Consider the following 144,179-nt stretch of genomic DNA (forward strand, 5'->3'; position numbering starts at 1 on the left):
GTGCACGCTGCTGCTTTCCCTCAGATTCTGATCGGATCTAAATTAAAACAAACATTCATGTGTGTTTGAACTCATGCCAATCCAGAGTCATTACTTTACTCATGCACCTTTTCAGTATGAAATGACATCTGACCAGAGTGCTGATGCTTTGAAATGTTCACTTGCAACATTATCAGACTTTTCTGAGTATAGCGTTGAATGACTGAGACATATTACCACCTGTATATCACTCCTGTAACACGGCTTTAATCCTAAGAATTGCATGTAGATGTCTTGACATGATGAGTGTTCGCAAACACGCAGGCACCAAAGACTAACAGCAAGTATAAAAGGCAGGAGCTGCTGGTAAACCAACCGTGCACATCAGCGTGGCTTCGTCATGTTGTTTTAAGTATAGAAGCATCCTTATAAACTCTTAAGCACTCAGAATGATTAGCTATTGCATAACCTGAAACAGCGCCAAAGGGTTAAAGCCCAGTTTTAATGTAGTTCAGGCATTACTGGGCTTCAATGTTGGGCTGTTTTCCAAAAAGACAATTTAAGATAATTACAGAAGGCCCATTAAGTTGTCAAGATGCCCATTCCATCAATGAAAGGCTAAAGAAACATTGTGTTGCTAAAGAGAAAAGCATCCCACACATGTGGCCTTTGTCCATTTGCTGCATGCATACCCTACATTACCTCTCTTCAGCTGAAACTCGCTAAATGACTGTCAACATCCTTGTAAGGTAGACCTCTATATGTGGCTGCACGCTGCGTTTCTGTTGCGTTTGTGCACAGTGAACTGTACACCGCGTGGGCAGATGTACAGAAATGCACCGTGACATAATAACAGCTGCCTCTTGATTTGATTTGAGCACATTTATAAACAGCACAATTATTTTTGTTTGGAAGAAGTGAGAAGAATTTGTTAATTTCAGTTAGTACAGTTATATTTATATTAGCGCGCATCAGCTTCTCCGCAACACAGCCATCATCATTATCTGGAATATCACATGAAAAGGCTAAAAACAACAACCTCGTCTTGTGCCAGTTCGTCTTGTTAAACTAGTCAAGTGTATGTTTGTTGTTAACGGGTAAGCTTTGGATTAAATATATATTTTAGTTTGAATGTCAGACACTTTGTTGAGTCGTGTATTTGGGATCTTGAGTTCTTTCGTGACAAAACTACACATTATTATCAGGTTCTGCCTGTTTCATTCAGAAATATTTATATATATGTTCAGAGAAATAGCTCAAGTGCTCACAATATAAACATGTATATATACCTAATTACCATTAAGTGATTTAAATATGATAAATGATTTTATGCTAACACAATCCTAATAAAAAAAAGCATCCAATAACATTCATAATACAACCGTTCGGGTTGAAAGTGCAGAATTGTATTTGTGGTTTATTAGCAGCGTTGTATCACACGAAGAGAAAACACAGCGATGACTTTAATGTACACAGAGTCTCTGTCTGTGTGTGCAGTCCCCAGACTCTCCCACTGTGTAACACAAACTAATAAAAACAACCTGCACTTACAGTTCACGGGGAACGGTGATCCATCACTGCAAAAATATTAAATATTACTGTGTAACTTCAAGACCACTGTCGAGCGACTAGTTTCATGAATGAACCGAATGAACCATTGATATTAAGCAAGAGCTAATAGTTATTCTCTCACCATTCAGGAGTATTTAAAGCATTTGGACGGGTTAGGGTTAGATGAGATTGTTGGCACGGTCGAGAAACTTTAAAGATAGCCATAGTTATCAAAGCATCTAATTCCATATTTAAGTTATGTTACAGTTGCTGGCGGAGTACCCAGGCAGAGGTCAGGTGCTGAGACACATCTGCCATCCATTTTATAGAGTTTATTTGGCAGCTGACGTTCAGCAATTAATTTTCAATTTACGGTTGGATCGAACATTTGGCCTTCTGGTTCCTGAGGGTCGTCCTCAGAGCTCACACAGGGTTCAGCTGCAGCTTCACAATATCTACAAAGAATATGCAGACAAATGCATGTACTGCAATTTGTACATTTACGGTATTTGAACGGTGTAAGAATAAGGATTTACAGTACATTTAAAGGGACAATGTGCTTACAGGTCTTCGGGGGAATTACTGCATATGTGAAGTTGTATAAAGTCTGTTGTGGCTCCAGAGGGAGAGATCTGTGAAATGATCTCGAGTCGAGCAGCTCAAGGCCACTATACGTATAAAAAAACATATTTATATATAGCACCGAGGCATAAAAGAATCTCCAATCAGTCGGCGGTCACATTGCATTGTGGGTAAAGTAGGCACCAGGTTTTCCTTCAGCTCAGAAATGATTGAATCATTACGTGTTTTGTATTTCTTTATAAGCTATTACCTTTTCCATTTCTATCCCAACATACAAATATCCCAAAGTATGTAACATGTTGTCTTGAAAGGCTGAGAAGGTTTGGGCAGCTGTCTTCCTCGACCTCTAAAAAGTTTCTCATTTCCTGCCAGAGAACAACTCAGCCAGGTTACAGCTACAAGATATTAGGAAGAGGTGTCCTTCTCTCTTTTCAATACACGAGTCACTGTACCGACCTCTCTGCTGCTTTCAAGATTATATAACTGCTACAAAAGGTGATGCTGTCAGGTTGGACAGAACAGCTGAACCCGTCGTCCCTCTCGTTCCTTCAGGTGCATTGTTACACGTAGGCTTTGGATTCAGTTCGAAGCGATGCGTCGGAGTATTTGCGTGCAGTTGATATCGTCTTTGCTCTTCATTGGTTGAGCCCGGCCTGACCTCGTCCGCTTTCTGAAATTCTGGCCTGAGTTGATGGACCTTGACTGAGCATAAATATTTAAGCTCCGTGGCACCATCTGTGCTACCACATTACAAACAGCATTATCATTTCCCAAAACAAAAGCTTTTATGCCATACCTACTCGTGGTCGAATCAGGATGTTGTTCGTTCAGCTTCAACAACAACCGTTATTCAAACACTGGAAATACAAATGTACATAAAGCATAAAGAGAGAGGTTGAGTCTTGCATTACTGAGTAGATATTATTATTTTCCAACAAATGAACACCATAAAATATAAACATCCCACAATTCCACAAAAGGAACATTACGTGACATAATGTAAGCTGTTTTATTTTAAACAATGTTTCATCCCTTTGTGTTTGTAAATATGTGTTTATAAATGTATTGTTGAATATTTCTAATGTGGTCTAGTGTGGTTACTAAAGAAGCTTAGTTCTTTTGACTGCCACTGAATATAATCATCTGTAGAAAAAAGCGAACATAAGTGTTTTTTTAATTAAAGTCTCTTGCTTGGAAATGCCTGAGGCGGCCTTTAATCTCAAAGCAGCATGTTGTTGAGAATAGGGATTTATTATTTTCAGGTCAAAATGTAATTCTCTGGTTCCTATCAGAATCAAAAACCTTCAGAATGGCTGTCCCTTCTTCTCGTTTGCATTTGGTTTTCCTCAGATGTGTGTGTACTTGTGTGATGTCTGAAGTACTGAAAGGAGGAACTCGCTGGAGCCTTTTGTTTTCTACCGTCTGGCTGTAGCTGTCTACATGTAACAGCAATGTGGCAATTTCAACATTTAGCTTTAATTCAATATTTCCTGTCGCAAAGCTTTAACTTAGGCTCCTTCCAGACACGCTTTAAATCATGTAGAAAGACTCTGCTATGATGAATGATGTGTCTAACATGAGTTTCCTACATAAAAAGAAGAATAAACCCTGAACAGTGTCTGGAAGCGTTGCCAGATTAACGTTAACTCCTGTATTTGTACGATCGTTTTGTCCTCTGTACGATGCATGATCAATAATATCAGAAGCGTAGTTAGCATCTTTTATTTGTTGTTGTTTTTTAGCTCGCTAGCTTGTAACTGACGGTGGCTGATGCAGCGTTAGTGGTTGCGCAACAGACAATATTATTCATTGGGATTTCTTTTGTTGGATGGTGGAAGAAAGCTCCAGGGTCAGGCTTTAATAAACTGCTGTCGAAACTTTCACCACGCTAATGCAAACTCTCTGCACCGACGAGGCTCTGCGGTCGTACCTGATCAAGCGTTCTCCGGGGACCAGTTTGAATGTCAGCAGAGGGATGTGAAAACACCGCTCTAGTGACAAACCTTGCACAGATACAAGTCAGGATAGTGAAGGTCAGACATGTTAGGGCCGTAAACATAAAAACACACATTTGTCAGTGGAGCGGATCTTTAAATATTTAGTGTAGCAAACCCCTAATTTAGGATTTAGTGAAATATTTAGTTTGGGAAGCTGTTTGTAGGACTCAGTTAAATATTCATTTAGGAAAACTTAACATTTATAAATATTTAGTTTGGGATGTTGTAATGTCAACAAATGCATTTGTGTAAAATGCCACTGCTCTTTCTAAATTCTGCAAAACAGCAACACTTTATATTAAACACAAGCACTTGCTTGCAAACTCCTTAGACTTAAAACCAGATCTGGAGGTCTTGGATTCAAAAGCCTGGAGTCTGAAACCTTCAAAGCTCTGTGACCAAACCGGAACAGAGTTGATCAGGGAGGAGGAGGGATGCGTGTGGGGTTGGATGAGGTCAGCAGATAAGGGAAGACCATGGAGTGATTTGAAGACGACCTGGAAAGTCTTGTTCTTTATGCCATATTGGACCGGGAGCTACTGTCATCGCTGCAGAGTTCAAAGGGTCAGAGTGCACAGAAGGTTCGGGCGTACGGCTTCCTGAGGAGATACTTGGTGGTATTGATGTGCTGGGAGCCTGGAGGTTACAAAACCATGCTTTGGTTCTCAGCAACAGAGGGAAGGAAAGACAGGAGCGCCGTTAATTCACAAATAATAAGTCTAAAGTGCTGATGGACATCTTTCAATGAGAGATAAGGAGGGTTATATTCTTCTGGTGGAAGCTGGCAACATTCACATGTGTGACGCAAAAGGAGAAATCTTGGCAGTTGCCAAAAGCTCCAGACCGCTTCAGAACGAGATTTGGCTGTCACATGCAGGATATAAATTAAGGTGTGGCTCCGCAGTCCACTACATCATCTGTCCTTACTTTTACTGGAGGAGACATTATTGCAGCAGGGACAGCCCAGAGGCCGGTTACATAACAACCCGAGGAGGGAGCTCAAATGTTCCCTCCGGTTTATCAATTGATATCAATCATTCAAGCAACTATCAGCACATTCTGAGCAACTGTTAGCAGAGAAGAAGGACAGGTTGTGTTTCTATTAAAACTCACAAAAGGAGTCCACTGCTCTAAGAATGAAAGCATTTCAGTGTCATACCCCTTTATTGAGTATGTTGGCTTTGCAGCTTGAAAGCTGGTGGTATTCTTCTCCCTTTGCACATTATTCACATCACTGTGTGCTTTGCAGATATTGAGATCTACAAGAAAATCTCATTTGAATAACATTTCCACAACTGCAGTGGCCAGGGACACAAACACAAGTCTGGCTGCATCACGAGCTCACCTATAGCAGAGGGAACGACCTGTCGACAGTGTGATGGCTGACACGCAGGATGTGCACATCATGGCACAATAACAAAGTACTGTTACCAGGGAACCGTTTCAGTGGTGATGTAACAACATTTCATCTCCATCAAAAGCTAAACTGGTTTCTCAGTTTCACCCGTGATGGAAATCTCCTCGTCGTTCTCACCCAGCCAACACAAAGCAGGCTGGTGTGGAACGCTCCGTGCCAAAACCCCTGAGAATTAAAGGAACAGTTTGCCATTTATGGAAATGAACTTTCTCTGCTGGTTGCCTGGCAACCTCACGGCAATGAAAGTCACTGCATCCGGCCCAGAAGTAGTCTGGCATGTCATCCTTCATGAAGTTAATCACGGCTCTGGAGGTCCCTGCAGATCCCAGAGGTCGACTGTTTGTATGTGCTTTATTCTATCATTCCAATCTTTAGGAGACTTTGTCAATCAATATGTTTCTAATGACTTCATATCTTTGTTTTCTGTTTCTGTGTGTGTCGTTCCCGTCTTGCTGCTCGCTGCTCTTCCAATCAGCTCATCACCTCTCCAGAATATCGACCCCGACACATCCCAGTAGGTATCTACACTCAGGTCAAGCTGTAGTATGTTTTGAGCAGAGTTATCCCCGTGTGCTTGTTACCCAAGTTAACGCTTGTTTGTTCCCCGTGCTGCAGGATTCCTGTCTGCCTGCCTGCCGGCAATCACTCCCCTGCGTCCTCCACCTTCCACGCCGCCCTGCAGCTCTTCATGCCTCCTCTCCCCTCCGCTGTCTCCAGTCATTACCTCTCTTCATCCCATCACTAGCTACAGTAACAGTTACACTTCATCTGAAAACATCTTCCCGTCATTACAAAAGTAGAGTTGATACAATTTTCTCTTTTTAACTAATATTTCATCCGAGCTTCAAAAAGGTCACAATCTTCCCAGTGAGGTTGAGGACTAAAGATTCCACTGCATGTTTGTTTACTCCATTTATTTCTGACTGAAAATCTGATTAGAAAGCTGCACAATGAGAAGCTCATAAACATACGCTTATCTCTCTGTAGCACGGCGTGAATGATAATTTAGCAAAGTTTATCACGATGATGAATTTAAATGACAACAAAATGTTTTGGCAGATAAAATGATCATTTCAAATGCCTTCCTATTCAGCCCCCCTCTCACCTGCATGACCTGCTCCAAAGAGGGAGAATGTCCTCTGAATTATAAACCAGCAATATAAAGATCCTCGTTGTGGAAAGGTCACACGGGCTCCTTTTTCATTTAGCTTTTGAGACTGTCGCCGACTCTCACAATATTATTAGCAAACTAACTTTCAAGGTATTAGTTCAGTGCAGAAGCCTCGACATGCATTTTATGACATTGAACTTCTGGGTGTCACTTTCAGCGTTCATTGAAATGTATGATCTAATTTGAATGGAATGAAAATGCCATCTGTGCAACAAAACTTTCATGATTTATTGATTTAAAAAACTGGATAAAACGCAGACCTGAGCCTTTCCCATATTTCTCTCTCCATCTGTCAGGATGATTTGCCAGCTTTTATACACTGTTTTTTTCTGCATACATGTCTTTTTGTATTTTCTAACTTTTGCCAAAGTAATGTCTTTCTGTGGTTCAGAGTTGACAAGGAAGCCTGTTTGTTGAGAGCTAATTTTCTTTCTGAACTCATGTACCAAAAAAAAAAGAATCACTGCCAGCAGCAAATTTCACTAATAATGTAAATTCAGCATCTAATTGGCAGCACACCAGCTGTTTCTCATCAAAATAATGAGCCTGTTTTTCTTTTATTAGAATATTATCTATCTTCTTTAGACACTGAGAGCTCAGCTTCAGTTTCCGTGTCTCTTCGTTGAAGCAGTGTGTCCTGACGATACATGCCGCCACAGCCGGAGGTTTGCACACAGATCCAGTCTGAACCTGCCTCATGTTGCCAGCAGCCAGAAAACACAGAGGGAGGCTTTTACCACCAACAGGCATCTCACTGACTGCTCAACACGAGCTCATTCCTTTCCTCCTTTTCTTGGTCAAGACAATATAGACCCCTTCATAAGTCCACCTTGTCTCCATGCTCCCTAATGGCTCACTGCACAGTTTGATTGTATGCAGATGAGGAAGCCACTTTTTGTGCACATGCATAACCGTAGGGTCTTAGCTCTGCCACTTGAGTGTGACTTATTAATGATTTATGGGACTCCAAGTCTTACACACGCACTGAGCAATATAAAAAGGTTAATAGGTATTTTATTTTCTCAGTCTAAGGACATGGTCAGCTTGCGATTCTTGTTGGGTATTAAATATAAGAGCCTTCTGGTATCCTGCTTCTGAGATTGAATGATAGCCACTCAGTAGCATTAATGCATTTCTGATGGCTGATTTTTTAACGAGATTGCATTAACTTGTGCGGTATGTGAAAGTAAAGAGTGTTCTAATTAAGTCCGTGTTGGATTTTAATGAATAAACATTTCTTCTTTAAAAAAAAGTGTCACGGATCAATATCTGCCTAGTGCTAATTAGAGGTTGATATTATCTTCAGGTTTTACATGAAAATGTCAAGAACTCCAGAAACATCTTCAGAAATGCTTCCAACAAAGACACAACATGAGACGAGCGAGACTAAAGGTCACACATCAGTACAGTCGTGTGAGAGGCTCCGTGCCAACAATGTGATGGAGCTCAATTAAAAGTCAGGAATGAACTAAAGTTATTGCAAATTACATCCAACAGATGTTTCAATCTCAACCTCAACCTCATGCGAGGGGGGGGGGGGGGGGGGGGGAGGGAAAAGAGAGGAGATCACCAAAGTCAGTAAGTTTCCTTCTTCTGTGATATTGTAAGTCAAACTGTCCTGGCAATGCATCCAGTAGTTGTTGAGACCAAACTGAACGAGCATCCGACTGACGAAACATTACTATCCATGAAGCCGTGCTCCTCGTGCAGGGCTCAACGTGGTGATGACTGAGCCAGCATATGATTGAGGAACACAGGAAGTAGTAGGATTTGTGATTGGTCTCTTAGCATCAAATCCCCTGCAGGTAAACTTCATCTGACCCCTCGAGGTCTGACGAGTTAAAACACAATGCATGTTTCTGAGGGGCCACACTTTAAGCACTGGTTCAAAATAAAGCTTTTTGAACTAAAGCAGGTTGGCATAAACTCAATGTTCTGGATTTAGAAGTTTAACTAGCACGAGAACTGTTGATAAGCGATGCACGGTTTGCATGCAGCGATGTAGGTTGAGAGACGTGACGCGGAAGGTTCACAGCCTGTTGTGTGATTCATTATCACAGCATATGCTTCCTCCCTTTGGTTTCTAAATACATGTACACATACTGTACATGTGAATCACACATACATACACATATTGTATTTTGTTATATGTTTATTATGATACAATAGGCTATTTATTTACATGGACACACAATGTGACAAGCTGCTCTTCTTCTGCTGTTTACAGTATTACTTTACTTTCCCTGAAACAATGCTGCTACTTCCTCATTACATCGTCTGAGTCACAACAGTAAGCATGTCGCTGTGTGGGTTGGGGTTGTGCGATATTGAAGTTCACCTACTGATTGATTTAAGAAAAACAACAATATACCATGATAAAAAAGCTAAAGAAAGAAACACACAGATATGAATATATATCTATCTGTTCATATTAAGCGCATCATTTAATATCTTTCTGTTATCGTGGACACGTGAGGACCATTATCAAAAAGATGTTCCTTCATAATCACACATGCATTTGCAGTGCACTATGCACAATATGTTGACTTCCTCGTCTGTGCATGGAAATGTGATTTCATACATCCAGGATCTGTTACAAGAAATGAGCATGCAGTGGATATAATGCAGTTCTTAGTTCTGAACTGCGTTGGAAACCTCGCATGGACTTTAATCCAACTTCTACTTCTACATCGTTCCTCTTTATTATAAATGCAGACACGTTGGCCGATGATAAAAGTGAAGGCGACTTGCTGAATGTACGAAGGTCTCTCGCATTTACATCTGGGTAATGGGAACTCCCCTCAGCTCATGTGGGATATGTAGCCAGCCTTGAGTAGACCTGCATAACGTCTCCGAGCTGTGTTGTGTGAATTCTACTGCGCCACACAGTAGGACTCATAAATCACTTAACTGCATGTTGAAGTGAAGGTGACCCCGACCTCAGTGCACTCGTAACGCATTGATTCCTGCGTTTTTCCCACAGAAGTAGGTGAATGATGGCGGTATTGAATGCCGCCGTACGCATTTATTACTTAATAATTCATTCTGATCGTTTGACTTTTTGTCCACACAATGACAAGAAGGATGTCCATCATATAGTGGCTACGTGCGTTTAGTTTCCAGATGCATTTCTTACTTTTGATGCAAACTTCTACAACTCTGCAGTAAAGTTAAAGTTCAGCCGTCCCTCAGCGGTTCCACACAATAACGCAATACATATTAATGCAAGCTACAAACACATTTGCCAGGAGACAAAGCCAACAATCTGTTTTGAATAATAATTTGTATTGTCAGCTGACTGAACAGTTTGTTTAAGCGTCTTATTCACAGATAATGTCAACGGTAGTGACGGTCAGGCTGTCTAAAGACCAACCAGCTGCTGTGAGAGTATTCATAATGGATCTGCTGCTTGTTAGATGCTTTATGCAAATGTTGGGATGGAAGTGATTGTTTAATATATGTGTTAATTACATTACAGCAAAGTGACCAGGCTCACATCGTGTCGGCGAGTTAAGGAACGTTTCACGCAGTAAACTAAATCCAAAAGGACAGAGAGCAATGCCGACCGGCATGCGTGCTTATTCGCACTCCGGTTTTATAAATCCTTTTAATTAGATTTATTTTCATTTGGTGTGACATAGCATAACCAAATACTCTAAGGCATCCTCTCATTTGGACTTTAATTTAATGGCCAGGCTGTTACGGATTTGATGTTCAAAAAACAATGAAAGAGGAGAGAAAATGTGTACGGTGACAGAGGAACATTGTCTAATTGAAAATTAAATCATGGAGCCTCTAAAGAGACTTTACTCACTTGCATAATGTTGAATACTCATGTGTTAGTGTGTAGTCCGGTACATGTGGTTGAACTACACTGAGACTTTGAAATGCGTTGTTCCTGGGCTTTGAACGTCTCGCCGTACAGCTGATGCACTGAGCAGCATCACAGCTCTCTGTGAATTCATTTGAACACATCTGTTCCCCTGAAGTGTCTTCCAGTGATGCAGCTGTAGAATATGTGGGAGCCACAATCCTTAATGGGGTAGAGCTCAAATGGCTAACATTACCCATCAGCCACCAGTTATTTAGAAATGAAATGAGCTTATTTGTATACTCGGTCGGTTTGCTCTGCTCAGGGGACAACTGGAATGATATCCGAGCAGCAGAAACAATGTTGAATAGCTGACTAAAAACCACTCATCTAATTTATCAATTAAAAAACACACATTGCCTGCCCATATGTCCGCCATTAGCGGGTCTGTTATTCACTGTGTTGGCGAACAAGTGTTTTTTGCCCTTGACCTGATGAAATATTCAGTAAAGAGACACACACACACACACACACACACACACTGAGCTGGTGGAACACAGGTGTTAGGTGGGCAACAAGCAGACATCTTCATCTCCAACGGTCAGAGTCATGGGGGTCGTCATTGTTCTGCTCTGACCTGCTCAAAGCGGCAGAGACATCTGAATCATTTTAATGGTTTCATCGCACGGAGCCTCAGACGCACGAGGAAGGATTACTGTGATTGCATCCGTCCTGCTCCAGTGATATCTGTCTGTGTAGCGGCATCGCTGGGTCAGTCTTTGATTGAAGAAGCCACCGTAGGTTTTAACGAACCTACAAAACAAAAAACTGAAGTCCGGGGAGAGAAAAGTAATTTCAGATTTTTTATTTTTTTGTCTCCCCTGATAATCCAAGATGAAAAGCAATTTCATGTTGAGGGTTTGAGATAATATCTCAATTTAATCATATTTATGTCAAAGAGGAGGAAACACAAAGGTCCAATAGTCTGTCTGTCTGGAATAGTTAGATATTTTGGGAATACCCTTATTTGTTATCTTACCGTAAATTAGATGAGAAGATTCAAACAACTCTTATAATATGAATATAAAGCTACCGCCAGAAATGGGGAAACAGCTAGCCTCGCTATAGGTGCGAAACATCTTTAGATATCTAAATATTATTGTGACGTGCATGAAGCATGTGACTTCAATGTCCACTGGAAGCTTCTGTTCTGCGAAAAAGAGAGAAGACAGATTGAGCAGCAGATTAAAACTCCACGCAGATCTGATCTTTCTCACTGTAGCAAACAGAAATGTCATTTAGTTGTTCACCGTTTGTGCAGAACCAACTCCTAAAATGTTTTTACCCTCAAGTTTCAAACAAACAAACAACATTTTATGGGAAACAGCTACAAAGAAACAGCTACAAACATAACCCCTTGTAAAACCACAAAGTGAGGTTTTAAAATTTCAGTTTTACAATTTTAGTGTTAAAATTTCAGTTTTAAAATTTCAGTTTTTAAATTTTAGTTTTTAAAATTTTAGTTTTACATTTTTAAATTTTTGTTTTTAAATTTCAGTTTTTAAATTTTTAAATTTTTGTTTTCAAATGTTTAAATTTTTGTTTTTAAATTTTTAAATTTTTGTTTTACATTTTTTTATTTTTGGTATTTAAATAAAAAAAAATGTTTTTAAAAATGTTTTAAACTGAAGTTTTTAAACTGAAGTTTTTAAACTGAAGTTTTAAATTGCAGTTTTTAAATATTTTTTAAAGTGAATTAGCATGTGTTACCCTTGAACAGAGCTGTGTACCGATGCTTCTTGTCTTTATTCTAAGCTAAGAAAGCTGCTGGGTACAGGATATATTTCCTGTACAAATATCAGAATATTTCCATCTTCTCATCTAATTCTCAGCTAGAAAGCTTTTTTCTCAAAACGTCAAACTGGTCTTTTAAACCATCGTACTGTATATGAAGATTAATGCAGAAAGGTCCCACACACACACACACACGCTGATGGAAACAGTGCTTTATGCTATATTTGCTGAAGGATCCGGTGGGCTTCTCAGGTGAATGCCTCCATATGCTGCACGCCTCACACATGAGAGCTGCAGGCCGGAAACAAGGCAGGATCTGTTCTCAGCGGTCCTTCCTCCATGCTGCTTCTGTCTCTGGGACTCCTGGGTTTGCATGTGTGAGATCAAACTCGCCTTCCTCTGTTTCACATACACTCCCTCATTTACTCGAGCTACAACTAAACAATGCCTTTCACGGGAATCCAATTTGTCTTATTTTCTGAAAGCATACCTGTTCATTTCAGAAGTGTGTAGGGAAAACATGAAACCATTTCACTGTGATGTAACGAGCAACTAGCTTTTGCCAGGAGCAGAGTATTCACTGGATCATTGTAGTAATACCAGCTGCTGCCCTGATAGTTGCTTATGTGCGTATTCGACACCTTTGTGTATACTTCATGAGGAATGAGTATTCATAACCCTTCCTGGCACGCTCAAAAATAAATGTACAGTAATTATTAAAAATGCTGCTTGTGTAAGCTTACTGTATCTTCTTTTTGATTCCTCGACATTAAGCCTTTCATAAGCCACAAGAGACTTTACTGATTTATTTCCCCTTTGGCTTCTTTACCAGTCTCCTTTAAGGGACCCCCCAGCGATGTAGTCACTTGATTCAGTGCGATTTCCTTGGAGAGCGGAGCGGCTTCTTCAGAAAGTCATGTGTGATTATCTCCACTTCAATCCCAATCAAAGTAAAGTTCAGACGCACCACTGCGGCAGCATTACGGAGGTTTGTTTCAGATGGCGAAGAACAAACGCTGTGATGTGCAAGAAGTGAAGGAAGCATTTAAACATGTGGGGTGTAAGGCCTGAGAGTGCTTCTCCGGGATTTATTTCAACTTTTAGTAGCGTCGTCCCAACTACTGCTGAGTTCAGTTCAGAAGTACCAACAGAGTATTAGTGGAAGCGGTAGACAGGCAGGTAAATATAATCCAAAGTTAAACAAGAGGGACCTGAGGTGATCAAACTTTCATGAAAACACAGTGTAGCTAGTCAAACATCTTCTTTTACAATGCATGGCTACAGTAAGAGAGGGTCGAGCCTCTTCAATGTGTAAGAAACTTCACAGAAGAACATTTATACATTCACATAATATTCAAAAACTCACTATTATAATGTCACAGATCAGTGACTGGAACTATCTCACAACGCTGCAGAGCTCAACATCTGTATTACGCTGAGGTGACTAAAGCGTTTTGTGCAGCACACGGCTCATGCATGACATGTATTTGATTGTAAGATCGTATCTACTCACAGGACAGGGGGGGGGGACAACTTAGCTGGAGTTTGAAAAAGTTACTATAATTGCACAATAAATCATTGAATCATAAAAGAAGTTTCTTGAAATCTATATTCTAGTTTAATTAAGCAGCTCTGCTGGCCTGCAGCCGTCTGATTTCTTCACATGATGTCTTCTTCTTTTAAAGAAGGGCTGCTCACAGATTATTGAAAACACATTTCTGCAAAATCCCTCTTGTGTAAAAACTTGGCAATGCAGGTGGAAGGCACAGCAAATGGCTGTTTCAACCTTTTTGGATGACTTGGACAATATGAGAGTTATGCATGCATGCAGATGAGTTTAGCTTGCTGCCGTAATGTGTCGCAAACTACTTTTTACACAATCAAAAGCAGCTGCAGCGCACATGAAATCATGCAGGTTTGAACACTATTAACAAGCAGTGTTCTGCTGCAGTGAGATATTCTTTAGCAGCATTCTTATATTAATGTTGGTCATTTAAAATGAAGTTATTACAAATATTGTATGAATAAAATGAATGAGCAGTGATTAACATGTCAAGCTAATAAGCTTATGAGGGATTTTGTGCAACGTCTAAACCTCAATGGACATTTCAGTTGAGACAGAAGCCGTCAACTGTCAACTTCACAGATATGTGTGTGTGTATGTTTATGCATTTCTGAGTGTGTTCTGCTTTTATTGCTTTATAGCTTCAACAACACCACCTGCAATAACAGCTGAACATGTGCCTGCTGTGTGCGAGTGCTCTTCATGTGCCCTCTTCTCACCTTCACAAATGCAAAGGCGTTCAAAAGAATCGAGCACTTTTAGCCCGAGTTTATCAAAACAATCTCTGTCCCCACACCATCTGTCAGAAATCACAGGCCAGCTCACGACCTTCGACCCTCCTCTTTTTATTTGAGAAGCTCTGCGCTGCAGTAATGAAAAGTTTTACAGGAACTGAGGGAAGTATTTCTCTAAACACTTTCCAACCTCCACTGATCATACACTTGACAATCTGCTCGGCTTTTTCCATCGTTATGTGAGCTGGGGAATCAGTTAGACAACACAATGTAGGCGGATGTCCTTTTGTCGGTATGCACAGCATCTGTGTGGGCTGCCTGCTGGGCTCAGCTCTCTTATGGATAGGGCACTGGATGGCCCGGGCTCCCTGGCTGCAGTCAGACAGATGCAGACTGGTGGGCGCCTCTTTGCTAACTGCCTGCAGACACACACGCAGCGGCCGCAGTGTACCAACACTCGGTTTGAGATGACTGCGAGACTTATGTGAATACACAGCACATGTGAGCCTGAGTCCACTTCCCTGACCTCTGACCCACCATCAGTCTGTTTACATCCTATATCATGACTCAGATGTTGTGAATGAAAAGCACTGCGTAGGACGAGGAATCAGCAGTTATGCATATATTACTGCCATAAAAGGTTTTATTTGTTGTTTGTACTGATTTACTTTCATTAACTAAATTAAATGCACACAAATGACTGTTGGTTAAAGGAATAGTTTGTTATTTTGGGGAAATATGCACATTTGCTTTGTTGCCGAGAGTTAGATGAGTTTCCACTTTCATATCCGGACATGCGACTCAAGTTATTCTTTCTTCGGCAAGTCAAGTCAAGTCTCAGGTGATGCCAAGACAAGACAAGTTAGTAAAGGCAAGGCAAGTAACAAGTAACAAGTCACCTGTTCTCCCCACAAGACACCACAGTTCTCACACTATCCGTCTTAGTATCTGTCTAATAATAATATTACTGCCCAATTTATCTAACCCGTTCAAAACGTACTGACAATTAATTGAATTTGTATTAAAATGATTGATATTCAGTGAAATATATACAAAACAAATAACCCTATAAAAGCTTATTCTTTCATTCCCTCCCCGTCACTTATAAACGCTGACAGCCAGACTACAGAGTTATAAAACTAATAACTTCAGCTTGACTGACAGGGTAGTCATCCAATCATGACAATGCAATTCCCCCGCACGCATCAGGTAACATTACACAGACACTTGTAATGTCAACATTGACAAAACAATGTATATTCAATTTAATATGGAAACTGAAAACACACACAAGACTCTCCAGTAGAGTCTTTAACTTCCAAGTTTGAGTCGACTCGAGTCCACATCTACCGGCAGCAGCTGGTTAGCCTAGCTTAGCATAAAGACTGGAGACCCTAACCCTCTGAAAAAAACAAATATTAGCAGCATTGTCTTTATATTCGCTCACATAATCACGACTGAAGAAGATAAAGAACCTGAATGAGCAGCACATCCTTCACGACCGAGAGGGTTCCCCCCTCTGATTTACTCCATGCCTGTTCTGTCAACTGGAGATGCTTCTCAAGACATTTCAGCTGATGAAAGACGGCATCAGTTTCAAGATGAATAATTAAGCGGTTCTTCTTTACCCCTCTGGAGCATGAAGCGGCTGCCAGTGTATGTGCAGACAGGTGAGAGGATCGCTGACTGTATAAACGATAGCATCGAGTCAGAGGAGCTCATGGTTTATCACAAGCGTGCCGCCAAGCTTGTTAAGGAAAGAAAGGCGATTTGCATATTTAAATCATTCAAATACAGAGGTATTGTAAAGTTTGTGCTACATCTTGAGCCGCTGAAATGTAAGGAATAAAGCCGTCAGTATCTCAGGCGAAGTTATTGTCATCAGCTTGATGGAAACGGACGTGCAAAGAAAGCCCTTCACTTCGACTATAATGTGAAATTGTCGTGATATTCAAATGAAATCAATCTGTCACAGAACCTCAAATCCACATCAAGTCATTTTACTTGTTGACCGTAGATTAGATAGAGCCCACACGGCTGAACAAGCCTCTGAATCATGCATATAGTGCAATTTCACTCGGTGCTGAGTGTGAAATAGAGGTAGAGCTAATGCACAGAGAAAGAGGTAAAACAAGCCCCAAAGCAGGCACAGAGGCACTTAGCCATTTTTAATTATATATGTCTTGCATCCCCGTCAAAATAATCCCACTGTGCAAAGCCTGTAAGTGTATCAATATGAGCTGGACACTATTTACAGACATAGAGCTCCATTCCCTTGACTGAGGGGAGTGCGGTCAACCCTGTAGCTCAGCTGGAAGAGCTGAAAGCACCAACATCAGGTATTTTCAGCCTTTCTTCATCCGAACCATAAATAAACCTTGTTCATTCCAGAGTCACAGGGTACAGGCTGCATGTCACAGCTGTTGGAATAGCCGTGTCTCTTTTGTAAGGCTTTTAGTGTAGGTGGTGGTGGTGTGTTTATCCCACCGGTCACGCTGAGGCAGCCACCATGGGGCCTCAGCCCTCCTCCGTGAGTGTTGGCTGAGTTGCCCACGCTCGGCTCTCCACTGTGAGCTGTCTGTCTCTACCGGTACCCAAGCTGTCAAATATCTTCACAGGAAACATAGACAGAAGGAGGAGGGGGGCGCAGAGAGGGGACATCATCTTCACTAAATTACAGAGCCAGTATGACCCTCACACTAATTCTTTTTCTGGCTCTTGGGGAAATTATGAGGTACGTCTGACACCTTGACTGCTCCATAATGAGAGTAGACACAGGCGAAGCACAGAGACAATAAACTTCACCGAGGGTAATACCTTGACTAAAGCGACATTTCACTACCCCTGCAGAGCCGCTGATAAGAGGATCAAATCTCAAATTAGTCTCCTTGTCTTAGTCGACAACGGGTGATTGATATTTCAGCCGAACGAACCAGCTCAACACAAACCTGTGCAGCTGTGGAAAATGAAAACCAATCAGTCCCTTCGAGATGAGATTTCAAAGTTTTTGGAAATATGAGATCAATTATTTTCTCACGCAGTTTATCTGTGCTGACTAAATATTTAAACGAATGCAAATGGGACTCCCACAGAAGGTTCATGGTTTGGGATCTGTGTCGTAACCTAGTCCCACTCAGTGCTCTACTTACTGTTTATGCTAATTATCCTTTAGAGTTAGTGGTTAGTGCAGCACAGGTTCCTGCATACAGATGTCTCTCCATCATTGTATCACGCTCATCTGTCTTTCTGTCGCTGCTTGTTATTGTCTGCTCGATTGAAGTCAAGATGAAGCCATTGAATGCAAATACTTTAGCATTGTATAGTGCTGTTTTAATATTACATGCTGGAAGGTAACTGTACATTTACTGCAGTATGCATATCTGAATGTATCATATGATATATACACAGGGAGCATTTCTCTCCCTCCAGTAGTTTTACTTTTAAAATGTCCGCTATAATATGTGTATTTACTTAACGCTTCTCCATTCCATATCCAGAGTATTAATATAGTAGCAAACAACTATCTGCTATGAAATGTGCATACCTGTGTGCCTTTATAACCACATCATTGCATGTGATGGAACAATAGTAGAGAGACATTAATACCACGTCGTGTACGATCCCTTCACACTTTTCCGAGGTGCAACATTCCATCCGTTTGCCGTGTCCGCATGTTGCAGTGAAGACAATAACAAGGTGTGTAAGTATGGCTGTTAAACGTCAACGAGCACCTCCGAGTGCAGCTCCCATTTCTCCCACATTACATTATCATCGCTGAAGCAGCTGTAGATGTCGGCCCCACTGCTTAGCCAGTAAGATGGATCTCCTGCACTTCACTGACAGCAGATATTCCATTATATCAACCAGCAGTCACCGTCTCCTCCCCTGAATTATTGCCAGCGCTGTTACTTGCCTCAGCACCAAATTGGCTTAGCCAGTAAATGAATGATTTGAATAATACATTCCACCTATCTGCCTCGTCGTCTTCCTCCTGGACTTCATTTAGTGACACTATAATCTTTACATTTATAGCAGTTTCTCAAGCTTTACATGAAGCATTACCACCAATGCAAAACAAGTCAAATCGCCTGATATAGAAAGTTTATTCTTATCTTTTATAATTCTGCATTAGAGGCTAGTATAAGAACATCTACATTTCAGTTTCTAGGAGCAGGGGTGGAGTTGTTGGTGCTCCTTCTATAGCGATTTTAGATTTCATCATAAATGATGCTTAAAGAATGAAAAGCTATGATTGACAAATCCATCGCTGTGCTTGCTTGTTTTGAAAGGACAATCACATCGAAGATAATGTGCAGCTTCAAGCTGAAACACCTGAAAGCATCAGTTTCACTGAAAATACAGTTTAAGCCACTTAAATGCAAAGTGACAGAACAACAAGCGGGTTAAACACTGTAACACACAGACCTTTATTATAAGTATTATAAGATTATAATTAGCACTTTGTATCGTCAATTAACCCAGTCCCAGGGTGACAAGACATTTGGATTCATCATAACGAACATCTTCCATTATGTATACTTACCCTTCACTGTGCATTATAAATCTTAGAGATAGGAATCAAAGCTCATACCTGAATGACGTTGAAGCGATCGTGTCCTCGCGCAGCTGCGAAGGTTCGTTATGAAAGCCGGTCAAGAACACCCATCTGCTGCTCTCTGAAAGGTGCAGAGTCCTCATGTTGTATCTGAATAAACAAAACAAAGAGTCAATACAAAACAGATTTCAGAAGCTTGTACAGTATGAGCCTTCTCAAATGTATCCTAAGAAAGATAAGCTGCATGTTAGGATTCAGAATTGAAACATTGGCATTTGTAAGAAGACATCTGAAGAAGAAGACTGAGACCTTTGGCTGTCACATGTTCTGTTGGAGCTGATATCTTTATACCTTTATTTATCTTCTTCACCAATCAGAGTGGTGTGGTGGCAGCACCGGGCTAAAAGGCGACAGTGTCTGTATGGGGTCATGTATCAGGCGAGCCCCGGGGTCGTGAGGACATTAAGGAGCATGATACAGTGTGTCTCTCATTCTCAGTGCTGCAGCTGCACTGCTGTGACTTCCTGGGCCGGACTGTCGGCATTCACATTTCACAGCTCCAACGTGACTGCTGCAATGAGACAAGACATTGCAGCAACTGTGCCAAGTCCTCGCACAACCACTTGCTCCCTCTCAGAGGAGAGCATCTGTAGCCTGGCTGTCTCTTCCCGACGTGCCTGGGTCATCCCCCAGACTACGTCATTACAGAGGACATCAGGCTGCACTCTCCATAAATTAAATCTGGGACTGCATTTACACAGGGACAGACAATGTAGGTTTAACCCTTCCTGCAGGGATCCGTCGTGTTTTTAGTCACAGCTATGTAATCTTCTGTTTTCTACATTAGCTCCTTTTGTACTAGCTCCTCAAGTAGGGTCACCTTGTCATATGTTCCATCATTTATGTGTGAACCCAACGGGGCAGTAAAGAAAGTACGAATACATTTGCACTTAACGTGTTAGTATCGTCTCCTATTTCATATAAGCACCGCACCGTATCACAAAGCGTAGACGCAGTTCCATTTGTATTCTGCAGTTTCTTGTTTTCAATAATTTATCATTGATGTGTATTGATTTGCTGTCAAAGGAACCAAGGATTGACCCCTTCAGTGAAGTATGGTCTACTTCAATAGCTGACCTAACCAACCCCCACTCCCACTCCATTTAATCCCAGAATTTACAGACCACTAACATCACAATGTGGCAGATTTCACTTTTCTAAGGGGACTCCTTTATTTTCTTTATTTACATTAGTGTGCCTGTGCACTGCCATGACATGACGGACATCTTGTAATTCTATGAATTTAGAAGGCTGTACAAATATTACACATTATTAGATCCATGTGAACATTATACATACATATTCAGGTGATGTTAAAGGGAATGTTTCAGACACAGTAAACCTCCCTCCAATACAGTTTTTAGGAATCCCACAGACCAAATAATATTAAATTAACATATTAAGCCCTTCTTGTGGTTAAGTGGCCCCCTGCTGGTAGGACCAATGGACATTTGCATGGAGAAAAAGTATCTCCTTTCATGCAATACCAAAATTAAATAAGCCTCCAACCAGAAATTGAGCAATTTAAAATAATTTCCAGAGCAGTGGTGCAGCCCATCCTCAGAGGAGAATAGGAGGAATAGTTTTCTCATAGATTGCTCGTTGAAGCCCTAAAGCTCACGTGACGTCGTTGCTACTTTCCACTCCGTCTGTCTTCATTAACTTAAACCTTTCCGTTTTTATAACACACCGGCTATCATGCGCTTTCACTTCAACCATAACCCTCCCGGCATCCGTGATGAACCTGCCACCATTTATAGCCTCGCGGTGAAAAACAATCTTATTATGAGATTTAAACTTTGCCTCGCCTAGACTGGAGGATCAACACGCGCTCCTCTCGCACTTATTCCCCGCAGTTCCCCCAACTGATAGAGCAATTCCTGCCTACCTACCCGCCTCCTTTGATTGTGGTTAAACGCGGGTGTCAGCTCTCAGTGTAATAGAAAAAGCCAAGCAGGGCTCCGGGTCTGTTCAGCATAAATAAAGGCGAGCGGTGAGAGAAGCTCAGCCCTGAATTAAATCACTCACCGCTAAATGGATCTTTGAGACTCTCCCTTGACGCAGTCAGCTGCTGCTTTGTGCGTCTTCAACCCGCAACACAGAAAACTGGGATTCTTTTTTTTTAATTCTCTTTTTTATTATCTAACAGAAATATCTCCTGTGTCTTTGAAAACGTCTTGTGTGCGTGGTGACATACAGTAAGCTGCCAGCTTTGTGTCGGGAAGAGGCTCTTGCTCCACGATCGTCAAGCAGGTAAGCTGTTTCAATGTTAGATGTCTCACTACACTATCGCAGACACTGTACATGCACACGGCTTAGCGCTAAATATGTACGGTTGATGCTGTAAAGAACATTGGGGTTAATATTTGAATAGTATTTTCTCGGCTGTGTGCAGAACATAAACAACAAGTCTTCTATTACTAAGAGTATAGACACCGAGTTTGCGTCCTTTTCTTCGAGATCTTTGCAAATATCCTTTAATTAAAGTTTCTTTTCTTAAAGTTGCGTCATTCTCATGCAACTCAATGAACGTGAGCTTCAACCGGATACGGCTGCAGAGAAAGTAGTACTTTGCAACTGTAAACCTCCACTAACACCGCCCGCGTGAGTTGTCGCTTCAGCACCACGGACAGCTCCTCGGCCGCTTGACTTAACAGGGCTGAACTTTATTTTCAGAGATTCACACAAAGAAACGGATATCTATTCACATCTGAGGGAGAACTCGTGTTGATGTGAAGGTAGGCTTTTACTTTGTCTTATTATTACTCAAACAAATTAAATTAAAATGTTTTCTGACACAGCATCAGAGCTTTTCGGTTACACATAAGAATGTCATATAAACCCATTGCGACAGTATGATTCTGGCAATTTAAAACACATAATAAATGAGCAGGGCATTGCGTGGCCTGAATCTGTTATGTTGTCATTACACAGTCTTTACAGGACAGTAGTCCTGTGCAGTCTCCCTCAGATTAGCTGAGGATTTTGCTGCGTCTGTGCCATCTGTCTGGGCAATGCATACTATAGCCTACACTGCATGCTAGACGTGTTGATTTATTTCAATTGCTTATTTGAAAGGCGTCATGTGGATTGTTTTCCTTTCTTTTTAAAGTCAGAATCGGAATTTCTAAAGATGTGTAGCCAGCTCAGAATAAAGACTCACTGAATTATCTGTCAGATGAAGAGATGGTGGTGGTGTTGGGAGGATCTGGAGTCTGAAACACACTTGCAAATTAAATGACAAGCCCATAGGAGCAATCCTGTGGCTTTCCACTCAGCTGCACTATGGACGTAGGTGTAGGAGTGCTGCATCATCTCTCTTCTGGTTTGAATAATATGTTACTTTCTTTGTGAGCATTTTAGATATAAAGCTTAAACAATCCTGTTCATGCCACTGAACTGCAGGCATTGTGTTAATTGTCAGTGGATGCCTTCGTTCCAGTCATTTCATACAGAAGATCAGCCCCGGCTTAGCCTTTACCATCAGTGTGAATCACTACTTCTTCCAACTTTTAATGTCTACAGTTATGACTGTTTCAAAACATCTTAGTTTTGCTGCTGTTGCTAAAGCTGTCTCTCGCATTAGCCTTCGCATCTCCCTTTTCCTGTCCCCGTCTCCCTTATCTTGATTATGCAGCTGGATGATTGAGTCAGCTATTTTGTATGCAACTTGCCTTAGCTTGGTTCTTTGTGGAGGAGAGAGAGTGAGAGAGAGATCGTGCCGAGGATACTGAGAGAGAATTACAGCTTCTCATGACGGCGAGGAGTGGAAAAGACGAGGCTGCCCTCCTCGATAAATTGCTGGATGAGAGAGGCAGATATCCTAGGGGGACAGCGGTTTTGGAAATGTGACCAACCTTTCTAAATGGAAATGGCAGCGCTCATTACAGTTTACCACAGCTTCATACTGTGACTTGAATTGAAGCATTAAAAACTATTTGTTGCCAAGTTAGTCTGATATAAATCCATTTCTCTGAATTGAGAAAAACGTTGTATTGTGAGTGAACACAAATAGTTTTTGAATGCTTTGGACAATAGAGATGTTGAATCTAAATACAACTGTGGTATCCCCAGTGTGAGTCCAGTTGGGGATTTTTAACCGGATGTCCTTTTCCCCATGTTTCCTGTTTCTGGTGAGATATAAGATCCCATGTAACCACCTCTTTATCTGTCCTGCATTGCTGATCTCTAGTCAGTATACAGCACTGATGATGTGGGTGAGTGTACATGTGTGTGCTGAGCTTTAGTGGCGCCTCCCATTGTGATGATCTACTCGACAAAAGAGAAAAATAGCAATGCAAATATGTTTCGGTTCTCACACTGACGTCTCATATTGTGTGGAAGTTAACGAGGCTGCCCGACAGCATGTCGTTTCTCTGGTTGTACGGTTAACTATGTGTAAAGTGTAATCAAAGGGACCAGTCAGGGTTTACAGAAAGAGCTGTGAAACATATGCTACGACAGACAGCATGTCATATTTCAGTTCAAGCTCCACAGCTCTCCACAACCGTACAATTCAAACAGAAACTTCCTGTGCTGTGTGAGCGGTGTGTGTGCCATTTTGCACCACCTCAGTCTCACGAGTCCCATCTGACACTCAGCTGTTTTATAAAAGGAAGAATGAGCTTGTGTTCCTCTGTAGTGAAGAAGGGTAAGGTCATGGAATTAGACACAGAGGGAAAACAAAAAGGGAAGGTGGGAAAAAAGATGTAATTTCCTCTTCAGGTGCTAAATGTCTGGATTAGATGCTGCAAATGTGGTTATGTTTCACCTAAGAGAAGCCCATATAACACATAACACATCACATTATAGTCTATGAAATGCAAACCACGTTTTCTATAAGATTTACTTCCTTCTTTTTCTCTAATAATAAATAACCTTGGCTCCTTACATACAAAATGGTAACCTTCATTGTTTTTATTTGGTGATGTAGTAACTACCTTGACTTATCAGTCACGTTTTATCTTAGTTTTGAAAACGTGTGCCAAAGAATGCTTTATAACTGCACAAACGTTCCTCCGCTTCCAATCTTTCTTCCTCTGCATTTCACATTAGCAGTGGCCAGAACTTGTGAAGAGTTCTTTGTGGTGAAGGACGGGAACATCAATGTCAGAGTTGCGCCTCAGGAAGAGACACGAAAAGGAAATGTTATTGACAGTAACTTAACATTCAGGAGAGGAAGGCAATTGGTTGAGGATTTCCAACAATCTATAGGCTGTTACGAGCAGATAAGGCAAATGCAATACAAAGAAGTGCCACCCTGCTTCGTTCAGACGGTGCAAAACAAAGATAGACCTTTGCTGAGATGATATTATTTCGTGGAAATGCAAAAAAACATTAGCAAACTTCACCTTGATTCAGCAGCTCATTAACTGCACATTGTGTTCACAGAGCTGTGGCCTCAGGGAAGAATGCATTTGAGTTTACTTGGGGGAGTTTATTGAAAGTGGCAGTGGGGGCCCTTTGGGATCCAGATGCATTTCGCAAAAAATAAATAATCACATGGCAGGTGTAGCCATTATGGCTCAGTACTTTCATTATTCTACCTTCTAACATCGTATGTGCTGATTGTGGCTCAGGAGACAACGAGGTGACTTCTATATGAGGATTTTTACATGTTCTTCCACAACTGATCCGCCGAAGACTTGGGAGAATATATGTACAGGAGAAAAAACTAAAGTTGAAATGAGCTGAGATCCCAGAGATGTAGGGAATCACTGGAAGGTGTGAATTAGTCATAATCAATTTAGGAGTGCACACAAATTCATCCACCCAAGAGTGCCAGAAACGTTTGTGTGTAGTTTCCCCAGCCGCCTGCTGGCTGCCTTATGATAGATGGAGCCCTTTAGTAAATAAGCATCAAGAAATGTGAGAGTGAGGCGTATTGAACATTGCTCCGTCTCTTCCTCGCCATCCTCTCGGCAAAGTAATTAGATGCCGGGATGCAAAACAGCATGGCAGTGTTTCTGCAGGCACCTGCTCCGCCTGATGAATATCCCGTACATGAGAGCCCATTAACGCCGGCGACACATAACAGTTCTGTCAGAGCTCACTTCAGGAACAGGGCTTTTTGGTGTGCGAGGGGACGTCTCTGATCGCCTTTGCTAAATTCAGGCTTTTTGTAAAAGCACGTGATGATTATGATGCCGAATGTGCGGGTCACTTTTTGGAAATAAATATCGATATCGGGATAAAAGACTACTTATCTTCTGAGATTGGATATCGTAATGTGGGAAGTCTTGTCATTACATGGTTTTAACGTCTGCATTGTCAAGACTTCTCTCGCTTTTATTCACTCAGTCATTATATCGACATTCTTTTACTGGGACAGACGGGGATAAATACACAGACACCAAACGAGGGAGCAAGACACAGCTGGGGGAGAAAGGAAAAAACACAAGGGCAAAGTAAATGGACACAGGAGGAACACATTAACAATCAGAGGGGGAGGGTAAACACACAGACAGGAAGTACAACTGGACATGTAACAAGGGGGAGTGAACACTTCAAAATAAAGCAGGACACCAAAGTACAAGCAGATCGTGACACCGTGAGGACACTATGCAACAGATTCCCTCTGTGCATTGTACTCAGCACAAACCAATGCTCACAAATCACTGCCACTAACTTCATTTTATGAAAGCAAACTCTTTTTATTTGTCATATTAGTTTCAACAGTCTTAATAATTCATTTGCTATTGACAGTTTCTTTAAAAGGCACTGGCTATGTCGTGTTGTTTTCTCCTGGCTCCACAGCACAACATGATCAGAAGCAGCTCAACATAACAGCTACAGCAGCTTTCACCAGGTAGTAATGTTAACTGTGGAAACTGTGGAAACTGTGGCAGAGGAGGCGACGAAGGTGAAGAGGGAGAGTTTCTTTCTACTAAGCTAGATCAACACCTGCCTACTTATTAATCCTACCAGGTGTTTTACTCTTTAAAACACTCGCATCTGTTTCCAGTTCAAAGCAGGATTCTCTCGATTGTTTCTTTGCTTTGGACAGTAATGATTTAAGTACTTCTTGTTCATATGAAAATCAGAAAACACGTTATCAAGATGGAAATAAATGCATCAGTGTGTCGTGTGTTGTCGGTAGCTCGGAGGAAAACAGAAGGAGATCAGGTTGTCTTTGCGAAAGCAGCACCAACAATAACACCAGCTGGAAACGTTAGAAGGGGAGAAGTTGAAATGCTGTCTGTTAAGAGGCGCTGGATTATTTACACACTATTATCATATGTGTATTATTAATATCATCAATATTTAATTGTTTTAATATTAGCGTCAATACTGAGATATCGCAACATCCTTAGTGTCAATCATATTTAGCGATCATTAAGGTACTTACATGTGTTGCAGATGTTATTCATCTTCCTGCCAGGGAAACAAAGTGATGTGGTGACTGTGCTGAAAGGCTTTACCTTCTGTGGCAGACAAACAAAGACATGATGAATGAATAACTGCCTGGATGTGAGGATTAGTGTCACTCACTGTAAAGTCCAGACCGCAGACTGCTCTTCATCAATCATAGAAGAGATGCTATAAAAATAATAAGGGCCAACACATGTTCTACTGCAGCTTGATGAGGGAATGATGTATCATAATACAGTGACCTGTCAGTTCTCTGAGAGGTCGTTTTTATGCTTCTTTTTCTCGCACACTTGAGATTAAATGTCACAATGCAGAAGGGTTTCCACAAATGAAACGTGCCGTCAGGTGAACAAAGTTGACAATGTGCCATGATGACGTACTTTTCATTCATAAAGGGTTAATACTGCATTTACTATCCATCATTTTAATGGCTGACAACTACTCTAAGGAAGTCCTGGTACTCACACACGTGTGCAAAACACACACAAAAACTCTATCGAGGACACACACACTCTCACGCCAATCACATTAATTGGCTCCTTGGGGGAATATAAACCCCAAGGAACAGGTCTGCAAAGTCCAACGCACTGAAAGTCCTACAGATAAGAACATATATTTAACACTGTGAGCTGTCAGTCAAATTTAAGTCATTTTAAAAAGCCGATCTTGTGATTCGCTGCAAGCTGCACATCATTTGTTTAGATAATTATATTAGACTTGAGCACAGTAACAAATAGTGTTAGAATATGTAGCTGATTACATCCCTGATCAGTAATGCAGCATGATTAGGCAGTTTGCAGTTTCCAACCAATTATGACATTTAAACCAACAGCCTTTAAACATGACAGATGCTCCCTGAATAAAGTTGCTCCCAAATGCCACACTGAAGGCAGATGCTTTTCATCAAACTGTGAGAAAATTATTTGAGGTCAAAAGGTGCCAAAAGTCTCATCTTGGTAATGAAAACATGGCCCTCCTCCCTATGAATGTTAAGTAGTCTTGTAAACAGCTGATGCACTAATGATGCAGTGAGGAAATACAGCTGCTCAATGACTTCTGCAAACACCTTTGCAAATATGAAGCACCAAATGTGTTCTCTGTCTTCAGCGTTGCCTGCAGCGATGTGGGACTGAGGGCGTGTTCACACCTAAAGGTTCCTGAGAGGATGAAACATTGTTTTCATTTCCAAACTGTTCCGCTTTGTAAACAAAGGTCACGTGGTGGAAATGTCCTTTGATTAATGGTCATACGTTTGGCTCTTCGCTGCGTGTGATGTGCTTTCCTACGCTGTGACGAGAGTGATGATGAAGCATTAAGTTGTTCAATTTGACTCATTTAGCAGCTGGTTAGCTAGCTAGCGTGCTAATTCCACCATGCTGAGCCGAGCAGCGTGCTGGTGCTCATCTGAACGCTCCCTGCGCCTCAAAATGCTAACGAGTGGCGCAGAGTAAAGTGGCGTGACCGCTAATATGGTACAAGTTACCCAGTCACCAAAACAGCAAAGAAACCAATGAAATGACACAGAAATGGAACCCTTCCTGTGATTGGTTGGAAGGGACCGACCCTTCGAGTTTGACTCAAATGAATGAATGAATGCGACCTTTTGCTTTGACCCTTTCTCTCATGGGGACTTGTAGAGCCATCAGCTGTTCCCCTCTGCAGATAATGTTCAGAATCTTCAAATGCTGTTAAAATGTATTCCTTCGTTGATTCATAGTTGATCCTTCCATCACCTCAGGAAGATTTTCTTCTGATCGATTTTGCCCACCCGCTCAGAGTCATTCGACTGCTAATGTAAATTCAGTTAGTAAAGGCAACTCATCTCTCCGAGTAAGAAGTTCACACTGAGTTTCGAATTCAGTCACGCACAGCATGAGAGCAAAGATGAGACGGTGGGGGGGGGGGCTCACTGCCGCAGGTGTGTGTCCCAGTTCTGTGTCTCTTAAATAAATCGTTCAACCAACAGGTTAGAATCCTGTCAATCACAATCCATTCAAATACAAACAACACCCTAACGTTTTAGTTTCAAGGTAATTATAAAAATCTAAATGTCCTTTTTTCTGATCGTAAACAAACTTAAAGACCTCGGTCCACACTCAACACCCGATTGCCTCTCACCCAACTGGACAAACATTTAAGTGTACAATCATCTGAAGTGAAAGCCAAGAAGACAAGGAGCAATCAGATGATCGCCGCAGGATTCATCCACGCTTTGATGTTGTGTGAAGGTCATCCCTTAATCTTCCTTCCCACCTACAGCCAAGCGCATTGTCGTACAACTGTCTGATGGATGATTTGAGCAGGCAGATTGCTTCCCGTTGAGCCGGTTCTATAGAAGCCGCACAGGGGACGAACAACAGCAATGCTCGTGAGTGCTCAGTGGCTGATGGGCAACGAATAACAAGGTTACCTTGGTCAACATCAGACCGTGTTCCTCTGAGAGACACGGGGATCTCTGTGAACAGTGTTGGAGCGTTGACACATTTAGGTTTTTGACTTAATAACTACTCAATTAAAAATCATTTTCATTATTTTAAGTTCATTTTAGGTACTTGTACTTCATACTTGAGTATTTATATTTCTACTTCAGTAGGAAGTATTGTGCTTATTTAGGCATTTACATTCACTTAGTTAGCTTTGCCTCTTGTATGCAGAGGACAGGAAGAGAAGGAAACACATTATCGGCTGAGGTGACCCCTAACGGGAGCAGCCGAGAGGAGAAGAAGACTTTTACTTGTTGTATCAAAGATACGATGTGACATATAGATTTAACTCTTATGAAGAATAATGCCACGCACGTGATTGTGAGTGATCATTTCCACTTCTTACAAGAGCAGCCTCTGACTCAGTGTGCAGCTGTTGTGACAGAAGGCTTTCATCTCACAATAATCCCGGCATCTGCTTTACTCTTCAAGTTCTGTATCTTTGCTGCCGGAAAACACAACTAAAATCCCCCATTTGTCTTTATTTGTGGGACCTTTAAAGCATCGGTTTCTCATCTTAGCTTTATCACAGGGATCGATGTAGCTTACGAGATCATATTGTGCGGATTCACGAAAGCTTAATGCAATGAGAAGATGGCTGCTTTAAAGAGCAGCTAAGAAGGGCAGGTTGTAAATAATAGGGCGTCTGCCAGAATACCTCTAATGCATCTGTACATCTCAACTTAAAAGCCTTTAAGCTCCTCTGTCAAGATGGTGTGTAGCGTTTAAGTTTTGGCAAGTGAGCAACTTCGCTTACCTAAAGACATGTGTCATGATTAAAGAGCCTCAATGCAATGGCTGTTAAATACACATGAATTCATTTGAATCAGTTAAGATTAAATCAGACTGTCAGTGAGGACGTGAAGATGGCACAATGTTACCATAGAAACTGCTTCCAAACTTGGGAGCAAACATACGAGCATCTACTTATAAAAATGTGCCAGTGTTCACACCATTAGCAGGCCACAGTGTACCATAACACTCGTGTTGGAGAGCGTCGCTGCATGCTTGACTCCGTGTTCATTGACACTATCCGAGCCTTTAATACAATGCAGATTATTCAGACAGCCTGATTTCTACTCGGAAGTCTTGAAAAGGCCGACGTGCAGCTGATTTACGCGATGACTTGCAAAAGGGGAAAAAAGTGACATGATAAATTAATGAAGTCTCGCAGCGTTTGTAAAGAATCCCACTTGTGTTTGTAGCTTTGCGGTTGATTAAACAATGCAGTTGTTTGGAGCAACAACAACAAAAAAAGTGTCTTTTGCAGAGAAGATTGATTGCAGAGCAACAAAGCGAGACAGAACGCTGGACTTTCAAAGCAATAACTGAACCGAGCCACATCAACCGGAAAGAAATCACTATATTCTGTGTGCCCAGAGCAATGAAGTCGGTGTTGGACTGAGCCAAGTTCGGAGAGTGCGCTTACCAAACAGATCATGATTCAGATCGGACGCGGGACCTTTCTTGGCAGCTTACTTGCTGCTTACAGCGGCGAATCAGAAACATATCAATATTTATCTGGATACCTGCCATGCTGAGAGCTGTCTCTAAATAACATTTTGGGAATAATATAACTTATCTTTCCCAACAGCTGATAAACTACTGGTGTCCTGGTAGCATCAACACTTTTTGCAAACTTTTACTTTTAAAGAATATTATCCAGGTTGACAGCTGGTGAGAAAAGTTGTCTGTTCCCATCTGCAGAGCATCAATCTGACGCTCCACCTGTTGTCTCTTCACTCGGGCCCTCTGTTGCTCATTAAACAGCACCGCCTTTCAGGCCAAATCAGCTCAGCCTGGTGATCACCCACTGCGAGACCAGAGCACGGAGAGAGAAGGGATCTGCGCTGCCAGATTGTGAAGCCTGTGAGGTGTTATTTCTTCAAATAAATATGAAGATTATGTGTAAAGCCTGTGTGCCAATTCCCACTTCTTTAGTACAATCACTTGGAATCTGTGTGAAGCTATGCAATGAGTAAAATGTACAGCTAGGGTTGCTTGTGGTTTGTGCTGCATGTGTTAAACAGGAATTAGAGAAACACTAACAATGTCAGGACGTATTTAAGTTTAAGTTACAATCAGGGGATCAGCCAACGTTGGACCTGACAGTTATCCTGTACATGTACAATTACAAGATGGATCAAAAACTATGATCACAAGCCATCTTTTGCTCAGCCATTTGCAACAGCTAAATAATATTAGATTCGCTCCCACAGTAGCATTTCCAATGTATAGACGTCTGTCCTTCTCCAAGATGAGTTCACTTTGTTAAATATTATGTTTTCACAAGACACACTGAGCAAACAGAAAGGCAGCACAGCAGAGAAGGATTGAACTCATCTCATGCAGGATAGAAGAAGTAAATAAAGAATGTTAATTGTATGTTATTTGTAAGAAATGACAAGTTTAACACACGTTGAATCTCCACCACAGAGCTGCAGGGATGAGTTTGCTTGTGTGCACTTCCGGTCCCCTCGTCTCAAAGTCAATTAGTTTTTTGATCGGGTGTTTTAGCTTTTTACTTCTGCCGATTGCATTTACGCTTCGAACATCAAGTGGTGTTCATCTGTGAAGATTACTTTGCTGCACAAAACGTGCAACTATCATAAACGTTTGTTTTCCACAGAGCTTAGTTTCTGCAATAATCCAAAACCCGAGGGGAAGATTCTGTTTTTGCTTTTTGTCGAGGGAATCAGCGCAAAAGTTATTTCAATACGTCATCCCTGCAGCTCTCTATACGTACTGTATAATCGTACTTTTTTGGATTTGGTCTGTTGTCAGCTTGGAATCGTTCATTTAAAAAATAACCTGTCTGAATTTAGATTCTGCCCAACCACTTGAGGCAAAATGCAAGTGCCAAGGATCTCCACATTTAGAACCTGCTGCCAAAACCACAGCAACCTGCTGCTTTTACTGAGGTGTGTGTGTGTGTGTGTGTGTGTGTGTGTGTGTGTGTGTGTGTGTGTGTGTGTGAGTGAGAGAGTGTGATAGATTGTCCCGGTTTAGATTGTCCCAACACATATACAGTCCAGGTCCTCACCTCTGTGCTGTTCACTTGTTGAGAGTGTGATTGGAACATTGTTGCTGAATCAAGAGGTTGACTGATTGCGTATGCAAGTAAGTGTTTGGAAAAGCAATTCCCCGTGTACCATGTTGGTGGTTGACGAAATTGATTAGCCGGCTGTCATGTAGGAAAATAGGAATCTGAACCCTTTAACCTTAAATCCATTCTGTGGGATTGTTTTGTTTTGTTTTGTTGTCTCATTGCAACGACTACATCAAGAGCTAGAACACACAGAGAGAATCGTGGCTCTCCTGCTATTCAGAAAGCTGATGAATACCAAACCCTCGAGCTGTCAGGGCAGAAAACACCCGGCAGATAAAGGGTGGAGCAAAGTGCTGACCTCTTCATATAATGTATGCAGATATCTGCTCACTTGCACTCGCTGTAAAAGATTTTCATCAGTACCACTAATAAAATACAGTGTCCTTGCATGCCACAGTCACACAATCAAGAAAGAGGGTGAGGTTTTCTTTTCCTTCCCTTGGCTTGGAACTTGAACCTCTCGCCACTGATTTGCCGCAGCGAGAGGAGAAGACACCTCATGACCTGGGAGTGATGAATACCAGGGCCCCGTAGTGAGGTGTCCTCTGGAGGGAGGACACCTCACTACGGGAATAGACTACAAGTACTAGATGGTCTCAGAAAGGGGACATTTATTTTACAGAACCGTACGGTAGATCAGCTCAGCTCCAGGGGGAAATAAGAAGTGTTTGAGGGCAGGTAAGAGATGCCTTCAGCTAATAGCTTTACAGTGTGATCTTCGACAGTCTGAATGCACAGACTGCACATATGCACCGTTCAAAGACACACCGCTCATGCTGTTCAGTACCCTCAGAAAGCTGCTGGATGAACTGCAGGAATAAGCCTGAGCTGTGAATATTACCACAATATATACAGTATGTTCTACGGGAGGACAGGACCTCCCCTGAGGGCCCGAGTGCCCATTAGCCCTGCGGGCGCGGCTGCACAGACTTCACTTCTATCTGCCACAGGCTCAGTCCCTCTGTCCATTCCTCGTGTCGTGCCTCCCATCCCTCCTCCGGGGGGAAGTTTTCAAAGCGGTGCATATGCTGTGTCACATTAATGCTAGTCATAACATGATGATGAACTTTTTTTTCTTTGCAAATTATCAAAAGTACATCAAACTGATCCAAATCTTTATATGAATGTGAGTTGAGCAACTAGCTTTATTCTTGTGAGAGTTGTATTCTGTGAGTGTTTTCCATTATCTTAACATTAATTCTGCATTTTAATAATGGGAATAAACATGTTCCTGGACATGTGTGGCAGAAAACCCTTAAATTCAGAATGTAATGCAAAAAATGAGGTTTATTATAACATAAAAGAGGTTGAAATTTCAATTAATTTTCCTTGATAAGTCTTCTATAATATGAAGCAGATTAAAAATATATAATCCGTTCTGACCAGCGTATAAATCCACATCAGAAGAAGTGCAGTCTGTGGTGAACGTCGGGCTCTGCTCCCTGTTAATAGAGGTTCAAGCTTCACTAACTGTATCTTTTTCTGTCTAATCTGATTTGCACGGCTAAACACTTGTGCCCAGTGCTACGTGCCGGTGGCAAAACATGTTAGGTCTTTCACTTTTCATTATCCTGGCTGTTTAAGGCTTTTCAGTATTCCCATTTGGCTGATCTGATCTCATTACAAAGATATACAGAGTGAATTACTCTGGCTGGACTGAGGAGACATTGAGTGCTGCACACAAGCACTGTTATAATTACAACACTGGGGATATTGATCATTAATGCAACATATTTCCAACGTTGCATAAGTAACAGTGCGACGGTGGACTTCCCTTACAGTATGCATGTAAAGAAGACATATAGTTCAAAGCGTACTTATCTTTTCCACATTAATTGCATGTGTGAAATCTGCTTGATGCGTAAATCTTCAAAGCGACGACACTGCAGAGCTTCTATCATACAAAGAGCACGGGATTGATGGCAGTCACTGAGTTCTGCGGGCGATCTTGGATGTCGTCCCTGCAGCTCGGACTGCAGCCAGGGTTTGGTCTCAGGCGTGGGGCTCAAAGGTTTGAAGGGACCTCCCATAAGAGAGAGACATTCTGTTTCATTGATTGAAAGGTGAATTAACTCCCTGATTACGGTCTTTGCACTCTCGTCAAAGTTTTTCCCCCAGAAACATTCTCAAAAGTGTTCAGCACAGAGCGACAATAGATTACTCCCTTTAGGCCCGAGCCTCGTCGGGTCATGAATATCTTCAGCTATGAGGCGGAAGCAATAGTATGACACAAATAAATGATGCACAGCAATCAAGTTCACTGCAAAGAGGACTGAAGAGGTCAGGTCGTCTCTTTGCATGAGATACCTGCTGTGTATAGACACCTGAGTGACCGCTGCGAGTGGACTTAGTGAGCTTAATGAGCCTGTTTGAGCTGCAGAGAAAAGATTAGTCAGCTTCACATGCCATTGTGTTTTTATGCTCGTGTAATAATGTAGTATCAGAGGCCAAGGCGATGTTTTGATCATTTATTTCATCAATTTTTTCATAACTGATGTAATTAAAAGCTTCAGTCAGCTCTGTGAATGGAATTGTAATAAGATTAAGCATTTTGTTTAACTACCTTGAGCTCATTACAACCTTCACTTTCTCATAATCTGATTATTTAAACAAAACATTTACTATCAAAGCATTAATCTGCTTAGACATTGCAAGGGGTAACCTCTGCAATATATGTCTGTATTATCTTTAATGTTATCTTGTTTGCACAATCCCTGCAATATGAACAGCTATCCACTGATTTAAATCCTTCTGCTTGGGAAAAAAGTATTTTTCTAAATAAAGCCTGCTGTCTGGGTCTGCTGTAGCCTGAACTGCCCTGCCATCATTCATTTACATTTATATGCATCACAAACCGTGCAAGATCCAAACACACGAGGCGTCCTGGTGTAAGAAATACATCATGTAACCACAGTGTCCTCAGAGTCTGGCTGAGGGCCTTTGTCCCAGGTCATGACTTGTTCTTTCCCCCCTTGTTGTTTGTGGCGGTGTCAAAAAATAAAGCAAAATGCTACAAAATAATACAAAATAATCATTAACATTTTAATACAAATTATTTAAGGCTGTGAAATAAACGTATTAATTTAAATAAATAAAATAAAGCAAAATAATCATTAACATTTTAATACAAATTATTTAAGGCTGTGAAATAAATGCGTTAATTTCTAAAAAATAAATAAATAAATATGTGTAAAAAGAAAATGCAAATTAATGCATAATATATTATTTTAATATTTAATAATAATTATAATTAGATTGCACATTTTAATCAATTGACAGGGGTACACATAATATGATTTATATAACAGCAGTGTACGTGCACTTTTTCTTTCTAGTTTCATCAACATATGCACGGGCCGGCATGTCAGATTATCACTATCCAGTAATTACTCCGTGTCAAGATGGAGCTTAGGATACAGAGCCAGCGGTGGATGTGAGCAACAACACACGACACCGAGCCAAACTGCTTATTTTTTCATGAGTCTTGGAATTTATGCTCATAGTAAAATAAAGTACATACCATTTTAAGAAGCTCATCTTTTCCTACAGTGGCCCACATTCAAAACAATGCCTTTTTATTATGTTTGTAATATTATTCATGAACATCACTGCTGGTGGGAGGAGACACAGAAGCAGCATTCAGATTAACATTTCACTCAACACATTTATTTTTAATTCTTGTCATTCAGTGTGTGGATTTTCGGGAACTTCCAGTCGTGTTAGTTTTAGCAAAAGTTATGAAAAACAGGTTCTGGCAGAATTGCCTCTTGCAAAACTGGAGACATGCCAGTGGCAGCTTTGAGGGACCAGCTGAACCGGGCTCCTCTTCTCTTTTTAATGTGCTCTGGATACGCAGCCATTATACTTCCCCTGGCAGTCTACGCAGTCTCATGTCCTCTAGGTTAAACTTCTACTGTACATCCATGCAGGGTGTGACTTTATCCCAAACACAAAGTGGGAGAAGCGCTCACCTTCATGCATTGTTTGTATTGACTCAGACAGCTGTAAAGAGTGAGGGACGTGGGGAGGAAACAGAGGCAGAGGTGTCAGATGCAGTTCTGCAGCTACTTTGTTTGTCAGTAGATACTGTGACCGCGTGTTGTATTGTATTGCACTGCTAAAATGTGGCTGCAAAAGATCAAAAGGGCAATGCAATTAACTATGGTGCACTGTTAACCATTACAAAACATGTCAAATCTTAACACACAGGACTCTTTTCGAGGGAATCATTATCTCTGATATCGCGAATAAACATCTTTAAATCCGCTTAATAATCCTATAACTCCAGCACATTGTCCTTCAGTATTAAAGTAATCCAGTGAACTTCTGTTCTCTGTCCGTGCATACATTGCAAACTACAACTGCTAATAGCTCATTCAACGTACTAATGGTGCCTATTTGTCTTACTTGTGTGTTTGTGTATAATAGGAACTGCACTAATATTCTTTGCACTTGAAGAGAATCTGCGGGGAGCTGTAGAGTCACAGAGACGGACGAACACGATTTACTTTCTTGTCTCGTCCATCATCAGTGCCTGCTGAATTGTTTTTTAGCTCCTATAAAATACGTGTTTATCTCGACATGTATTAGAACTGCCAAGCACTTTGATTGCATGCAGTGTACGGCAACCAAGGCCACACAAATGTCCTGCCACTCCTGCGAGCTGTAAGCTCTCCCATGCACTGCTCTGAATTACCTGTCAGCATCGATTACAGGGAGTCAGTGTGGACAGGATCTTGGATTTTGTCTCCCTCAGAATTAAGATAAGCTCCTGCCTGCCTGTTTGAGATGCCCCTTGTTGACCCACCTGTTGAGTGTGATGTGAGATGTGTGTTCCGCCACTGTGGCCACATTATCATCCAGCTACACACACACACACACATGCACTCACACCGAGCTGGCAGCACTCACTGTCCTCATCTGTTCATTTCTCCCAATCGCCCCCCCCCCCCCATTCCTCGTCTCTGCTCTCACCTTTGTTTTGGCTCCGTGTTCTTCGTCTCTCGTCTCTAACCCTTCTGCTTTTATTCAACCTCATCTCTCTCGTCACACCTCGCTGACAGCGAACTCCAAAGAGAACGTCCCGCTTCAACATTTTGATCATTTAGTTCGAACATATATGAATTATATATGAATATGAATACAATACATTCATAATTCATAAATAAGCGGTACTTTAAGGCTGTTTCTTTATGATCTAATACTCATTCTATATGTACTTAAAAGATGGCTGTTCGTTTATTACTTGTGATCATTTGTCACGGCAGACAAGAAGCATCAAAATGTTTTAGACGGTGACAGTTGATGCATATTAATTATATATAATATAATACTACACAGTGAACAAGTTGTATTTGCACGTCTGCAGTTGATGGACAGTGGAGACTTGGGTGAAGCTTCTTTGATTCTTATTACCAAATATTCAAATCTATTGACCTGAAGTCAAGCCGAACACACCAAAACGTAAACATCCATCCATCCATCGTCCACCGCTTATCCGGGGTCGGGTCGCGGGGGCAGCAGGTCCAGTAAGGAACCCCAATCTTCCCTTCTCCGGGCCACATCCTCCAGCTCCGACTGGGGGATCCCGAGGCGTTCCCAGTGAGGAGATATCATCTCTCCACCGAGTCCTGGGTCTTCCCCGGGGTCTCCCCCCAGCTGGTCGTGCCCAGGTGGCATCCTTACTAGATGCCCGAACCACCTAACCAAACGTAACCACTTACGCACGTCAAGTACGATGGTTTACAGGAAACAGCACGAAAGGAAAAGATCCCATTTCCCAGAGTTGTTAGATGCTTTAAGTGTCAAAGTGGAAACACCATGGACACTACAGAGAAGAAGTGTTGCCTGTTTTATTGCTCGGAGTTTTGAGTACGTATACAGCTGTTGTTCTGAGGGAGTGCACATTGTTCCCGATTATTCCGACACCACATGAATGCAGCACATTTCCTCGCCATGTTAACCAAAGTGAAACTTTAACTCATTGCTTCTAAAAGTAAAAGACAATCTTCGCTGCAGGCTTTGGGATTAGTCTCTAACTAACACTCAGATACTTGGCCAGATATCTCTGCAGGAGATCAGAGTGCAGCTTTGAAATTATTCCTGCTTTAGCAGGACTTTGACCTGCTAATATTTTCTATGATTAATGTCAGCCAGGAAAAGAGATTTCGCTAACCTCTACTCTAATGCACAGTATGTTTCATTAATATATAGCTTAATAGGGAAAGAAATTGATTAAAAGATGGAAGAAGGGACCGTGGCGCTGCAGAGAATCGTCTATTGTTAGCACACGGATCAATTTTCTCTGTTCTTACGAGGAGAATAATGTAAGCTCCTTGGGCTGTAGTTCAGACAAACTATTTATGAGTCTGTTTCCTATTCATTATCAATGGAAGAGCTATAGGCCGTGCATCAACATGACACCGCAGTTAGGCATCCTCTGGCTTTGAGAGGGACCTTTTCCCTCTTTAGAGATTCTGATTAGACTTTCACACGCTGAGAAAATGATATGTGACTTTGTGGTGTTCCCTAAACCATCGCCAAAGCTTTCATCAGGAGAGAGGCCGGCCTTAAACGAACACTTTCCATAATTTGCACAGCTTCAAGCCTAATGTTAAGTTGATGAGAGTCTCATGGATGGGAGTCTGGAATCTAATATCATTTCAGCCGACGGCTGATTACACTCAGAATGGTGTGCAGCCTTTTCAATATGTTGAGTTAAGTAGATGCTGAGAAAATATATTTTTGGTTTTCTTCTTGGGAATTTCAATTTTACAAATACTGATGGGAGTTTTCAATCCCAGAGATATAAGATGTGACTTTGTGGTATTCTCTTAAACTTTTAATGCCATTTCATCAGCGGAAACAAGCAGATTTGTAGATGCATGAACCTTCGAGGATGAACGTTAACTTCATAGGATGATCTTGAACGTTCACACTAAAAGTTACCGGGTCAAGATTCTGGGATTGTTTTCGACCCAGTTTTACTGTAGTGTTATATTCCTGAACTAAGATGTGATATGGTGGCACACAGTTATAATTATTAGTCTTTAATAAACAAGGACCATGCATAAAAAACTATCTCAAAAAGAGAAGATTTATGCCAAATGTAGCTGCTAACAGGTAACAGGTACACATAACAATCAACAGACTCTAAAAGCATTATATAATCTATCTACAGCTGAAAAGATTATTCAATTATTTAATTAATCTGCAACTATTTTTGTTAATCGATTAATCGGTTTGAGTACATTTTTAACAAAAGAAAGGTAAAAATTCTGATTCCAGCTTCTTAAATGTGAATATTTTCTGGTTTATTTTACTCCTCTATAATAATAATAATAATAATAATAATAATAATAATAATAATAATAATAATAATAATAATAATAATAAATAGCATTAAAATAGTATTAAATAGCAGAATAAAAATAGCAAATAGCATTAAAATAGTATTAAATAGCAGAATAAAAATAGCAAATATTATTAAAATAGTATTAAATAGCAAAATAAAAATATTAAATAGCATTAAAATACTATTAAATACAGAATAAAAACAGTAAATAGCATTAAGATAGTAATAAATAGCAGAATAAAAACAGTAAATAGCATTAAGATAGTAATAAATAGCAGAATTAAAATAGTAAATAGCATTAAAATAGTAATAAATAGCAGAATAAAAATAGTAAATAGCATTAAAATAGTATTAAATAGCAGGATAAAAATAGTAAATAGCATTAAAATAGTAATAAATAGCAGAATTAAAATAGTAAATAGCATTAAAATAGTAATAAATAGCAGAATAAAAATAGTAAATAGCATTAAAATAGTAATAAAGAGCAGAATTAAAATAGTAAATAGCATTAAAATAGTAATAAAGAGCAGAATTAAAATAGTAAATAGCATTAAAATAGTAATAAATAGCTAAATAAAAATTGTAAATAGAATTAAAATAGTATTAAATAGCAGAATAAAAATTGTAAATAGCATTAAAATATTAATAAAGAGCAGAATTAAAATAGTAAATAGCATTAAAATAGTAATAAATAGCTAAATAAAAATTGTAAATAGCATTAAAATAGTATTAAATAGCAGAATAAAAATAGTAAATAGCATTAAAATATTAATAAAGAGCAGAATTAAAATAGTAAATAGCATTAAAATAGTAATAAATAGCAGAATTAAAATAGTAAATAGCATTAAAATAGTAATAAATAGCAGAATAAAAATAGTAAATAGCATTAAAATAGTAATAAAGAGCAGAATTAAAATAGTAAATAGCATTAAAATAGTAATAAAGAGCAGAATTAAAATAGTAAATAGCATTAAAATAGTAATAAATAGCTAAATAAAAATTGTAAATAGCATTAAAATAGTATTAAATAGCAGAATAAAAATAGTAAATAGCATTAAAATATTAATAAAGAGCAGAATTAAAATAGTAAATAGCATTAAAATAGTAATAAATAGCTAAATAAAAATTGTAAATAGCATTAAAATAGTATTAAATAGCAGAATAAAAACTATTAACTAAATATGTTTGAGTTATGGACAAAATCGTTAATTTCAGGCCTAATTTTATCTTTTTTTTAAACTTCTATATATGTCCTTATTTTTGACTGATTGTTTATAATGTGTGTATCCTTGGCAGTATTGATGTCATGTTGGTTGCGTCTGTGTTTACACCGGCTCTAAATGACCATATCTTTGTAAACATACCAACAGAAACATAAGAACTAACACTAACATCAGACCAGCCCAGTAGTCGTGGGGAAGTGAAGCATAAACACTCAAACTGTGTACACTTGTAGCCCCGTGATCTTTAGCGACTTCTGTTATTTGATGTTGGGTTTAATCATATTTGGAGTCAGGGCTGCAGGAGCGACAGTGACTCACTTCCACATTTTGAGCCTTTATCAGCTTGTCTCAAACATGGCAGAGTGATTATGTCTTCGTCAAGACATTTTGTTATTGTATTTACAGTTTCCTAATCCCCCAGGTAATCCCATCGCCTTCACTGAAGCCACAACCTCCCTGGTTGAGCGTTCCTGCACAGCTGTCACCCGTTTCTATTTAACTGTCAAACTGTTGGGACAGATAGGACTTTATTAGCCAGGTGTGATGTGGTCAACATCTTGTTATCGGCTTCCGCTGTCTGAATAACTGCGGCCATGTGAAGACATGAAGGTTTGTGAGGTGTGGGAATAACTCGCCTCATTATTGGATTCATTTGGAGATGATCGTTGTACCTATTAGTGGCATTGTGTACAGCGATGTAGACTCCATCTTTCATTGCCTCCTCCTCTCCTCTTGAAAACGAACAATTATCTTGCGCAAATTGATTTCTGCTACACACACACAGAGCTGCACATGACATGCACGTACGGCCCAGCGGACCTTTTTATCTCCCGCTGCACACATGTTGGCACACTTATCTCTTCCTGTGTGCGGGGATACATCTTGGTTTGTGAAGAAAATTCAAAACATATGATTTGTTTCATGTTTGCTCGCCTCTAACCCCCCTAATCCATTCTTTGCCGTGCTCAGAATGTGTTTGCTGTATTTGAACTTCAGAAGGTTTGAGTGATACTGATGGAGGAGAAGACTCGAGGCCGCAGCGGCTATTGTTATCAGAAGATAGTCAACAGCGCCTCGGGCACGTCCCACCCGGAGGCTGACATCATTTCCTTAGTGCCATCCCTGATCTAATATGTCCAGGCTCAGTCTGAGGCCCAGCGGAGGAGCCAACTGTCCACAGGGGATTTTATAGTGCGGTCTTACGGCAGCAGAAAACACCAAGATGCTCAAATCTTAAGTGGATAAATGCGCTAATACCGTAGAGTAGTTTACTTATTGTGAATTAAGGCTCAGCCTCAGCATACCATAAACCTAAGTCATGTTGTAATCGCCAGATAACCTCAGAGTGTCTAACGTTATGGTCTTAGGCTCCGAGAGGAACGTGTGAACACACAGTTTTAAGAAATATTAATCATTTAATGATTTGGTCGTATTTATTACTGACCCTTTAAGGATTGTTACGTCTTATATTTGTGTAATATATGTATATATTTTATTTTAACAATAATATGCAAGGCTATACAAATATAATTTAGAATTATTACTATTTATCATGTTGTAAATATTTAGTTATTTATTGTTTTTACTTGTCCAGCACCTCTAAAGCTCATTATGCCTGCGTGAATACTAGATTCTGATTGGCTGCAGGGTGTCCATTAATTAATTAACATACTGTCAAATTATATTTACTGTTTATCAAACCGTGGAGCGGATGAGAAATATCTCCCGTTGCGACGGTTGGTCGGGGTAGTGAGCAGCGTTTTCATTGCATAACTTATGGCACGGAAATGACTGTTCCAGGTATTAGCCACACCCGCAGGTGTTAACAGAGTTATGGCTTGTGAAAAACATTAGATTTTGATTGCAAACGTATGGAAATATAATTGCATGCTCTTCATTTCTTTTCTTTTTTTTACTTTGGCAACAGACCATGTGTGTGGGACAATGCCCTTCTCCGAGGAAGCAACCGTCCTCTGACACTCACTGGCCCCCGAGTCGTCCATTAATCCCCGATAATGGACACCTGGTCGCGCATTATCTCATACGTAATTAACAAGTTCTATTGCGGTTTTTTAATCTGTGCAAAAATGACAATTCACCCTTTTATTGGGGGTTACTGTGTGTAGCTGTCTCTGAATAACTGATGACATTCTGTGGTAAATCCTTTTTACTGTGTTTTCCAGCCTTGTTAGGAGGGTAAGAGCTCAATCTCTGTATTGTATCTCCATGATCTTAAACAGCTTCGGACTTCTTCACATGCAGAACTTTCACCCAAAGTTAGAAAGAGAGCTATTGCTTGTTGAGCCCCCCCCCCCATAGCTTTGCATAGCACATTGAGATTCTGAGCTAGAGGCTGAAAGTGCTCCATCGCTGCATAAGCTCACCAGGTGTTGTCTAAGATGCAGGTGACACCTCCATCCCTGCTGCTGCCTCCAGGCTGTCCATCCTCCAGCCCAGCCGCTCTCCCACAGAGAGTGACCACTGACTGAGAAAATACTTAATAGTGTGTTATTTGAATACAGCCTGAGTCTCTTCAGAATAAAACTCATTCTTGAAGGACTTTTCCATTTCCACCGTCTCATGCTGAGTGTTTCTGGCTAGTTCAGGTAATGTTTTTCAATATCCCCACAAATCATATTTTGCCACTTGGGCAGAAACCTTTACTATAAGGACGGCGGGGGCAGCGTTGTATCTTGACACAGAAGGTTCTGTGTGGTTAACGTGTGTAATGCGACTCGGATTAGGATTAGACAACAAAACATCACAGTTTTGGGGATAAAAGAAGTTACTTCTCAACTTGTTCTCTATTCAAGTTAAAGCAACTACAAGTCAAGAACTGTTGATTGAATTATCTGTTCCCGTCCTACATGAGCATTTAGGTTTTATATCATTTAATTGTACAAGTGGACACAAGACAGTGAGATGAAGCAAGTATTACAAAGATTATTTTACGGTTATTTTATGGAAATGTTACCTGTGACTTACATTAAGGAGCTCACTTCCCCCGAGGCTCAGAGGGAAATCTTTCCCTTTTATTTTTAGCAGCATCATTTTACAGGATTTAAAACTTGTACATGTTTAGCTACGACCTGCATACAGAGATAACCTCTGATGTTTGTTTGAAGGAAGCTGAGGAAGACTCAATCCCAACTATAAGCACAGGACCTCTCTGCACGTCACGTCTCTCCTGAGTTCCTTTAATACATTACAGTGATGGACGTGTGTCAAGTGCTGAGAGAAAGTCAAGCGACTTACACCAATCCTTTGCTGCCGTACAGCTCGGCGGTGTAATGACTCCGTGTAAAAGGAAAGATAGACAGAAGCAAAGTGTTGCTCGGCTCTCTCGGAGAAGACAGACCTCTTCCTACAGATCAGCTGTTACACTCATTGAACTGACAGTCGGTTCTTTTCATCCACAAAGAAGCTGCAGTCTGTCTGGTGTGAAAACGTTCCATTTTTGAAACACTGTCTCTTGTACAATATTCCTCAGAGGATGCTTCCTGTTCGGTCCGGGGGAAGTTTTGTCTTCTGTTGGGTTTGTAAAGACGGCTCCTTTTAGGAAAAAGAAGAAGAAAAACCAGAACAAGTGTTCTGACCATTTGTGCTGTCATTCAGTCCGATCCCAGCCCGCACTACGGGGGTTTGTTATTAGCTCGGCCTGTGAGGGAGGTCTGTCCAACATCTTTTTTAATAGCCATGTTACACAGCTCTGGATGACATGAGGATATACTGTGAGGCAAAACTTTAATATATTTCTACTGAGGTTGGTTATCGCTGTTGTTTGGTGCTTAATTTGTGAAAGTGTTGATGGGTTGAGCTTAATGTAACCCACATTGGTATTTGTAACTGAGATTAAGATACAACAGATCTGAAGTCATTTCTATTGTGCTGACATTTTGTCTTCTTGCAGTGTTTCATCCTTAACACTCAGACCGGTCCACACGTACGCAGGAGCCGATGTTTTCCTCCTCCTCCTGTCCACACGAGCAGTGTTTGAAAATAAATCTCCGTCCAGATGAAAACGCAATTGAAGCGCTGTCAAGGCCAAGGCCAGTTGGCAGGTGGGACACACACGCACGCACACACACACACTGAAAAGAAAGCCACCAAAATGCTGATTAGGGAAGCCAGCCATTTGTGGAAGTATGCATCCTGCTGGCTTTGACAGCACTTGTTCTGAAGCAACCATTAAGTACAACTCTATAATTTAAACGTTGCCATGGTGATGATAGTTACCAATCACGAGTGTAGTTCTAGAGTCACAGTCGCGGCCCTTTAACGGCGCTCTTCACCACTTATCCTTGAAACTCTGCTCAGCATACGTTCAGACATTCAGGACGATGCAACTGGGTCCTTTGGGAGCAGCAACAGCTCTTCTCTTACAGCAGGCGTGTGTGGGAACGTGCAGTTAATGCACCCTGTGGCCGGACACGGACACGGACACGGACACGGACACGGACACAGGCACATCATTATCTCTCAAGTTAACCCAATGCAACTTTTTAACCCTTGTGTCAGTAGGGAGGGCGGGGCAAGCAGAAGCATGGCCTGTATTAACAATAGACAACTGCCTAACAAATCAGACAGGAACAATCCAACACATCCCACCTTTGTTAGGAAGTGTATGGGTGGTCTGACGCATCTCTCTACATGATGTTCTGGGGCCCCACTGTGCAGGACAACACAAAGAAAACACAAAGATACAACCTTTTGCAAAGGAATCGACAGAGCAGCGACTTTAATCATAGTTTTCTTCAAGATACCTACAAGCCATGGCTTTTAGTTGGTGCAGTATTATAGAGAGTCTGGTACCTTATTTTTAAATACCACTAACTGCACCTGGCAACACCGGTTGTTGCTGGAGATGCTCGGCAGATGAGTCAAAAATAATTTCACCCACATAAATATATCTAAACACAATGATGTGTTTGTTTAATTCCACATTAAATTAAAAACAGTGTTGGAGCTTCTCTTGTCCTTCTTATTGTAGCCATGGCTAACAATGGTACTGTCCCTTTAAGGCCATTAGCGTGTGTATCAAATAAAAGAAATACATGGGAAATAGATTGTGCTGAGTTAAACTGTATGAAATCCCTTTTGTTTGTGAGTGTTTTAAAGACTACCATCTACAGATCACTCTCTCATGTATCACTGCTAACCTAATAGGTTATACGGTATCATACTGTTAATTAAAGAGTGGATTCTTTACAACCCCCCAGTGAGGAAAGACAGTTCATCACATCATGTTTTTACTGGAAGACTAACAGCTTGTATAGCACCTAAAGAAGGTTTCGCGTTGCACTCCATAACACAAAATCAATGTTGGTTGGCCAGGAAGTGTCACAGGTGTTTCATTAAGAGAGTGTCGTGTGTATCCTCTATATGTCACATTACCTGGATAGTGAGTCTGTGGTGAAATAGTTGTTCAGTCCTATTGAGGTCCTCTGGATCGGATGGGTCTTGACATTTTGGCAAACATCTCTTCCCAGTAGAACGATGATGTAAGCACACAGGCTTTTAGTTGGCTGGTGTGCAGCCAGGTAGAATGACATATAGCAAGGAGGCATGAGAAATGTGCTGTAAATCACACTTAGGTGAACACAATCTCTGCCTTGACTTTCAGGTTTCATAAATAATGCAATACGGGCAAAGGAAAACATTTGGATTTCCCAGGAGCAAAAGATAAATACCTTTTAAATTCCACTTTTAAGTGCACTTGTTTACAGAAAGAAAGTATGATATTCTTATCCATCTGAAGCTCGGCTTCTTTTCCACTACACCATAGTAGAGGATTCAAGGGTAAGAGCATATATAGCCAGAGTAGTCTAAAAATGTAGCTTGACTGTTCAACTTTGACCTGGAAAGCACTCGTCTATTTTAAAACACAACATAAATCCAGCCCGAGCAGGTCTGGGACTTGAGCAGTGTGGCTGTGTCCGGGAGGCGGTCAGAGGTCAAACACAATCAATCACCATGTGTTTAAAACCAACTCTCCATTGAGCATGTTGTTGCAAATAATTACACAGTCTTTGAACGGTCTATACTGATAGTTATACTGCAGCATGACACTGTGAATGTGTGTTACAGATCAGTGTGAATGTGTGTTACAGATCAGTGTGAATGTGTGTTATATATCAGTGTGAATGTGTGTTATATATCAGTGTGAATGTGTGTTACAGATCAGTGTGAATGTGTGTTACAGATCAGTGTGAACGTGTGTTACAGATCAGTGTGAATGTGTGTTATATATCAGTGTGAATGTGTGTTACAGATCAGTGTGAATGTGTGTTACAGATCAGTGTGAATGTGTGTTATATATCAGTGTGAATGTGTGTTACAGATCAGTGTGAACGTGTGTTATATATCAGTGTGAATGTGTGTTACAGATCAGTGTGAATGTGTGTTACAGATCAGTGTGAATGTGTGTTACAGATCAGTGTGAATGTGTGTTACAGATCAGTGTGAATGTGTGTTACAGATCAGTGTGAATGTGTGTTATATATCAGTGTGAACGTGTGTTACAGATCAGTGTGAATGTGTGTTACAGATCAGTGTGAATGTGTGTTATATATCAGTGTGAACGTGTGTTACAGATCAGTGTGAATGTGTGTTACAGATCAGTGTGAATGTGTGTTACAGATCAGTGTGAATGTGTGTTACATATCAGTGTGAACGTGTGTTACAGATCAGTGTGAATGTGTGTTATATATCAGTGTGAACGTGTGTTACAGATCAGTGTGAATGTGTGTTACAGATCAGTGTGAATGTGTGTTACAGATCAGTGTGGATGTGTGTTACATATCAGTGTGAACGTGTGTTACAGATCAGTGTGAATGTGTGTTACATATCAGTGTGAACGTGTGTTACAGATCAGTCTGAACGTGTGTTACAGATCAGTGTGAACGTGTGTTACAGATCAGTGTGAACGTGTGTTACAGATCAGTGTGAACGTGTGTTACAGATCAGTGTGAACGTGTGTTACAGATCAGTGTGAATGTGTGTTACATATCAGTGTGAACGTGTGTTACAGATCAGTGTGAACGTGTGTTACATATCAGTGTGAACGTGTGTTATATATCAGTGTGAACGTGTGTTACAGATCAGTGTGAACGTGTGTTATATATCAGTGTGAACGTGTGTTACAGATCAGTGTGAACGTGTGTTATATATCAGTGTGAACGTGTGTTATATATCAGTGTGAACGTGTGTTACAGATCAGTGTGAACGTGTGTTATATATCAGTGTGAATGTGTGTTACAGATCAGTGTGAATGTGTGTTACAGATCAGTGTGAACGTGTGTTACAGATCAGTGTGAATGTGTGTTACAGATCAGTGTGAACGTGTGTTACAGATCAGTGTGAATGTGTGTTACAGATCAGTGTGAATGTGTGTTACAGATCAGTGTGAACGTGTGTTACAGATCAGTGTGAATGTGTGTTATATATCAGTGTGAACGTGTGTTACAGATCAGTGTGAATGTGTGTTACAGATCAGTGTGAATGTGTGTTATATATCAGTGTGAACGTGTGTTACAGATCAGTGTGAATGTGTGTTACAGATCAGTGTGAATGTGTGTTACAGATCAGTGTGAATGTGTGTTACATATCAGTGTGAACGTGTGTTACAGATCAGTGTGAATGTGTGTTACATATCAGTGTGAACGTGTGTTACAGATCAGTCTGAACGTGTGTTACAGATCAGTGTGAACGTGTGTTACAGATCAGTGTGAACGTGTGTTACAGATCAGTGTGAACGTGTGTTACAGATCAGTGTGAACGTGTGTTACAGATCAGTGTGAATGTGTGTTACATATCAGTGTGAACGTGTGTTACAGATCAGTGTGAACGTGTGTTACATATCAGTGTGAACGTGTGTTATATATCAGTGTGAACGTGTGTTACAGATCAGTGTGAACGTGTGTTATATATCAGTGTGAACGTGTGTTACAGATCAGTGTGAACGTGTGTTATATATCAGTGTGAATGTGTGTTATATATCAGTGTGAACGTGTGTTACAGATCAGTGTGAATGTGTGTTACAGATCAGTGTGAACGTGTGTTACATATCAGTGTGAACGTGTGTTACATATCAGTGTGAACGTGTGTTACAGATCAGTGTGAATGTGTGTTACATATCAGTGTGAACGTGTGTTACAGATCAGTGTGAACGTGTGTTATATATCAGTGTGAACGTGTGTTACAGATCAGTGTGAACGTGTGTTATATATCAGTGTGAATGTGTGTTATATATCAGTGTGAACGTGTGTTATATATCAGTGTGAACGTGTGTTATATATCAGTGTGAATGTGTGTTACATATCAGTGTGAACGTGTGTTATATATCAGTGTGAACGTGTGTTATATATCAGTGTGAATGTGTGTTATATATCAGTGTGAACGTGTGTTATATATCAGTGTGAACGTGTGTTATATATCAGTGTGAATGTGTGTTATATATCAGTGTGAACGTGTGTTACATATCAGTGTGAACGTGTGTTACATATCAGTGTGAACGTGTGTTACAGATCAGTGTGAACGTGTGTTACATATCAGTGTGAATGTGTGTTACAGATCAGTGTGAATGTGTGTTACAGATCAGTGTGAACGTGTGTTACAGATCAGTGTCTGGAATGTAGTTATTGTATTATTTATTACGTAAGTATGTTTGTAAGTAAGTAAGTATGCAAGTATGTATGTATGTATGTAAGTGAGTAAGTAAATATGTAAGTATGCAAGTAAGTAAGTAAGTAAGTAAGTAAGTAAGTAAGTAAGTAAGTATGTATGTATGTATGTATGAACATGTAAGTACAGTACTCAACTTAAAGTATGTGCCACCAATGTGCCAGAAGAGAAGCAATGACTTCAGTGCACAGAGCTGACAATCTGTAATCACCAGTATCACTTTCATATCATAACTCAAATGGGTCTGGATTAGATGCATTGGGTTTTTCCTATAAGGTACTTCATACACTTACACTATAGCACTGGGAAAAAGAAAGTCAATGAATAAATGAGAGCAGAAGCTAAAAGGAGGGAGGAAGAGAGACAAAGAAAGAAAAATAAGCAGGGAGTCTATTCTGCCTCGGACAGCATGTGGGCTTTTGTGTGATAGCTGGTGGTAGGAGGCTGTGAAAAGATAAGCTTTGCTAATAGGGTGTTCAGCAGAATGTTTCATTTATTATCATACTTTACTAATGCGACGTGAAGTAATATCGAGCGTCGGCGCCATTCAGGAGAGCTCTGAGAGGTTTACTTGGGAGGGACTGTTAGTGGCGCTTCTGAAACCGTTAATCCCGGTAGAGAAAAGGCAGCTGCAGGGCTGAGAGGCTGTTATGAAGTGTGCTTTATAGCAGTCGTTGGCAACATTAGGTCTGCAGACCTGATACTTGAACACATATTCAGTACCGTCTAGTTCTTTGCTCTGAGCTAAAGCAAACAAACTCATAATTTACAATGTGACATACACTCATAAATACCTCAGCCTTTTGTTAAAAGAGGACGCCACTGATATAGCATTGCACTCCTATAACTCTGCCACACTCAAGACGGACAGTTTTTAAAAAACTATCAAAAATTGTTGCAGCAGAAGCAGAGACATTTCTCTCCCTCCTGGTGTGGAATAGCATGGAATAAAGAACGTCGATCATTCATGTGGAATAACCAGAAGTGTCTGTCAGAAAGTGTAGATCCTCATCACTCATAGCAAGCAGCTGCGTCAGAAAATAGTTTTTCAGGGTTTTTAAAAAGACGTATTAAATTAATGTTTCCTACATCTCAAGGCAAGTTAGATTTAAGACTTTTTTAATGCCACTCAGAATTAAATTTATTACCAATTTTACGCACAATCTGTCCGGAACCCTGTCCGGATCGGCGTGAGGTTAATACGAGATGCATTTAGTAAATTATTTAGAAATATTCGATCTTACCAATTATTCTTGAGATTTTACAATGCTGGAAAAAACGATTCATACTTTCCTGCATTTTTAAGACTTTTTAAAGATTGATTTAATCCACCAATTAAGGCCTTGTTTTTATATGAATTAATGTATTCCCTTTTTAGAGTTGTTAAGGATCGGTAGGAACCCTGTAAGTAATACATGTACTGTGATTCCATTGGCAATATTTTTCCAAATTAGATTTTTGGTTTTCAACTCCACACCTTTATGTGTCCCCGAAGGTACAATATAAAAATACAAAAAGGTACATCAAAGGGGTTTTCAAAACCAGGCTGCAGTCTTAATAAAAAAGCTCCAGAAGCACTTCACTTTTCTATTTCCACAATAAAGTAATGAACAGGTCTCCAATGTTCCTGGTATTGATCTCAGGCCGAATAGCAAATGAGAGCGCAGTATTTCTTCTGCATTATTTAGCATTGTGATATACGACCTCATCACTGAACATTTCTGTTGGCTCTCTCTTGTATTTAGTTTGGTCACACGTTCAATGCGTGTGACTTTATTATTTTGCAAAGCTACCATCACTGGAGTTACCTGCGCCAGAGATTCTGCAGGACGCAGCAAGATAGTTGATCACTTAAAGCCTTTAAACTTTGTATAAAACAGGAAATTATCCTTATAAATGGAGGGAAAACCCACAGGCAACAAGGAAACAAGTTATAGTGTCGAGCACATTCAGTAGTGTTGTAGAAAACTAGTTGCAATGAGCCAGATTCTTGTTATAGTCAACAGGAGGAGGAACATGCATGCATTGGGCAGTAAAAGCCACAGAGGTGAGCAGCCGAGAGGAGTTACGGAGGCAAAGCCCAGGAACACAGCCAGCACAAACAGATGTTGGAAGAGGTACCGAGAATCCAGCACCAAGCCAGCTGCTGGATGGCAGAATAAAAATGCAAGAAATGCAGGTCACTGCAGGTCAAGTAAACCACGTCATGGCTGAAGAGGAATGGAGACGTTAGCTCCCACAGTGGGCAGAAAAGAGGAAGAAAAAAACAAGAAGCCTGTCAATTTGAAATCAAAATAGAATATTTATGTAACTATTATTCTGCAGACAAAGCCCAAAGGTTGAGCGAGTTGATCAAATTATACCCTTCAGAGTGCTCGTCTTCTCCAGCAGTGTTTACCCGGAGAGAATATATCCCATGTGCCCGGCAACAAGAGCACTCACAGAGAGCCATCTAGAAAGTAAAGAGTACAAAGTGCCATCAAGAACTGGTAAAGATGGTCAAGTTTAGTTGAGTGCTCCACACTAAAGGCTCCATTAGTTCAAAAAGCAATGTTTCTAAAAATGAAAATGAAACTACACCATGTACTACTACCAGAGATGCACTAACCCTAACCCTATAATGCAGGATAACAAGACAGAACAGAGGATCATGGAGTGACAGAGGACGCAACACAGCCAATGCTGAACAGGTGTGACGAAAGGCGATGCCAGAAGTTGTGTTTAACTGGAAAAGAAACACATAATGTTTCCTGCTGAGACATCAGCACAGATATATCTGCAGCAGGCATCTCATCCCTTGATGTAGAGAGTGGATTTTGCCAAAACCTACTGCATTCAAGCAGCCTGAAGTGCAAACTGCTCAATGATGCAGAAACGTGGGATTTCTATTATCAGTGTGAAGTGAATTTGTGGAATTGGCACATAGAAAAGGGCTGATATCCAGAGGAGTGAATACATAAAAAGCTTACCCACACTTGTGGACGTCACTGCGTTATATTTTCATTAGTTTGACAGATGCATGTTTCTTTAACTAATCAGTACATTCAATGCAAAGCAACCTGAGATGCTACATCAAAAGCTCACTGTTAAAACTACCAACTGAGATCCGTTCTAACACAGTTTGGTCGGGTCCAAGGTCGAGGTATTCCACTAAATATCACACATCTGTTCCCCCTTTCGCACAAGTCCTATTAGACAGTAAACCCCCTTGAGGGAAAACACATATCAGGAAAAGATGAGAAGGAGGCAAGAGAGGGAAACAGTGTGTGCCTCGGCATTAGTGATGAGACATTAGCCTCAATGTACGCCGAGCCCTCAGATAACCCAAGTCAGTGAGGAGCTGATGGAGAATTAAAGATGTTGCAAGTTTACTCATTGCTCAACACCTTCAATGTCAGAATCTGTAACCATCTACATGTTGGTGAGGAATCAAAGCTTTTACTGTATGTCCACATGAAGATATATATTTGTATCATCGCTCAACATTTCTTGAACGTCATCACATTGTTATGTTTATCTTAGCGACCTAAAGAAACTGGATATAAAACATGGAACAAAAGCTCCATTCTCAGACGTAGACTTGTGATATTTTAATTATAGTAAAGGACTTTTAAATCCACACACTACATGAAACTTTAAGCCGCAGGGAGTGCACAGTATGTTGCTGCCCGCCCCTTTAGATTCATTGTAATCGTCTTTCTGAGTCCCCAGGTGAATTCCTCGTTGTTTGTGTTGCTGAAGATAGATAATCCATCACAGTGAACGGCATGTCATCTTGTGTTTATGTCATAATGTTGCTGTTGCATGCTAATGAACTCGTCACATTAGCAGCGATTGTTCTCATAAACTCGGGTCATGTAGACATAGAGTTTTAAAGCGATGCTTTTGTTGTGCTTTTACGTTACTGAAAATCTATCGCTTCACAAAGAAATACAGATTTAGCCAGAAATTATTCATTTATTCAATTAAACTCAATTAAGCAGACCAGGAAATATATGTACGCAAATACAAAAGCATGAAGACGTTGAGCATCTCAACTGTTGAAGCGTCTCATCTCCGCTTAAAACAAAAAGAAAACGAAGCCTCGTTTCTAAAATTAAAACCTGACTGCAACTTCTTGACGAGCTGCTAAATATGGAGTTCATAATACAGACCGTCCTCATTTAAGATATTTGTACTGTGGAACCAGCTCAATTATGTTACCCGGGAAAAAGTTAATAGATGGAAGACTTTCTGACCTATTTCCAGAATGAAAGGAAAGTTTAGTTGAATCAGCAGAAGTTACTTAAAGTTTGCTAAACTATATTGAACCCACATTTAAATAGTGCATGGATTCTTTTGTCACATATACATTTAAAGTAGAGCATCATCTGCGTAACAACGAAGCCATATTTTGGTCTATATCATACTATTGATATATTAAATCTGTATTTCAGATACACTACAGTCGGGTCACTTCATCAGGTCTTATTCTTAACTCACGTAACAAAGTCAGAGTGAAAGAGAATTGCAACTAAATAAATAATAATGACAACTGAATGTTATCTACATTCGTTTCAGCAATACAAAGTACAATGTTTACGAACTTAATGTGCTGTAATAAGCACTTATAAAAACGTTTTAGTAGTCACATTAATTCTGCTTGAATAGCGTTGGCTGCTGCTCAAAACTTAATAACAACTTAAATCCTTGGATGACTCAGATACAGTTTTATTATTGTACACGATGCACAATTTTGTGTTGCGTAAAAATATATGATATCATTCTTAGAGCATTATTGTTTCTATTAAGATATAAGTCAATGTAAACTGTCTCGATGCGCACAATGCAGAGACTTGAACCGGCTGCTTGGCTTCAGTGTTGACACTGTAGCTTCATCAGACCCCAAAGTGCATTACCAGCTCCACTCAAAGCCTTTAATGAATCAACTCTGGCAAGACCCATCAATATAAAGACACTGAATAATGCCTTTAGTGCAGACACTTAGCTTGTAACCCCATCCACTCTATAAGTGCTGATTGGGGAAACAGGGGAAATAGCTGCAGTGCACAGGTTGTTCTCACTTATGATGTCAAGCGAAAATGCATTTATGGTTATTAGAATGTTTGTTAATGTGTGGTTATCTATATATAACCATGTAAACACTCATATTAAGATTTTTCGTCTCACTGTAAATTGAACCATGAAATGTTACACCAGGCTTTTTTTTTTTGACCAGGTCTCTTACAGACAACAATACCTGTACATGCTCGTATCTCAAGTTACTTTCTACTCTTTGTATTATAGATGATGTCTGTTCATTTTCCCTTTTTAATTATTCAATTCAGTCAAAGGAGGCAATTACATTAATCACTCATATTGCAGGAATTGGGCGCTGAAATGTCCATCTGTTGTCATGTACTATATAGAATTAAACTTTTAATGTATTTTACAAATTACTTTGAGAATTCTTGAAATGCAAAGCAAAAGATTGTTTTAGCCAAGAGTGTGCTGAGTCATGACATTGCTGTCTTAGCGGCTGCAGAGTAAAGAGTGTTGTACTGTGATTTATTGAGTGGGTCTACTGCAGAGGGAAGCAGGGAGAATAAAGTGCTCTCACCTGGAAAGTGAGGCCCACTGTGGTCAGGAGAGGTTTTTGCTCTTCACATTACTGTAAAAAGAGCCAATGAGGTCTGAACGAGTCCATATTCATGGGCGGACGGATGAACAATCACAGGAATCGTGTCTGCAGAGCCAAATTGATTCTTAACATTTACCAGTCTTAAATATGTGAACGCACAAGAGCAAGTGTGCAGGACGTTGGAGCGCTGACCACCGTCTCTACATAATGAATAGAGGGAGTGTGTACAGAGGACAGTCCGCAGTCTCTCCTGCATATTCAGTTAAGTGGCTGGGACGTGTCCCTGTAAACTGCTTGAACACACTCCCAGTGTGAGGGCACTCTGCACACTGTGACTTCCCAGCTTTGCGGCCGAACAGGTTTCCGTGTTAACATATGCACAGTGCAGCTCCATGAACCCCACACCCTCCCTCTCTCCCCCATGCACAAACAGCTTCACGAGTTGAACGGGGCGAGATAACCATTCTTCATGTCTGATCATGTCCCAGATATGCACCATCTACCAGTAAATGTAGGGCGTCTTCCCCGTCTCCTGCTTGGATTTCTTTAAATAACGCAGGCGCTCAGTTCTACACGGGGAAAATATCAATCTGGACTGGTTTATGGATAATAATAAACTTCAACATGAGGATTTTTACAGCACTCTGTCAACTTGACAACATCTGCAAACAACTCTAAGACCTTAGGGCACCAGGGACGCAGCAATTCCAGGCTTTTACATCTCAAAGACCTCCAAGTCTCCTCTGATCTCATCAATTAAACTGCAAGCTCCCTTTATACCTTTTGTCCTTTGCACGGTGAAGCCTGCCTTTAAAGCTGTACACATAACCTCACTGTGTATACCTAACCTGTGACTTAAGTCAATCTCAAACTGACACAAACTCTATTTACATTTTACAGCCACTGGCAAACAATATGAGCTGAGAATAAATCCTTTAAGAGTACAGAGTGCATACTATTAAAATGCTGAAGGAATCCAGTCTGTAGAAGAAGAAAACTGGGATGCTTTAGTGCATTTTTATTCAGGGTAAAATGTTGATTTTCCAATGATGATATCAATTAGACAGGCTATAAAACGCCGGGAGTGAACCGTGGGATGCTTCGAGGAGTTCCTCTGCAAGCCTCAGGATCACAGTTTGAATTCAGGGCTCATGATGGCACTGATGACAGCACTCGTTTTAAATGAATGCTGCAGCCGTTGGGGAGATTTTGCTCTGCTGTAGGTCTTTATTTAATTGAGGCGGTGGAGCTGGAGACATTCTGCCGCTGCTTTTTGATATGATCTTTATTTGGAATTAAGAGAAAGCCGCTGGACAGGAGTGTCACTGCGACATCAATGTTTTATTGCACCATATGTCTTCACAGATGCCTTCAACGCGCCGTACACGAAGCAACCTCCGCGTAGCCTGCACACACATTTAAACATTCACGTGTACTGAACAGTATCAGTGCTGAAAGGGAATACAGTTTACGCTTACATGACTTCATGCATCTCCACGCTGAAAGTGCACAATGTGGCATGAATCCTTTCTTTTCCTGAAAAGAGCCTCTGTCTTTATTAGTCTTCCCAGTTGATCCCAGAATACCAGCACACAATGATCTCCTCAGCTGGTCCTGCCCTGGAGAGGATCTGCTAAAAGCAATACAGGCGCTGGAGTAAAACCACGCAGAGCCGCTGTTATTCTTCCTCATCATTCCACTCCACTTATTCCAGATAATAACTAATTACTGTGTGTGTCACTCAAGAGATCTGACTTGTGAGGGAGAATAAAAGTGGTTATGGTGCTTCACAAGATGTTCCTGATGAACAATCCTGGAGAGCACAAACAGACATGAGAGTACATTAATGTCTTTGTCACATGCATGTGAGCAAGACCTCTCTGTGTTACTATTCATTACTATTCAGAGCTCGACTGGAAGCTACTGTACAAATATCAGACATGAAATGAGAGATTCCACAAGCATAACAAAACAGCCTCAGAGGTTTTGCTAACTTAACTTAATAGCTTCCCTGCTCCTGTACCCCGAGGTCTGATCACAGCACAGAAATGTCTGGAACAAAGGATTGTGAATGCACCTCTGAAACGTTTCTACGTGGCAAAGGTTAAGTGCACAGCTTGTATACGTTAAAACAACCCGAGAGGTATTGTACTTAAGAGTGTCGGGGTCTGAAATAGAATATTATACAATAAAATACTGTATTAATATGATGGTAAACATATCATCAAATCTTAAATTGGTGCAGGAGTAAGGTGTCAAATTAATTTTAGATGCCTTGAAAGAACATGTTCTTGTTCAGGGTCTCGATCTGTTTACTTCTCACTTTTGAGAATCTGAGAAGCTGTAGATTTGTTATGAAATATACAGTAAAACATGTATTCATTTAAAAATAAGGAAATAAAGCTTCTGAATTCAGAACTACGGCTTCTCTGGTCTCTTACATATTTAGTTTAGGGACTGTGCTGTTAAGATAATGCTATAATGAACAATGTCTTATTCATTAAGTTTACATTAGGGGCCCTATGACATTTTGACATGACATGAGATCCATGCCCTAAGGAAAATAAGGGGACCCCTCAAAGGTCATGAGAAATTGACCTTCACATCTGGAATAGATTGCCTTTGTGCCATGATTGTGCGTTCATTCAGGACTCATATATAAGGCATAAGCTTCTCTTTGTCTGACGGACTCTACACGATTGTAAAATTGGAAGCAGGTAGTGTTCCCATTATTGTTATTTGTTGTACAACAAAATAATATTTAATCAACTATATCTGTGTTTGTGTTTTATTGATTCCTCTCTGTTTCATACCACAATGTTGTGAGCGATAAATATCCTCGACAGTGCAAAAGTGACCGGTGCAGGAGGGGAGCGCAGAAAATCCATATTTAGATTTTTTTGATATATTTAAGTGTGATATTTAATGTATGAAAAACAAATCAAACAGCAGCATCAGAAAGATGGTTTTCATTTGCAGCAAAGATCTGTCGCTTGTTTTACACCATTTTGTTATGAATCCGATAAATATATGATCTTGAGAACTCGGGGGGGGGGGGGGGAGTGAAGAGAGAATCCAGTTTATGTTATTAGGTGGATTATTGGCACAATAAACTCTTGAACCACTGCGACGCACCATTAAACTGAATATTTCATCTATTTCATTTCATTTTAGATGAGGTAGCATGTCCAACATAACCCGAGACGTATGATATTTTAATATTTACAGGACAAAGGGGCACTTTCTCAAAAACTACAAGCAAATCTCAGTTGAAAAAAAAACGTTTCAAGTTGAATTGTTTAGTTTTCTGTGAAGAGGAAGGCTTCCACAGTCTTTTTCTTTTTTGTTTACGACCAGACATGTTGTATTCTTCTGCAGAGCCATTACAACATCATTATGTGTGCTCTAGAAAGCACGCCATGCTACTTAAATATTGAATGAGTGAAGGAATAGCACACCAGTATCTTGCTTTCATGGCGCGATCAGGAAACACATTCTGTCTCCAAATGTGTTTTTTTTTACCTCCAGATAGCGTTTGCTATGGTTGAGGGTACAGTGAGTATTACTGCACGTCTATTTTTAGAAGGCAATTTCAAAGTTTACCGTGTGCATTCTCTCACACACACATGACCAAGTGTGTATCTGGAAGTATTGTTGTGTGTGTTGATTTGCTTAAAGCTTGTAGTTTGTGGGTTCAGCAGGCAGCACATACAGTTTTTTTCTCCAGAGGGGGAACGAGCTGTGTTTCCACTTCCACACCTCCAGGCTCCACACTAAGTCACTGAGATGTAAAAGCAGGAACTTCCTGAGGTTTAGCAAATAATATGTTCATCTAATACATTTCAGTTCAGCTGTTTTCTGCATTTAGAGAGAAACTGCTTTGTTTTTCTTCTATATTGTTGGTAATTACGATTCTATATTCTGCTTCATAGTGGACCTTTCAAAGAGCAGCGATACTTCCTGCGTTGTGCTTTTCTCCGTCCTCCTCCTCGCCAGCTGTCAGGCTGGTAGGTTCCCGCACAGTGAGGCACTCCTTGATTGGCAGCTGAGGATCAGTGAAGTACACAACAGGAGAGATTCACCACCGGAACATCGTCTTTGTGTCAAAATCAAAAATGTTCTCATGTATTACATCTTACTCTGACTGAAGCGTAGCAGGCGAGGAGCAACAGTTGTTGAAAAGCAACACTTCTGTCACTTTTTAGCACATTCACACAGATTTATTTCTGTGGTTTGGCCACTGGCTAGCGGAAGTTAATACATAATACAAGATAATATAACTGTGTCGGGGTAACGTCGGCTTATGCAACATGATTATATAATCATGAAAGACAACAAGTCAAATGGAAGGATGTGAGTTGACATCAATGTGGATCAAAGCATGATCTTAATTTGTGATTTCTTTTCCTCACATTTAGAAAATAGAAGGATTTGAAGTTACGTTTTGAAGCTGACCACAGGAAGTACAGCCCGACACAGCCCACGGTGCCACGGTCGATACGTTGTTAAGAACACTTTCTCTGAATTGTTGATGGTTGCTTGGTAACACCTGATGCCCACTGGGTTCACTCAGGAGTGCAGCACTTGTGATGGCTCCCACTAGAGCAGGGGTCTCAAACTCAATTGACCTGGGGGCCGCTGGAGGTAGAGTCTGGGTGAGGCTGGGCCGCATCAAATTTTCCACAAAAAAAAGGGTTTCTATTATTTAAAAAAAAAGTACAACTGATCCAACATTCTCAATCTTTAGTAATAACAGTTCAGAACATGAACGGTTCTTCAGAACATGTGCTTCTCTTACCTACTCCTTGCTGCCAGAGACCTCTTACACAGCTGAGCCACATTCGGCTTGAGGGAGGAAGCAATGGAGACCCTCAGTATGGCTTGAAGATGCTCACCAGTAAGTGTGGACCTGTACTTTGACTTATTAAAGTTCATGGTGGAGAAGAGCTTTTCACACAGATATGTGCTCCCAAAAAGGCACATGGTCCGCTTGAACATCCTGGAAAGCTCAGGGAAGGTGGGGGGCAATTCTCTCAAAGATTGTCCAAGCTTGTCTGCTTTTCCACTCACCTCCCTGAACTTGGCTTTGAGTTCAGAACTCCACTGCAGGTTAATGAGCTCCATTTGAAGCACAGGAGGGGCATCTTGCACATCGAAGGAGAAGGGGTCAGCAAACATTTGAAAATTGGCTCTGTGTGTCTTGAAGTCTGCAAACCTGTGATCAAATTCCTCCTGTAGCTTTACAATGGCATCAGCATACTTCTCACCACTGAATGGTGTGCCCACATCCATGAGTGCCTTGCATGCTGGGAAATGACAGAGGTTTGTCTGAGAGCGCTGGGCTTTCCATAACACAAGTTTTGTGGAGAATGCTCTGACGTTGTCATAGGCAGCACTGACCAGCTGCCCCTGGCCTTGTAATGTCTTGTTCAGTACATTCAGCTCTTGTGTGATGTCAACAAGAAAAGCTAAGTCCATGAGCCATTTGGGATCACTTAGCACAGGAACAGCCATCCCATCCTTCTCCATGAAGGCTTTCACTTCTGCTCTCAACTCAAAAAACCTCTTCAAAACGTTTCCCCTGCTGAGCCAACGTACCTCGGTGAAGTAGAGCACATCCTCATATGCTGACTCTATTTCCTCCAACAAGGCGCGGGACTGGCGGTGCTTTAAGCCCCTGGATCTGATGTGGTTGAGATCACTTCAGGCATTTGCTGCAAAGGGTCTGCTGATGGATTATGCAGTGCAGAGCAATGGCCTCCTCCACACCCTCATCTGCCACCAGTCCATTTCTCCTCCCCGTCATTGATGGCGCTCCGTCGGTTGTTATTCCAGCAAACCTCTTCCATGGTAAACCGGCATCCACAATGGCAGTCACACAGCTGCCGGAATATTTCCTGAGCGGTGGCCATGCATTGGAATCACTGTGAGCAACTCCTCCATCACTTCAAAATTGTCGTCAACACCACGGACATACATAGCGAGCTGCGCAGTGTCAGTGATGTCTGTGCTCTCATCAAGAGCGACTGAGTATGCACGGAAATGTTTAGCTTTCTCACGCAGTTGATCGTATATGTTACCCGACAGGTCAGACATGCGCTATGCCACTGTGTTGGCTGAAAGGCTGATGTTGCTTAACTGAGCCTTCTTTTCCGGACAGACTATACTTGCAGACTTACTTATAACATGCACTTTTTGATGAACTCGGCGTCTTTGAATGGCTTTCCCGCCTTACCAATCATCTCACTCACCACGTAGCTAGCTTCGACTGCTGCATCGCTCTCTTTGCTTGCTTTCTTGAAAACATCTTGTTGCCTCAGTAGACATGTTTTAAGATTGGCGACCCGGTCCTCTCTCATCTCCCCGGTATTGTGCATAATCCTCAGCATGTCTAGTTGAGTAGTGACGTCTGATGTTGTATTTCTTGTGCACCGCAACTTTCTCTGTGCATATCAGACACGTCGGGACGTCGGGACGAGTCTGAGACCCCTGCACTGGAGGCAGAGGGAGAGGAAGTCACATCTTTACGTAAACACTTTGCATCCGGGACATTTCAACCGCGCTCGTTTGCAAAAGAAATGTCACTAAAAGCGAGACTCCTTCCTCGACCTCGCCTTAATAAAGAAATATGCGAGTGCGTGGCGGCTTTCCAAGAGATATGCATGTGCATGAGAAGCACGGAGACATTTTAATCTCATATTTATTGCAGAAAATGAATCATCATTTTTGATAATGAATTACTGATTTAAGTCACATTCAAGTTCATTATAGTTCGACTGTTGGTCCGACAAGTGAAGACGTCACCTTGAGCTTTACAAAAAGGTTTCTCTAACGTTAATTAAACCAAACAACTAATTGATTACTGAGAAAAGAATCAACACATGCATACAATATTCGTACTGCTGTTAATGAATATGATTAAATCAACAAACAGCACATTTCTGCTATCTTCATTTTAAATGTCGAGGCCTTTACTCTGCAAACCACTCACTAATCTCCTCCGTTAATGAAGGGCCACAACAAGAGGGAAGATGAGGAGGGCACACATACATTGACTTAGGGTCACTTCTTTTCTGAATATTTTAGCTGCTTTCTATATTCAAATAGATTACAGATGACCGGTCTTGAATAGCAAATTTTAAATCCCCTTCCTAACATTATGAATTAGATTTTTTTCTTCTAATGCATCCACTTAGGACCGTAATAGCACAGATCCACATAAATTAACTGAAATATCCTTACACTACACTGACTGTATCTCGTAGAAAGTTGACGTGGGACAGAATAAATTGGCGGTGATTAAACTTGGGAACAGTTGCGTCATGCCGTGGATCCCAGCAAGCTATTTCTGTCCTCATATCCATGCGCGCTCCTCTGCACGTCAGCAGCTGGGCGGAATCCGTCAGATCGGTGCCAGTGCTCAACCTCTCAATGCTCTGGGTCAGCATGCTGGAGACGTGCCAGAAACTGCAGCTCTTCAAGAACATATGGGGTCTGTTTCTCCTCACCACCTCCACTCTTCCCCCTCCTGCAGCCGCTCCTCCGGGGCTGCAACCTGACGCCTCCTCACGTACATCATGTCTTGTGCAAAGCATGTCGGGTGCATACTGCTCCACTTCTCCCCGTAAAACAATCAGTACTTCCCAGAGAAAGGATATTAAAGATTCACGTTACATTAGTATTTAGGGTCAGTAAAAGATTATCACAATGCTTCACTATTTAAGGTGAAGTCACATGTAACAATGGACTCCCCCTGAATAAAGTTGTTACTGTAGTAAAGCAGTTTCTACATAATCATTACTAACATGTCACTGTGCATGTAGGACACATCAGGCCTAATGCAGGAAACCATAAACAAACAAATGTTTTGTTCTTATTTGGTTAGAAACCTTGAATTTCTGGGATTTTAACCTATTTAGTTCGAGAGCACACATTGTCTGTCTAACGCAAGGAAAATAATGCATGTATCATATAATTAAATGTACATTGTCTTCACTACTGAAGTTTTTCTTCCTACAGTCTTGTTTTGCTCTTGGGCGTGTGCCAGAGTATTTGCACACGGCACAACACCTGCCCTTGCATAATGTTTAGATAGCACTACCTATGCTGATAATTAACAACCGGCCACACGCCTCCGATTTATGATCAAGTGGGATTGATCTTTCAGCTCAGCTGGGTAAGAGCAGACTTGGATGATGTGTTGGTGCATCTGGAGTTGACTTGGGTGCCGCGTGTTCTCATGCACAATAATTCTCTGTTCTTTGAATCATCTTATGGAGTCCGTGTGAACATGTGCGAACGTGTTTTGGAGGGAAAATTCTTGAGCAACCTGTCTGTTAAAGCCTGTTAGGGGGGGAAAGAAACGTTCCCATTGGTTTAAGCATGGCAGGCAGGGGCAGCTGCAGGACTGACCCTGCCAAGGACAGAGAGCTTCCCATCCCTGTTCAATGCCGTAAATGGGTCATTGAACAGCTAAATGGAGTCATTATGATGAGTAATTAAAAGAATACTGCTGAAGACTCCCAAAGTCGCCCTTTCTCTTGGTTCCGCTGCTTCTTGTGTTGTCACGGGGCCTTTGCTGAAAGGCAGCTGCCTTGGGCCACTTAAACTATCACCCCTTTCACTGGGATGCAAATAGCAGCCTTAGCAGCTAATTGAATTGCATTATCTATTGTCCTCTCATTTACTGAAAATCGAGCCATTTTGCAGATTTCCATTACTGATTGTTGGAGATTGAATTTTGCCGGTGCTTTCCATCTGATACGGCATGTCATACACTCTGAATCACCAGGCATGAGAACACAGAGTTGCTTCATTGGAGCAAGAGGAGTAATATGAATACTGATTGAGCAGTAATCTGCAGCTCGTCTTATGCAGATATTAATATGTACTGTACATAGGTGGGGAAAGTGCAGCTTTGCATGACTTGGTAAACAGAATCATAAAAGCAACAACGAAACATGGATAAAAGATGACGACATCATGTTTTATTTGCATTTCTCTTATTGTAGTGAACGCCAAAAATCTCTCCAGCACAAAGCTTCTTTTTCCCTTTTATTTTAACGTCCAATAAAAATGCATGAAGATGTTCCCGTGCAGATTTCCCTCGGGCTGTGTGTGCAGCACATTCTCATCCATTTTACGGGGAGTCATTAAGATGATAGGGGGGGGGGGGGGGGACGGACTGATGTTTGATTAATTAGTAAAACTAACTTTGGCAAGACCGGACACTGAAACAGAGGCTTTCATTAGCTTGTGCTTGCTAGATAAGGTTAATGAGGTGGTTCCGATTCTTGAAAAAAAAAAAGAAAGTACGTGCATGCTGCTGAATTCATTTCGGAGACGGCAATGCCAAAAGAAGGTTATCCTCTGAAGAAGCAGCTTTTTATTACATGCCACTGGTAACACTGGCCTGCATGTGTTGGATCCAACATGTCGGCTTCAACACCTGCATGTTATTGAAAGTGTTAAGTACTCAACAGATTAAATCCAGTCACTCGTACTATGTTGTTTAAAAACAACCTTATTAATATCTTTCTCTACCATTTTGTTTTTCAGAGTTCAAAAGAGAAACCAGTGAACATCTGCGCTGCTGAAGGACACCAGGGATGCTTTCTCACACGGAGGACTTCAACCTAGATTCCAGAGGTAAGTACGAGTATTTCGCTTGTAGCTTTGAGTCAACTGCAGCGCTGCATTGAGCAAACGCGCACTAAGAGGATCACAGAGAATCCATCGCTAATCCACTGGTCAATACACATGACAAGTACAGTGCCAAAGACAAGTTACTCAAAGGACATGTCATCCTGAGAGCGCTCGGAATATCACTTCTTTCATAGGTTGTATTTTTTCATTGTTTAAATCTAAGTCTGTGCATACAATTCAAATTAAATGTCTATACATTTCAATAAATGTCGAGTTTGTTTTTAGTTCTTTTTTAATAACCCACCTCATCAGAGGCAAATGACTTTATCCTCCATAACAATTATTTTGTTAAAATTATATTTCTCCTCCAATGAATCTAATGTGTCTTTCCAATGATTTATTCACTGATTAAACTTGAAATCATTTAAATAACTAAAACCCATCACAATTTAATGCCCCAATAATGATGTGTCGGGGGAAAAAGAGCAAAACTACACCAAAAAAGAAATCAATAATTTCAGTCAATTTAATACGTTTATCACCATCCTTCTGCCAAAGAGTTAATAGTTCTGCATACGGGCATAAATAAGTAAATAAATAATACATTAAAGCTTTCATACACTACCCAACATGCCATCCTTTTAAATGTCTTTAAAGATACAACTGTTTGTTTCATTTCATTTGTCTTGTTCGGCCATTTTTTCTTTCCACCGAGCAATAAATGAGTATTTCATTGGCTGATGTGCGCACAGGGATAGAAAGAGAATGCGCAAAGAGGCCGTTTACAAAAGGGATGTGCCTTCAGAGTTTTAAATCATCACTGACTCACTTTCATGGAATACATTTTCATAACCTTCACAAATGTTCTATTAACTGACTCACGAGTTACTGAGCTGGTCGGCCATGTAACGCAGAGCAGATGGGGGAGTGCCCTACGGCTTTAATAAAGCACGAGTCAGCAGAAGAAGAGTGTCTTCTAAATTTCACACTTTTCTCTTGCCGTTTGCTTAATTGTAGCAGAAGAAGGAAAAATAAGAGATCCTCCTCATCCTTAGGGATGCACCTTTTTATTTCCTGATGTTACATTGTGAATAACAAATCCGTGAAATCTGCAAGAGGAGTTAGAGTTAGCGTTAGCGTTAGCGTTAGCGTTAGCGTTAGCAGTTAGCAGCCAGAGGGCAGCACAGTCCTGCTTGGTCAACAGCCAACATTAATGGAGCAGTGTTGCCAACTCCTCAGTAAGGAGAGTAGCTATTGGCTGTCCTAAAAGTCGCTAAATGACGTCATCGCCTCATTTGCATAATCAGCAATTTGCATATAATTGTAATGGACGCTGTAGGAGGATTCTTGTTTTTATTAAAAGAGGCCATCACTTCTCAAAATAAAAAGTCTCTAGATTTGTCGCTCGTAGCTTTTGACAAAAACAAAGTCGCCAAGAGGGTTTGGAAAGTCGCCAGATTTAGCGAGAAGTTGGCTCCATTGAGTAACATTATGATGCATTCAAGCTCTATTCAGTAAAACATAGTATTGGGCAAAAGGTAACTTATAACATTATCATCATGTGTTCAAATGTTCTTGTAAAATGTTGTTTAAGTACATTTCGAGTTGGGTATCGAGAATCGTAGCATTTCACAGGTATCGGTATCGACTACTAGACTTCTGGCATGGTGACGTCCCGCAGCTTTGAACATGTCGCCCTGCAGCACACTTTGTCCTTAATGGATTTAAATACAACTTGTAAATATTTCCATTGGCTGCAGCTGCCGTAAAGATTTAAAAACCACAAAGTTCCAACCCAACCTCCTGTGGCGTTTAGTGTAGTTATAAACTTTCCCAGTGGCCAAAAACAATTAAAGCACCAAACACAGAGATGTAATATTAAATTGGAAAGGCCCCCAGAATGATAATAATAATCATGCTGCAGAAACAAAGCGATGTAGAAATAATAAAACATTTGAAAACAGTTTCTCACACTGCAGATGATGTGTTCAGAGCTTCATGTATCACCATCTAAAGCAGCTTGCAACAAGACATTTAGTGGATGAAATCTTACAAAATGCATTTAAATGGATATTGAGTTAGTTTTCCTGTCATCACTCACCAAAGAAATCCTCTTCATTGTATCGTTGCTGCATTTCTTTCATGTTTATATAATTTTCTGTTTTCGTTTCAAATGGGAGTAGCTATTTTCACATTTGTAATGAAACTTAGAAGTTGAGACACAATGAGCTTTTGTATATATTCCTGTCACTCATATAAGGAAAGGCATGTTTGGACAGACGTCAAGAATAAAACCCCCAATTGGACACAAAATATGTGTTTGAGTGCTCAAATCAATTCAATGATTTAATCCTTGTCGCCTTTCAACCGCAGCCAAAAGGATTTTTTCTCGTGTCCAACTGTCCAGAAATATTCCTGCTACACCAATTCTTAGAGTATAAACATAAAACCACGTTATGCATATGAGCACAACAAGCCTATTATTTATTGCCATCCTAAACCAAGGATGGCAGCCCATGAAAGAGTAGCAGCTAGGTTTTACACCACTGTCATTAAAAGTAAAGATGTAGTGCCGCTGCTGCAGCTGCTGCTGAAACTTAGTGATGAGTGTGCGAGCCCAGAGCTGTACAGGGACCACAAAACTCCCAGTTTAATTATTTGATTTTTAAAAAAGAGTGTCCAGACCAATATTCTTTAAGGGGACCCATAATTCCTCGTTTCCCTGCAGAGATATGTGCTTTTACTTTACTGATATATATAGGTTGTGCTCTGAGTACTACAGCAGGGAAAGTCCAGCCCGCTGTAAGAAACACTCATTCTTCTCCGACATCTCTGTGAGGCTCGCTCCTTTTAGCTTGATAAGTGCCACCTGTCCATGAGAAGGTGTGTGATTTCATTATTACTATAATTAATGCTCTTAAAATGTTGTTTCCAAAAAGCGAAAATAAGGAATGTTACAGAAAGGTTTCAGACCCGGAGGCCGCTGCAACAACGACTGTACTGGATAAGTTGCAGGAATACGACAGTAAAAAATGCAAGCCATGAACAGAATATTCATTTTGCATTAAGTCTCTTTTAGTTATACATTTTAATTTCAGGATCATATTTAAGTCTGTGGGGAAAGGCTCATGACTCATACGACATGTCGGGATCATTTTGTAAATCGTGTAGTATAAGGAAATAACAAAAATACTCTTAAATCACATGTGCATGGCACCTAGAGGTGGCAATATGTCGGATTTACGACATTGCAAGATCACGTGAGAATAACGAGATCACGCGAGACTAGCTACCGCAGTGGCATTGCCACATATGTCTACCGCGGTACGATATAAAGGGTCACGTCACCTAACCTTAGTGGCAGGTGACAGAAGCCGCTCATGTGAGTGCTTCTTGCTGCATGAGGCTCCATGTTTTATTATAAATAAAGAATACTATATGCCTCTAGTGATGAAACTGTTAACGTTGAAGCAAATGGGATGTGACGGTCTGTCGCTGATTTTCATCCCTCCATCACTTCTGTGTTTTTCAGTTTTACACATAAAATCAGAATTAACATCGACGTGGGATTGAGAACATCACAAAGTTATTTATCACCGTGATGATCATTCTCCTGCAGCTTCATCCCCATCAAGCCGTTTGGTGTCAGCTCCTCCGTCAATCTGGATTCCTAATTGATGGCACTAGAGAAGAGTTATTTGAATGGATTACCGTAAAGAGCATCATGGATTAGCCTGTGAGAGACATGGATCCCAAGAGAGCTTTAAATTGGTCGCATAAGTGATTATAAAACATCTGTATGGTAGGCAATTATTGGGCTCCATCCTCAAAGAGTGTTAACCCTTCCTCTGCGCTCGATTACACTCCGGCTTGTTACGCTTCCTGTTGGCTGCAGCCGTGTTTGCTGGTGTCCAAGATCAATTCTGAGGACGGAGAAACAACTGGTAGTAAATATAGCGTAGGTTCATGTAGTTGAATAATGACTTAGATACTCGCACGTCAAACATAGAGACGAAACGACCAACCTGTATTTTCTTTTAGGCAAGATCGATGCAACATAACACACCCTCCATGGCAGCACAATCCATATTCAAAGGGCTAAATGTCGGGTTTACACTTAGGGATTCATGTAATTACATTAGTGTTCAAGCGGGAAGAAAAGAAAATCTGACTTTGTGCCTCCTCAGTGGTTCTGTTGGGCCTTTGCCGTAAGATTAAAGGCTTTGTCCCGTGAAAGACGAGCGGATCCAAATCAGACCAAACATGTCTTCAGTAAACATCCTGTGCTTTCATCAGAAGTACCTTTTTCTGCAGTAAGTGTGAAATCTTCAGTGTTATTTATGAAATAAAACGTTTAAACTATAGAAAAGTTAAAATGCTTAAACGTTGTGCTTTGTCTACTTTGGCTTCACTTCCTTATTGTGACTACGGCTGCATGATATGAGGAATAAATGTGATAAAGTGGTTGAATATCAGCGATATCACTAAATAAACAGATATTAAAATGTATCTGTTAATCTGCTGCTTTCAGTATACCGCTAAAATACAACAAATTAAATCATTTCCTTTATTATTTTATTGAACTAATTTAACATTGAACTGCACACAAACATTTATAAGTGCAGTTTTTCTACTTTCTTTCAACTAATCAATAAATCTTTGCGACATCGCAGCTCTACAGCGGACTCCACTGCTTTGAGTGGATGTAATTCATATATTTAGTTCTTGTTCTGAACTTATTAAAGCAAATATGTAAAAAGATTTGCAAGTAGTAACTGAGCTTGCATATTTGATGGAGGCAAAATACAGAAATGACCATAAAGCATGAGTTCAAATAAGGATTGTTTCATTACGTATGTGTTATTTGAGCTATGCATGGACAAATGTGTATTTTGTTCAGCAAAGAAAGGCAAAGAAATGAACAGAATGTTATTAAAATACAATCAACACCAATCTTATAGCATATGGAAATGTTGTATTTATAATTAAATAAATTACAGCTGGGGTCCAAATATAATATAGATTTGTATAAACGTGATTCCTCCTTGAGGAGTCAGTTGCAGGTGACTTCTTCCTCTTCTTCTTCAGAATGTTTTCTTCGTACGCCCTCTAGCGTTTCATTAGCTTGGGCGCTATCTGTGGCCCCGCGGAGCTTAGCACGAGTATAAACGATTCATTTTTCCTTAAATCTAACTCTAAGGTGATGACATCATTTTAAATACGTCTTTGAGCAGTTCAAGCTGGTCTGGGGTCTCCAGACGCAGAACATCAGGGGCAGGTTAACAACAACATACGACCCACAATGCATCTATACATGAGCAGAAGTCAAAATGAGACTCCAGTGATTGTTTTATGGAACACACATTAAAGTCACACAGCAAGTTAACGCCGGGTTAGTTTTTATAATGTCATCTCCATTATTTTAATTGCACTGGCAGCCAGACTGCGACTTAGCAATGACAAAGGCAATCATGGAGAAAATGAATGAACGTTTAGAAACGGGCTCCACAGATTTGACAGACAGCTGTCAGACATTCATTACAAACTCCCTAATGGTATTTTTCCACATCACTGATAAAGTGCTGCGCCACCTTTCAGCATGACAGGGGACTTTTCTCAAACCAATTTTACCCTCTTATTACATGCCATTCATTCAGACGGACGTCAGAGGCGATACAACAAAGAGACTCCATGTTTAATGCTCGTGTTGTGTAGAAACACGGTTTTTAAAGGCGTGCGCCGAAATAAGACGTGAGATAATTGAGGCTTTGGTTTATCGTCCACAGAGGAGGATTAAAAAGCAAAGGTCGTGCACCTTTAAAGAAGGATCTCTGGCCATCTGCATCTGATTTACCTTTCATTTCATTTGAAAGACATTATCCAGCAGGCTTTGTTTTTAAGACTTCATCAAATATGGTGAAATACATTCGATGAGCTTACCTAAATAAATGTTTTGCGAGTCACTGTTCGTATTAAGGAGCTAAAACTAATGTCTCAGGTACAGAAGCTTCCTGTGGCTCTTTGAATCACGGAGACTGATGTTCTGAAGACGTTTTCTTTGTCTGAACGATAACAAGATTGCAGGATATGAGATGCTGAAATGAGAAAACTATCACAGCATCATTTTGTCACAGTAAACCACTCATTTAATTATCTTTTAATCTTTCTACGATGTTACTTCACCCATCACTTTTTAATGACAGTAAAAAGTCCATATCAATCATTTCCATCGTATCCTGCTACGTTTGATTATTTTCTATTTATCAGGGAGTGAGCTCATCATTTCAGGATAGATTTGTGTGTTGTGCGTCGCTTCTTTATTCCCTTATCTGTTTAGAAGGATAGCACTACGGCTGAGAACTGCTCCTCAAATGGATTATAGATTAGTATCTGTGTCTGACTGTCCAACCTGGGCGGTAATGTGTCAGCTCTGTGGTACAGTCCTGACACAGAATCTCTCAGAGAGTCTTTAATGTGTAATAAATCTACTTAATAAAAACAATATACTGTGCGGTATGATGGATGCGAGTAAATTAGTCAATAATGCTGTGTAAGTTTCTTTTATCTATCATCTCAGAATCCATGTGTATCAAGGTTTGCTGCATTTACCTATTAATTCACCTTCAGCAGGTGAGAGGGAACGAAGCCATTAAATCAATGGATGTGTGTGTTTTGTCCTGACACCTGAACACACACAGCTGTATCCTGAAGAAAGACCACTGACTTCGATGTTCAGTGACATCCTTTCTACACGGGCGAGGTTACCGTGTGTCAGATATGCAAACACAAACGCCCACATTTCAGTCATTGTATTGAATATTTCTGGGAGGCTTCGAGATCAAGGGTCTTCAACGTTTTTCAGGCCAAAGACCCCCAAACTGGTGTAGTGTGGAGCAGGGACCCCCTACTGTATATATTGTATATTATTGGGGTTGGGGATACAAATTTCTTTTAGTTCACCCCTCTCCTTTCCTCCGCTCTGTCTCTGACTGTATGTGTGTGTGTCGGGAGCGAAGTCCCACCCTTCGCGAAACACAGCGGAGGGAATGTGAATGTGTTTCATTTTTATACAATTTGCTTTATCCACAAACTATTTTGCGACATCCCCTGCAGTACCTCTGTGGACCCCCTGGGGGTCGCGGACCCCCTGTTGAAGACCTATGCTCTAGATGTGCTGTAGATGTTAAGGCTATTGGAAGACGGCGTTGATGAAAAGAGTAACTAATGCAGGCGTTATGTGATGACAGGCATGTTTAACCCACAGAGGGAGATAAACAATTCAAAGAATATAATGAAAGTGTCAGAAAAAACATCCCAGCGAGTGGGAGAATGGAAACAATAACACATAAAATATATGAAATGATATCTCAAACATAAATATAGATAAACACTTAAATGCCTCGGTAAAAGAACGTCTGCAAAATGATTAATCGCATTACATAAGGTCCGTCCACCATGTAATATATCCTGTCGCATGACCTTTTCCACTTTGTTGTAGAGCGATATTTGCATCTGCCTCATCTCTTTAGCAGATTATGACACAGAAGACATTTATTGACTAGACATCCTTGTACTTTACAAGACGCGTGTGAAAGGCAACGTGGATGAGGAGCATCTGTGAGGCAGCAGCAGTTGTTTCTATATGGACGACTTGTGTTCTCCGCGCTGGTGGTGGAACCTGCGGTTAAATACCTCATTAAAAGCTTCAGCTTCTTTAAATAGGGAATGATGTATACTAATACAATCTCTGCCAGGGAGGAAGTATGTGGGAAAAAACACCGTTTACTGCATACAAACTGCAGTATTTTATTGCTTTTCTCAAAATCAGCAAAGCAAAGGTTCCATGTTCTTCCCTTTGTGGAGGTAAATTCAAGCGGACAACAGCAATAAAAATGCAAATTCTGACACATTGTAACAGCAGCATTGTATGTCCTTTTATCTAAACTAATGGCCATTAGCATTTAAAGCATTTATTTGCAGCATCCTCCTACTGGGATAAAAGTCCTCCCAGTGGTGCACCTGTCATCTCGTGTTGAGATCTCTTTCCCTTCATGTTCTGTGGTGCACCGAAATAATCTTTCACTCCTGTGATAGTCAAGTACGCGTGCTGTGTTGCATCCTCTGCCTCTTATTGAGCCTGGGAGAATGTGCCCTGTTGGAAACAATAACTTCCCTTTCAAGGCAGAGACAGTTTTATTTCACAACACAGCGATGGCACAAGGTGGTTGTTTCCATTTGCCTCCGCCATGTTTCCTTTCATTCCACCATTCTTCTATCATCCTCGCGATCGCGATTGATTATTTTCTTTGACCAACTGTCACATCCTGGTTCAGGGAAGAACACAAAGTCATTATCACCGATGAGCTGATGTCCCTACTCACACGTTCACATAATAAACTGTAATGTGTTGAATCTCCTGCTTCATGAGTGTGTTGCTCGTACTGCTGAGTGCTTTCACTGACCAGCACCATCTTAAATTCACCCTGGATTACTTATAAATGCCCCGGTAGTCCCAATTCATTAAATGTGAATCTTTCAGTCTGTGTCAGATGCCTCAGATTTGTTCCAAACTAAAATGCATAGTGCTGCAATAAACGGTTAAAACGTGGACCCTGACTGAATGAGGGTAAGAAGATAAAAAAGGTAAAAAGTTCCCTGGAAGCCGAGCTACCTCCTCAAGATGAATAGAGTTAAACTATCTGTGGAGATAATCTCAAAGGGGGATAATATCCTCTTCGGGTCACACAAACATTCAGCAGGAATGGCCGCTCCGCTGTCAATCAGGACACCGAGGCAGGTTGACCTGTCAGTCAGAAGCGCGGTCCTGCAGCGCAGCACAATTGAATTAGCTCCAGTCACTTCCTGAAGGTTAATTGGTGGGGAAATCTTGCCTCAGCATGGAGGTAATTGATAAAGATAAGGAGAGCGAATCTTATCATGATTCTGTCAGCATTTTATCAGTTCTCTAAATATAAGATATTAATACAATTATACATATAAAGACATTGAAACTGATCAATCTGCCTGAATGCAGAGTTTTCTATAACATCCTGTGGAGCTCAGGGCTGCACAGCATCTCCCACTTTAGTTCGACGTGTCATGAGTCAGCAGTTAGAGACATCGCTGGCAGACTCTTTGGCTCGGAGGCCAAAATAACGTAGCGAGTTGATGGTCAGTTGATGGCCTGGAAAATTGCATTTAAACCTTCAGGTGTTATTCCAAGTTGTATCTTACTCTCAAACATACAGAATTAAATTAAACTCTACTTCGCTCCTGTCCGTTTGATAAATGCTCTCTATAGCCCAGTTGCCTGTTCCCCTGTTCAGTATGCATCCTGTGGAGCTCAACTGTTCTGGTTGTGTTATAGAATATGGTACAGTGCAGAGACCACAGCATTCATTCAAAGAAAGAACTGGGCAAGGTTGAGCAGGATGCGCTCTTCGGCCTCCTTGTTTTGAGCTATTGTGCTTTAATTCTCTGCTTTAATTCTCACCTTTATTTCTCCTTCAGGGTTTCACTGATGCATCCGTTCCCATCAGGGCGGTGTGATTCTTAGCCACTCTCCTGGCTTATTATCTTGACATAAGACGTGTCACCAAAAGTAGAGCTTTTAGTTTGTAATGAGATTTTTTGCTCTCGTCTAAGCTTGAATCATACTAGGTCATGAGCCTGCTGGAGTGCTCTTGATACAATGAAGAACAATAGAGTGAGATATTGGGAATGTACAAGAGACGGCAGGGCAGTAAGTCATTTAAAGTTTTACAAAGTATGACTCCTGTGTGGAATACCAAGTAGGAAGTGGGCTGAGTGCAACTTTCCAAGAGACCAGTATCACATTCAGGATGCCTGAGCACATCCCTCCCTCCCGACCTTTGCACTCAACGCCTCAATTATCCAAAGAGGATCCGTTATTCGACATTTAGCACTAATTTAAAATAAGCGTTAATTGAAATCAACACAAACTTCAGCGATACTTGCCGAGTCCTGATGCTAATTAGCAGGGGCTCGTACTAATTGGCAGCGGGAAGATGTTATTTCTACTTTATTCATGTTGGGAAACTGGAAGAAATAACAAAAATAAAAGGTTTATTTATTATATTAGATTTGCTTCTTCAATAATTATAGTAATGTCTCTTTATTTTAATTTGCAACATACATCGCTTATATGACTAATGACTTACAGCTTACAAGTACTGCTGGTAAGTCCTACTGCAACTCAGTCAATACTGCTTTAACAAGCCACAATGTTCTATATGAGTAGCGTTAATGATATTGCGTTGACTGATTTACTGCACATAAACTATTAACATGTATACATGCATTATAAAAACACATTCTGTCTTTTACCATTAACATTAATATGTTCCCGCAATCCATTTTACAATGTGGCTAACCAAAGAGCTCACTCACGCTAGCATACCTTCTCTACAAACCTCAGCTAAACAGTTGTGTTAAGGCACAGATCTCATGGAGCTACAGTACAGAGATGATGCATACCAAAAGTAAGGACGCCATTTTGCCTCGTTGTTTACACCGAGGCGTTAGCAAAACTCGGGAATATTCCAAGTGCAAAGTGACCAAACGTGCAATATTTATTCATCAAACGTCAACAAAACGTATTTTTTAAATGTTCTTAAAAAGACGACGAAGCCTCGACTACAACTAGCGCTTATTTTTCCGGCGACTCCCCCTTGTGGTGGAACTGAGGAAGTTCACTTTAAGAAATTACGCTTATATCAAAGTAATGTTAACGATGTATTAAAACAATGTGACGTCATAAACGAGATCTCTCGAACTTTAACCTGTATCCTCGGAGTTTAGGGTCATTGTTTAGCTGTCCACTTTACTGTTTATCTCTAAGTGTTGTATTTCGTACTTAGCGTGCAGCTGTTTTCAGTGTAGAAATTCTTGTACAGACACATTTAGCAACTAGCTGGTGAACATGGTTGCACATTTAGCAGCCAAAGACTGAGCAACAAGAAGAATGATGGACGCTGCTGGATGTGTATCCTTCACTGCAGGTTTCAATGTGTGTGAAATGTTTTCACTTTATTGTGGGGAATCAGTCAAACACTGTAAATCAAACAGGAAAGGAAATTTGGGTTTTCAAATCTTCTCAAATCGCCTTTATTACATAACTCCGAATACACCGTATCACCACATGTAACACTTTATTTCAGCCTTGGGAGGTTATATTAAGATAAATACTGAACGCTTCCAACTCCAGTTGTCATAAGGGAATAATTGTCCGGAAAACAAATAAGTTCGGTGCATGAAGGTGGCATGCAACACTCCTCACATAGACGTCGGGTTTCATTCATCCATCCATCCATCCATCGTCTACCGCTTATCCGGGATCGGGTCGCAGGGGCAGCAGCTCCAGTAAGGAACCCCAATCTTCCCTTCTCCGGGCCACATCCTCCAGCTCCGACTGGGGGATCCCGAGGCGTTCCCAGTGAGGAGATACAATCTCTCCACCGAGTCCTGGGTCTTCCCCGGGGTCTCCTCCCAGCTGGACGTGCCTGGAACACCTCCCTAGGGAGGCGCCCAGGTGGCTCCTTACTAGATGCCCAAACCACCTCAACTGGCTCCTTTCAACGTAAAGGAGCAGCGGCTCTACTCTGAGTCTCTCACTGATGGCTGAGCTTCTCACCCTCTCTCTAAGGGAGACGCCAGCCACCCGTCTGAGAAAACCCATTTCGGCCGCTTGTAGACGTCGGGTTATACTAACTAAAAACTCCATTTGCTGAGCTCCTGTCGACTGAGAAAGACTCATCATCTCCAGCAAGTATATCACTGAAGCAATAAAAAGTGCTGAACGTTTAAAAAACAGTACTCAATGAAGATCATCAATTATTTCCACGGCATATTTCCCAGAGTAATTAATTTATGAGTTTAATATCCTCTGATATAACCCAAGCATATGTGCCCTCTTTCTCCTTCCCTCCAAAGCAATTCAGTACCTCAATGAGCACAATGTTTTCCTTCCCCAAGAGAAGTAGTTCCATTTAAACCCAATTGATTCTCCACTTCTGGTTTCCAATCTCGACTCTTCTTTTTTTTCCATTCTTCCAAACAAGAAGTGCATGCATTTTCAATGACATCAAATAAAGGGCAGTCATTGGTATGGATAAAGAGGGTCCTCTGAGATTCAAGCACCTTCACCATCACAAAGAACAAGATAGGACTCACAGGGAGAAACAAGAAAAAGCTGCGCCTCAAACTGTAAAAACGGATCCTGTGATATCACGCTATTGTAGAACTCGGAAAGAAAAACGTGGATTTAGTATGCACGGGGTATGAAGGGGACGGAGAGGCAGAGATAACCAGAAAGGGTGAAGAGGTGCAGTCTGCTTGGTTTGCAGACGATATACGACTGTTTGTGGCGAGGGACGCAAAGTAGTTTCTCAATGTGGCGTTCTGGAGCTGGTGTCAAAGTTTGCCTTGAAGCACTGGCTCTTGTGGTGGAACAGCACTTATGTGGCTCTGTGTGAGAGAGAGCGACTTCCCTGCTTCAGGTTTAAAGACTCCATCACAGAGAGCCACTGCAGCTGATGGATTCCCCCTAGAGTACAATTCAACCTGTCACTACCACAACTCACAGTCCTCTCCTTCCAAAAGGTCATACCAAGATTCAAACTCTTGTGTGATCACTCGAAAAAAAAGTGAGATTCTTTGCTCAAATTTAGTTGCCGTACAAGCTTCAGGAAATCCTTCTATTACAGATCGACCTCTATTTCTGTACATTTACATCCGCCGCTGTGATGTTTTGTAGCCTTTATTCATAAATAAAAAAGAGAGAACCAATGATTTACTGAGTAGAAGTGAAGTATGAACAGGCCCTGAGCAACTGGAACAGAAATGTACAAGGCAGTGTTTGAACCATTCTTCAAGAGCAGACTTTCAATAGGTTATCCACAGAAGAGGAAAAGGAAAAGAAAAGCCTTCATTACCCACCGCATAAAGCCTAAATGGAAAAGAGACTGTGGAATGGCTGCCTCTGTCTGATAGGGGAATATACTCAGCTCTGATGCCTTGGGTGTTCTGGCCTGCTGCACTCAGGGCTAGCACTGGACCATACAGATTGCTGCCATTATGGAAAGTGGGTCTGTGGTGGCAAATAGATCTCATAAGGCAACATACCCCGCTGTGCGCCGTCGGCTCATTTTGAGATCTGCATACACAATATGATGGGATTTGCATGAAACCAAAGCACTAAAAAATATTTTTTAATGTCGTTGGGTGCTTTGTTTACAACTCAACACCGCAGGCTTTGTTTTTGTTGCCATATGCTGTGGATTCACTGAGTGCAGGAGTTAAGATACAGTGTTTGAATTCTAAATCCACATGCAAAATCTACAGTATCACGTATTACTGTAAGCACTCCTGTGTGTGTTTGTGTTTACCCTGACACAGGGTACTAGCCTGGCTCTAATTTATGCAATGGCTTTCAGTGGTGAGGCGATGAATCAGTTAGAGGCTCACCAGAGTGAGTCACTGTGGACAAACAAAACACAGCCAATGAATTGTAAATGAGAGGAGACTTCTCGGTTTAACTTAAACTTCCATTTGGCCGCTGAAGGGTTTTTTGCACCAGTGCCACGCTGTGAGCGGGTGGAGAGCAGGTCAGGCGAGCTCCGTCTCTGCCGTGCATTATTTGCAATAAAAGGTCAGAGACTGGGAAATAATAACGAGGCACGTTTTTTTTCGTTAAGAGATCCTTTGCCTTTGCTGGATATTCTGCAGAGCTGTATTTTTTTTCATATTCATTTCATGGAACATTTGATTTGGAACCTCTTTCCTCCTAGGGGCTTCGAGAGTGCTCTTTTCTTCAACGCTCTTCCACCGCTGCTCTTTTGTCGTCATGAAGGTGGTTTTGTAACGGCAGCCTTTGGCATCCCGATGCAGTGTCCACCACAGCATTCATCTCTCCTCTTTATCTGCACTTGAACAGCTGACCAGTGCTTTTACTTGATCATCTCAAGCCCGACTGCAGATCATGTGTTCACATGGAGTGCCCTTTATTTGAGTTTTATGTGCCTTTTGAATAACCTCGATTGTAAACTTTGTCTCAGTCATATTGTCAATGAATGCTGGGAACCACCAGCTTCCACATTTACAGTAAATGTGTTGAATAAATGACAGAAAGGCTAAACTGTGAGCTATAGATTCCCATATAATCTCCCCCTCTAGGCCGACTCAAATCTACACAAACAATACAAAGCTTCTGATTACACTATCAATGTCCCAATGTATCAGTTTATCAGCATACAACAGTGTTTACAGCTGGGAGATTATTCAGAGCTGGAATGCTCGTTTCCCCAATGGCAATAAATGAATAATATTCTGTTAAAGTTCTTACATAATTTGAATGTAACATGAAGCGAGCGGTTCTTATGTACTGTAGGTTTGTGTTAATGTGTTTAAGGGATTTAAAATGTGCAAGAAGATGCTCAGATTGAAGCCCAATTAGGCCGTTCAGCTCAGTATCCGTCTGGAACACACATGCAGACTGGATTCAGCTCCTCAAGGCACTGGCCTCAGAACCCATCGTGTTTGGGGTCAAACAAGGAGGACAATTAGCAATTATATTTGAGTGCAGACACTTGTGTACCCCCAACTCTATGCATGAGGGAAAGCACAAAACTCTGTGATTGTAATGTGATAAACTTAACTCAGGAAAAGGTCAAATGACAGCGGGAATGGCCTTTAGGTCCACGATGGCAGGTGGGGTTTTCAACTTGAAGTATATTCTCTCTGCCATAAACTGTCACATTTATTCTATTCTAACATTATCCCTGTTGTGAAGAGCCATGTCCTCTAACACACACAAGCATCTTCTCACCCCCTGTGTCCCCCCCAGAAGGCTACTCATGTTGTCCTGTGTCAGAGGAAGAAGCGGTGAACGAAAAGAGAAGATTTCTCTGGGTTGATGCACTCAAATGAGTGGGCTGGAGTAAAATGTTCTGCGGTTGCCCAACATAAATCTGTGCGTAACTACTTAAACAAATAGCTCTTTCTATTATCTACTTCATGAATTTCAACCTGTGATGGAGAATAAACATCACCTTGCTGCATTTTAAAAATCTATTCAGCAAATTGCTTGAAAAGACACATTATCGGTGATCGCAGTCTGTCAAGCATTACCGCATACCTGAACAGCACGCAGCATGATCGGATATTTTTCATTTCCATGTCAGCTGCAGTACCTTGACCCTTGAACAATTAAATGCAGTAATGTAGGCTGTGATAGTGACTGATTCAGTGGCTATAGTAAGATTAGTCTATCTACTGAAAGAAGCAACACTATGTCACTTGAAAGACGAAATAGCACATTCATTGCTTTTGCAAATTAAACGTTGAACACATAAGCAATACAACGCACCGTTGGAAGCATGATACAGGTATGACAGGTAGTTCAGGGCGGCTAAAGTTTGCTAAAATTAGCTGTGATAGATATTCCTGTGAAACTGACATTAAAGAGAACTACTTGTGCTGTTGTTGCAGCACATTTTAGTAGCCATCATGTGTGGTGACAGTAGCTTTACTGGTATTATCTTATTGTATGAAATTGCACAAAAAAGCAAAACCAGATAAAGTATTCAAAAGCAAAACATTTTCTAAACATGCCCGATGCTGTATTTTGTATTTGAGAAGCAAGGTTAACAAGACGCATCAAGAAAAGAACATTTGGGGATATCTTTCTTTCCACAGTGGCATCTGCAGATTAAATAGCAAGAGCTGTTTACTACCATGGCTTGTCTCCTTTTGCAAACGATCTGAATTCAATTTAGGTTGATCCAGTAATCACACCTTGTGCTCAATTCCCCTATTTTCTCTTGTAGATTCCGTGTTTATGAAGGATTTTAATGTATGCATGTATAATTGATTTAATGCAGCTTCTTAACATTGGCCTTCCTCAGTTGCTTCTGACAGTCCTCAGGTTAATGGTGTGAAAACAGGGACCCTGCTTTCCCCGACCTGTCAAGTGGTAATTGGCCAACAGTTTCCTTAAATTGCAGTCTGCCACAGGGACTGAAAACACCTCTTAAATTATGTACAAAATAATTGGTGGGGCATGAACAACAAGGGCATGCAGTAAACATGAATCCTGTGCTTTGAATGCAGAATTTTAATAACAACATATGCAAAAAATGTGCATTTATTATCTTGATAAAAATGTAATTAATGTCGACCATGTGTTCTTGTGTTTTGCAGGCTATTCCTCCGTGCACATGAAAGAGACACAGAAAGGAAGACAGTGGCAAAAAAAAAAAGATGAGACCATTTAATGATGTTAACCTCTAAGGAGAAAAGCACAAGCCAACCTGAGGCGGTAAAATCTCTTTTAAGCATCACCACGAGTTCACTGCAGGCAAACCTCCATGAAAGAAACTCTGTGTAAGGGCAGATTCTCAACATTCTTCTGATTGGCACATGGGGACAATACCATCCATCAATGAGGAGGAGACAAATAAAAGGATTGTTTCTGGCCCGGAGAACAGTTAAGCATACAGCTGATCTCTCAACAGGATCGTCCCAGCTGCACTGAAACCACAGCGCTATCGCCCTCCTCTCATTTCTTTGGCCCTGCGCATGACTCTCAGAGAAGCACCAATGGCCTGCGGCTTAGGCATGGTGATGAGTGCCTTGTTTTGGTCTGTAACCATTGTATATTTGACTCATATTGGCAGAGTCAGTGGAGACTGCTGGTTAATTGAGGGTGAAAAGGGCTTTGTGTGGCTTGCGATTTGTAGCCAAAACCAACCACCTTACGAGGCCATCCCACAGCATATCAACAGCACCATTGTGGACCTTCGTCTGAATGAAAACAAAATCAAGAGCATCCAATATTCTGCCCTTAGTCGCTTTGCCAACTTGACCTACCTGAACATGACGAAGAATGATATCTCCTACATAGAGGACGGGGCCTTTTCTGCTCAGTTTAATTTACAAGTTCTTCAAATGGGCTTCAACAAGATGCGGAACCTGACAGAGGGGATCCTAAGGGGTTTAGGAAAGCTGCAGTACCTCTACCTCCAGGCAAACCTGATTGAGACTGTGACACCCAATGCCTTTTGGGAATGCCCCAACATTGAGAACATTGACCTCTCCATGAACAGAATCCAGCAGTTAGACGGGTCCACGTTTACCAGTTTGACCAAACTGACCACCTGCGAGCTGTACACCAACCCTTTCAACTGCTCGTGTGAATTACTTGGTTTTGTCAAATGGCTCTCAGTTTTCCCCAACAGGACAAATGAGCGGATGGTCTGCGACTCCCCACCTGGCGTCTCTGGTTATAATTTATTGAGCCAGAATCCAACCAATCCAACACAACGAAATGCGCTTCACATGCTCACCACAGTGTGTACTGACGACTACGTGACACCATTTATTGCTGTGCCCACTGAATCCACGACACCCCCACCGGACTCAACACTCTGTGGGCTGGAAGATTGTCCCTCAGGCACAGAACCAGAAGACATCACCATCAGTACAGCCTACAATGACGTGGAAGTAAACCCTGTGATGAAACTGAAGCAAGTATCGAATACTGGGGCCACCATCACGGTTCAGATTCCTCACCCCTACAAGAAGATGTACATCCTGGTTCTGTACAACAACAGCTTTTTCACAGATATTCAAAACCTGAAAGATATAAAGGAGGACATTGAACTAAAAACCCTTAAACCCCACACTAACTACACATACTGTGTCGCTTCGATACGTAATTCTCTTAGACACAACCACACTTGTCTGACAATCACTACTGGCCCTTGGAATGGAAAGGATAGAGCTGTGAACAATGCAACTGCTACTCACTACATTATGACAATTTTGGGCTGCCTCTTTAGCATGGTCATTTTTCTGGGTGTGGTCTACTATTGCTTGCGAAAAAAGCGTCGGCAAGATGAAAAGCACAAAAAAGCAGGAAGCCTGAAGAAAAATATAATAGAGCTCAAATACGGACAAGAACTGGAGGGGGCGACTATTTCTCGAATGTCGCAGAAGCAGCTGTTGGCCGGGGATAGCATGGCACGTATGCCATACTTACCATCTGCTGCTGAAATGGAGCAGTACAAATTTCAAGAGATAAGTGATACTCCTAAAATGATGAAGGGAAATTACATGGAGGTGCGGAACATGGACCACCATGAACGCAGGGAGTGTGACATGGGAATGGCTGGGAACAGCCAGGGGTCGGTGGCAGAGATTTCAACCATTGCAAAAGAGGTGGATAAAGTCAATCAGATTATTAACAACTGTATAGATGCTCTAAAGTCAGAATCCACCTCGTTTCAAGGGAAATCTGGAGTAGTGTCCAATGCAGAGCCCCAGCTCGTACTATTATCAGACCACCCACAGAATAAATCTGGCCTTCTGACCCCGGTGTATACAGACAGCTATCACCACTCTCTGCAGAGGCATCGGAGTTCTGATGTCTCGCCAAAGAGGCCCAGCACTGCCACAGGAGGGCCCATGCGAAGCCCAAGGCCTTATCGCTCTGAGTCCAAGTACATAGAGAAAACCTCCCCGACAGGAGAGATCCCTCCTCACTGTAACGCCTGCTGCCGCCATCCTGAGGGCCGAGGCCGAGAAGATCCGTCAGTACAGCGACCACCGGCACTCGTATCCCGACGCTCAGATAGAGGAGCTTGAAAGACCCGACGGCCACAAGTCCTCAATGTTGGAGCCTCTCACTCACTCCCGCACCAGAGACTTAGCATATTCCCAGCTGTCATCTCAGTATCACAATCTAAGCTACTCCTCCAGTCCCGAATACTACTGCAAACCTTCACACAGCATCTGGGAGCGGTTCAAATTCAACCGGAAACGGAACAAAGATGAGGAGTACATGGCCGCGGGTCATGCGCTGCGTAAGAAAGTCCAGTTTGCAAAGGATGAGGACCTGCATGATATTTTAGACTACTGGAAAGGTGTATCATCCCAACAGAAATCATAACCTCTTTAGGTGTTTTTAAAAATGGACCACACATTGCAGAAATGACACAAGAACCTCATCTGACAGTTGAATCAATGGATACTTCCATATTATAATTAACTACTCACTCACGTGTACCACATTCTCTTTTGACTGTGAAGAAAAAGGGGTCTTTAAATTTGTCATATTATGTAAAGCATTCATGGGGAAAACTTTTATCTATTAAAGAGAAAATATATTGCAAATTAATAATATATATGTTACAATGGATTATAGGTTTTTGGGTATCGCATGGCCAAGTCCTGTGACAGTGGATTTGCTGTTGTGTAATATGAAACTACTATATGAAGATATGTCTACTGAAATCTCAAGATTTTTTGAGGAACTATCCGGACCCTTCATTCAAAAAGAACTTTTGTTTCTTCCCTCCCTGCATATATTTAATTCAACAAATCTATGTACAGATATGGGTATCTATATTTGCAATGTTTGCTGTGTAAATGGATAAGTATTAGTGGATGAATCCGGTTTATTAAATGGAGCGCTGTTCATTTAGAGTAACTTGTTGCTGAACAACGGCCACTTTAAACCTGTCGGAACATTTGTCATTTTAACCGTCACCGCCTGTTTTTTTGTTATTCTTTCCTTCTTTTTAAAAAGCTTTTACATGGATTTAAAAAAAAAAGATACAGACAATTCAGTTTTAATGTCCCCGTTCTCACACGACGCAGTGTTCACTGCATGGAATCTGACTTCATACAGACAAGATGCAGCGACTTTCAAGCTGTGATGAAGGTCTCAATCACCACGTTCGTGAACCGCCATTTGTATCTTTAGAACCAAAGTAGAAGAAGCTGAAATGTTTACAATGTTTCTGCACGGTCTGGGAATCGAAACAACATCCAGTAGTAGGTCCATGTTGACTTTGTTCCTTTTTATTGTATCAGTTACTAAGTGAAATCATTGGGAAACAATAGTATCCACTTACAGGATATGGTATTGAAAGCCAACTCTTAATCACTAACATTTTGAAGGGAAGGCCGCTGCACTTCCTGTTGTTCCCTGCAGGAGAGCCCGGTGGATGAATGTAACAGATACATATTCTGATCTCTCTATGGCAGCTTTTATGTAAGAACATATTTATTTAACGCTGTTAACGACTGTGTTTTTTCCTTTGCTTTAATATTTCTTCCAGTGTATTATATTGCATAATGTCTGATCCGATAAATGCAGGAAAGTAGTTTGATGTTCGGATGGGCCTTGTTGCTTGCGGAGAGGTTTCATTTTATTTCTAACTGCTTAGGCTGTTCAATCTTTTTGTATATTATGAAAGCTACGTACCAGACGAATATCAACGTGCTAGAGTAAAATTTGAGAATGTGAAACTGAATCCTCTGACTTACTGGCTGTGAATTTGTATATCATGAAATTTTTTGAGTAAATATTAACGCTTTTTTCTTTACAAGATGTTTACACGACTTATTCCGAACAGGCTCATGATGATTTATTGCATATTCATGTGTGAGCCATACATGTGTATTTCAACTGCAGTCGATGTAGGACAACGGTTTATTAAAAAGTAATGGACAGCTCTTTGACGTGAAGCAATTAAGCCTCAAATCCGTCGATTAACAGTTAAATATCCACGAATGAACAGCAGGACAGACGTGTAAGTATATAGTAACTGGCGTTAGTTAACTCGTTTATATGTTTTCATAATGCCATTTCATGCAAGTGTGTCATGACGCTGATATTATTCATTGATGTGAAATAAAGCATTCATGAGCCTGATGTGAATGTGTTACGTAAGCACCTTATAAAGTGTTAACTTGGTTGTCTGACTTAATATTTCAACCGCCTTAAGATTTTGGGATATGTGTACAAGTGTAAATTTCCTTTTTGTTTCATTTCAATGTTGATACTGTTGACAAGTCTCCATTTGTTGTTATTTTTATAAAAGCATTTCAGTATCTTCTGAGAGCTGTCAGGTTTCTAGTTCATTTAGCTATTTAGCAACATGTTTTTTATACTGCATATTGTAGCACTTCTGTGTCTAATAAGAGTGTTGATAAAACCTTTAGAACGATCAACGTTGTTGTTCAAGTGCATCAAAAACAAACAAGAGCACAAAAAATGTGTTTATTTTATTTTATTTCTTATTACTATGTTATCTGCTTTCAGACAAAGTACTGTGAAATAAAGTTAAAGGTGCATATATGGTATACAGCAGCATCTTTATTATGACTTCTGGCCAGAATCACTTGCAGGCTCCTCTAACGGCCACCAACCAAAAGGACTGTGACGTCATCCTCGCGCTCCGTCGCGACCGCCGGTGTGGAAATGTCTTCTGGCTCCGTGATATGAACGTTTGCTATTTATGAGCCGGGACTATTTCTTTACCCGAGCGATACTGGAATTTTTTAGGAGACTCATTACTAATTTATTATCTACCAACATTTCTTTTTTAACAAACTTGACACGGATCCCTTAAATTTGTGTTTATTTTTAAAGAATTGTCACCAAGATACATTTTTCAGTTGAACAAGAATTACCGCCTCGCAGCTGTATTCCTCCGCCAGCCTCCGTCAGGCTGCAGGGAGCCAAATGCAGCTATACTTAAGCAAAGTATAATTAGTTAAACATCCCCCTTATTTCAGGAAAAGCCCGCCCTTTGACACAAATAAAGGTGCCAAGACCTGCCTGCCATTTTCCCTCATTAATATTTATATAATTTATGCATCAAGGGGCTTCGTAATCTAAATTAAAACATCTACACTATAGAAGGAACCTATGACCTAAGTATGAACTTTAACTTGTTCTTCAGTAATTAAACCCCATTTTCTGCAGCGCACACTGAGTGAGACTTTGCAGGTGGATCTCTTTAATCCCACACAGTTGTGATTTTATGGCTCATCATGACATCACATGTGCTATAATGGGCCTATAAATATATATAACGTCTGCCAGGCTTCAACCAGCAGGCGCGTTTCCTTGTCTACACCTCGATTTAATGTGATGTAAGGACAGTAAACCTTGGATCTTCGTATCCCAGGTTGTTTAGTTGTGTATGTTTCTTGTTGCAGTAAATAACTGGACAATGTGGTGCAGTTTGGTGGTGACATCTCCAGTGCAAAACCTTTGACAGTATTGCATGATTACACTCATCACACGGGGAGAAAAGGTGCAGAAATACCTTTTCCTCCACTCAAAGTAGCCTTAAGAGAACATAACACAATGTCGCCGCGTGTCGCGGGAGCTCTGCCACGGTTGCAACTATGACAGAAAGTAAAAAGCTTCCTTGTCGTTACTCCCACCTTTGACTAAAAGCAAAGATTGCAGCACATTCACAGAGTCAGATTCACAATATTGAAGATTCTATGCGTTGCTCGTCATATTTCTGCTTTCTGGAAGCATAACAGTAAATATCTGCAGAGGCTGCTGATTAGTACACGCGAGTAAACAAGTCAAGGTTCACGTCCACTGCATTCAGAAGCACAGGAGCGGGTCAGGGCTGTGTTCGTGGTAACGTCCACCTGTCTCACTCAGTTCACTTACGCTTTCTCTCCTCAACAAACCACAGACAATTCTAATTCTCTGGATGAACAACAGCAGTTCTGTACGTGACACTAAAAGGAGTCTATCCTTTTCAAAGCAATAACCATATTGCTTTACTTTGCTTGACTCACCTCAGCCATCAATAGTGTGTTTACAGTGCTGCCTTTCTATTGCAATGTGCTTGTTTGGCTTGCCTGCAGGGAAATGAAGGAGTGAGACTGTGGAAGTCGTGGACTTTGATTTGTTGTTGTTGTTCCTCACATCACTGCACAACACAGTTCGCATTAAGGCAGAATCTACACACAGACTCAACTGGACACTCCTCACTTAATCTGTGTGTGTCAGAGGCAAAGCTGGATCGACCTCTACTTTGAATTCTGAATTCTGGGTGTGTAAATTCATCCGTGCCATAAAAAATATCCACAATGGCGCAAAAGAAAGTACTGTGGATGGCATGTGCACTACTTTATGTTAACAATCTCACAATACAATGTGTATAGATGCAATAATTACCTGATTACGCTGATGATTAGCAAGTGTCCGAAACTCACTTACACAGCCGCTTCTCAAGCAGCTCTGTTGAGCTAAATGCTAACATTGACGTTAGCATGTGAGCATTTGATATGCAAAATTAGTTTTATTTTCTAACCGATAGCCGACGATTTAACGGTTAATTATCAACTTCCCTAGTGAGCATGCTGACATTAGCTTGGAACAGGGCCAGCAGATATGTCTTCCATCTAAATCTATCATTTTTAGAGCAAATTAAAATACTTAAGACTGGACTTGACTTGTGAAGCATGAATGGTTGGGTGACTCTGCTGTCTCGCTTTGAAAACAGCAGCGCAGTCGACACGCAGTATGAATTATCAAACGGAGGGAGCCCTGTAATGGGCTTTCAACACACATGTCCCAAATTCCCTCTCCATCGAATAACCTGCCGAGTGTTTGTCATGTGGGGAATAATGAACGAGAGGAAACTGATCACAGAGGCTTTACCCAGGAGTTTATGTTGGTCCTGAACAAACACATATTTTAGGGGACAGAGCACATCAGCTAGATGATAACAAAAAATTAAAAATTAAAAAAAGATCAACCCTAATCCTCAGACAGAATTCCGTTTCTGGTTTTTTCTTTCCTGGAAGAGCAACTTTGTGAAAAGCTGATGTCCAGGTGGAAGACAAGCCACAAATATTACTTTCATTTCATGACATCTTTCAAAGAAAACCTTTCCCGGTAAAGAACAATTGCACAGTAACACCCTGCCTGTCATCCTTTCAGCAAAGTTTAGCGATGGAGACCCTCTATCCCTGGGCACGGCACACACACGGTGCATTAATCAGCTGTCAGCAGAGCATGACTAAAGCCCAGAGTTTAGTTTGAGGAGAGGAAACACCAAAAACTTTCTCTGCTCTTGTCAAATCCAATGTCTAATTGGATAGGGATGATCAGCTGTGAAGAACAGAGAATCTACAGCGGGCTATAAAATGAGATCTGCACGGAGATCAAAGCTCAAATAGCTGGAGTAATTACCAGATCGAACTCGTATAAAGCTGCTTTGGAGGGTGATCAAACAAGCTAATAGCATTCCCAGCATCAACGTTGATCAAAACACACCTTGACAATTAAACTTCAAATTCTTATTCATCTATTGTGATCTATTATTATTATTATTATAAATTAAATCATATTTCAGTTTCTATTCCAGCATTATCACATGTAGCTAAATGCTTGTGCGGTGGCTTATTCCCCAAGAAACAGCATTATAAATGAATCTTTCATATCTTTACCAAGGGGAGTTGAAGCCTGTGATCTACGAGCACCTTCATGGTGATGGGGCTGAAACTCCTCACTCTAGATTTATGCTGATGGATTATTCCAAGGAGGCAGAAAGACCCAGGCCCCGCTCATTAATACACGGCACGGCAGCTCCAGACGAGAGCTCCAGTGATCGCCGAGCAGAACAAGTGGATGATCCTTCAAATGAGGGCTGTGCAGAGGCAGGTCACGGGGACCACCAGTCAACACTACCGGCAGGGAAGAGAAGAGGAACTGCCGAGCACATTACATGTTGGAGCAGGAGACACCGAACGGCTCATTACGATATGAAAGTGAGAGCAAATCAAAGAGTCTTCACACACTAGAAAATATAAGACATGTGCCCACACGGGTCACGTGACTTTTGTTCCCGCAACTTTTTGCTTCTGGCGATAATGAGCCTGCCTGTCTCTTCCCCTGTCCTTATCTTTTTTTTTTCCTCCCATCCAAACAAAGACTCCTCTGATCATAGCGGAGTACAAACGAGAAGAAAATCAATGCTTCCGTTCTTGTGGAAGATAAAAAGCTTTTAGGCTTTAATTATTTCCTCCTTGTAGCTTTATGAATTTGCTTACCTCTCAATTCAGAGGTGAGGACTCTTTTGAACACTCTTACAATAAGCTGGATCAGTTCATTTCCTGTCAACCCATTTAACGGAGCAGGTTAACTATTGTTCCCGTATTAAAGACTGGGAATCTACTTCGGAAAAAGGTAAGTCATTTCTTTAAATTGGCCTTTTGACATGGAGTGAACAATGAAATGAATAAGGGCACAGTTCAGCTTGGTGGGGTATTGTGCATGCTGGCTCTCTGTCACACCATCATGGCTTTGAATAGAACACAGCCATCTTTAACGTTAGCACTGATACCTGTGCTTTTCCTGCTGTGCAATGAAAAAGGCCTCGATGCATATAAACAATAAATTAATGAGTGCTTTTATGAAAAATGCATCAAACAGGAACATTTCTCATTTTACACCGAGCGACTAAATAATTTTTGTTTTAGGGCCGTACGCTGAGCAGTAGTTAGGATGTTTGTCTTTATTTATTCACACATATACATTTTATTTTATTTTTTTAAATACAATATATAATTTGCAAACGGCTTGAAAAGGCAGCATATTACAGGAAATGATTACAGTCATTTAAACTACACACTTTGTATGCATCTATAAATAATTACAGACACTAAACAAAGAAGTAGTTTAGCACATTTGTATTGGGAGCAGGGATTGTGTGGAGTGAAAAGATGTCCTGCTGCTTCGCTGTGTTGTGAATGTGTCGCTACAAGATCCTGAGCAATGATGTCACACAATGAGATTTCTTTCTGTCGCACGTTGTCTTGTGTTTCTGTCTCAGCTGGGAATTCACCAGAGCTATGTCCTCAGTGGGATGTCTTTTAATCTAAAAAAAACCGCTGCAATCACAGGGGAACGCGCTTCTGATTGCTGAGGCACTTATTTCCTGGATGAGGCTCTGATGCATACGACACTCATCTAATCTGTCCAGCAATCTGAAAGGCTCTGGAAGTTGTCACTGATTGCCCCGATAGGGACAGTGTTTCACAAAATGCCTAAAAAATGAAAAGCACTTATAACCACTATCAACTTATGTCCAACAAAAAAAATGTAAATATATATTTATACATATTTAAAAATATATATAAATATAAAATATTATATATATATATATATATATATATATATATATATATATAAAATATTATATATATATATATATATATACAAATAATATAATATATATATATAGAAATAATATATATATATATATATATATATATATATAAATAACATTAATATAAATAATATATATAAATAATATAAACACAAACACACACATATATAAACACACACAATCTAAATAGATGTTCAGTGCTCTTGAAGATGAAAATAAATATTGTATAAAGTGAACCTTTATCTGTTTCAGTTAAGTTGTTCTGAATAATGTCTTTTTTTACAATTATCAACTCTAGAAATGTGCAGCCTTTGACATGTGAAATTACTTTCTGTTGTGGGAGAGAATACAATTAGTCAGAGGCTTCATGATTTTAAATAGCTTAGATTGCAATCCATTAAGAAGTAACATTTCCCATCGTACACTAAAAGCATTATAAGAATTCTCTGAATCATTTCTTTTCAGAGAAAAACAATTCTCTATTATCCCAATTCTATTGACTGTTTAATCACGCAGAAAAGGAAGGAAGCGCCTTGATTTCCATCAGCAGGAGCTGCTCTCACTCTGTAGGCTGCTGCATATTCTGCACAGACGCTAACTACTCCTGTTTATCCTTCTTTCTTTCTTAAAGTATGAATCCGAGCATTAATCAGTGCGAAGGCAACAAGAACGAAGACATTAGGAAGTGAAGAAGCTGATAAACATGAATGGAACATCTGCACAGAATCAACGGTTTGAATGAATGAATGAATGAATATAAATGTGTTGATGAGTTCATCTTCCATGCTCACAGGTTAAATGGGGGTTAGAGTCTATCCCAGCATGCATTGGGCTGAAGGCCTCGAAACACACTAGAAATTAGAAAGCCAAACAATTACAAAAAATTTAATTTCAGTTGTAAAGAAAAAAGCATGTGAGACGTGTTGCCCAGGTCAGCTATTCAAACATCCTATTGCAGCAAGCGCTGTCTGCGTCGAGTTTTAAGAAGTGTACCCACGCTCGCCATTGCCCTGACTCACTGTGACTTAAACAAGATGGAGGGGCGACGCAGTCTTGCACTCTCTCACTTTGCCCCGCCTCTTGCCCCGCCTCTTGCCCCGCCTCTTGTCCCACCTCTTGCCTCGCCTACTGCTCTGCCTCTTGCCATGCCTCTTGTCCCACCTCTTGCCTCGCCTACTGCTCTGCCTCTTGCCCCACCTCTTGCCCCGCCTCTTGTCCCGCCTCTTGCCTCGCCTACTGCTCTGCCTCTTGCCCCGCCTCTTGCCCCGCCTCTTGTCCCGCCTACTGCTCTGCCTCTTGCCCCGCCTCTTGCCCCGCCTCTTGTCCCACCTCTTGCCTCGCCTACTGCTCTGCCTCTTGCCCCGCCTCTTGCCCCGCCTCTTGTCCCACCTCTTGCCTCGCCTACTGCTCTGCCTCTTGCCCCGCCTCTTGCATCGCCTCTTGCCTCGCCTCTGCTCGCATTCATTCCTATGAACATTTTAAAAGACTGCACTCATACTGAGACCAAATATTCTACCCTCTAAAATGAGTAAACACTCCAGCAGTTAGGACATTGCACTTTGTATATTTGCATTTTGTGACCAAAGAACGTTTTTCATCACTGCAACAGAAACTAGTTTTGAAAGTGTGAAACAAACAAGAGATAATTTGTTCTGAACCTCCTCTGCATTCTACGCAAGCAGAACACTCTTGCTGAATAGAGAATGAGACGCATCAGACCAGGGAATGGTGTGTTAGTATGCATTGTGACTGAAATTAAGCTTTCTTCTCCATTTTACACTCTTCCCATGCACAGAAATGTGAATTGTACGGAAATAGCTCCTGTAGGTGGCCGTGCATGAAGTCATTACTTCTAATAAAAGTGTTAACAGAGATCCAAACATTCTGCTCATGTTTTGAATAAAGAAGAGGCGCTTTCTATCCAACAGAAGAGTTCAACAATTAATGATGCAGATGTGAAATCAAAGTGATTATGAAAAGACACCTTTTCACCTTTTTTTTTGATAATGGGAAGAAAGTCCATGTGTGAGAATTGGTTTTATTCTGTCTGTCTCGGTGTGAGCATGTGCACAGCGTGTGTGGATGTTTTTCCTGCAGGTTCTCTGGTTTCCTCCTGCAGTTCAAAGTCCAGGTGAGGTGAAAGAAACTCTAAAATGCCTGTAGGTGTGAATATGTTTGTGTGTCTGAATATATTAGCCCTGAGATAGAGTGGCAACCTCTCAGCAGTGTACCCTGCCTCTCCCCCAATCCATGCTGGGATAGACTCCAGCCCCCTACGACCCTGAGTGAAATGTGTTAGTATGAATGGCTGGAGGGTGTGAGCCAGCTCAAGTATCTGGGAGCTGTAGCTACAGTAAGTGAATTGTTAAGATCTCACACTGATAGATTTAGAAGATCTGCCGTTGTAGATACATTTGTTCTCAATACTGATTTCTCCAAGGTTGAAAGCAGGGCTGGAAATAAGCACCAGCCACCAGTTAAAGCCTGGTGAAATATGCAAATGTGCTCACAAGCCAAAAGAAAGCAATGGCCGTCTATTGAGTGGCTGGTAGAGTTTGGAATCCATCAGCCACAGGTGGAGAAAAAAGTTCATTTCCAACATCTAATAGCTTTTTACTTCCATATTCTAATTGTATAACTCAAATCACTAACAGGGTGAAAAAGGAATACGATTTAGAAGCCACAAATAATACACTGAAGCTTTCAAAGTACACGACACAATGTTTTGATGAGAAGTAACTCATTCATTCTTTTATCATCCATGGGGCTGTTGTCAAAACCAGATGACAACAAACCAGGATGATCATGTATTAACCTCTGCAGCTTTGTGTCTTTGTGATCCTGGTGGTGTGAATGCCGGCACACTGTTCGGGTTGAGTCTATGAGATTAACCATGTGGGTTGGAATTATCTGCTTCTTTAATAACAAGCCTGTGCACACAAACATTTCCCGGGAGAAGAGGACTACGACTCCCGAGGCTTTGCTTGAAATATCGTTGTGTTTTCTGTAATGTTGTTGCGTTTTGCGCCTCAGGGCCACCGTACAAAATGTACTAACATTGCAATATATGCAATATATTGCTACAATATAGCCAGTGAACCAAAAATATACCTTTCTAGACATTAATAGTAACTAATGACATTAATCATTGCTCAATTCCATTTAGGTAATCTAGTTGCAATTGTCCTGTCATTGATTGCTGAAGCCACCTGAATGTTACAGAGCCATCATTGATATTATTGAGAAATATGTTTGAGAAAAGGTTAATAAAGTCCAGTTAATGACAAACATCGCTCCTTTCAGCAGTTATGTCACGTAAATAAGAAAGTATGAATAGCAATCTAAAAAGTATTCAATGTCATCGGTGCCAGGATAGTGCAGGGTTAAGACAATTAGATCCTCCTGCTCTCTGCTGTGCCCTTAATGTTTCCCAGCTACTCTCAGGGATCCGATCCCCTTCAGGTGTGTTTGTCCAGTCCTCAGGTAACATCCCGTCTTTATGTTCAGGACAGCTGAGTGACCGGGTCAGGGATCCAGCTGTCGTGGAGATATTCACACTGAGAGCATGCCAGTGTCACTGTGAAGAAGTGCAGGCAGTATGAATGGACTGTATTTACATATATAGCGCTTTTTCCAATCTTTTGCAATCACTCAAAGTGCTTTACAACACATTCACCCATTCAAACACTTCCATACAGAGTCAGGAGCTACCATACAAGGTGCACATCAGCTCGTCAGTAACCATTCACACACACTCACACACTGTTGGCCATTGGGAGCAATTTGGAGTTCAGTATCTTGCCCAAGGGCACTTTGACATGCTGACTGCAGGACTGGGGATCGAATCATCGATCCTCCGACCACTGGACGACATCCTGAGCCACAGCTGCCCAGTATAGTGTGTCTGACTCTACTGATTCTTCTGCTCAGAAACACCCGGACAGAGCAGCGGATGACCAAGTGGGAAAAATGTTTTGGCCTTGAACGCCCCATGACCTTTCGCCGACCGCCACCATCCAAACCTTCACTTTTCATGAAATGTATTGAGCTCATTAAAGCTTTAATCAATAAGCTTTCCCTCCAGCACTCCCGTTACAGTATCAATATGACTCATAATCTATTATAATGGGCACGTTAATGATTGAGGGATAAATTGATTCGTCGACAGGATCATTTTGATAATTAATTAATCAGTTGTGTCATTTATCAAGCAAACAGATGCTGGTTCCAGCTGCTAAGAGCCGTTTTAAATCACAGTAAAGTGAATATATTTGGGTGTTGAACAAAACAAACTATTTGAAGATGTCACCTTACACATTCTGACATTTTAGATTAGTAGATTAAGCAATAAAAATATCAATGAATAAAACTATCTTTAGTTGCAGCCCTGCATCGCAAACATCGCTGCCTCTAGTGGCCATTAGTGGAACCTTAGATTCTTTAACCTTTTGTTATTTTACACTTGTTTCCCCCTGTGTGTTTGGTGGTCATTGATATTGTGTAAACCCTGTTACAGTCTTAATTCCAGCCAAATTAAACTTAAATAGATCAAAGTAATGTCACTTCACAACTCCGTCAGACTCGCTCACAGTAGCTGCAGGTTTACACATTTTTCAATGACCTGCTTTGACTCGAGGCTCTTACATACTTGTGGTTAATCCGTCTTCATCAGCTAAATCATTTGAAATGTGCAGCCATACTTGTAAATGTTGTAAAATGTTGTAAAATGTACTGGCTTCTTCAGCAAAAACAGTAAATCTCAATTGGCATAAAGTCAGAAGTCAGTGTGTGATCTTTACCTCCAGGTCCCAGGTGTTCTCATATAGTCAATACACATCTTAAACTGTTGCCTTGGATATCATAATCCATCTTTATAAATGTTCCCAACCCTTCCTTGAGTGCCAAACTCATTTTAGTAGAAGTTCTATCAAAATCAGGGTCCTGAAGATCAGTGTGTGTCTTCCCCTGTACCTCAACAATTGTTTGACTTATAATAGGAAAGACGGCCGAGTTGCAAAGACAATTATCTGGATACGATAAAGTTTTGACTTAGAATTGAAAGTGAAGTTTCAACGTGCAGTCTATCTGTTGCAGTGAGGGGATTAAGAAACAGCGGTAACATGAGATTGGTGTTTGAAACATAAATATTCATGGTTACGCTGCAGAAACATCGCCCTTGCTGGATTGTTCACCCAACATGTGACTCACAAACAGCTGACGTGCTTATTAGTAAAGCAAATGAAGAGCAGCAGGTACATTGTGAGGAGTCACAGCCAGTTTCCCCAGAGAGCACCTGCTGAAAGATGCAACAGCATTAAAGATGCGTGTTCTACCACAAAATAAACAGAAGTGAAACTTATTAATGTTGGTACTATATTTACTTATTACTTATAATAACTGCCGTGTCTCCTGGTTTAAAAGTACTGCAATTATACCCATTAGGCCTCAACATACACATGCACAGAACAATCATTCAGACGTCTGCGCCTGCAACTGGTACAAAGTGAGCAGAAGGATGGAAACACTCTTCACACACTGGCAGTCTGTGACAGAACTAAGCAAGAAAAATACTCCAGCGTCACACATCTGTGGGCACGAAGATTGATTAAAGTCTGCAACTCTGACTTACAGGTCCGCTGAGAGGAAACCAACACAAGCATGAGCAGACCGGCAAACTTCAAACTGAAACTTTCTTCTGTTCAACATAACGAAACAATACATTTACAACCCCGACTGTTTACAGTGATTACTGTTTACTCTGCAAATACATCTGATATCTAAAAAGCATTAAGCGTTTTAACTCGATGCACTCTAGTGAAGCACTAAAACACCGGAGCACCGCTCGTCAATACATTGCGAGCACGAATTACCTACAATGACACTGAGAGTTGGGACTTCGGCTAATATAATGTGCGGTTATCGACTAAATCCTCCTTTTTAAAGTCAACCGTCTCCAAAACAGAAGCATGGAAAACCCATTTGCCTTTAATTCATTGTTCAGGTCAGCGCGTCAGTCAGCGCGGAGCTTCGACTCTGACAGCTCTCTGAGGTTTCATAATGTTCCTCCTGGCAACAGGCTTTACAAAATAAAGTGTAGGTGGACTGAGGTTCAGAATGTCGTGACTATGTGATGCTCTTGAAATGTTCCCAGCTCCAGTATTTATCCAATCCGTTGACGTGGAGGTGGAGGTGGAATCAGACGGTGCGGATGTGAGTAACAACGAGGCAGAGGAAGAAGTGGACAAAGAACACAAACTGTAGAGCTGGAGGTTTTTGTGGAGCCCCAAACAAAACGGGTATCGTCGACTCTGTACTCATTAGTTAGAACAAATACACAGATTCTGCTCCCAAAGTTGCAATATTACATTTACCTAATAAACTATTTGGAAATAATTTCTGCATCACATCCTACAACATCGGAAAGGTGGGAAAATATATATATATATATATATATATATATATATATATATATATATATATATATATATATATTCTACATTTTGGTTTCACAGAGTAAAGACATTTTCAGACAAAACTGACTTCATGTTCATATTTGCAGACTGTGACCAACTTCTGAGAAACCTAAATGTCCTAAATGTTTCAAATGCACCGTGCAGGAACTGGAGAGATATTAGGTAAATCTCAGATCAAAGCCTCGGGTGCAGCAGTGAATACAAATCAAAACGCCTGTGAAGGATAAAAAGCCATTTTCATCCGCTGAGATGTGCAAAAAAACCTCAATAACGTTGGTGTTATTCTTATAGGGTCACACCCATTTTAGATCTAATACATTTCATTACACTTTCATACCACGGCCGCCGTGAATACTCGATGGCGAATAACTCGAGGGGTGTTGATTAATTTCAGATAACGGCATATAGCTTTGATGGAGATGTCTTATCTCTGTTTCATATTAGTGCTCCAGCATGAAGCACAGAACTGTGGACATGAAGTACAGACTCTGCTCAGGTTACAACACCTATAGTATAAATATATATACACTATAACCAGCGTTTCCTCCTATTGTAGCAACATTGTTATGCTTTTCTTATGATTTATACACATATACAATGTGTTAACGGACGTCTTATGTGCAAAATAAACGTCATGTATTTGTATTAGACGAGCCCTGCGCTGTATTATACAGAGAGGCTCATTTAAAGGTCTTAAAACTGAATGAACTAGTCGATGTTTGTCGTGCATCAGAACAATTATCTGCATCGTTTGAGCCATTATCAAGAATAAATAGTGAAACCAGAAGCGCCAACCAGTCAAGCTGCAGTTTACATCATTTTCTGTCCAAACTAGCATCACTACATCATTCCTTCCTGTTAGACATGAGTGTGAAATTGTCAGAATTAGCGTATAAATTCTGCCAAAAACATGTTTTGTGAGGTCACAGTGACTTTGACCCATGACCACCAAAGTGTTGAGTCCTTTGGGCACAGAAGCATTACAGTGCGGCGTGTTGGTCGGACACTCAAAGACGTCACACAAGGAAACAAGAATGAGCAAATGTTTACTATTTTCTGATATTGATTAAAAAAATAAGAGCGTTCACATCAGCCCGTTTCTGTTTTGTTGCAGAGTGCACTTTGTTCTGGTCACTGTGTTTGCACCTCTACAGAAGTATCAGTTGTTTACTCATCACCTGCCAAGTTGGCTGGTAACCTGATGACTCTGCACGCTTCGATTCATTTTTAAACATATTTGGAGGGCGGGCTGGGGGCTCATTTCAAGCCCCGATGGGCTCCTATAAACACAGGGGAGGGTGGGGGGGGGATGTATTGTTAAGTCCTCATGGTGCAGCACTGGCTAACATCTGCTAAGTCTGCAAACTCTCCCCTTTCTACCTTCAACAGACTAAAACTTTCCGACATTTGATAGAAACGCAGACAATAAATAATCATCAATATGATGAATAAGAAACGACGACGCCTCGAATATCAAACTGCAATACGAAGACAAACAACTGAAAAGTATTCATAGTTTGGAAACTAATTATGTATGGTAGTAACGCAGAAATAAGATATGTTTGCCTTCATAACATCTTAAAAGTTGAACAGCTGAAAGATTTCTTGTGAAGGGCTTAGTGTTCAAAGTGTGTGTGTGTGTGTGTGTGTGTGTGTGTGTGTGTGTGTGTGTGTGTGTGTGTGTGTGTGTCTCTTTATTGCAAATGAGAATGCAATTAAAGGAATCTGCATCAGTTGGCTGTGATCTCCATACAGCTTAGTATCACTCAGCGTGTTGCCTAACAAGATGGTCAAAGTGCTTATGCTTTTATGTTTCTAATGGACTTTCATTATAAAGTCATGGTTCTCGCAACATTGAGCACGTCCCCCCCCCCCCACCACCACCTCTCAAACTGCACTCGTGGAAATGTTTCTCGTGAGGGATTTGTCTGTCAATAAGTCGGACGGCCTTCGACAGTCAATGTCTAACAAATATGGCTTAAATTCTATTGTTCAAAGACGAAGATTTCTACATGTTCTCCCGCCCACCCCTCCCCCTCCTCCATGACATCCACAGGCAGTTTTGAAGAAGAGTTGTTATCCGACTATCTGACATGAAGCCGCTCTCACTTGTCTTTTTACAGACTCTCTGGTCACTTCCCACGTCTCCTTTGTGCCCTTGTACCATAATCTAACGCCCACGATAATAAAAAGCCAGGATATTGAATCGCTGGATATACGCGAGCAGTGTGAACAGGACTTACACCCGAGCAGATCTGCGATAAGCCACAGCAGTGTTTTATTTTCCCCTGCACAAAATAAACTGCTTAAGCGCGTTTGATAAAAATGATGACCTTGTTTCAGTGAATCAGTTGTAACCTTCCTGTGAATCCGGGCTCAGCTTGAATTTAAGTGATAAAAGCCGACTGGGGAGGAAAGAATTACAAGGTTGTCTGATTCTTATATTTAATCTGATGACCTCGGGTCAACACTTTAGAGAACCTGGACCTACACCTCACCTACACTGTGCTGTGACGGAGCGGTGTGCAGAAGATATCTTTACATTTTTAATGACTGCTGAGTATTTTATAGATCTATGTTTGGACGTGCGGATGTTTGTTTAAACACACTGAAGGTTGTGCATCCCTGACAAGTGACCTCTTGTGTTCCAGAGGAAAACAGGATTGATTATTTATTAAAACCCCATGCGTTTATGTTTAGGGGCGAAGGTGGAAGGAAAGGCGTGATGTTGATACACCATCACACACTGGGAGGGGGGAGGGAGGAGGAGGAGGAGACTTCAAAGCTGGAGACGCTTCTGCTTCTGACAGTAAATGCTGCTTCCTTTATATGTTGGTGATCATGTCTACGGGCTTTTCTTCTTCATTTTGTTGCAATAACCATCGACTGTATTTACTTTCAGTAATTACATCTTTAAAGAATAGCTTTCATTGTAAATGACATATTTCAGCATTAACCAAATACAACAGTATTAAGTCTTCGCCTGCCACCTGCACAGAAGAAGACGTTGCAACAGCAATAAAGAAACAAAAATACATAAGTTAGATGATCTAGTCCCATTGTTGATCTCATGCTTTCAACAAGTGGCTCTGATAGTTTAAAACATTTACAAGAATGGTGATGAATGTGGTTTCAGGAGGTCGTTAAGTACGGCACAGTGTTACGCCTCAGACACAGGGAAGGAAGACTCATACGCACGACTCCGGACAAAATCTTAACTCAAAGCGCTCACTAGGAGGATAAACAAAGTTCTCTGAAAAAGCACACTGGAACTTACACATGCTATGACAAAGATAAGACAAGACGAACTGACAGACAACAAGGGGAGACAGGACAATTTATACAAGAGGTGAGTGGGAACAGGTGGAAACAATCAGGGGCGAGGCAGACGCTGACGATGGTGGGAAACCACACAAGGACAGAACGTAAACACAAGACATGACACAAGGGAGGTGAACTCTACAAAAATAAAACAGGAACACAAATCCAGAGTCATGACACACAGATACGGAAACGAGGCATGATTTACAATGTTATTTATACTATTTTAATTCTGCTAATTTATATTATTTTAATTCTGCTATTTTATACTATTTTAATTCTTCTATTTTATATTATTTTAATTCTGCTATTTTATACTATTTTAATTCTTCTATTTTATATTATTTTAATTCTGCTATTTTATACTATTTTAATTCTGCTATTTTATACTATTTTAATTCTTCTATTGTATACTATTTTAATTCTGCTAATTTATATTATTTTAATTCTGCTATTTTATACTATTTTAATTCTTCTATTTTATATTATTTTAATTCTGCTATTTTATACTATTTTAATTCTTCTATTTTATATTATTTTAATTCTGCTATTTTATACTATTTTAATTCTTCTATTTTATATTATTTTAATTCTGCTATTTTATACTATTTTAATTCTGCTATTTTATACTATTTTAATTCTTCTATTTTATATTATTTTAATTCTGCTAATTTATATTATTTTAATTCTGCTAATTTATATTATTTTAATTCTGCTAATTTATATTATTTTAATTCTGTTATTTTATACTATTTTAATTCTGCAATTTTATATTATTTTAATTCTGCTAATTTATACTATTTTAATTCTGCTATATTTATAATGGTACTTCAGACTCATGTACATCAACACTGTGATTATTGGACTGTAAATGCTTTTATTCTGTCTAATCTTGTACTAATTGTTATGTTTTTGCTGTGAAGCACTTTGAGCTGCAGTTCTTGTATGAAAGGTGCTATACAAATAAAGATTATTATTATTATTATCTATCTAGCAATTCCCACTACACTGAATATAACTTCCTTCTCGTCAGTGTGTCAGTTCTACTTCCTCGTACTCACCACATATTAACTTTTCCATTATAAAGTTTGACCTCAAAGACTTTAACAGCTTTGGTTGTATTGATTTTAAGATATTCTGTGGGACCTTTAAGACATTTCAATATCGTTGTTTGTCTTCATTACGATCATGACAATGGAAATGTGTGATCTTAAAAGCTTCTTTGCTAAATTTAAGGAAAGAACATCAGAGGTTATCCTGTATATTGTGAAGTGCTGTGGTTTCAAGCATTATTATAAATCAATGTTTGCTTTCATGTTTATTTTGCCATTTCCCCCCAAATATGCTCGTGCAAACATGGAGGCGGCAGGAAGCTGCAGTCTGGAGAAGGTTATAAACCTCCTGGTAAAGAATTGAGCCAGACACAGTCGGTGACAACTGTGTGCCCTTGAGCAAAGTATGAACATCCCTCTCTGCTCCGGTGGAGCCGCTAATTGGTCTCACGTAGACACAAGGAAACAAAGTTCTCTTGGACAGCTCACAGACGGGAATATTACTGCTTCACATTGTCTTTAGACACATTGTTATTATAATCACTTTAAATTAAAGCTGATACAATAACATCTTAAAAACTCATCACGAAAAAAGGCGAAAAGTTAGTTTTTCAGCAGGATTACGAGAAAAACTACTCGCATGATTTTCATGTGACTTGATGGAAGTGTGTATCTTTGAGTGGGGAAGAGCACGCGCAAGTTTGGAGCGGATCCGATCACCGGGCAGAGAGATGCGTTGAGTTTAGATAGCTCATTTGTGCTGCATTCAAGTGGTGTTGGAAAAACGAGTTACTGAATGGGAGAATTCAACGTGTTGTTTAAACACTACAATCTGCTTTGAAGTCAGAAGAACGAGTTCCCAGCTCGGGGGTCCGTGAATGCAGCATTAACTTTAGCGGAGCGTTCTCCGAGTGGCATCGTAGTTTGACATGTTTTCGGTTTATGATGATGGACAGCAGAACAATAAACCCAAAGGCCGCAGGATAACTCTGCAGAAAAGACGTTTCTCATTTCCTGGGACCTTTAAGCCTTCTGACTTACACAGCCATTTCAAATCTGCCAATACGTTTACCATCTGAACATTCACATTGCTTTTAAGTCTCTGAAGAAACTCTCGGTTGTTTCAACATCACACAGCTGGCCCACTTTTTGGTGCAATGACCTTTTCAGCCCTCATGAAAACCATTTCTGTTATATTCCCTGAAGCACAGTGGCATTAATTCATGCCGAAACTCTATTCTAAGCTTTGGATTTGAACTCGGTTGCAGTCTCTGCGAGCCCTCTCACCTCTGCTGCTTTTCACTCTCAGCAACAGTTCAGCCTGAATAACAGAAGCCTGAAGCTCATTTAGTTCATCAAGCTTCCTGCAGCAGCTGACTGGGGCAGGGCAGCCGTCACATCGGCTCCCCTGCAACACTTGCACTCTCTCCAGATTGGAACATGTCCCGCTGATGAAATGCCAAGTGTCAGCGTTCATGAAACCTGAAGTGCATTTGTTCCTATGTACTCGATATCATGATTATAATAAGCCTCATGAACTTTAGGCGTCTTCTTCATCTAATTATTTGAACATCTAACAGTAAAGACCGGCAAGGCTGCATTCATTACCACACTCAGGGAGATTAATGGGTACAGCCATGATGGTGCAGAGAGGAAAGAAAGCAACACAGACACACAACAACACGAGCACGCGACTCTGACACCACTCTTCATTATGATCTGAAGCCCTCTTTGAACAGATTGGGTCGTCGGAGAGATTGTACTCACAGGACATCTGTAAAGTTAATGGCCAAATCACATGAGATAACAGATCTCTAATCAGTGTTTGAAATGATGGGATGGGTTAGGGTCAGCTCTATTTACACAGTGACACCAAAGACTGCACCAAATATTGTAATTGAAAAAAAGAGGCAACACTTGGCCCATTGGATGTTTGTGTGCAGGCATGTGGACACATTTCTTTACTCCTGCTATTTGGGAATACGTTACTTTTTTACATTTATGACATAAACCTAATTACCTAATTACTAATTGATCAATTAATCAACATTTGCAAGCAAAACTCACAAACATTCGCTGGTTCCAGATTCTCAAATTTGTCTAATATGTCAGCACACATGTTTTTAACAGTTGGTTGTACAAAACAATCAAATTGAAGACTTCACTTTGGCTTTGGAAATGTGATGGACATTTTACTTTTGATAATTTCGCAAACCAAGCAATTAATCAAGAAAATTAGAAAAAAGATAATAATAATAATAATAATAATAATAATAATAATAATAATAATAATATATAATAATAATATATAGTAATAAATAATATATATAATAATAACATTATTATTATTATTATTATTATTATTATTATTATTATTATTATATATTATTACTATTATATATAATAATAATAATAATAATAATAATAATAATATATAATAATAATAATATGATAATAATAATAATAATAATAATAATAATAACATTATTATTATATATTATTAATTATGTAATAATGATAATAATAATAATATTATGATGATTATTATTATTATTATTATTATTAATATAAAATATTTGTATTATTATAATACAAATTAATATAATTATTAATAATGATACTAATAGTATTAATAATAATCATAATCATAATAATAAACTGCACACATGAAGATATTTATTCAGGTCCCGTCTGAACCAGCAGCTGGTTTCAGCAGAGTTCAGGAAGGCATCCCACGGCCTCCTAGGGAAGCTTTACAGTGAACATGCTCTACACTGCAGACCTGAAGAGAAACCCTTTAAATCCAACGTGACAAATGAAATGAGGAGAATCACGGTGGTTCAAAGTTGGTCAACTGTTAAACGGATTTCAGATCGCTCGACTATGAAGAACGTGAACGTGCCTCGGGCTAATAATCTCCCTTCACCGTAACGCTGAGCTGCATTATAAACTGACATGCACAGAATGAAGGTGCTGCTTCAAGCATCATCTGCCCTCGTTTCCATCTACAAGTGCCTGTCCATCAAGACGCATGTGCGCTGAGCTTTATTAAGCAAAACACCAAGCAGCTCATTTACTTGTCACTTTCATCCACGCTCAGCTGGCTACTTTCAAGGCCGCTACGTGTGTGTTTCAACTTTGTAGGCCAGTAGCTCTATTAGCGACTCTGTCAGCAGCCATATTTCAGCATCTGTATTCCCTCCCCCTCAGCTCATAATTCAATTGATACTTTATGGCGTTTGTTATTGTGAGTCCTGGTTTCTGCCGACTCATTTTGATAATAGATTTAGAGATAAATCACGCAGCTTTGTTTGGCCGAGTAATGCTGGGCTGATATCAGAGGACAAAGCTCCCCAGTTCTCTGAAACATCATGTGAAGCACTAACAAGATGCTGCCGCAGGTTTCTCACAGGCAACATTTCACACGGGAGACCCTGGATTGAATTTCCCCACTGCTTCTAAATCCAGGAGCGTAAACTAGAGACGGAGAGAGTCTGGTGGTATCTGGAGTAAAGCGCTACACGGCATTAACACGACGCAGACAGGGATCCTTCCTGCCCTGTTTAAATTGCTTGAAGCCCACAACTCTGCGGTGGCAGTTCTGTATTGTTCAGTCTCCAATTAACAACTTCAGTGTGAAAGGTTTGCAGGCAGCACGGATTGATTCTGCGTTATTAAAACTCCCAATGGTACCCACCAAGTCTCTCAGCCCTCGCCTGCAGACTGCTAAACAGGACCCTCCCGACCATCAGCTCTTCTAATTTGGGCTGTTTGCTATCAATATTGATTACTTCTTGATATTCCCTTCAGCTGGTCCGTCTGTGAGACTCTCCACTGTAAGTCATTGCTCACCCACATGTCAATTACTGTAGAAGGGGAGAACAGCACTCTGTCTTAATGAAAGCAGATGGACTGAGTTTGCTTCTGTTGCAGATATAAAGAGCTGTGTCGAGGAAGTGAGAAGCTAGCCTCTTGTGGAAACTGCACACAGCTACTGCTGTAATGTTCTGTGATTACAGGACGCGTGTTCTTCTGATGTCAAATAAAACCATCTGGGCTGAAGGTGATCTAAAGAAGAAGCCTGTCGTGTTTATAGAAAATGACTGTTTTAATAGTGTACTTGTGGACTAATCTAATGTTCCTCACATTATTCTCAGTCATCAGAGCTTCTTGCATATCGTGTGTAATGTTGATACATGTGTTTTCTTTGAAAAGATCTCAATATGCATATCCTAATGAGTGCAGAGCACAGGCTTAAGGTCATGTTCATGTCTGCACTAGTCTTGCATCTTATGGAGATCTTTCAGTTTAGGTTACTTAAAGTCCAGATCAACTCAAAGATGGGTTTTGCTTATTGTTACATCAGATATTTGACCTACATTGTGCAGAATGGTTTGCAGAGTTTTCATGATCCTTCTGCTGAAGTGAATCTGAGTTTAACTTCTTCACCTACCGGCATGATTGTATAAACTGTAGCACGATTCTAAAAAAGTTTGTCATATCAACTTAAAAGAGGATTGTGTGTGTGTGTGTGTGTGTGTGTGTGTGTGTGTCTTTTGTTTCCCCAAAGTGGCCCAAAAAGATCAGTTACTAAATGTTTAAATAGCTAATTAGGCATTTTTGACAGCAATTATTATTTAAAGCAAAGTATCTGGATGTGTGGAAGTCATCTAGGCTTCGCAGTAACACTTATTCATTGTGCTCTCTTGTTCTTGACACCCACAGAAATCTAAATAAAGCCTTTTAGCAAACCTTGCATGCTGAATATTTACTTAAAGCTCACGACAGTCGGACTGTGGAAACTAAAGAATAAAGAATAATTCTCTCGACGACACCATGTGGCAGAGCCTCGGTTAACGTCAGTGTGATGCAAGTGTGTGAAGCTCAAGGATTATCAGCTTGAAGCCAAATGCAGATTTAGGTGCAGTAGCCACTAAATTCAATAAAACATACAGTAAACAGCTGCATCTGCTGCAGTATTAGTGTGTAAGCTAAATACAAGGATAAGCCTTCCCCACAAATAGCACTAATTTCCCTGTATATGATTACATTGCACGTATCCATCACACAAACATTTGATAGATGCACAGCTCAGGAATCAAACACAGCCTTATTAGGCAGCGAGACCTTGAAGTATGTGCAATCATGATTCCTGGAAGCAGTTATTAGTACAATTTAGTCTGATTAGCTATTAACACATGTCAATGGAGATGATTGCTGAGATGCACATTTCCTCACCACCTGCTGCATCACCGGCAGAAAAGCGGAAACACCATCTTAAACTTCAGAAGCAGAATCTGAATTTGAAAACTTTTTTCAAACACAGGTACAGCATGTGTGACAACTTCATCAAGCAGATGCACGTTCTGTGCAAACACGTGTCATTAAGTGGAAGTGTGCAGTTCTTCTCTGCTCTGGATGAGGTCGTTGTTGTTTTTTGTCAGTGGAGACTTTTGTAAAATTGTAATGAGGCTGTTTGCTCCGCATCCTATCTCACGGCAGCAGCCGAGTGATGGAGCGTCATGCGTGAACAACATTGATTAAAAGGGAGGAGTTGCATTCAAAGCAAAGAGTGCGATGATGACTAATGCGGCGAGACGTGAATTATTTGTTCAAACGCAGATTTAAAAACTCCTCTTTCAGCAGAGATGACGGCGAGCAGAAAGAATATTGTGTGGGACAGGAGCAGCGGGCCTGGAGTCCAAGATGAAGGAAGAACAAAAAGAAGACGTGCACAGACGATTACTCCTTAAAAGCTCCTGTGATGTCCAGGAGGAGGAGACATCACAGAGACGCCGGGGTGATAATATTAGAAGTAGGTGCGAGTGCTCTCCATTCCCATCAATGACAGATAATACCAACCTCCTGTCACTAGTATAGCTCTGCCTCTTACCTATTCCATTATGTCGCACTCATGGCCTCTGAGAACATCCTTCTGGGATTATACGGCTTCCATACGATACTTCACATCACATTTGTGCCGGCTGAAAACCTCTCAACCACGCGGTAATGGTTTCCACAGCAGCTTCCAGGTCACCATGAGATACAAGACATGAGCCTCTGTTAACATCTCAACTCAAATATGTACAAATAATAACGGAGATGAGGAGAAAGCTTCACATCACATAGGTGGCATGGGTTTTATGACACGCGCATTGATTAGACACGTTGGCAATTATAAAATCGAGCTTTTTCTAAATGATAATCTTGTAAAAGACGTCAAGTGGAACCTCACAATTCAATTTCAGGCTCAGTTTTAACACGGATAATGTTGACTTGTTGCTCTGCACACACCAGTGGAAGGATTTTAATCTGTATTTGTGTCATAAAACAATGGGAAAGAAGTCGCTCGTAGTGAGAGATTTATAAAGTGCTTTAAAAAGGGAGTTTCGGTCGTTACAGGTCGACTTTACTGTTCTAGTTTCAGTGTCGCTGCTCTCAAAGCGTCGTCTTTGACCGCAGCAGGGAGCGTTGTTTAAAGAGCCGAGTGAGTTAAGCAGATATTTAGCTCAGAAGTTTCAAAGACAGAGAAAGAGATACAGAAACACAACCCCAATAATAATAATAATGTCCCCCCGGGTCTACTGGATGTGTAAATAAGCAACTGTTTCACAGAAGTTACTGCAGGTTTGAACTGTAGGATTAACAGAAGGTCCACGTCAGTCACAGTCCTGATTCAAACACTGCTGCTCGTCTCACCTTTCCACTGGCTTTCACTTATTAGTTGAACACATGTTTCACTTTCAAAACAACCTGAATCAGCAACACGTGCGCGTATATGTCAAACTGCACATGATGTACACGATCTGCAGAAACTGTGTACGCATAATTATAATTCAGAATATATTTTTGACACAAAACGAAGCGATCAAAGCTTTTATGCTCTGCACAATCTGCAATATTTCGAAGTCATCAGCATATTAAGAAAAAGGGATGCAAGCAGCTCTGTGGGGGGGCGGAGGTGGTGATGACGGCAGAGAAGCAGATCGCTGGGCCATCGATCTACCGCACCACATCGCTCCAGCTCCATTTACAGAAGCAATCACATCCCCTGCTGATTGATGTGCGGATAATTGAGCTGTCACTGGGGTTTCCATGTTTCTCCTCTAGCTTGATCCAAACTTTAGCAATTGTATTGTATTTTACTTTAACACCATTTACAACAAAGGACATCCTGATGTGTATTTGTGTCCGAGTGTTGTCAGGGAGACAGAGAGATGCTAACTCCTGCGTGGGGCTTGATAGACCACTAGCCTGTCCAGGCTAATTAACCTTCAGGGGCCGAGCCTCCTGCCCCCCTGCAGGGTCAGCCGCTGTGGCAGCTGCTGCATCCCGACATCACACAGTCCCCGGCTCGTCACTGGCTCCGACTCTGTACTACTGTAAAGCTCTGATCTTACGGTATCTCTCCGATTCTACAATCTAAAAAGTGTTAGAAATCTCATCTCCAATGTCTCTTTAGTATTACTTGTGGAGATTATTCCTAAAACTGTATGAATAGGTTCTAACTTTCACCTAAAAGTGAATAATAAACGGTAATAGTTCTGCATTAAGAGTCGACTGAGCACCCTCTTGGTATGTAACCTATGTTCTCTTCTTCCTGCAGCGACGGCCGTTTTATATCCACGGATCACGATGAACTTCTCCTTGGTTTTAGGAGGTGGTTTTATTTCTTGTTTTGCTGACATTGTGTTTTATGTGCAGATCCAGCCATCTGTAAAACCTGCTTCTCTTCAGACGGGGTCCCATCCAAGTGAACAGTCAACTCCTTTTACTGCACGCTTAAGTGTGTGTGTGTGTGTGTGTGTGTGTGTGTGTGTGTGTGTGTGTGTGTGTGTGTGTGTGTGTGTGTGTGTGTGTGTGTGTGTGTGTGTATACTGCATTGTCCAGGTCTCAGCTCTCTAGTTTTCCCCAGCTTCATCAGGCTGCTTCACAACTATGTGTTTACACATTATAGACTGTAACACTCGTACACACGCAGCCTCACTTTCAACTCTAGCCTAGTTTAGCACTTTTTAAATATTTTCTTTCCAATTCGTAATTTTCTGTCCCAATACAAAGTATTTGTTTTATACAGGGAAATCTGTTTCTTGTCATTCTTTGAGCAACATTTTTGGGTTAAACAAGTTCTTTGAACTAAATAGTCAAATACTGTGTATCTCACCAAAGCACAGTTATGTAAATATTGTTATTATTATATAAAGATGTATGCTTGCTAAGATAACAAAGCTTCAAAACTAAATGCAACAAAGAAAAACAGGAAATCCGAATGAGTTTTTTTGGGGGCAGCCAGAATTTACATGAGTCTTGTACAGATGATGATGAAAATGTCTTTTCTCTGCGGTCTGAGCGGAGCCACTTTACCGAGCCCATTAGGCCATGAGAACCTCCTATGGTGTCTTTCGTCTGGGAACGGCCGAGCAGCAGGTTAACGCTGCCCACATGGAAAATGCTGCTGCCAGAGTATTAATAATTAAAGAGGCTCCACATTTCTCCTCCTGCATTGTTTCCTCTCATGATGGCTGTAAGCGAGTTGATTATCCCTTTCAGCGTCGACTCGGCAAAGATTGTCATCTGCTGCCCGCTGACATAGCGGCCATCACTGAAAGGCAAACTGCATCATTGCTTTCAGGCGAGAGGTCCATCAGAAAACTCAGCTGTGCACGGAGATAGATGCTGATGATGCTTCTGCACAGCGGGACGCAGCTTGGCTTTCTGTCTGTAGCCGTGGCCTTGGTGACTTACCGGTCTTAAATATCATCGTCATTATACATAATACATACATGCATGGGGTGGGTGAGAAATACAAATGATTTAACAATATAACTGCATAGTGAGTTGCCATGAGGTGTTATTCTGCACATGATAGTGTCTGTTCATCCACCAGAACCCGTCAGGCCCAGGATTTCTGTACTCGTCTGACCTTTGACCTTTATGTGCAAAACAAAAACAACATTCTCCAACAAAGTATAATGGAACTCATTTCTTTTGATGCATGCTATGATCCGCTGGGTCTTTGCAGACGGAGTATCCATTACTTGCAGCGATGAAATTGAGACTGGGTTAAACAATGGCGGTGAGGTGGTGAAGAGCCAGTTTAAATGCAGCGATGAAGGGGACCTCAACGGGTCACTGAGTCTCAGTGGTACCCAGGGTGGAGGCTGAACGCTTGCACAATGAAGCCAGAGGAAACTTGTAAAAGGGCGGGAGGATATAATACCATGTTATTAGTGCTGAGCTCATTTTAAAAAAGGACACAAGTGTATTAAAAGCATTTATTTAACAAGGAATTTAACGGTGACCGAATGCAAAAAGAAGAAACACAAGAGTCTCCAGCGGCTCAGAGAGGATGTATTGAAATACTGGTGGATTGTCTATAATCATCACGATATACATTTAATAAGGATATCTTAATTTACAGTTGTAAGAGTATCCTCCTGAGGACAGAACCCTAAAGGAAGCAGAAGGTTAATTATGTTTTATAATATGCAATTATTTAGTGGTTGAGGGTGGATTCATGCTGTGCGCTACATTGCAGCATGTGCACCGGAGAGTTATATTTACACTCGCTCTTATTACCAAAGAGTTTCAATCACAAACCTAATTATTAGGTTCATTAGTGGACAAACTCACCTGCAGGTGCTGCAGGCGGTTTAGACGAGAGAAGAATGAATGCTGGTGCTGGTAGCTTGTCTTAATGTGCTAACATCCTTATTAAAGACTAAATATACGTATGACACGTGTGCTATTATAGATATGGATGTTGTTGACGGTCCTTGTGCTTTCAGAGAGACTGTAGCGAGATGAAGAAATGACTTGTTGTGGTGTTAAGCTGTCCTCTAATACTCATGTAGGAGCTAAGAGGCTCCTCTGGGAAGAATGATATGGCTGCACATTCCTCTCCGTGCCATGGCGTCCCTGAAGGGAGGAAGCGAGCCCCCGTTCATCTACGTGCTCGGCTTCCCCGTGATTCATGACGCATGCGATCCTCGTTACAACTGGGCCCTTTACTCTTCATGTGCGCCTTTAATTTGAACACCTGACCTCGCGCAGAGATGTGGACAAGAAAGATGGTGGCGCTTAGAGGAAGGCACAGATGAGAATGTTTTTGACATTTGTTTAGAGTGTTGTCCCATTTCAGCACGGATCAGTGTCCTCCACGCATCAATTTCACATGAGTTAGATCCAAAAGCAAACGCAGCCGGAGGGGCTACGGCTGTCTGGTACTCGGATCTTTTTTGGAACAAGGCCTCTGGACATCATCGTCCAGAGAGCGAGCAAACAACATATGCTATGCGGCTACGCCTCATCTTTTCATTGTACAGCCTCGGCTGCGTCAACAGGTTTATGGTCACACAATATATAGCTGATGATATATTTCCTACAGCAGCAGAGGCATGCGCTGAAGATTAGAACCGATATTCATCCAAACCTCTGCGGTGCATTCAAGCCAAGATCAACTATAAAAGCCCCGCGAGGAGGACATATCTGAGCCCCGACGTTTATGTCCTCTCATGTAATGTAAAGTTAAATATCCGTTCAAGACGATTAATTGAATAAATCAAAGGCAAACATCTCTTTATATATTTATAAGCACCTGATAACACGATCACTCTTGTGGACATCGTGTTTATTGGTAGTGTATATCCTTAGTAAAGAAAGTCTCTCAATGTATCACATTAAAACAGCAGAAACAACAATTTGAAGATATTCCCCGGTTGCACATTACAAGAGCAGAAACCAGAAGTTACTGCGACGGCCACAACAGGAGCTCAGTGAGAGGGAAAGAGATTATACCAAGATTTGTTTGACACTTCGTTGGAGTTCTACAAATCAAAAGGGAGCACATGGCGCTGAAGTGAAATAACTCTGAGGCAGCAGATGGACAAATAGACACGACTGTGTGAACAAAGCTCTAGAGGAGAGCGGCGTCGTTTTATTTTGTTTCATTTTATCGCTTGTTTTCGACTCAATAAAAGATGCTAAATTAGAATATGATGCCGTCCGTAGGTATGCCGTGAGTTCAGTTGGTATGTAGGCAATAGAGCAGGTTTTATTTTGCTGTATATTTGAGTCTGTAATAAATGTTTTGAAGGTAAAATTACCATTTTTATGTTGAACTGTAATCTGAATTTATGAAATGTTCTATCCAGGTTTGTGTTGTGTTCATTGTTCTGCAGGTCTATTTTACTAGCTGGAAACATCTTTATAATACCTGTAAATAATGCTAATACTACCCATAATCCATATTAGAAAGAGTTTGAATTTTATGTTACAGTCAATTGAGAATAAAAATACCTCCAAACATGGGCAGTCAAAGATACTGGACAGTACATGTGGTCTCATAATAATAATAATAAGCTTTATTTGTATAGCACCTTTCATACAAGAATTGCAGCCCAAAGTGCTTCACAGCAAAAACATAAATATTAGTACAAAATTAGACAGAAGAGCATTTACAATAATCACAGTGTTGATGTAAATGAGTGTGAAGTAGCATTAAATATAATATAAAATAACAGAATTAAAATAGTATAAAATAGCAGAATTAAAATAGTATAAAATAGCATTGGAAATAGCAACAATTAGTTTAAAGTGGCATACAGTAGCAGCATTAAAGATTGTATAAGATATCCCCATTAAAGGGCTAAAGTAAAGAGATATAAAATATCACCATTAAAAGGCTAAGATAAAAAGATATAAAATATCACCATTAAAAGGCTAAAGTAAAGAGATATAAAATATCACCATTAAAGGGCTAAAGTAAAGAGATATAAAATATCACCATTAAAAGGCTAAGATAAAAAGATATAAAATATCACCATTAAAAGGCTAAAGTAAAGAGATATAAAATATCACCATTAAAAGTCTAAAGTAAAGAGATATAAAATATCACTATTAAAAGGCTAAAGTAAAGAGATATAAAATATCACCATTAAAAGTCTAAAGTAAAGAGATATAAAATATCACTATTAAAAGGCTAAAGTAAAGAGATATAAAATATCACTATTAAAAGACCAAAGTAAAGAGATATAAAATATCACCATTAAAAGACTAAAGTAAAGAAATATAAAATATCACTATTAAAAGGCTAAAGTAAAGAGATATAAAATATCACTATTAAAAGGCTAAAGTAAAGAGATATAAAATATCACTATTAAAAGGCTAAAGTAAAGAGATATAAAATATCACTATTAAAAGGCTAAAGTAAAAAGATATAAAATATCACTATTAAAAGGCTAAAGTAAAGAGATATAAAATATCACTATTAAAAGGCTAAAGTAAAGAGATATAAAATATCACTATTAAAAGGCTAAAGTAAAGAGATATAAAATATCACTATTAAAAGGCTAAAGTAAAGAGATATAAAATATCACCATTAAAAGACTAAAGTAAAGAGATATAAAATATCACTACTAAAAGGCTAAAGTAAAGAGATATAAAATATAACTATTAAAAGGCTAAAGTAAAGAAATATAAAATATCACTATTAAAAGGCTAAAGTAAAGAGATATAAAATATCACTATTAAAAGGCTAAAGTAAAGAGATATAAAATATCACTATTAAAAGGCTAAAGTAAAGAAATATAAAATATCACTATTAAAAGGCTAAAGTAAAGAGATATGTCTTCAGAGATATTGAGCGAGCTTGCCTCCCTAATGTCTGCAGGTAAAGTGTTCCAGAGCTTTGGTGCATAATTACAAAAGGCTGCATCCCTGATTTTCTTTTGGATGTTTCTGGCAACATTTAATAAACCAGTAGTGGATGATCGCAGTGTTTTTGTGGGTGTAGAGCAGCTAACACTGGACTGATGTGGTCTCTCCTCTTGGTTCTAGTCAGTTTCCTCGCTGCATGTATGCTCGTGGCAGTTGTGCTATAAACCTGCACAGTAACAGAATCCTTTGGTTAAGTAGATATTGTTCAATGTTCATCTGCCGTTTCTCAGAAAATGCCTTTTTTAAATTCTGCAAACTGTAATCAAGCTTAAGAGCTCACAGTTAGTAATTACTCTTATGTCCCACTTTCCTTGGAGACAAAGAGGACGACAGAGAGGAGCTGATCAGAGAATCTTGGTGAGTCATTTGCAGCATAAAAAAGGTACAAAGAATAGATTTATTCAATAGGGATAGCTTTTGAAAATAAATAGATAACAGTGTCGTCTTGTACACAATTGTGAGTTCCCTTTTAAATCAGAGGAATGTAACAGACATGGAGGAGTTCAACACGCTTGTCATTTATTTTACATGTATATATGAGCTAAGTGCATTTCTGGCACTTTAAGTGGATGGTGATAAAAGATGACGTTCAACAAAACTAATCACTTTTTTATCTCCACTTCACTAAAAGTATGTATTTTATGTTTTCTGCTGCATGTAAATGTTGTGACTTGTTAATTTAAATGGGTTATCTGTAACAACATTCAATAACAATTCTGTGTGATTGTATACACTGATGGTTATAGAATGAGCTGCACTGTTGGCTGTATGCATGGGAGGATTACGCCGGCATTAAAAACTAAATAATTGATGCTTTTCAAGCTAATTATATCAAATACAATAACTGATCTCGTCTACAAAGCACCCTGCAGTTAGGGCAGCTTCCAAGACTCAAAGCTAATTGCTTAACACTATTTATTTCATTCTAAATATAAAATAAACTAAGCATTCAATATAGTATTTCATCATTAAAATCCATTGTTATCATTCTAACCTTCTAAATGCAAAGCCCTCCTTGCATTATGTTACTTCGTGGACCCTCGTGGGGAAAGTCCTGCTCTGCAGTACACCCACCAGACTGTTCAGGAGCAGCTTCCTCAACTCCAGCTCTTATATCAGCAGCGCGTCCAGGAGCGATGGTGTCTTGACACCAAAGGAAGGAAAGATGAAAGAAATCGGAGCACCCACAGGACACCCACGCAAACATGAGGAGAACATGCATGGAGCTACATTTCCTTAATAATTCACACCTCTCATCTGAATGTATTAGAGTCAGCGTTGAACACTAATTTAAATATAATGTTCCTGTGTGTTGTGCGAGCTGTGGCAGACGGGCTAAATGCATGAACGAAAGGCTGAATTGGCAACGCGTTCGCTGAGCAGGCAGAGTCGCACAGAACAAGTCCTGCTGGTTTAAACTCTTCTGGCTTAATGAACAGCGACATAGAATAATCTGTGCAGCCCGGTCGCAGGTGCACACTGCCGTTAACTCAGTCCATCTGACAAACATCCATTAAAGACACAAGGACACTTCTCTGAGGACGTGGAGGGTTATCAGTGCTTTCCACAAGGATATGGAGAAGCCAGCCAGCGTGGAAAAGTAGCCAACCGGGGGGGGGGGGCGGGTGGTGGGCTCCGATTTTGGCCGTAAAAGCCCAAATTTGGTGGAGAAATTAGGCTTCTTGTGCATTTTAGCCCACACAGTAAATAGCTATTAATATTTAAAACATGCATATTCCTCACTGATCAGAACTTTTGTAATTAGGAATCATTAGACCTTATTTATAATTCTTTCTCCCTTTTCTTCTCTTTTCATATAGTCCACACATATGGACAGTAAGTATGATTTAAGGATAACCAAAAATGTAAACCATGGACAAAAGGTATGATGTGGAAAACATATAGACTTGATCATATTTATTAAAGCAGGAAGTTCCATTTATTTTTAAAACATGATTTGGGGCATCTGACAGTAGTGTGCATTATTGCATAATGAGAATAAAATACATTTTAAACTGTAAAATGAGGCGGAGGCACATTTTCTTCATATGAAAGGTTTGTTACTTTGACACAATAGTTTGTTTTAGTGTGTTTGCAATGCAGCTTAGAGATGGCTCTGATTTTAAAAAATGTAAATAAAAGATAATTCATTAATTTCATTAAGCCCATAAATGTCTTTCATGCAGATCTTACAGAGGACTTGTTCGTGCTTACTGCACAATCGTCAACTTGCTGCCATTGATGTTTCCAGAAACAGCCTCATGAGTCTCGTGTCGATGCAATCAATGAGATTCTTTAAGCGTTAAGTTATTTTACTAAATAGTGCCACACATACACACACACACACACACACACACACACACACACACACACACACACACACACACACACACAGTTTTGAAGCAGTGGTCGTAAAATACACACGCAGAGTAAATCATAACTTGTTAATCAAAGAGATTTTATTGGAATCAAAAATGTAGATAATAAATATAATGTAATCGTCTTCTGTGGATTATTTTTAAAAGATGGCGGCTCAGAGCCAAAGTACAAAACGCAAATAAATCTGCAGGAGGCGATCACATTTCCAAATATGCTTAAAAGTCTTTGGCAAAGAGCTTAACTATCCTAATACCTCATGTGACTTAGAGACTATCAGACTATTATCATCCACTTCTCATTTTGTATTGGGCTTTTTTAAGAAGCAGATTCTTCAGCCTCACTGTGAACAGGAGCAAAGTAATATAACCCTTTGATTATGCGTGTTATTGCTCAACCTTTAAGCACAATTAAAGGAAATCGTTACGTTGAATGAAGTAGTGGATGGCTGCTCTACTTCTTCAAAGGTCTCCGTCGTTAGAATGGCCCCACAAGGTCAAGCACATGCGATTCTTCTTTATGAACTTTATAAGTTAAGCCTCTCTTATTAGACTTCCTATCCACAGGGAGGATCCTGTCAGATGTAAACTGCCTGTACATGTGGCAGGAGCGTGACTTCCATTGAAGTAAATCCTGTTCTAATCCTTTAAGGAATCATACTGAACACTTTTATTGATATTTTTTACTTGCTGCTGATCACTCACCCATGCAGCTCCTTGATTTATTGTAAAATGCAACAAAGGGATGTCTGGGTTAACGCACAAATCACGCAGAGCGATTCTGCTCAAAGTCTCGCCATCACTCCACTATAGAGCTACTTGTCTTTTAAGCTCTCTGCGATGCACGCCCTGAGGAGAGCGCTGAGAGCTGCGCACTCTCTCACAGACATTGAAGGTGCAGTAGTTTCAATACGGTCAGCACTCAACTCAAGACTTTCAACGGGAAGGTCAATACCATTTCCAAACCCTTTCTTAACAAACAAACTTGTTGTCCACCATCCTGTGTAGATTTCGCTTTGTGATAAACATTATTGCATGAATGCTGCTTGATGGAGGTTGCCTGATCCAAAGCACAAGCGCACTAATTAGGAATGTAGGAATAATCCAATGCCAATATTAGGTTGCACTGAGCACCAGCCCTGAATAAGCATTTGGGTGAAGGTCATCCGGCTTAATCAGCTCTGCCGGTTATCATGTCAGACCAGGAACTGTGACTCACAAGGCTTTCAGTCAATGAACGTCTTAACCTGTGACTTTTAAGTCTTTTAATTTAGAAAGAATAAACAAATCGCAAGGGAAACTATGCGGAGTAATTTGAAGAGACCGCATGAAACATGATTCTGTCAGCTGTGAAAACCTGAAATTTCTTAAGAAAGAAAGGTGCAATTTTAACAATATTGTGCCTCAGTTTATCATTTACACATGTGTGTTACAACTTACAGATCTCAGTGTATCTACAAAGACACACAACTTTTAGTCACAGGTATCTGGAACAGTATTTTACTTTATGATCAAAACAACTCATTTTTACACTTTGCAAAGTCGTCCCGCGGGCCGGATTGGACACTCTGGCAGGCCGGGTTTGGCCCCTGGGCCACATGTTTGACACCCCTGGTTTATGAGGTAAAAGAAGCATCACTCAGTGTTTCTGTAGATGCAGGTCCAATAACTCCAGAGTGTCTTCAGTCTCAGGAAACACATTCTCCAGTTAAACTTCGATCATAGCAATAAGTTAAACTCTTCAGCTTTGAATCAGGACCATCAGTCTTTGGATCAAGAAGCTCAATAAGAAAAAGTCTACAGCTGTTATTGTAAAAAGCTAGATAACGTTTAGATAAATGCAAGTGTTGGATCGGACTTGGAATAAGCAGATGCCCAATGTTAAAGAAAAGAAACGTCATATTTCAGGCCAACATTCCTACAGCGTTAGCGTAGTACAAGTGTTCCTGGTTCAGTTTTTTGTTTTGTACAAGGTTATGAACAACTCGTCTATGATTTACACCCTCCAAAGTGCAGAAGTGTCCACAGACCAGGAAAAAACCTTCGTATTGTTGTCAATCGATGAGCACATTTTAAAAAGCTTAAAGAGCAGCGTTGAGATCCTCAGGCCACCGAACTGCAACCCCTCTCCTCCACGACTACGCCTCGATATAGATAGATTATAAATAAATATTTGATGAAGTTAATTAAAGATGAGAGTTATGCTGAGTGAAAGTAAACATACAAATATATTAAATGCTTTTGAAAACAGAAGTTGTCGTCAGGGAAACTATTCTGTTTTCCAGCCAAAAGCAAGAACTGGATGTAAATCTCATTCTGGACAAACAGTCGTGTTCTACAAACACGTTCCCAGAAACTGTTGTCGTTTCTAAAGCGTTGGCTGCTAATTTACAGGACACACAATGTGTTGTCATGGTCGTCATGCCACGTCAAAACTAAATAGAGATGACAAATGAGCTCTTCCAGGTTCATTTATTACACGAACAACATTCGGGTGAATGAGGCTCGTCCTGAGCAACAGGTTCCTGTCAAAATGATGGAGCAGCTGAGTCAGCGGTTAAATTAACGACAGAATAAAAGGATCTACGACTGAGCGAAGGACAAGTGAACAAAGACCTCACTAACGTCCTGGTGTGGTGGGAAGAACATTTGTTTAATGTCTAATTCTCCAGTAAATACAGTAAAGTAGTGACGCAAAGCTATTTAATCCTAGAAACTGTATCATGATGTATTGTTGTTATAACATAACAACCGTATCATGTGGTGCAGATACTCCCGCTCCCCAGAGGATGAATCATAATGCTTTGGTATCCTAACTTTTCTTCTAGCGTTATTAGGATGTTTGTGTATTTGAGTTAAATGTCAAAGCAGCTATTGAAGGATGGATTGCTATGTAATTAGTTACACACATTCCGGGGCCCCAGAGGTTGAGTCATAATGACTGTGGTGATGACATGACATGACTAACACGCTAAGATGATGCACATGGTAAACAAACAACGCAGCTTCCCACCTTCACCCTGAGCATTTCCAAGCGCACCACCGCCGAGGAGAAGTGCCTGCCGAGGGACAGCCAGTGCCGGGGAGCAGTCCCACAAGGGGAACGGTCCCACAAGGGGAGCGTCCCACACCAAGCAGCCGACCCTGGCCCGCCGAGTTGAAACAAAACGAGCGGTTAGATGTTCAAATTGAAGCCAATTCAGATTTTAATAAAAAATGATTCTGATTCGGGTACAGCTTTTATCTACTCTCAACTGTTTTGTCTCTGTTCTGTAAAATGAAACACTTTCTAGTCTGCTTGAGTATTTCAGTCCACAAAACTATTCCCTTGTCGAACAGTACTCAGGACCCAAACACCTGTCTTTAGCCTCAAGTGCTTCATGTCATGAACGATGAAGGTCTGTTGGAAAAAGAAACAAATCCTCTGACAGGTACACATCGATACACCAGAGAGGCCCAGGGCACAAACAGGATACTGGGAAGTAAAAACACTACATTTCAAACAAAGTTTTCCTGCATTACACAATGGGAACATTGGAAACATCTCCTTGTGATAATCCCATAATAACTACGATAACAATAGAGTGAAGAAACACGATACCAAAGATAGTCTTTCAATATGACCTTCTGGGGGCCTATAAATTACAACTAATATTTGTATTGCTGTTCACGGAGATAGAAGTATACAGTAATTCACAACTGGAAGGTTTTTTATTTTTATATATATATATATATATATATATATATATATTCACCACTGGCAGCAATTTGCTTTAGCAATATTTTTTACTTGCTTTATGCATTGGCAACACCGGGGGACACCGATTCCCTATTCTATCAAGGTGCCTTTGAGCCACACACACACACACACACACACACACACACACACACACACACACACACACACACACACACACACACACACACACACACTTCGAGCTGCTCTATGGCCAGTAGACAAATTAACATTAACTATATCACCATCGTAAGCGTTGCTCAAAAGTTGGGTCATATTAAGAGGTATGCTAAGCTATGTCTGGTGGCTGGACTATGTGTTGCTGCCTAGACATGACTGCTTACATACTAGTAATCAAAGTTTCCATGCAGGGGCGTGAATTCACTGGGGATTCTTGAAAATCCTATTTTGTGTCCCCCTCAGTCACAGCTTCAGTTTTATTCATTCACTAAAATAACACCAAACAGTTTCCTCTTGCTCACGTTTTACTGCCAGATGCTAGAAGCTCTGAATTGATGGATATGATAATACACTCATTGCTCTCGGTTATTACCATGTGCTCCAACTTTGCAAACATCAGGGAGCAGTTTGCAGGCTTTTTTTGCTCAGGCAGCGAACAAGCTGTCCTACTGACTTGATTGAGGTTTTATGCAGCATGTGAGAGATTATCTGCCTCTGCAGTCATGTAGCTGTTTTTATTTACAGTCCAGTGAATGTAGTTAAAACAAAACAAAGCAACAGAAAATTATACTTATAATAAAGATGGAAATAACAATTAACTTTTAAACTATGTCAAAGACGTCTATGTGTTGTGTTGCAGAGATATCTACTGGAGTTAGCATGCTAACAGCTAGCTGCGCTCCGTCCTGCCTGTGATACCACGTGTTCCTCTAGAGGTGATAGTGAGTCTGTAGCTCCAGTCTGCCCTCAGTACAGAGAGAAGAAGTACAGCTGCCTGACTCGCTTGTAAATATTACAGCCATGTTTGTTTATTAGATTACATTCAAAGTGGCAGAAACAAGAAAAACACCCGCACCACCTCGCTTCATCCTCACAGCCGCCGGTAGCGTAGCTTCAGTTAGCAGTTAGCTCGAGTTCAGACGAGACGAATATGCGGCTCGTTTCCTAGTTGCTGCCATTTTGGATTTAGTCCAATACACAAACTAACGTAACATTAGTTGCCCAGTAAACACAGATGGGTCAGCTTCACATGAAGATTATAAGATAACAGTGTTTTTTGACCGGCAGTACACAATATATACAATAAATTAGAATACAATAAATGTGCCAAACTACGACAACTAAAATATGAACATTAGAGATTGTATGGACCCCGTTTAGAGGTGAAATACTGTCCCCTACTTCTTTGGAGCAGGTGGCTCAGAATTACACTTTGAATCTTTAACACTGGGGGAAAGTTTGAAGAGAGTTTTTTATATCACATATTAGCAATAAAAGTTTCAGATTTCTATAAAGAAAATGATTAGTGATTATGGTTTGTGCAGTGATTTTCTGTGGCCTTTCTGTGGTATACTATGTGGAACCAATTTAAAATCAGATTGTTTTATTAGCTTAATTATGTAAATAGATATAGTTATGAAACCATGTCACCATGGATACAAGTTGCCAGGTTCAAACAGAGTCACTGAGTGAATCCACAGAACATCATGTGCACAACAAATCAACAGGAACTCGCAGGATCCAGTCTCACATTGTTCGTCCTATTGAATCTACATCTGCTCAGAACCTGGATCAGCAGCACGTCCTGCTCTCCTGTTAGAATCCACCTTTAGCAGTATTTATAAACTACTGTGCATCAGCTATTTCTAACTTCCTGTTTCTCTTTATGGATGCTAATCGTCTGGCTATAGCTTCCCCATGACGTATTATACATCAGAACTTATCAGAACTTTTAACAGACGCACCTGCAATTAACACAAAGGATTAGGCCACTTGAAGCGTGGTTAGTCTGCTCGTCGTGCTTTGAAGACTCATATTAAAGTGCTAATCGCCAGACTTCACAGCTGACAAATGCTGTTAATTGCCATCCAACCTATTAAGACCCACATAAGTGTTTATAATTGAGATAAAGTTCATTTAAAGTGCTTGTTGTTTTATCTACCCGTCTATGTCTATTCTACATCATCGTCCAGAGAGAAGCGGATTAGCTTGAATGCTTTAACTAAAAAAAGACAACGGCCACCTCCATCATTAAGTGTGTTTGGCTAATAGATTAGACGCACAGCAGGCTGTGAAATTCAACAAATTGAAGCTTTTTTATCTGTGTTGAATAAACTTAATGGAGGGAGAGATCCAGCAGCCTGATCCACCATACAGTGAGCTCTGGTGAATGTACTCGCATGACACCTAACAATGTAATCAATTAACTTTACAAGCTACAAGTAAATTGCCTCAAGTTACGATCACATTAACATTACCATCAAATGTATTTAATATGGATGTAAAACAGTGTTATTATACCAACAACTCAGTTAACATTTGAATTGCACAGTGTGAAAAGTATTTGTTCCAGCTTTACAAGCCTCATCACTCTCTCTCAGTATAAAGAGTGTCATTGTAGTCAAACTCCTTTTCTTATTTAATTTATTGTACTATCGAGAACACTGAAGCCAACATTTCAAAGAAAACCAAAAAGGACACCCGAGAAAAACACAGACAGCTTTTTAAAAAGGTGTTTTGCATTGCAGGAATATTATCTTCTCTGCAAACTGGTTAATATTTCTGTGGCCTTCGATATAATATGCAATGAACGCTGGAGTGTGAGCAACAAGTTACTCAATCAAAACGTGTAAAATGTATATTTATAGCCTTTTTCAGACATGGAATATGTAACATTGTTACTACCAGTTTTCTAAAGGCTCTTTATCACTGACACATAGAAGCATATTTACTGAAAGGGTCCGTGTTCATGTGATATTATAATATTCAACATGCACATGCATTGAGTTGTGCTTGTCTAGTACCCATGTTTAGCATTGTGCTGCATATTAATTTATTCAGCTGCGCAGCTGGAATGCATGTGCACATAGTCTTTGTACCAGGGGTGGGGAGACCATTTGATCCGGCCCTCGAGGTAATTCATAAACACACGCAAAAAAATCCAAGAGAAAAAAATAAATAAAAATCTAGACAGCAATAGTATAAAACGGGCGACTGAATGTTTTTCCTGGCCACGGTCAGGGTCCTTGAACACAACACGAGCGGAACGTGTCATTCTTCAATATTTTATACTATTTAATTTTATTTAATACTTTATACTTCAATATTAAACGAGAGTTGTTGGCATCAGTGAACGCAGCATGGCGAGTTTAAACAAGAGAAAGGTGGACGCAGAATGTCGCACTTTCCAGGAGAAATGGACGAACGATTATTTATATGTGGAAGTAAAAGGCCAGTGAGCCTAGTTTGTGCGGACGCGCTTGCGGTGATGAAAAATAATCTCGAGCGTCATTACTGCACGAAACATGCCGAACTGCACGAGCTGAAAGGACGAGTGCAGTTTGGATAAAGTTAACGCTCTTCGGTGGAGTTTGGCCCAACAAGCAGCTCTCTGCAGAGCGGAACATACAAACATGGAGAGATAGAGAGGTAGACCCCCACACCAAGAACAGACTGTTCCACCACTGCTGTGCACTTATCACTGCCATGTGCAATACTCACTTTATTTTCTATCAACCACTTGGTACTTATATTATGTTTTATTCTATTTAATTATTGTGTACTGCCTTTTTACTTCATATGTTCTTCTGCTGTGACACGATACATTTCCCCGTTGTGGGACTAATAAAGGATTTCTGATTTCTGATAAAACAGAAAGATACATGGATAAAAAAGTTGCTTTTTTGCACATTATAAAAGAAAGGTGAAATTAATGGGCTGCGTCTTAAAATAAATTGCAGAGGTTATGAGTTCAATAATTAGTACTGGCCGTCGAAGGATGTTGTAAAAAATAAAATGGCCCTTGATAGGAAAAAGGTTCCCCCCCCCTGATTTATACATTAGACTGATTTTATTATCTTTGTGCATAAGAGATGATGATTGAGATATTACTCAGACATGAGAACAACATGTTAAATTGACATCTTATTAAAGTCAATAGATGCATATCTGAAAGGGGCTTGATATAAACTACAATCCAAATGTTGGTAATACTTTGCAAGAAGCATGGTTTGTATTATATTTTTCAAAAGCTGTCATGCAACAATTTATGAAAACAAAGCAAGTTAAAAGGGAACACATCCAAATAAATCTTAGTTTTGAAACAACACATAAGACTCCAGTTTGAGCAGCAGATCCTGTAACAACAGATCTTGCTGACGCTGCATGTTGTGTCTGTTCTGCCATTGATGCAGTTCCCTCAGGGCAACAACCTGAGGCCACAATCATCCTTTCAGTTCAATTCCTAACAGCAACACTTGACTGAAAATGGTGTGCCTTGGCTTTAGATTGGGAGCGGGCTGATAAGCAGTTTGCAGAACTAATAGAACAGAACGGCTTTGTTAACAGTTGTCTTGGGAGGGGCAACATTCAGCGCTTATGTCATCAGACCTCTGATTGCAGGGATTAATTAACTCTGCAGTCCTGGCATGTGTCTCGGAAGAGTGCTTCCATTTTGATGTGGGAATTCTAGACACAGATTTGCTGTAGCTTAATTGGTTTTGGTGAGATTACATATCAGAGATTTTTAACTGACATGAAGAAACAATATTCTGAAATATGCTGAAACTTCTCTTTCCGCAACAACATTGCTCTTCGTGGCTTACGAACCTGCCACTAACGGCAAGCATGCTTATTTATGGGCAGTAACTTCTCAGAATGTCTATCTATAACTTTACAAGCATGTCTAAGCATCAAAGCTTCGATCAAGGTCAGCTTTGATGTGTCTGGACCCAAGTTTGGACAGTTTGGGGCCAGAAATGTGGAAATGCTTGTCACAGTTAAAGATAGATGCTTCAGTCGTTCATGTTATGGGACTAACAAGTCCTTCAAATCGAATGACAAAATACATCCCTTGTCCGTCTCCTCTAGATCGACACGGAAGTGTTTTCTGATCAGACGCCTCCATCAGCTGCACGACATTGTGTCTTCAAATGCAGCGTTATGATTGAGGTTTGGTTATATTTGGGGAAGTATAAACAGGATCGGGCCGGTGTAAACATTTTCTGACCTGTTTGATATTAAGCCACAGCGGACTGGACTAAGATACCAGATTTCACCACTAGGTGTTGCACTTGACTTCGCAGCCGCCCATGACTTGTTTCCCCTGCGGTGTTCGCACGTTGCCTCATCTGCTATGATGTGATGATCCAATGAGCATTATATTGATATGATATCGATATCTCGATATCGTCTTAGATTTTGGATATCGTAATACGGCATAAGTGTGGTTTCCTGTTTTAAAGGCTGCATTACAGTAAAGTAATGTCATTTTCTGAACTGACCAGACTGTTGTAGCTGTTCTTTTATTTGCTTTTACCTAATTAGTCAACATATCCACATTCCCAATGATTCTTTTTTCAAATCTTATGTTAATATTTGGTGAAATCACCAATGGTCAACCCTACAATACTGTCGATGACGTATTTGGTATATTTCTTCTTATCGCCCAGCCTTATATAACTACATCGATGTACAGGCAGGAATTGAAAGGTGTCTGCAGCCTCTTTCGTGCTCTCTCTGCATTGTTAATCTTACTGCTTGTTTATGATGTGCAATTTCTGAACTGCTGGACAAGCTATTTCAAGCTATAAAGGTAAGCCATCCCTCTTACCAATGACAGCAAGCATTTTAAACTGGAAACTTAAATGGCTGACTGGATCCTTTCTTTGCAGCAGGGTCATTAGTCCATTACCCATCAGCCTACTGCTGACACTAATGTTAAGTTTGGGGATTATTAGTTTTTATTGGTGGGATAATTCGGAACCTTAAGAAATGCACACTTCCGTAAACACAGCATGCTGTAACTCCAATGAGCGCCCAGAGTTGGAATCAAGATGGAAGAATTAAGTGATGAGCCTCCTGGAGGATTGTGGGCCTTTGTCTGAATGGAGGGATCAACTTTACAACCCTAATGAACCACTTAGCCTCCTCCGGCCTTTGCTCTACTTTTACAGCACTTATCACACACGTCAGGTCCCGTGTGCTATTTTTACCTGACAGTGGAGAAGTTCAATCCACCACAGTAACGTAAATGAAACGCATGGCATCAATGAAATGTTCAGCGTGAACTGTCGGGGGTAGTGGCCCAAAATGCAAAGCATGGGGGAGACACACACTAGTGACAAAAGCTCTAATTCTGACAAATCTTTTATCTCCTTCAAAAAGCAATGTCAATTTCTGAATCATTTAGCTGTGCAGCAAGCAATCTGTGAGGAAATGACGACGTCCAGTGTTAATTTATCTTGTAAAACATGAGTTCTTTGAATATCATCATAAACATGGACGGCTTTCATATTCGTGTGGTCCAGTGGGGCCTCCCCCTAATCAAATTACACGCTGTAAATATATGCTAAAGGGATTGGAAAGGATTCTAATTATATATAGTTTTAAAATCCTGGGCCAAAACATTATAAACTGCTGTTTGGGCATTTGTTCAGCCTTAAAATTCATGGAGCTATTATTTCAAACTGGTCCTTCTGGATTGATTTTCTATCTTCTCAGCAGTACCTGTAGCAACACTACGCCGCCCACACATACGCAGCCTGTGTTATTTTTTAACGTGCACACACACACACACACACACGGTGCTTTTTTTGGTTTCAACGCCCACTAAAAAAGAGGTTTCTGTATTTGCCAGGAGAGGACATTGTCACACCTTTTATCTTGGCCTCAAATCAACCTTTGTGACAGTTTCACACTTTTTCTGTTCCAGCTTGAACCCGAGGGTACGAAAATGGTAAAAAAAAATCAGAACCTGCCAAAAGTCTACAGAGATCAGAGTTAAAGAGGTCATGTACTTTCATGTACCCACAAAAGTTTGGCTACCCGTGGAAAGGCACATCCGACAGTGCACGTCTGTGCCTCGGCCAGTGAGCAGACAGAACGGAGCGGCCCTCCCTCGGGGCTGCCACTCTCTGCTGTCGGTGTCTACAGAGAGGATGAGGCACGGGGGTGAAGCCTCTCTGCACCCCTGGGACCCAGGCTTGTGAACGTTGTGTCAAAAGCAGTGAGCACCCCCGTCAGGCACAGTTTGCTCGGTTACATACACTCCAGCAGAGGCTTTAATGAGTCTGTACGTTTCAGTGATAACAGGGAACATTTAATTACATTTTGCTTTTTATTTTCATTAATCCCCACCTGCTATTTTAAAGAAAACAAGAGATTCTTTGGGCTAATTTAACGAATGTGTTATATATTACTGTGTTTGTGCAGTGTTCTCCAAATCAAGACTTTTTAACAACACATAAAAGGGAATTTAATACAATATTCACATCAATTCTGGTCAAAGAATGGCGAGAAGTTATTCATTGAGTAAATTAATTTAGTGACATTTATATTACATTTTGTAAGCACTTCCCAATGATTCCTAGTAATATAGTTAAAGCCATTAACATAACCAGTACCCAGATAAGGAGCATATTATTGATGGATAGATTAACCAATTATTATTTGGCACAATTGACATTTGCTGAAGCTCCACTGCCTCCTGGATGCACAATCCAATGGTCTCATTGTTACATGTATTATGTCTCCTGACAGAAACTATTAAAAGACATTTGTAAAGGAAATTGAAGACATTTTAATACCCGTCTAATATCTATGGCTTGTTTTGTTTTTTGATGGAACTGAATTCGATGCTTTTTAAAGACTTTTTTGCAGATACCCTGTTAGATGGTAACAAATACATTCCTAGGATAGACTGCAATCCATAGTACTTTTTATTAGAGAGAAAAGACATTTAAATAAACTGAGATTGCTTTATAAGAATAGATCTGAAACATAAGCCAGTCAGTCCCTAAAGCCCCATCGCGTCGACACCTTGTGCCCAATTAAAGGAGCTGTAGTGACGAGTCAAGCATTACTGGTCTCCGCCGGCCGGAGAGATCTGGACTCTTGTTTATCTCTTATTTCAATTGTAGAAACCACATTAGAATTTTCCTTCGGCGTGTTATTAATGAATGCCAAAACATCGTAAGCTGCACGGCCAATATATATGTTCAATTAGGATTACCCAGAGACACAATTCATCGGGGGTGTGGAGTTCAAGTCTTCATGAAGCTTGTCAAACTGCACAAACTTCCATAAGGCTTTAAAGGGTTCGGATTTGCAATTAACTAAAGCGACAGTGAGGAGAACAATGCACCTACTGCAGCCACCCCCACCCCAGAGCTTTCCCATTATTTTAACAAGCACAACAACATAGTGTATGTTAATAGATTTCCTCCCAGTCCCCTAGAGCTCGCCCTGCCTGTTGTCAGTCTTGTTGATTAACAGGAACACAATTAGAATTTCAGGGCGCTGTTCAACATTAGTATTCCTGATATACAGCTTAATGCACCAACATGGTCTTCTTGGTGTCACCCGCTGCCTCTACCGGGATGCTTCATCTTCAGGGGGTGTCTCTGTTTGACCTCTGATGAGCGTCATACTTAAACTTTTTGTTGTGTTAATTTGAGACGTGATTACATCTCAAACAAAGCCTTGAGCCAAATGCTTCACGAATACTAATGAGCAAATGCTGTTGCATATGTTGAAGCAGAAAATGTTCCTTTTATTTCACTCAATCAGGCTCATTGAAAAGACAATTCTACGACAATTCCACATGAATTCATTCATAATTAATCATAAATGAGGAAGACATTTCTCTGTAACAAGATAAGATGCGTGAAGCTTTCTCAGCTGAGCATCAGTAATCCATAATATCTGTCTTCAGTGTCTCCTGAACGTTTCTCAGCGCCATCATCAGGTCAAACTTTGGACCAAATACCTGCAAAACTAATGACGTTAATACTTTGAGTTGATGCTAATTAGATAATGTTAGCATGCTAACTCGCTGAGCTAAGATGGTGAAAATGGTTAGCATTGTAGTGCTAACCATCAGCATGTTAGCATGTTAGCATGCTGATGTAAGCATTTAGCTCAAGCCAGCATTGCTGTAGACCAGGGGTGTCAAACATATGACCCGCCAGAGGGTCCAGTCCGGCCCGCGGGATGACTTGCAAAGTAATGTAAAAGCCTTTGTAGATACACTGTGATCTGTAAGTTGTAACACACATGTGTAAATGATAAACTAATACTATTGTTGAAATTGCTCCTTTTTTTCTTAAGTAATTTCAGGTTGTTCATAATGTTTTGTAAAAAAGAATAAGTTTGAACATTTGACATTTAAAATGTCCCTATACATGAAAACTAATCTAAAGAATCCTATAAAATCAGACAATTAAAAACCCAGAACTGGTTGGACTCCAATTCAGATACCAATGAAATTACATTTAAGTCGTTTATCAAACAAAACTATGACACATTCACTAGTTCCAGCTTCTCACATGTGAGGATTAGCTGGTTTTCTCTATTTAATATCATTGCACAGTGAATATCTTTGAGTTTTGGGACAAGAGTCGACCAAGCGGTGTGTTCTCAAGATACTCTGAAAACAATCATTAGCTGCCGCCCTAATTCCAAGAGCACACGCACATCTCTTCTTACACCACTGACTTGTATGGATATGGAGGAGGATTCAGACCACTGCAGTTCCCTCACTGTACCCTGAGGACGATGGAGGAGCTTACCATTATTATATTTGTCTCCTGTTAAAACTAGTGCTACTGTAAACGCTGAAGTTACTGCTAAAATGTATGATTGCTAAAATAAAAGGCTGTGATGGAGACATCAGCTGTTGGTAGTTCTTCAGTGGGCCCTGCTTCTATCTCCACTCCTACGTAGACATCCCACACGGTTATCAGGCACTATGAATAATCTGTTCAGAGCACTCTACCAGTGTGATAATATGTTGGGGGGAGCTGCCAGATAATGATACACTTGTGATTCTTTGGTTTACAGACCCTGAACACTATCTGATCATCTCAACTTCAGTTCCATGAACACAGTTTCTTATATATTATTGTACATTACAAAAAAAAAGGTTTTTCTTCTTTTAACAATAAACGTCACCTACCATGCATGGAACAGCAATGAGAACAAACATGGCTGCATGTTATCTCTTTCTATGTGTTCACGGTGGCGTGTGTCTGCGTGTAATGCACAGAAGAACATCATGTGCTTTTATTCTATGATGTTATTAAATGATATCATGGGCGTATGTGCATTAAAGCTGCTATAACAACACAACATTGACATATCATCAGCTTTAACGTTGATATGGTGCACATGCAGCCGTGTAGCCACTTCTTTAGCTGCTAAATGCTACGCTGTATTTTCATCACCTGATTCTGCATTTTCCTCCATTTTCTGGTTTTGAAAGTGATAGTGAAAGGATATATTTACAAAATACATTGTTTTTTATATTCAACTTTGTCGAATTGTTCGAAAAAATTCTCGAGGATGTCAATATTAAACTTTTGATGTTCCACCGATGACACTTTTAGAAAGAGTGCGTCTGCAATGGCTTCTGTTTCACCTCAAACTTTTCCTCTCTGACAAAATGCAGCTCCAGACTGCTGTGAAATGTTGTGTTTTTGATTTAACAAGCTGAGAACCTCTTAGTCATCAAGCTTAAAGTGACTGCTTACTGTATGTCTTTAATGAGCCGAGTTCATTCCAATTATGTAAGCATCACAAGAGGAGAACAAAGCAGTTAAATGTGACGCATGTGGGCTTTATTCAGATTAAAGACAATTAATAGATAATAGGACCTTGAAAAGCTTCTATTTCAGAGTCTCCTCACAATCTCCTTACATTTAATAGTTTCTTAATAATCTAACGACTTCAAGTGATAGAAAAGGAGCGTTTTGTTCTTCCTTATACGTCGCTCTTTTCCTTATACTGTTCATTACAGCTCCAGTACGGAGACGGAGCCAATTTATGCAGACTAACAAAGTGCTTTTCCCTTTCATGTCTAAGAATCTAACAAACAAAGAGAAGATTATGCAGCATGTATATCATCCAAAGCCTCAAAAAGCATTTTGTTCCCACTTAAAACCCAACCTGCTGCAAAGTGTCTGCAGCTTTCATTCGGCAAATTCCAGTAGAAACAAAACATTAAAGTTTTCTGATTATGTAAATTCACAAAGAACAGTCTATTACTGTACGTACATTTACAAAACAGCTCATTGCTTTAGTGCCATGTTTAACAAGTTAGGAAATTGTGGGGGGGGGGGGGAAAGTGCTTTAAGTACGACTCCTTTCTCTCTGCAGGCAACTTGTGAGGATGGATGTGAGGAAATACTCATTTTAAATCAATTCTTCAATTTAGATGTAGAATAGATTTACATAATTAAACCTCCAGTGTTCAGTCAGAGCAGCTCATTCCTTCAGCAGCTCACTGATACCTGTTGTAAAAGCTGAAAACATTGGAAAAGAAAGACTGCAATGATGTTTATATGAACACAGAAAGAACGCGCCTGTGTTTCCCTTTGTACTCCTGCTCACTGCCAGTACGAGCCAGTCAAGGTGACACGAAGATCGCATGAATACAAAATAACGTTTTTATTTCAAATGCGTTTCTCAAAATCTGTGCACGATACATTCTGCACAAACAATTCCAGCAGAGAGGATGTTCTCCGATGTTCACGTCTCCGACCATCACAGTAACAACACAGTGACATATTAGTTGTGTGTCCTTTGACGGGGAATAACGTGCATGTTCTTCCTGTAGCAGCAGATGTACGTCATCGGATCTATAGACGTCACACTGCACCTGCAGCTCATGCCTTTCTTTAAATTGCTCTCCTCTTTTCAAACATATCGGGCGTCTAAATGCACCACTTAGACAAAGTCATTTACATCCCAAGGCTTTATCAGGCAAAACTTTTTCTAATCTGTTCACTTTTCGGCTTCTGAATTGCACTTTAAGGTGTCATATCAATTGAGGAAGTGTATTCAGGCAATCTAAAAGATTCTGTTAAAGATCCTTCGAGCAATTTCATGTTTTTGTCCTCTTCACTTCCACAACTGCTGAAACCTTGAGAAAGGTAATGCAGGCCGGTTTGAGTCACTTCACAGTGAAATGTTTAACATCTGCGACAATAATTGTGAAGCGCTGAAGCTAAAAAAGAAGAATTACAGCAATATGACGAAGCAGCAGCCTCGTGAGACGTTACTGTAGATTCGACCGCCGCACGGGAAAGCCTGCAAGATACTTTTCTATTTAAGGTGAATTAAAAGAAACCTGCATGTGCCATTGATCTAGTGAGGAACAATAATATTGCATACTGATGACATTTTAATAACACAACCCAAAGCCCTTTACATCCACTTCAAAATAAAAGCGCACGTCATTTGATCCACGTTTTGACACAGAGCTCCATCATATCATCGTTTATCTGCTACATTACATAAAGTAGGGACAGAGGTCTGTCTTCATGCTTCTGTATACATATCATGCTCATGCTGGTCATGCTGTGGGTATGTTGACCTGCTCTCAATAGCAGCATAAAGAAGGAAGCACTACAACAAGAGAAGCATCTATTGTGCAGAGCCCGTGTCCTTAGTGGAATAATATAAATCTGCTCATTAAAAAACATCTTTCGAGTCGTTTTTCTTCGTGCAACCTGGACAACACATTTCCCTGGAAGACCTTTTCACCTTTACTTGGTTCCAACAACAGTTAATGATCAGACGCCGGCAGATACGACATCCAGATATATTATCTACATGTTTACAAGTACGTTTCACAACAGCACAGCCGTCCGGTCCACAAACAAATGAAGAGCTGAAGGTCTCGTGATATTTAAAGCATGGCAGCTTTATGGATGATGGAAACACCCATTTACAGCACAAGTATCTCTACATAACAAGTATCTCTACATAATCTAATGATCCTTTTACAAAGTTTAATCACTTTAGTTACATACTTAAGTGTGAGTGATCAGTGTAGCACATGTTGGTAACCCTGAGCAGTGACGTGCGGTGAGGTTCATGGCACTAACTCATGAACATGAACATTGACTACTGGTTATTTTTCATATCTCATATCAGCATTCTTTATACACACACAGGTAAGGGACATATTTGGCCAAAAAAGAACGTGACATTTATAGCGGCTCAGAGAGGTACATGTATTGGGCTCACGTGCGCCAGTACTGTCTGCCTCACCTGGCGTCTTCTCACTGTGGTTTTATGTCACATCAGCAAGACTACATATGTTACACACATACATTAACTGGACTATGGAAAGTCAGGACGCATTATAAAAGTGTCTGTAAACATTATATTGGCGACATACAGAGAGATAGCAACAGGCACGCGCCAGATGCATGCGCTCAACCTAGTTTGCAAGGGATTGCGCAATCCGAGGGGAGGCTCAGCTCGTCGCTGCCGCAGATCTCCTGTATCTGAACAGAGAATTCTTCGTGTGCATGTGACGTCACGCTTATTTCCCCAACCCGGAAGTCAGCCATGTTGGATGATATACACAACCAAGACGGCGCTCGTTCGCGTGGGAGTTGCTGCAACGCTTCGTAATTTTCTTTGTATTTAAACGTCTAAGATTGAAAGAAAATGCCAATCGTGTGCGCAGTGTATACTTGTGGTCATAACGCTACTCGTGACCCAGAGAAACGCTTCTTTAGATTTCCTACAATCATCACAAACAACGATCCACAAAAGAGGGATGAGTTACTGTCTATCGAACGCCGTCAGCTGGTTTAGCAACATAACTCGTGAGGATTCAACAGAAGAAGAAGCACAATTCACCCGTGTGTGTGTGGCGTCCACTTTATATCTGGTAAGAGCTCATGCTAAAGCTATGTTTACGTTTACGTTAGCGAGGATAACATCGCCGCTCTTCTCACTCACAAACCACGGCTTGAGCGGTGCATCTCGAGCTCTTTGAGAGTGATTTACACGAGCATGGACGAGCACCCTGTCATCTTTCAGTGGTTTGGTAAGAAGACTACCAACCCAGCCAGAAACAAAGACATTATAAGCATCTAAGCTCTTGTACGCCTTCATTTGTGCGTTGGTTGCCCACGACGTTTGTAGCACAAGGTAGTTCACAATATCCGGATATTCAATCGGCGGTAATGAATCTAAATCCTCAATATAATCCGACATCTTTAGTGTGTACGGGCCGCAAATGTTGACTTTTCCTCTGAATCTTGCCTTTGCAGAGGACTCCAGAGCGTCAACATACTTTGAAGAAGTTGTTGTTGTTCGCTTTAGACAGCATTTTTGATTTGTATATCATCCAACATGGTGTCGCACGCATACATCACGAGATTGCACACGAAGAATACGCAAATTCTGCGATATAAAAATGATCAAATGCATTGGAATCATACAGAGGCTCCCCTGCCTGCCCTGACCACACGTCCCTAACCCTGAGAGTTACAATCATGATATTAAAGTTAATGCAAAGGCAATGAGGAAGCCGTCACAATGAATGTAACATCCCCAAGATGTTGACCATGTCAGCTGTAAACCACACAAGTGGCAGCTGCCATTACATCTTCATCGACTCAAATGAGATGCATCATTTTTAGTTTTTTTCCGAGCTGATGATAGAAGTAGCTAATGCTCTGTTGAGAGTTGCACATGGGCAGTACTGATGCGACGCTCCTGAGAAGATGGCAGCGAGTAAAGACAAAGATTATGAGCTGAAGCTTTAATTATCCTGGAAACTGGAGTTTAGTTTGTTGGTGTAGAAGCATGTCGGAGAAACATGTTGTTATTTGATCAGCACATCCCCAGAGTGGAGCTTCAACATACGGAGGGAAACATGTAAATGTGTTAATAAAAACGACATGTGAAATGTTTCAGGTCTAATAGGAAACACATCTGGGGATTGTTTCACACCACAACAAGCAGGAATTAATGGGCCGGCAGCACGAGCTAATAAAGGGAATGTTTATCTTCCAAAGGACACGTGTCATTGGAATTTAGGCACAAGTTAATACGGCTCCAGTTTGAGGACAAAGAGGAGGGAACTGCTGCAGGACACACGGTTTTAGTCAGCTCATTAATTGGGTGGCAATTATGGAAACAAGTCCTTCAGGCTGTTTTCTGCAGCTGCACTGAATACTGTATATAGTGCTCTTGGATCCATTAGTGATGGTCTCTTCAGTCCAGTTTTTTTTTAAATGTGAAAGATGCTCTGAGCTTCAAGGGAAATGTTCAATGCACTTCATTAAAATTGTTTTTGGTTTTGCACTTCTTTTTCTTTTTCCAGATACACAATATGTCTTCGTGGTGTCAATGCATACATAATAGTTACATGAGAAACAGGATAACGTACGCTTTCCAGCAGCACAATCAGAGGAGGAGACATGACTAACAGTTGTTTACTTACATACATTAGGAGCATTTCATTCTGAAGGATTTCGCTGAATTGTTCCACATAAACGAACTGAAGGGTAAAAGTAATGTATCACCACATTATCATAACTTCTGAGATTTCAGACGTTTCCACTCCATGAGGCTGCCGTCAGTCTCCAGTTGTTTCATGACACATTGTTGTGCTTCAAAGCAGCAAATGGAACAATTGTGTGGCAGCTCTCAGTCGTCCATCAGGAGCCGATGATGAAAGCATAAACATCAACCTTTGCTACTGCTGCAGTGCTGGATTTGAAAATGTGTGCGTTTGTCTGAATCGTAAAAGCTTATTGTAATAAAAGTTAGAGTGAAAGATGTGATGAACACACACAAACACACACCCCTACCGTGGGGAACTTCTACACCTCATAAAAACGACTCTTCTTGCACATTGTGTGTGTTTCTTTTGATTTATTCCTCCAGTAATTATAGACGCTCATATCTCACATGGTTACCGTGTTGATATTTGGCTTGCAGGCTCTCATCACTCCCCCCATGCACCAAGCTTTGCATATCAGAGAGAGGGAAATATCCATGATAAATACCGCCTTAAATACAGAGTTTATAGTCTTATATGTGTCGTATATATGCACTCAAATCTAAACACCCTGAATCTGATATGCACCACCAGGCTATGAAGCAGATAAATGTCAACACTATCTCAATATTTATGGTTTGACGCAGATATTCTTCTCTTAAGAAATGTTGTGAAGTGATTATACGCTGCAGATGACCATCATTCCATGACTATGAGATTAAACGTGGGAAAAGAGTGCAGCTGAATGTAGCAGCAGTGCACATCTCAGTATTTTAGATGTGATTATGATACGAGGAAGAGTAAAGAAAGTGTCGCATAAACCAGCTGAAATGTTTCTCTGAAGCTCAGCAGAATGGACATTGGAAGGGCCGATCCAAAATGTCAATATGCTGTGTGCAGTACAACAGCAATGTTTATATCCATAAAGCAAACACAGTGTTTCCTCTAATAGAGCCCCAAGTCTGCAGCGAGACGACAACAAACAAAGAAATAATGGACATGCCAAACAAACAACCGAAAGGAGAGTAAGCTCAGCTCCATTAGCACCAACACAGCAGAGGATAGCAGCCAGCAGATGCGAACACATTACCCAAAACCTTCAACAGTTTATTAAAACAAACAGCTTTTGTTTGCTTTGATTCTGGGAGTTCACTCAAGGCCTTGGAAACTGTCGCCGACAGTCGAAGAAGAAACATTAAGACGTTAGAAAGAGGGGTTAATAGTATCTCACTATCAAGACCACATCAAATACAAACACTTACGCTGCTGGAGTGACGTAGTGACGTAGTGACATAGTGACGTAGTGAGCTCCTCTGGGGGGCGGGGGTTATGTGGGTTACAGGTTGCAGACAGAAGAGGAAATCTCCAGTTTGGAGTTCTGGAGTGTGGAGCTTTCAGCAGCGGGCCTGAACACGCCGCCTTTCTGCAAAGGGTGAGTTGCATCTAAGTTAAACTGTTGTCGAGTGTGTCACGTGTCTGCACTGCAGGTAGCGCTCAGTACGGGTCATTGTTTCAGGTCATACTTCATATAATAATTATGCATCACCTGTTATTATAGGTTAAGATATATATATATATATATATAAATGTATATATATATGCGCCTAGTAAAAGAAAAGTATCCTCCTTTACCAGCTGCAACATTAAAGTGATGAACACATAAATGCATTAATCATTATAAACCAATAATATAATATATTTTATTCTGAAATGGACTTTTGTGCATGATGAGAACTTTTAGTTTTTGATGCTAATACTTTTGTACTTTTACTTAAGTAACGTTTTGAATGCAGGACTTTTATGTGCACTGTTGTATTACGACTTCTACTTAAGTAGAAGCTCTGAATACGCCGTCTGCTTACACTGTGTGTGTGTGTGTGTGTGTGTGTGTGTGTGTGTGTGTGTGTGTGTGTGTGTGTGTGTGTGTGTGTGTGTGTGTGTGTGTGTGTGTGTGAATATGAAATATGAGCCTGGATAATGCAGGAAGTATTCAGGAACATGACATGGCAGGTAAACAGCTTCTCTTTAATTAACTTTAATCCACTTAAGGCTTAATCTGCAGTCTGCTGTAAGATTTACATATTTCTTTATATAATATTTTGGAATAATCCCTCACTAGCCTGCTGAGCTTTTATTTTTAATGAACAGCAGATCATCATGTCACTTCTAATATAGAAAAAGGATGATGCAATGGGGTAGAAACTGGGCGGACATTTAGCTTCATAACGTTTTAACTACGCCTTCCATTCATGCGCACAAAGTGTGTTCACTATTTGGCATTTTAATGGGAATTGTTTCCCATTTAAGCTCAGCCTGAAGACAATGTTCTCCCTCTTTCAGACCAGTTTGAGATGCTCTATGTTTTCTCTGTTTTTCACCAGATTTAATAGGTGCATGCTGGTTTCAAACCAATTATGATGTACATTAGCCTTTATTTGTGACGATAACTAAAGGAAACTTAGATTCAAAGTGGTGCTGTCCTTCTGCAAACCTGTGACACACTCCATCTCCAAATAACTATTAACTATAACTCTTTAACCGTAGCACGAATGAGCCAGAAACTAAATGTTTCACATGTTTTGTTGTTAATGCAACAACATCAAAAATCTCTGGCATTATTGGATTTGGTGCAAAACATAAAAGTCATAATTTGCCACAATCAAAAGTAGCTGTGGATCCAGAAAGAACTCAGAAAGCAGACTTCAATTTTCATAATCACAGATAACATGGCCATTACCTTCCCTGTAATAACAGTACATGGCACTTATTCAAATGCAGCTCTGTAATACGAGCATAAGCACCGTCTCTAGTCACAACCTCAGCAGAATCCACATAAAGAAGGAAGAGAATTATTATTTTAAACGTAGCATAATGAAACCAGATGAGTTACAGGTTTCATCTCTTTACCGACCACGCCGTGAATCTGGAGGCCCGTGTTGTTGTGGCTCAGTGCGGACTTCCTAAACTCCCATATCCTCTAAACTCAGGAGTTGAAGAGGCAAAAAGGTAATCAAGCCAAAAGAGATGACGCAGCATTACAGCTGACTCAAGATTTTAAACCCACAAATACGCTACAAGGAACATCCTGAGGTTTTCCTCTGATGGATGCAGGTATCAATATGTCTAAAGCAAAACACCCAGAATACTGGCAACACGTACATGATGTTGAACCCTTTTATTTTCTGCAGCCACGTATTTATCACCTTTATTTAGTTGATGTCGTTATTTTTTATTTTATTACTACTAATGTGTACGTTCACACTTTTTATTCAATCTTTTAAAGTTTGTCTCTCTGTATCTAAAGCACTTTATTGTGAATTAATTGTGCTTTATGTACAGAGAAAGTTGTCAAGCTATATATTTTATTGCCCCATAAAATCTGCATTTTATATTTGACTGGTGAAATAAGAATATCAAATGTTGCTGTATTTGATTAATAATGTCCTCGACCAAATATATAAACCTGTGTTAACTGAGTTGTTTGACACATTTGGTGGCTGTAAACACATATTTACTTGTGTTTCTTTCCACTTGACGAATATAAAACCCTGTTTTGGAGATATCTGTCTCTTCAGCTCCACGATGTTTCACCAGATAGTCACTAACTTTGTGTGACTACGGGGCAGTAGAGCTGCTTTTATCTACACTTAATTATGTGTATGTTAAGTTAGTAGCTAAACGGAGATCTAGCAGACCGTACGCAGCTCACTACATTACACTTCCTGTACACACGACATCTATTGCACGTCTGTCCGTCCTGGGAGAGGGATCCCTCCTCAGTTGCTCTCCCTGAGGTTTCTTCCATTGTTCCCCCTTTAATTATGGGGTTTCTTTTAGGACGTTTCTCCTTGTGCGATGCGAGGGTCTAAGGACAGAGGGTCTAATGACAGAGGGTCTAAGGACAGAGGGTCTGAGGACAGAGGGTGTAAGGACAGAGGGTCTGAGGACAGAGGGTGTAAGGACAGAGGGTCTGAGGACAGAGGGTGTAAGGACAGAGGGTCTAAGGACAGAGGGTCTGAGGACAGAGGGTCTAAGGACAGAGGGTTTGAGGACAGAGGGTGTAAGGACAGAGGGTGTAAGGACAAAGGGTCTAATGACAGAGGGTCTAAGGACAGAGGGTCTGAGGACAGAGGGTCTAAGGACAGAGGGTCTAAGGACAGAGGGTCTGAGGACAGAGGGTCTAAGGACAGAGGGTCTAAGGACAGAGGGTCTGAGGACAGAGGGTCTAAGGACAGAGGGTGTAAGGACAGAGGGTCTAATGACAGAGGGTCTAAGGACAGAGGGTCTGAGGACAGAGGGTCTAAGGACAGAGGGTCTGAGGACAGAGGGTCTAAGGACAGAGGGTCTAAGGACAGAGGGTCTGAGGACAGAGGGTCTAAGGACAGAGGGTCTGAGGACAGAGGGTCTGAGGACAGAGGGTCTAAGGACAGAGGGTCTGAGAACAGAGGGTCTAAGGACAGAGGGTCTGAGGACAGAGGGTCTAAGGACAGAGGGTCTGAGGACAGAGGGTCTAAGGACAAAGGGTCTGAGAACAGAGGGTCTAAGGACAAAGGGTCTGAGGACAGAGGGTCTAAGGACAGAGGGTCTGAGAACAGAGGGTCTAAGGACAAAGGGTCTGAGGACAGAGGGTCTAAGATTTGACTTCAGTAAAGCAGCAGCAGCTGTAACCTACCTGTAGAAGTTTTAAACCTGCCATTAAACACACAAAGCTCCACTCGTTTATAGTTGCTGCCAAAGAAACATGGGACGAGTGCCTGACTGCTGACCTGAATTAGCTGTTTGATGCCTTTGGCTGTGCCATGGGAGAAGGACGGTCTGTACTTTGAACTGTGAAAACTAGTTTCACAGGTGGAGTGTTGTTGAAAGGGGAAGCCTTTCAACAGACTGAAGCAGAAAAATGGATGAATTCAGTCCAGAGAGCTGAAACTGAGAGGAAACGAAATGTTTCATGTGTTGGAATGAAGTCACATTTATGTTTCAGCTTTCAAAGAGAATCATATAACTTATGTGTCACATTCATGAGCCCTCAAGAGCTGACGAAACATATTACTTTAATGCAAAACAAATCCCAGTTTAAACAACCTTAACTGTGTTCATAGAAGTATTAATATCAGTGCAGGCTGCAGCCGACTTGCAAGGTTTAGAAATGCAATTAAGAGGATACTCAAAATTGCTCAACCAGATTAAATTTGTTTTTGTCTCCCAGTTGAAGACCGGCCTGCAGATGATAGGTTACTCATCCATTGTCCCTGTGATTGCACATTTCATTTCAATTCTTTCATGGATAATGCCACCTGATTTTCCGCTGTTGTATCTCAACAAAACATCTATCAAAGTATCTGCATAAATCATCCCTGACAGGGTATTTAAAAACAAATGCCCATTAGAATCATAAATGTCGAGTCACGCGGCACAGACTCGGTACCAGCAGACCCACATCTGGCATCACATCATCACTTAAATCTTCTTCCTCTACTTCTATCAGCGTCCACAATCACATTGATGAATAGTGGCATTTCATTCCTTCTTTTCATAACTTGCAATTGCTTTCTGTGCAACAATGTAAACGTGTAAACAATAAACAGAAATGCACAAAACAAGATGGACAGTGTGTGTGTGTGTGTGTGTGTGTGTGTGTGTGTGTGTGTGTGTGTGTGTGTGTGTGTGTGTGTGTGTGTGTGTGTGGGCAGCTGTGATGAGAAACAACTTTCAGCTACATGACTCACATATTCGGATGAACACACAGAATCAGGATTTCATTGAACGATGAGTCGATGCACCGCTGGATTGGAGACAGATTTCACCGCTTCATGAAAACACACAAGACTTTGGCCGAGAATAATCAATGAGTGTGTTCTGCCGATTCAGCCGTGAATCAAGTCGAGGGGCTTGAAAATGTGCCGGACATCCTGCAGAGGACGAAGCGGTACTTGTGGTTCTTGTTTTGATGAGACTTTCAGTCTCAAGCATAGATTGTTAATAAGAAGTGGACGTGGTCACCGTGATGTCACCCGTTTGTCTGTGGGCTACGGCCATCTTGTTTTTTTGCAGCCAGGAGCGACACTAGAGGGTGAAGCAAAATACAACCACACGCTTAATTAACAACCAAAATGTTACAATTAACTTTCACAAACTGAAAACACTGGTGAGACTTTCTACTCAACCTTATGTTTTACTTCTGTTTTGTTTCTCATCAGTATTTTTCTGCTGCTGTGTTTTCTTGGAGGTAATGTGAAGCGAATGTGGCACTATTGACTGAAATGTCTCAGCAGCAGAGCAATTGCGTTATCACCGTGACTGCAAGCTATATACACTTTCACTCTTGAGTAATAAAGCTTCAAATTAATCAGGCAAATTGTGTTGTAGTGTTTTCTATCATTGGCTCAGCCAGTAATGTTTCATTAACACACAGCACGCTAATACTCGACGCTTTCCAGGAAAACACAGTCGGTGTTTAGAAACTCTTCACATCTTCAATGAGGGATTGAAAAGGGCTTAAGCTGAGTTTTCAACACTGTAACGAATTGAGGCTGTGGGCCACATATACACAAACCTGTGAAAGCTTTCTTTATTGTACCACAAAGGATGTGTTGTTTCCTTGAGTATAGAATTTATTAGTGGTTTTACACAAAACTACCACAAAAAGACACAAAAAGACCACAAAGAGATGCAAAACAAATAAAAAATATACGCAAAAAGACCACAAAGAGAAGCAAAACTACTACAATTAGATGCAAAGTGACCACAACGAGGCAGAAAAGGGTCGTGAAGAGCCGCCAAGCCATTCAAAATGACCACAAAGAGACTAAAAACAACTGCAAAGAGATTCAAAATGACCACAAAGAGACTAAAAACAACTGCAAAGAGATTCAAAATGACCACAAAGAGACTAAAAACAACTACGAAGAGATGCAAAATGATCAGAAAGAGACTAAAAACAACTACGAAGAGATGCAAAATGATCAGAAAGAGACTAAAAACAACTGCAAAGAGATGCAAAATGATCAGAAAGAGACTAAAAACAACTGCAAAGAGATGCAAAATGATCAGAAAGAGACTAAAAACAACTGTGAAGAGATGCAAAATGACATAAAATGCCTTCAAACGACATAACCGTGAGTCTTGCTCCGGTGTAGGATAGGTGGGGCCCAGTGCCTCGTAATCTGCCCATGCTTGTACGTAGTTGCTAAACTTTAAGCTATAATCACACTATTTTCTACCACTCATATTCCTCCAAACATAAAGAACTCATGCCAGCATTATATTTTGGCCAGCTGTAATAATGTTCTGATCTGAAATAGCTCAGTAAGTAGGAAGCCTGTCAAAAGGTCAGATTTATGCCTCTTATTTATAGAACTTCAATGTTATGAATGTTCTATCTGCAACTTGCTTCTTTGATTCACTCACTTCATTGGGATCGACTCTCGTGGGCTTGTTTCAGTCCGGCTTCAATCGATGAGCCTTTCTGTTTATTAAACAGTCACATGATCCTGAGTTGTATTTTTAGCACCGGCATCATAGTCATTTACTGCATTGCCGTGCTGATTCCAGGTAATGCAGTCAACTCTTTATGTCTGCTATTAAATGTAAAAGCAGCAGCCTCAGTCAAATGGCCTTTGTTACAACATTACACCAGTGTCCTCTTACTTATATCACATCAGTATCTAATAACTTAGTTCAAAGCTGTACTCGATTCCAGCCTCTCAGCACATCATTCTTCTTGGAATCAAGTTTTTGGTCTTTGTGCGGGACCGATGGGCTCCACGCCTTTGTAGTGAGAGGAAGTAAAGCAGGACGATTACTTTGACAAGCTCTCTTCATTAAAACGGAAATCTAGCCCTCATTCAGAATCGACACGTGTTATTCCCATGACTTTCAGACTCTCTTCATAATGATCCACTCGCTTCTGTTGTCCGCTCTCCTCTCTTATAGCTGAAACCACAAATCTCACGAGGACTGGTAAGCTGCTGCAGTGACGGTGATTGTCAGTTACAGTTAATGTGACAGATAGACGCAGCCTGAGGAGCAGCATGAGAGGGAAGAGCTATCGGCTTGTGATTGAGACAATAACTTCCAATAATAACTTCCATTGTTTCCCCCTAAGACGGACTGTTATATACGGCAGTGGCTCTGTACTCATGGAAATGTTGGTGTAAAGATAAATGAGAACACAAATGACGTTTAGGACCGATGTACCAGGAATGAGATGAAACGTTCCGACGGTCTAACGAGGCTTCAGAGTTCTGCTCTCCTGCAGCGTGACTTGCATTGATCATTTATCCAGTCTGACAATAACAAGGCCTT

General features: G+C 40.5%; 1 protein-coding gene across 1 annotated transcript; it reads left to right on the forward strand.

The window, feature by feature from the left end:
- The first annotated feature begins 21,165 nt into the window (after positions 1-21,165).
- Positions 21,166-85,870, forward strand: elfn1a (extracellular leucine-rich repeat and fibronectin type III domain containing 1a). The gene is given in 4 exon segments (XM_029438645.1): positions 21,166-21,468; positions 64,616-64,705; positions 80,921-83,251; positions 83,253-85,870. Coding segments are annotated over 2 exon segments (2,370 nt in total). The 5' UTR covers positions 21,166-21,468; positions 64,616-64,705; positions 80,921-81,298; the 3' UTR covers positions 83,670-85,870.
- The last annotated feature ends 58,309 nt before the right edge of the window (positions 85,871-144,179 follow it).

This window comes from Cottoperca gobio, chromosome 8 (assembly GCF_900634415.1).
Source record: "Cottoperca gobio chromosome 8, fCotGob3.1, whole genome shotgun sequence".
NCBI classification, from domain to species: Eukaryota; Metazoa; Chordata; class Actinopteri; order Perciformes; family Bovichtidae; genus Cottoperca; species Cottoperca gobio.